Source organism: Melopsittacus undulatus, chromosome 3 (genome assembly GCF_012275295.1).
Source record: "Melopsittacus undulatus isolate bMelUnd1 chromosome 3, bMelUnd1.mat.Z, whole genome shotgun sequence".
NCBI lineage: Eukaryota > Metazoa > Chordata > Aves > Psittaciformes > Psittaculidae > Melopsittacus > Melopsittacus undulatus.
In genome coordinates this window covers 27208344-27352522 of record NC_047529.1, presented here as the reverse complement: position 1 = coordinate 27352522, position 144179 = coordinate 27208344, and positions in this window count along the sequence as shown.

Sequence of the window (144179 nt, the reverse complement as noted above, 5' to 3'; positions counted from 1 at the left end):
GTTGTGATCTTTGCAATGATCTTGATTTAGCGTGAAAATTTTCCATTAAAATTTGTTTTGAATAAGAGCTGAATTTTTGAAACCCCACGACTTTTCTTTTAATCTTTTTGAGGATGTTGGAACTTTTATAGAAAGTGTGAATATCTATCTCTTCACACCATGCCCAGTAAAATCCCTCCAGTGTTTCTCAAACATCCCTATCAACACTGTATTTGGTACATGATTTTTAATGTTCCTCATTCACCTTTCACACTATTGTAACCATGTTGATTTTATGCTCTTCTTTTGACTTACACCTCACAATGACATATGCCCTGCATTCCAAATTTGTCTTTAAGAACATTCCCTCTGGCTTTCACCTTTTACAGATAAGCTTTATTATTGTCACTTTGTTAGTATGCCTTTAGGGTTGAGGAACCCCTTTTTTTTTTCAACCATTTTGCAAATTTACCTTACTACAGGCTGCCTTCCATCAGTATATTAAGATTTTCTGACAGAACTGGATCAAGTTCTGTTTATATGGATTACTTAAACTACTGTAAAATCTCCAGAAATACTTTTACGATACCAATATCCACCCATTGTTTGCCTGAAACTGCAATGGCAACATTGGACCACCATTCAAGACCAAAGTAGTGGCTCTCCACATAATGCTGTAAGGATGAAAAAGCATGTCAAGCCCATGAATGAATATCAGATCCAAAAGTCAACTGTCTTTAAAGTACTCTTTTCCATCTGGCCAGTCTTATACGTTCCTTACTTAAACTACTGGTATCACTTCCAGTGGGGTAAAGTGGGGACCTAGGACCAAAACAACCGAAGCCAGAGTAGAGAACACATGTGGGAACACACTCTAGAGCTGTGCATAATACATGGGAGACTCTGATACACTGGTGTTATCTAACCATTGTTCACTATTGTGGGCAGCATAAGTTCTCTGTGTCTGCTGCAGCTCAAGGGAAAAGCTGTGTAAGTTACCTATAGTACAACCCTGAATGTAACAACGTATCTCAGCAAATAGTTACTCTTCCATTCATAGAGAAGACATTTTCTTCTTCCCTGTATTGCCTCAGCTTGAGGCCAGTACAGGCCAGGAGGTTAAAATACCTGCAAATAATAATTTCCTACTGATAAAATAAAATTTCCACAAAGATTTTTACTAAAGTAAGTTCTAAGCAGCCTTTTTTGTTTCCAGAGTGCCTATTGTTTTAAAACATTCTGGATATATTTAGTCTCCTCTACTGTTAAGACCATCAGTAACACATGCTGGCAGTCCATTGTGGTGGCAGAGGAAGAGGCAACTGAGCAAAATTCTGACTGCTTTCTAGGCAGACTTAATGTACAGTGAAATGTAAATTGTGGATCATAGTATTTTGTACTTAACCCCATGCCAGGACAAAATTCAAGATCTGTCGCTTGAAAGCATGCTTATGTAGACCTACATAACTAACACAGAAGGTGTAATGTAATTTGTTTGGTTGTGGTAATGAGATAGGAGATGCTGAATTTTGAGTTGATGTGTCCTATTTCATGCTTGGCACACTTCAAAACTGGAAAAAAACCCAACCCTAAAACTAAAAAAATCTTCAAGTCGAGAAAAACCAGTGGATTATTATATTTTTTAGTAAAAACAAAACAAAGCAAACAAACAAAAAAAAAAAAAAAAGAAAACCAAACCAAAAACCAGAATAAAAGAAAGAAAGGAGAGAGAGAAAGAAAAACCCCAAACCAGTCATACTTTATTATCCTTCACCCCTCTGAGATACAGCAAAGACAATCAAGGAGACAGAATACCTGATTCAGACAGAAAAGAGTGGGTTCAGGAGATAGAGGTGGTAATTTCTCTTGAATTTATCAAATTTCAGTTTACCCTTTCCAGAATCTTACTTGAAAGCCAAAGATCACATCTGCTTCTCAACTACAGCAGGATTCCAATTGCTTCAGTTACCTTCCGAAACTGAAAGGAAGCTTGTGCTTGAAATATCTCCTGGAAATAAGCAGAAGCTAAGAGTTATGAACAGTTTTTCTAAGGTGTTCTTGCATCTCCGTATTTTTTTTAGATGTCATTAGGAACCCAGTTAGGTGAGAGATATACTATTCCCCTGCAGCATCTTCTATCCACAATAAATTCTCTATGACCAATGTGTCAGTTTCAGCTGTTGTATGTACTGTGGTGTAGCTGCACGGACTCTAGTGAAGCTGTAATAATTTATACCAGCTGAGAATCTGAACAAAACATTCCATGGTATTTTTTTAAACATCTACACTTATCTTGCTTTTGGATGGGTCATTTGCAATAAATTGTACACTGCTGAAAATCCACAAACCTTATTGCCCTTGGTATTTTTGCCTCTGTGGCTCTTTGTTCAATTTTTATTACTACCTAAAAATCATTTTGTGTGTAAAACTTTCATATAAGTATTTATCTAAGTAATGGAGGAAAGTAACCTAAAATCTATATTTACCTATAGTCCTGTCTTCTTGGTGATAAGATAGAACAATACAGATGGAAATCTCAAGAAAAAGAATTTACAAAGGCCAAGAACAATGCTCAAAACTAACTTTTGCCACTTAGTCATAAGCTCTCAATTTTTATTGCTTAGGAAACATATCTCTATTTAAAAACAACTTGGTTGGGCTCTACCATTTTGCAGTTAGAACAGGTTTCTTCTATATTGCATTTTTCTATGTTCTTTCTCCTGGAAGTAATTCAGAATAGCACTGAACAGTTTTCCCTTCAACAGATATGTTAAAACTGAGCTTTCTTTTCTATTTTTCTTTAGAATTCTTTGTAGCTATTGTCTGATTTTAGCTTGTATGCATAACTACTCAGACTACTCAAAGCAAGGCAGTCAATCACATGTATAAATAATACACCTGGTCCTTCCAGAGAAGTACCTGTGACTGCTAAGGCAGCCTTGAGAGTAGTGGCAGTTCCAAAGCTGTTATCACTCTGTGATGAAAGTTACAGTACATACTTGCAACAATTTTCTTGTTCTGGGAAGAGACATTATCAAGGACAGGTACTGAATAATGCCTTAGAGATGGGCTTTGGGAAGCACTTTTGCTAGAACCTTTGCCCTCTGAAATACTAGCCACATAATGATTTTTTCTTTTCACTGTTACATTTTATATCATACTTTCCAAAATAGATGGTATGTGCAGTATTGTGATATAACTCCTTTGCAGCAGAGGCAGTCTTCTCTAGCAATTTCTAGTCTGTATATCCGTAACCTAGTTTAGTCCAGTTCTGTTTAAAGTTCAGTGGCCATGCATTTCTCATGTATCATTCAAGTCTCCCCATCACTGTTGAGTTCATGTTTTCCAGGGAATCTCTCTGCTGAATGACTGCATATAGGTTTTATGATAACTGTATGGCAATATAGATCTAGAATCTTAATTTCTTGAATATCTTCCTCTTCAGGAGAAAATTAATTGACTGATTTTGAAGATTCTGATATACTGAACTATTATTAATATTCTATTAGCAGTTAACATATATGTACCTGATTATATAGTTCATTTCTATTTTCTTGCTATTTTCTGTGACAAGTTATGACTTCAGTATCTCACTCATGACTTAACTCTGCAAGGACCTCATAGCTTTGATCTGAAACAGTGGAAACAGATCTGAAACATCTAAATACCTGTCCAACTTAGGCATGTAGGGAGCTCATTAAAATACATTGGATACTTGCATGTTTAAACTGAAAGGGAAAATCCAGTTCCCCTTTAACCAGCTTGGGACCTCAGCCATCTAAGTCAAAGTTCTGTCATATGTGTGAGAGAGAATCAGCAGGAATGTAGGAAATACGATATCCAAAGAGATGGGGAAACATCTACTCAGAAAATAAAGGTTGTAGGGGAGCCTTTAAAGACATGAGAGTCTGCTACAAAAAATAAGACAATAAACTGTTCTCCTTTTGTACAGGGGATGTCAACAAGGCTTAAAACTGCAGAAATACTTAGGTCAGATATTGGGATATTTTTTGCACAAGAGCTAGTGATGCATGGGAATTGCCATGTCTGCCTGTGAAATTTCAGTTAAAGCAGGTTTTTGAGAAACAGGTTAAAGAACTGTCAGATAAGAATGGCTGATAAGAATGGCTGAAGTACGTGTGATGCTGACCTGGGACAGCAGAGTAGGTTAGGTAATCTCTGAGATCTCTTCAGTATGTATTTTGTCTATTTTTCTCTGTGATAATTTGAGGAAGCAGAGTTAGATGTCTACATTCCTTAATCCATCTGCCTTTGTCCTCCTCTGTAGAGTGAATACAAGCATTTGTCCAATAACTGAGGCATGATGTGAGGGTAAATGCAATAAGGATTGTTAGCCAGTCAGATGCAGTGGTACTGAGTAGGGAGCTGGAAAAGATAGATAGCACAGTCTGAAAAACTTCAGTAGATTTGGCCAGAGTGCTTGGACTGAAAGTCTTATCAGCATCCCTTGGGCTGCCAAGCTTTCAGTGACAGCAGAATTTAAACACTCATTTCATTGACTGCTGACTCAGTTCTATGTGAATTGAATAGGCATTTCCTAGATCAAGAAACAAAATGTAAAAGGTCCAAATTCTGCAATTACTTACACATATAGCTTCGTCCATTTGAGTAGAACTGTTAAGTGTGGCTATTCTGATGCATAATGATAATACCAAGAGATGTAATTGTTTGCAGCACAGAAGCCTCTCTGGGTTGTACCCAAAACATCCTACAATTAGGAGATATTTTTTTTTATCCACAAAAAATAACTTTTTTTTTTTTTTTTTTTTTTTTTTATAGATATTAACCCCCCCCAGCAGAATAGCATATTCTGTGGAGCAGACACATGTGGATAGACTTCTGGTATACATTACAGCACCTTCACAGATCCTGCAACACTGGAAGGCTCAAATAATTGCCACATTCTTATGTGTTTTGATCCTTGGCATGTAAACCTAAAACACTTGTTTCTTCGCTCACAATATGAAGTCATCAAAGCTCAGAGATTTTTCTCTGTTAAAATACTTTCAACTGACAAAATGTGTAGAATTCATGTTGTTTGGTACTGGGTTTATTTGGTCAGCCATTTGAATGCATTTGTTTGCATTACATAGATGAATTGTGGAATTTATCTGTCCTTTGTGAGACATCGGAAAGTTAGACAGCTATGCTTGAATGAGTCACTCACAGGCAAGGAAGAAAAATGAGGGTAGTCAATGGAGTGCTCAGCTCATCCTAAAACAGGTCAGATGAAATCATCTGTCTCATTGAAAAGCTTGTGCGGGATTTTTCAAAGAAGTACAGCCACAGAGCTGTGCATGTGTTTTTCAAATTGCTATCAAAAACCATAAGATCTAAAAATAATATTTCGTATATGGAGTTGTCAGATATTAATTGCTCATTCTTTTAATTTTCTTAATAGATTATGCTGTGAATATATTTATATAGGAGTTTCGACTGTGTTTCCCACTGACTTGGTCTTTCTGCGGTGCCTCAACATACGGGATAATATAGCTACCTCTGCAAATACACATCAAGTATGTAAGTATATGCATCTGGCAGGGTGTATGCAAGTGAGATTAGATTTTTATGTAACAGGCTGTACATTAATGTTTCTGAATTTAAACCTTTAAGGAAAATAAGATTTTACATGCAGATGGCCTGAAATAGCAATTGAAGAGAGGTAGATGTTAATGGGCACATTTAAACACAAGTCAATTTTGGCTACAGCAAGTTTTTGGAGATAGAAGAAGTTGACTTTAATGAAGTCTTGTCTAGAAAACATCAACTACCCTTCTGTGTCCAGGTTCTGAAGGCTTGAAATGTTATCCTTCCTTCAGTTCCGAACATATCACAAGACAGTGCCCATGTGCTGTATTGTTGCAGATACCTATTTCAGGCAGAAATTACAGATTTTGGGAAAGCCGAGGAGAAGAATTTCAGAGTAGAAAGATCTATCACTTTACTGTAGCCTCTATGGCATTTTGATATTTTTTCATATTGATTATTTTTTTCTTATGAAATAAAACAAAATACAGCCATCACATTTATAGAATACAACAACAAAATCCAAGCTGGGTACTTTAAGCAAGTCTGGAGAAATAAGGGTGTAAACTTTAAAATACAGTTTCATGAATTTATAATATAGAGGATATAAAAAATGTTAACCTCTGGGTCTCAATTTTATGCTTTGATTAACATTTACAGTACATTGACTCTTAATCTATAATATAATTTATTATTTTTGTATAATAAAAATCCTTTCCATTTTGCAGGTTGCCTTGATAGATGAAGTGAGAACAAATAGCTGATTTTCAATACTTTTTAAAGATTAGGCCAGTCATTAAATGAATAAATATAATCTGAGTTATATAATCCCATAATAAACCAAATTATTTAAATTATATAATAATCTAAATGTGAGAACCCAGTTTAGAATATCAGAAATTCCACGTATACTGCTTTTGTCTTTTTCAAGATACCTGCATCAGATATAATCTAGATTTCTTCTGTAAGAAACTCAGACCTATACTTAAAACATTTTAATTACGGACTTTTTTATAGACATACATTATTGCTAAGTATATAATTTTAAATTCATTACAGTATATAATTACAGTATAGTTAGTGCATCCAGTGCATCTCAAAATACATGTTCTAGAGGTGAGATTAAGTAATTACATAGGAATTTAATGTACAGTCTATATTAATTAGCAGTATTTACTTTTGTAAAATATTATGTAGTTTCATTAAACTGTAATTTTGGTGCAAAACTATAATTTTTTTGTACCTGAAATAACATTATTATCATTGTTAATAATAAATTGCTTGAAGAGATTCTCCTTAGCCTGGTGATGTTCACTGTGCCATAGGTATAGTGCTTGGCATCTCTATCAGTTTTCTTTCTTTTCTCCAGTGTAATCACTTCAGTGTCTAGTCTCAACCTCTGTTAAGGTCTTGATGATGAAAAATTATTTCATAGACTGTGTGCATAATTCCATTTATAGTTGATGTCTTAGAATTTAACTTCTTTCCTACTATGAAAAATAGTGAAGCTTCTTTTGCTAGCTCCTGAGGAATGAACCTGCAGGCAATGTCTCAACTACCACATTTCTGCTGATAGTGCAAAAAGCACTTGCTGCCAAAGGCATCCTATGCTGGCAATGCCAACATCAAATGCCTCTTGTACTGGGTATAGTCAACATGCAGCTGCTTCTAGTGCTCAAATTCATGATTTTATGGTTGAATGCAAGGTTCAAAATATAAAATGAATGTAACCCACCTCATGACAGCAGCTAACATCCTTTGGCAATCTGAAAAAAGAGTATGGGGGATGAGAATGTGGTTTAATATGATATCAACTGATAAGATCAATGATATCTGGCATGCTAATATGAATAATGGACATTTTTTCTCTTTTTTAAGCAAAATATTAAGGTAATCCTTGATACAGGCAGAAGTAGGTTTTGGCATGGGAGGGGCTGCTGTTTGCTGCAAAGGATTGAAGATGAAAATGTTCAATCTGCCCTTCTTCCTCTCTTTTTCAAACCATGCCTGGTCTTGTGTAACACACAGGGCCTGGTGTAGCAGAAATTGAGTCAATGAAATCATTCCTATAGATTTCAATGGCTGTTTGGACTGATGCCCAAAAAAGAGAGACAGTGCATTTTCTCTAGAAGCAATAGTCTCATCTGCAGTCACAGCACCAACATTTCTAACTACTTCCCCCATTTTTTGGGGAGAATAAAATGAAATCAGACCTACCAAAAATCTTCCTTTCCTTCTTATCAAATTCTCTCAGTGTCTCAGTATGCTTTTTTCTGAAAGTTTCCTGTTTCCTTGGAAATATTTGGTGTAAAAAACAACATGAACAATCAATGATACAGGAATACTGTATCATTGTATATAATCTGTTGACCATCATGCACAAGGCCATGGGAAGGGTATGCTTCCAGCATTTGTGCTGCACCAGTACAAGCTGTGGCATATCTCTTAGAGCTAATGTTTGACAAATGGCATGCAGCTTTGTCCATGTTTACTACCACTTGCAATAAAAATGCAGGTTGGATTGTATATATATTGTACATGGAAAGTGATGCAGCTACTATAGTTTAGCAGCTGGTGTGTGACTTTGCCTCTTTTCTCATAAGAATCATCAGTATTTGCAAGCAGTAAGCAGCACATTGTTTACAGGGATTAAGATTCTCTTTTCCCACCTGAACTGAAATTTACTAGGTAAAGACTTGGGTGACTTCTGTAACTCTACAGTTTCATCTGTATCACTCTTTTCCATCTTTCTTCCTGCTGTCATATAGAAGACTAACTCATAGCAGCTTGTCCCATTTAAAGTCTAAGCCCCATGTACAGTTTTTAATTTTGATAACACTGTGAGATCCTGAGTCTTCCCATCAAATAATGAATACAAAATGCTTTGGGATATTGATAAGCAGGGTCCTATATAGATACAAATAATCTGCTTCATGCAATGTGCCTTTGAAGTCATCTGTTGTTGGCATTCAAGAAATCCTTCCTGGGAGCACATACAAATTAGGATCCAAACTTCAGCCCTTCCTTACTAGGGTCTTTCTCTAAGCATGTAATTAGCTGTAGATGAAACTGCAGCTATTTAAGTGTTTAAGCACCTGATTGCTCCTGGAAACCAGATACCCGCATGTCTAAATTACAGTAATTTTTACCTGCTCTCTGCAGGTTTAGTCTCTGGCCCCAAAGTAATTTGGATCACTCCTGTGTCAAGAAAAGCAGTAAGAGATGCCTATTCACTGCCTTTTCATAAGACAGGGGTGCTACAGCCCTTTTATGTAACATTGTCGGCATCATTCTAAAGGCATAATTTCCTAGTATTTGTATAAATTTTAAAGCCCAGAGGAGATACAGGGTTTCCAAGCATGCAACTGGACTTGCTGTAGCAGCAAGGCATCCAAAATAGGTGGGGGGATCTGTGCTGAGGGTGCAGCTATGGCTTTTCTCAAGAAAAGAGAGAAAAAAATAAAAATCATCCAGATTCTTTCTTTCAAATGACATCAACTGTGCAAAGCAAGTGTCTCCCAGGAGCATTAGGAAGCGTGTGCAGTGAAGAAATAGCAAGGTGGTTACTACAGTTCGGGGATTCTCAGATGTAGAGATCCAGGTGTTATTAAAATAAAATGAACTGTTGGCAGAGCTGCAAACTCACTAGCTAATAAGAATGGATTCAGCATTGCCTGGGGGGGCTGACAGAAGCTCAAAGGAAAGCCTCTCCAACACACTGCATTTATCTTACATAAAGGCTGGATTTTTAATTCTCTGTGGTTGAATTCAGATGCTCTGTTTCCATTATCACCTACCCTGCTAACACAGTCCATTGATTTTACTGCCACCTCTGTTCTCTCCTGTCCTCCTGCATTTATTTTCCAAGAAACCAGTGTTATGGCCATTGATTCTCCAGAGCTGCTGGCCAGCCCCAGCCTCTGCTCCCCTTACACAGCCTCAAACCTGAGCAGCACTTGCCACAGCAGTGTGGTCCTGAGGCTGCTACAGCCAAAACCCTTTTCATCCTGGTAGGACACTACAGTTCTGTGTTGTCCAGCTGCCATTCATCTCTGATCAGTTACTACAGCAGTTATTACTGTAGGCTATACACTGATACCTTGAATATGCATGCTAACCAAAATGTGTTGCAGCCCATCAAAAAGCTAAGTGACAGGTTTTTCTTTCATCTGCTCACTCCCTAATATCAGATTTTCACCTTCTGTAATATATATATTCACATGTATGAATAAGCCAATGGAATTATGCAGTATAAAATATAACTGAATTGATAAAATTTGAGTAGTGAGAATTCACAATACCTCGAACCTGCTAGACAGTAAATACAAAGTTTATTTGTCAAATAGAAAATAGCAACCTGCCTTTAAAATGTGGCTATCCTTGCAGTGCAACCTGCCTGCCCAAGTGAAACCACAAATCCAGGGTTGCTGTCTGCCACCCTCTTTTGTACCACCCTCTTTGAAGGAAGAGAAACATTATATTGCAACAGTAGGCAAAGACTTTGCTGATTTTCAATGTTTCACTGACTAAAGCAAAATGAAGTTCTTTACATTTATATTCCAGCAGAATTACCTGTAAGTATGCACAGAAGAAAGGTCATATTTGAACTTGCAGCCACTGTCCGTAAGTCAGACACCCTACATAAGGAGAGGCTTCCTGCTGAGCATCTTAATTCTTCCCTCCCTGAGCTTCAGGCTTTTCCTGAAAGAACCTGAGGATCTGGTTAACCTCTGACTTTACTGAGAAATCTGGAATCTCTTAAGGTCCTTAAAGATATTGCAGAGAAGTCTCTAGACCAAGAAGTAAATGAGTTTTAAACAACTCAATGGTTTACCAGCCTGTGTTGGCTGGCCTTTATTATTTTTCCCCAGACTCCAAATTATCGCAAGTGGTTTAGTCTGCAGATTGATTAAGCCACAGCTGAAAGCGATGAGGATTTTTCCATTCATTTCAGAGATTGCTGGATCAGACTTTACTCATTTTGTTCCTGAACCAAACCTTAATGATGTCAATAAAGTGCCTTTTATGCAGTTTAATGGGTTTGTAGTCGTTCCAGTAGTTCCCTATTAAAAAAAAAAAAAATAAATTACTTATTTCCTTAGTCTTCTTCCAACCAACGTGGGTTTGGCTTCTTTTTCTTCGTAGCTGCCCCTCCCAGCTAGTTCAAATTAGCTTGCTCATAGAAAATGTCAGCACTGAGACAAAGACTCAAACACAGAGATTCAGCTATGTTCTGGGATTTGGTCCTCTCAGGATACATGAGAGGGAAGATAGCAAAGAAAGCTTGTTCTGTTTCATAGTTACATAAAAGGCATCAGTCCCTAAGGTTATTTCTGCACTCTGTTCAGGCAGCATGATGTAGGCATTCACTTCAGTGCAGCCAGCATGTATCATTATGGGAAGCTGCAGTGCTACTGGCTTCAGTGTAAGCTGAATGAGAAAGCTTGTCTATGCAGACACCATTCATTGCTATAAATACTGAGCTAGCTAAATTGCAGCTAGTCTGATATGCCTCTGTGTGCTGTTGTAACATTCCCATTACAGGCTAGCTGTGGGTTGCAGCTCTAAATTTGTACATTTCAGCCTTTGATTTACAGGGTATTGAAGTCAATTGAGAGATTTCCCATTGCAAGCACCTTCCAGTGCTTAGGTTACAGCTTGTCAGCCTCCTTAACTACTTACCTCCCTTAAACCACCTGAGTGTCATGAGTGAAGTAGAAAGGGATTACTTATGCACTCAGAGATTTGCTTTGGTAAAATAGCCTTAACAATGTCTAAATTTGGACAAAATATTGATCCCTAAAATAAAATTAAGCTGTGGGTGTTGTCTGAGGCAGAGTATTAATACCTGCTCCAAACAAGCATCTGAACACTTGATAGAAGTTTGTGGGTTGTGAGAATATCATTATTGCAGCCACAAACGTGTTGCCTTTTCTATATTAAATAGCCTTTAAAAATGTTGCACAATTAAAGATCTTACAAGCATGACTTAACAAATGATACTGAATACTTTGGGGAAAAGTAATTTTTCTTTCATTTTCTTAAAGCAACAAACTGAATTTTGCTCTCACTTTACAACCAGAGACTGTGTTGCTCTGGTGGTTGGACAGAGAGCCCAGTATCTTCCCTAGAAGCAGCAGCAGTTTGTTCCCTAGATGGTGAATTATGAACCAGAATTGGTGTGCATTATGTCATTAGGATACTTACACAAAAGAACAATTCCTTAGAAATAGGAGGTTTTCTAAAGCTCAACATTCTTTAAATTGTGTCAGGATAAAATCAGAGTTATGAATTCCCTGCTCTGGTTTCTTTGGCTGTTTTGGTTCATTGTTGTCTGTATTTTAAACCAAAGCTTTAATAAATGCGACCATTGCTTTCCTATAGAACAGTTTTTATCCAAAGAGCGTGTTATCAATGTCTATTCTGGTTTGAAGCACTTGCACTCTCCATGGCTCTCTGCAGCTGACTGCACTGACGTCACCTCCAGCACTATCGACACATTCTTTTGTGTGGTGTGAATGAAAAAGTAAATTGATCCCAGTGGGGACTGTGTTCACAGTGAACAGAAAAAAGGCTGCCACTCTGCCAGCTATAGATGGCATCAGACGTCTGTTAGTACAGTCCTTGCTTTGGCACTCTGACTAGACAGGACATCAGTTAGGGAGGTTGTATTTATGCCTGTCAAAAATATGTTACTGGGAGGTTAAGATTTATACATGGAAATTAATAATGATTTAAATGACAAAGGATGTAAACAAAAGAACCTTGTATCCTGGAGGTAATTTTAGAAAGGACAAATATTATTATGCCAACTTTATGGATGAGGGAAGCATTATCTCCTTGGGTTTATGGAACAAAAGAAGGGAATAAAGGGGAAAAGAAAAATGGTCACCAAATCTTTGACTTATGAAAAAAATACCCATTTTGGAGTGTTGAAATAATGTTTTAAATAAATTATACCTGCTAAGCATCTGGCCTTAAATCTCTTGAATTCTAATCCTGAAGTCTATGCATTTATTACAAGAGTATTGTTTCTATTGTCTCTATGCTAAATTCAAAGGCAGAATTTTAAATTTTACACTAATTGAAGTTTTATTTTAACTGTTTTTAATATAAGCATTTGTATCATAGAGAAAGAAAAAGGAGGTATTTTCTAAGTTTTTCCTACATTTTGTAAGTTTATACAGTGTGTATTTGCCTCCCTCTTCACAGCTGTTAGTTACTATATTTATCAAGTCTAACATTTTTATCCTTTTGAAATCTCTGAGAGTTAGGTCAGCACCTTCCTTTATGTAAGAGTGAATGTAAGAGAAGGATTAGAGGAACAAATGGTGGCATGACTTCAGTTCCCTAGAAAACCTGTGGCAAGGCAGAAAAGAAAATAAAAGCTGAAATAGCATCCCAGAAGTGAACTGTTCTCTCTCCCATCACACAATAGTTACCACAGGGTCTGTATCCCCTATCCTTATGCCAAAGTGGACTCCAGTTATGTTGCAGTTTAATACTGTCAATGGTTACACATCATCAAGTGTGTATCTGTTGAGGTTTGGCCACTTGATTTGCAGATCATTTCCAATTTCTCGTCAGTTTTCTTCATTATTATTCAGCTGTGTGTGAATGCTGCGAATGACTTGCCCTGAAAAAACTTGATGCAACTTGTAAGGCATCTTGTAAGGTACAGCTATCAACATCCTATCTTTTCTCTACAGTACTGACAAAATGGAAAAGCTGACCTACATAAGGTTTTTGGAGTACTAACATTGCATATTTAGCCATGGCCTTCACACTCTCATCATAGCAACTGGGGGTTATACCCTGGCATACTCTATTAGAAAGGTGACTTGCTCTGCAGAAAGGTGTCACAAATTTTGCAGTACCATAACCCCCTGTGAAACTGAAAATTATGCTCAAGTCTCACTTTATAGAGAATTTTGCAGAGAAATAAATTTCTATCAATTTTCTAGACTGATTAATCTATACAGAAAGATATGCTTTATCTTTAGTAGATAATATCAACCAAATTCCCATAACCTGGCTCAGTTATGGATGGAACCCATAATTCTCCTTTAGTAAAGGAAGAATAATTAGCTAGGTAACTCAGATATGCTTTGGCTAAGTTAATTTCCTTCAGGAACACATACAGATTTACTGCAGGGCAGAGTTGCCCATGTGATTCCTCTCTGCACTTCTGGTTCCATATGTAATTTCCTTATCCCCAAAAGAGAAAAAATTTTCAATTTCAACATTAGCTGAGAAAAAAAAATGGAGCCTTTTGTCTCAAAATAAAAGGATAACTACTGGGTAGCACCTGTAGGCTGCAAAGTTACTAGTTCAAGATACTGCTGCTCTTTCCTACTATTGAGCTTTACTCAGTGCAGCTTGTTAAACAGTTTGATTTCAGTGTTCATGTGCTTGAGACCACTTCCATATTCTAGATCATAGGCTCTAGAGAAGTAGGAAAGAGTAAATTTTATTACCCTATTTTAGTATTGAAAGGGTAATTTTTAATTTTTATTATCCTATTTTAGTGTTTGAAGTGGTATAATAATATGCTGAGGCTATGGGCAGATTATTGTCATTGCCGTTTTGCTATATTTTTTAAAACTACATATGCATTATAGGCATGGGATATTTCCTACAGATTTTCCATAGAGGTTTTATGACAAAATGAACTAGTCAAAACAGGACCTTCTGAGCACTACCTGTATAAAAATCAGAGATAAATAAAATAATTTTAAAGCTCTACTGAGCTTGACTGGAGTTTGTTTAATTTTTTTTTCTATTACTCTGTTGAGGGTTGTAAATGTCAGTGTAAAAAATAGATTTTTCTTTTTCCTCTGGAATTTCTTCCAAGATGTATTTTTCAGGCTCCACATTAAAAGAAGTACTTTAGTAGTCACAGAAAAACTAATTTTTGACACTCTTGGAAGTTAATGTTTATTCTGCCTATTGCAAAATGCTTTTTGAAAATAAATTTTTTTCCACTAAAATGTTCTTCATATCTAATAAAGCTGAAATCCAACTGAAATGCCATTTTTTTCCAGTCAAAATAATAGAAATTATTTAAATGTCTTTTTTTAATTTTCCATTTTTTCTCCCTGTTGTTTTTGCTTTTGTTCCTTTTGATAGAGAAAAGAAAAAAAAATAGGAAAAATAATTCTGTTTCCCATTAAACAGACAATCTGGTGTCTGCCCTGCTTTACTCCCATGGGAAAAGCATAACAGATGTACAAAAAGGACTAAAGTTATATAACAGATAAGTTTAGTAGATATGAGACTGCCGAATTGTTCAGTAACTACTCTCATCTTACCCATCTCATGTCCGTGCAGCTGAGATACCAACCTGAAGGGTGTGCTATCAGTCTAAGTACCCTTGAGCTGGGGGCTTCACTGTGCAGAAGCAATGACTGGCAGTGATACGTGCTTATCAACAGATTAATACTGGGAAACTGGACAGCATTTGAGCTGTCATGTGCTCATAAAAGTATTATTTTGTGCTGGAAATGAGATATTAGGAATGATTGCCTGGGTGTCCTAGTCAGGGCATTTTATGTCAAAAATACATAAAAAGACTAAGGCAGCACAAACTCAACAGATTTATTTTTTCATAGAAAGAAAATGGTAAATTGTCTGAGTGCAGGGCACTCCAACTGTGTAGCTCATGCATACACATTGTGTTTGGTGAGTAAAGGAAAAAAGAATAAAGACAGATTTAGGCCTGTTTTTTCAACCCCCCATTACTAGAAATTAATTGTTGTCCTGGTGTAGGGTGAGTATAAGATTTGAGAGACAAGGGTTTCAGAAATATGGAAACATTCTTGGCATTTAAGGACCAAAGAGATTTTTCTGTACAAGACCTGCTCCTTTCCTCCACCTTCTTGTGGCTCTGCTGCTTTAATCTGCAGGAGGAATTTGCTTCTATAGCTCTCACAGACTGGATATCCTTCGGCCCTGCTCAGACCAGAGAAGAAATTATTCCTGTGGTCCAGAGAGTTTCATGAGAGCAGAAAAGAGGTCTTCCAGGGTGAGGGGGGATGAAGCTGTTAAATCTACTGTTGATCACAAGTGCATTGTTGGATGACCTGACAAATGTGATTCACCTTTTAACTAGTGAATAGGCACAGCATGAGTATTGTAGTATTCTGTCCTTTGACCTTCACATCAAATTGTGGAAGATTATTTTGTTTCTTCATCTAGTTGAGTTACCTGTCTCCTTGGTGAACTGAGAAGCCTGCCTGTGAGCACCAAGTGTGTTTGTTTTGGGAAGAAGTGACTTAGGAACATTAGTTCAGTGACTAATGTCTAGTACAGTTCACCACTAAGCCACCATTTGATACAAGTCCTGTTTTTTTTTTTTCTCTAGCCTGGTCTAAGGAGTATTCAAAGTAGTGGTTATGATTCTATATAAGGAAGAAATTCTTTACTGTGAGGGTGGTGAGGTACTGGAATGGGTTGCCCAGGGAGGTTGTGAATGCTCCATCCCTGGCAGTGTTCAAGACCAGGTTGGATGAAGCCTTGGGTGATATGGTTTAGTGTGAGGTGTCCCTGCCCATGGCAGGGGGGTTGGAACTAGATGATCTTGAGGTCCTTTCCAACTCTAACTATTCTATGATTCTATGATTCTGTATGATGAAGAAGTTTTTTACCTATTACCAGGGATTTAAGTCATCGTCTTTTGCTGGCTCTGGCTGTAAGGTGCCCCTGGAGGAAGTACAAGCAGTAAAACTCTGTAGCTTCCTCAGGAAGTCCCTCTTTCTTGGAAGCAGATTTTTTCCTTCCTTCCTTGACTTAAAGATGCATAAATCTCTAACCTTGGTTTGGAGGTGAATAGTCTTTTGTAAACAGAAAATACAGTGTTTTCTTATATATTTCTGGTCGCTTAATTACAAAGCTCCTATAGATGAAGTTAGTTTGAATTTGCATGTTTTTTGTAAAGCAAGAGGTCACTACATGAAATCTGTCCTAGAATCATAAAATCATAGAATAGTTAGGGTTGGAAAGGATCTTAAGATCATTTAGTTCCAACCCCCCTGCCATGGGAAGGGACACCTCACACTAAACCATATCACCCAAGGCTTCATCCAACCTGGCCTTGAACACTGCCAGTGGTGGAGCATTTGCCACTTATTTGGGCACCTTGTTCCAGTGCCTCACCATCCTCACAGTAAAGAACTTCTTCATTATATCTAACCTCAACTCCCCCTGTTTGAGTTTAAACCCATTCCACCTTTTCCTATTGCTGCAGTCCCTGTTGAAGCGTCCCTCTCTGGCTTCCTTGAAATGTCATGGAAATTGAAGCTGGGCCAACAAGTAACCTTCACAGTGTTCTCGTCCTGGGAAAGTAAAACATGTCAGCGGAGGAGTTTAACAGATTTGTTGTCATGAATATAATTTTGAAACAGAAGGCAAGCTTGTCTCATGGTGCAATTTAGGAACCCCACAATTAATGCTGCAATTCAGCAAACATGGGTGGTTTGTCCTCACATACCACAACATCGATTGTTGGGCTGACACAGGGGACACTTGGCTAAAAGAACAGCATGCCTGGTCTCGAGCAGGGCTATTTACACAGTGTCTGCAGCTCAGATTATTGACACTGATGTAGCTGTGACCTCTGGAAAAGACCAATACCAAGAAACTCCTCTCTCCAGTTATCACTCTTGCAGCTCCCATCAGCCTTCTCTGCAACATAGTTCATCAGCTTTCACTGTGTCACCTTCTAGAGCAATTTCATGCTACCTTTGCACTGACTAGTATCTCTGTACTCCCAGTGGCCTATGCCACTCTCTTTTTGCTCCTACACAAGGGATGGTTATATGTGGTTTGAGTTTTCAGTAGAAAACATTTACTCTGGTGATGCTGGCTGCTAATTATTTCTTTCTTTTCTTCTTTTTTTTTTTTTCTCAGAATCTCTGTGAGGGGTTTATAAAATTAATAATTACTGATTAGAAGGTAAGCCAAAAGGAAATTCATTGCATAAAGAATTCCTTTTTAATTTGAGTTGGTACATTACATATCTAAGTCATATAATCCCAGTGCCACAGAAAGCACTGATGGATTATATAAAAGTTTTAAGCAGGACATGTGGGAAACTCCCATGGTTAGAAAACACACTTAGAAGCATGGCAGAAATCAGGGAAGACTTTGGTACTCATTCAGAGTAAAGCTGTGAAGGCAAAACCCTGAAAAGTTATTTAAATGATATGACATAGCACCAGAATAAGCAAAATTTACTTATATTAAGACTGGAAATAAAGAAAGAACAGCAAGTGAAAATGTGGAGTGGGAGGGAACGTAAGATAAAGGAACGTTTTATCTTACATTCCCCATACGGTGACATTCCTAATTATGTGCTGAGGTCTGGAAGAGATGCCCAGCTCACTGATTTCCTATCCAGCATGTGACAATTGTATTGTGGAGCTCTCTTCTCATTGGTCTTCTAATATTTTTTCTGTTCTTTAACTCCTCTGGAGCTAATTGCATCACAAGGCAAAATGACAGGTCAGCTCTTGAGGGCTTAATGACACAAATGGTGAAAAGTACAAGCAGGTGTCCTTAATCCTCATGAAATAAGTATTCTTTTCCTCACAGAATCGTTTTCATCATGTTTTCATGTGTTTCCCATTCAATGGTCCAATAATGATACTCATCATCCTCATTATTCTTGCAAAAGACTTTCACTATATAGTAAAAATAATTGCAGTTGTGCCATAAAAAAGGCAGTGAGGAAGGCATATGGAAACAGGCTCAGAGAACTGCAGTTAGCAGCAGAAATATATATGTGAAAAAGTAGCAGAATTTGTTGAAATTTAGGGGAGCTCCTATCCCCATTAAAAAGAGTCAATAAAGCTTAAAGCATTAGCACCCTGTATCTTGGAAGAATGACATTGTTTTTTCATATATGTTGAGACAAAACATTCTTAATGCCTTATTAGAAAATCAGATTCTGAAGTCCTTCACTCAATTTTTATTCACTCCTCACTCAGACAAAACTTTAATCAACTTCAGTCAAGACCTTGTCCCAGCATGCTAGATGGGCTGTGTCATGTTTTACTGCCATAAGATGATAATAAAAAGTTACTGCTATAAAAGATAATAAGGTAAAGGACATTTTATACTGAATGATTTAATAACACTTTCAGTTTATATTGTGCCAGCTGAGCAAGAATCTCAAAGTGTTTTGCAAACACTAGTGAATACATTTTAAGAACAAGGTCTGTGATGAAGTAAATGAAAGTTTATTTTAGGTTTCCTGATAAAAAAAACACTGTCAGGTTAGGTGGATGAAACATGAGTCTCTTAATCCAAGGATCCAAAGCCCAGTATTCCTCTGTGTGCTCTAGCGTGGGCATGTGCTTACAGACTTTGTTCAGATTTCCTGATGCCCTGTGTCCTCCTCCTGTAATTGCGAAGCTATTTTGTCTTAGAACTGCCTCATGAACAGAATTTTCTCTGTCCCTCATGTGACCTCCAAAGGTCACATTTGATTTATCTTGCTTGGTTCATTCATTCATTCGTTCTTAGCACTGATATATAGGAAGTAAACCCCTTTTTCTAGCAATGCAGGCTGACCGATCCACTCAGGTTAGGTAGTATTGGCCTCTTTTTCAGAACTACCAAATTACTCTCTCTGCATTTCAGTAAGTTAATTTCAAGTGAAAATAACTCAGAAGGAAATGTAGCAGAGGTATTGAATTATTTCTACCATGACTTGTTGATTCCTTCCTATTACGTTTTATTGTTCTTTAGGTGGAAGATAAAAATATCTGAGTCAGGAGCCTTCTGCTCACAGTGGAAATGCTCAAAATGTAATCATAAAATTCTATTATGCTGTCATTGCCTTTTCAGACCTTCTAGTCAGAGGAGCTTGCATACTGTCAGAGATCAAAGATCACAGCCTGCTACAAACACAGACTCACAATGAATAAAAGAACACATTAGTATTTATTACAGGCTAAAGCCAAGGCTTTTCCTTATTATATATTACAGCAAGGTGCTTTAGGTGCACAGTTGTAATAGGAGTAAGAAACTATTAGAGATATGATATCAGTTCTGAGTCATAGGTAGATACCAGGCCTTACAAAGTATGCTTGAGATGGAAAAGATCTACTATTTCAAAGAACCTGTATCCATGCTGTGGTGAGATAATACATCTTTCTGCCTAATCTTTTGTGGTATCAACTTTCATTCAGGTGATTGTTAATCTCTTTGACCCCTGCTCAGTAATTTTCATGGTTTCACCTGACCTTCAGTCCCATCCAGCATTGATAGTTTCCTTATGTACTGAAAGCCTTTACTGCCAAAGATCCACATACAATGCTTACCTCTTTTTGATAGTCAAAACATGGCCTAATATATTACATGAAGTTTCACCTGATATAGCCCTCCCATTTGTCTTTTCCATGGCTTCGAAGCATTAGAAAACTGTGACTTCAGTGTGTTGTTTTCCTTTTGGGCCTCTTCTTTTTCTTTTCTCACCTCCAGGTCTTCCAGAGTTAAAATCTCACATCTCCCCTCCTCCCTTTACTGAATTTCTTGCAGCAGTCAGTCTTGTTTACTCCAGGACCTGCCACAGTCAGTACATCTTTTCCTCTATATCTGATCCTGAACATCTCCAGAGAAATTATATTAGTCTGTCTTCCTCCAGTGTCACTGACTCTTGCAAAAACTAATTTAACTTCTTCCTCACTGAATTCCAAGTCTACAGCCTATGGCATCCGCTTATCTCTACATTTTGATTTGATCAGCTATTCTGAAAATCATGTTGATGTGAGAATATATTATGCAAATAACTTTTTGGAAGCCCAAAGGTGTTTGGTTGGGTGTAAAAGACAGTATTTTGTTGAGTAATGAGACATAGATGTAAAGAAATCACAATAGATCTACATCAAATGAAGACTCTTCTGTGAAATGAAAATATCTTTAGAAGCAAAATCTAAGATCACTGACCTAATTTTCTTTCATAGTAGCTAGCATGGACTATGTTTTGGACCCATGCAGAAACAGTGTTGATAATAGAGATGTTTTCCTCATTGCTGAACAGTGCTTATGTGGTGAAACCTTTTCTGCACCTCACACCACCTCACCAGTGAGTGAGCTGGGGGTGCATAATCTGTTGAGAGGTACACAGCTGGGTCAGCTGACCCCAGCTGACCAAAGAGATATTCCATATGCTAGGGATACTCATATATGCTCAACATAAATAGCTGGGGGAAGAAGAAAGGTTGTGAACGTTCAAAATAATGGTGTCTGTCTTCCCAAGTTACTGTTATGTGCAGTGGAGCCCTGCTTTCCTAGAGATGGCTGAAAACATGCATGCTGATAGAAAGTGGTGCATGAATTCCTTGTTTTGATTGTTTGCAAACATGGGTTTTGCTTTATTTAGTAACTGTCTTTATCTCAACTCCACTTTTACCCTCTAATTTTCTTCCTCATTCCACTGAGGGGGAAGTGAGTGAGTAGCTGTGTGATGCTTAGTTGCTGGCTGGGGTGAAACCATGGCAAACAATTTGGTTAAAAATTAATTTGTGTGCACGTGTGAACTTTAATTGTGTTGTAACAATGTAGCATTCATTTAATGTAAAGACGATGTTTGAAATTCCCTTTGATAGTCCAGGGTATTTTACCATCAAGCAGGAACTGAAAAACATTTCTATTCTCTCTGTTTCCTGAAAGGAACCTTCCAGTCCCAGAGTGACCCTTTGGTAGCTATTCTCAGCACTGGTGAGTCATTCATTAGAGCTTTTGAGTCATAGATGGTATCAGTTTCACATAGGCATCACAATCACAACTGTACTTGCTATGTAAGAAATGAAAGTAGCAGTGGGAGATAAACTACCTCAGCAAAACTTATCTATTTTCTTGCTTTTCCAAATCCTAATTCATATCTTCTGGAGCCTGTAGATGTTTATGTGTCACCTGCAAACTTTATTTTGATCAGCTTGATAGCAAAAAGTCAAATTTATTTGTTTTTGTTATGCTGTAGATAGAACAGTTTTCTCCAGGCAAAGGATGTTTTACAATGACATTGAATGAGAATTTATTACTCTGAGAGATTATAATGAATTGGCAAAGGGATAATAAAAGTGCATTTTTTTTTGTAAATCTGATTCTAGGAGAAGTTCTAGCTACCCTAGATAGGGTAAATTAGAGGGTAAGGTAGAACAGTTAGGAAGATCTTAAGCAATGAAAGAATGACATTTCAATTCATTTCAGTTCATTTACTGACTTACTTGGAAGTGGCAGCCCTATTTTTATTTAGCGAAGTGAAAAAATAAAAATCAGTGCGAGAGAAATTAAATGTAAAAATTGTCTTTTGGAGGTAAATTTTGCCATTTTTCTGTGCCACCCTCATTTCATATCTAGTCTCCTAACTTTAATGGTGTCCAGAGGAGGCTGTGGAGATGACCAGAGGGCTGGAGCACCTCTGCTCTGGAGATAGGCTGAGAGAGACGGGGTTGTTCAGTCTGGAGAAGAGAAGGCTCCGGGGACATTTTTAACAGTTTTCCAGTAACTGAATGGGGCCATAAGAAACCTGGAGAGGGACCTTCTGTAGGAGCAAGCAGGGATAGGACAAGGGGTAATCACTTTAAATTTAAAGAGGGTAGATTTAGATTAAAGTAAGAAGTTTCTTACTGTGAGAGTGGTGAGGCGTCAGCACAGGTTGTCCAAAGAAGTCACTGCTGCTCCATCTGTGGGAGTGTTTATGTCCAGGTTGGACAGGGTTTTGGGCAACCTGCTCTAGTGGAAGGTATCCTAGCCCATGGCAGGGGGATTGAAATCAGATGGTCATTAAGGTCCCTTCAAACCCAAACCATTCTGTGACTCTATGTCACAATTTGTTCTTTTAGGATGAAAAACTCTTTCCCCCTTCATTTCTATCCTGTTTTCTCTAATTAACAGATTAATATCTAAGTCAAAGAAGGAATTTCTAACGTTTTCTTAGAGGTTTCAGCTTCAGTCTCCTCAGAGAAGCTGGTTTTAGAAAACATAATTTTCAACTTAAAAGGACAGACTATTTGTGGAGATAAAAAGGATCACATTACATGATTACTGAAGATCTTCAACAGTGGAACATCACAGTTAACGAACAGGTGCTTTCTGGTACTGTGTCATACTTGGCTTATTCTGCTAGGGTTGCAGGTGGTTGTGGTTTTAAAGAAGCTGTAGGAACAAGACTGAGTTAAATTGTTCATCTAGTGGGTGGTGCTTTCTGTAGCCTGCTTGCAGCAAGATGCTTGCCATTACATCCAGATCTTATCTATTCTTAGTGTCTTCCATAGAATTTTTTCTCCCAGAAAATTCAGTTTCTAGAAAATCAAAGTATTCTAGAATTTTTTTTTTTTTTTTTTTGTGTGTTATTTTGCACTGGAAAAAAAATCCATTAATTATTCTGTTACTTTTTTGTTTGTTCAAGGTGAACCAGAATTCTTGGATTGTCCAAATCAGCTCAGTAGAACACTAAGCTAGATGTTCCTGTTGTTACACATTCCTAGCAGAAGTGCTATGATCCACATTTCTGTTATTTAGGACACTTTTTCTTTAATAAAACCAGTAATTACACATGTTAGTGAAGCAGTAAAAATTAGTAAAATGTTTAATATGATGTTCATTTTGATAAAAAAAATTTGGTGACACTGATTTGTGTCATCATTTTGGTTCAATCTTGAAATTATTTACAAGCACAAAGGAAAGTCCATATAATTGAAGAACTTAACCTTATTTTCTCTGAGGATCTCCTTACCTTGCTGAACACCTCTGCAGTAGTTTCTGAAACATGAGGGATTTAAAAAATATTTACAAGTCTATTGCAATGCTTGCAATAATAGTCATACTTTTCAGGGGAAAAACCTTCAGTCCTAGGACTCTGAAGAAAGTACTGAGAAAGACTACCTACTACTGAATATTTATGTCTGCAGTTTCACCTTTATAGTATTGCTTTTAGTTATAGAGAAGCAGTGGCACTTAGAAAATAAAGCACTCGTTCTAAAATATATCCATCCTTAACTTCTACAGTGCTTTAAGGAACATCTGCTTTGTCGTGGTGGGAGTGAAGACAAATCATTATTTAAATATTACATCCTTGGTCTATCAGCTTATCTTTCTTATTATACCCTCAGAATATTTTTTCCCAAGCATAACACTTTGTTTTCAGAAAACATAAGCAGCCTCTTTTAGCAAATTAGATACTCCCTCCTACTTGAAGGGAAAACTCCTTGAGCTACAAAAAAGGAGGCCATGGATTTACATTAATCAGATCTACTGACTCCAGCTTTTATTTTCTTGCACTTAGCCACTTCTATTGAATAAATCCATGCTTGCCTTCTAAGATGCGGACATTCAAGTATAAACTGCTATCATATTTTATAAATAAGCTAAAAGGAAGGTCATGGATTGCCTCAGGAACAGAACCTAGGACCTCATGCAATAAGTTTTAATCTTAACAAATCATCCATGTGGCCTCTCAGATTGAATATGCTTCTCATAGTAAATCTCTAACTACTAACTCACAATTTTATTCTGCAGTAAAGGATAACAACCAAGACTCCTGATCTCTAGCATGTGAGTTACAATTAAGCAGATATGTGGTCCAGTTTGAACATGTATATCAAGATGTCTTCCCACAACTGAATGAAATACACTTAGTTTGTGAATAAAAATGTCATAATTGCATGGATATATGATTTTTCTTGGTTTTAATTTTATTTTATTCTACTTAATTTTATTTGTGGTTGGTCATATCATGAGAAATTATACCAGAATACATAGTTATGACACAAGAATCTTTATTGTACAAAAATTATCAAAGAGCCAATAACAAGGTATTTAACCTCCCTTCTTTGGCTTGGCAATTTACTTGCTGAAGATTAATAAATGCATTTCAAAAAAGAAAAAAAAAGACTAACAAAAATGTTTAGTGACACTAAGGGGCTCACCAGACACATCCTGTAAACTCAGACCCTGAGAAATCAGGCATTGAGAGCGGTTTCCTGAAATCTACACCACTTTTTCATTGTCTAAAATAGTCAGCAGCATTCCCCCAAACCACATGCGCTTTCTACTTTCATCTGCAGCAAACATCTAAAAGAAACATGTATTCCAGTTCACAGACCAGTTTATATAGCTCCTTAGGGTCTTGCTAAGGCATAACGTTTCCCAAGTGCATGGAACAAGTGTGAGTCAGACAGATCTGTCTGTTGATACAAAGAACATGTGAGGTCAGCCCTAAGATTCTGGAGTGTGAGTTTGATGAAGTTCTTGTTTATGCTACTAGAAGGTTTCCAATGAATGATACAAATCCCATATCTAGTTCTTTTGTCAGTACACATTTGCTCCACTGCAATTTTTCTTTTGGAGAAATACCAATTTTTATATAACATAAATGCATTCTTTTTGGTGTTTTTTGGTTTTGTTTTTCTTTTTTCTTTTCTTTTTTTCTTTTCTGGATTCACTAGTTCATTTTCAAATATTAATGGCACAACAGGAAGTGATAAAGGCTGATAAGACAGTGGATATACCTGACAAAACTAGTTGTATTTATAACTTAGGCAGAATAGAGATGTGGAGATGTTATGCTAATAATGAATAGAAGCAGAAACAACTGTTGCTGTTCCCATGTTTATACCTAAAGATATCTGGATGAGTAAATACACCCTCAGAAGGTATTGCAATGACACTAGAATGAGCTAAGCTGTCTCGAGCTTTAAAACTATTAAATTCTCACAATATGCAAGAAACTTTAAAAGAGGGTCATAAGTAAAATCCTCAGTAAAATACAACTGCATCCACATGAGATATGAAGGAACTGCTTTTCTTTTACTACATTTCATACATAGTTACTGAGGATTCAGTCTCAGAGGCAGTGTATGCTTTGGAAGAGGATAGGCATATTTATATGAAGCTTTTGAACTATGCTAATGAAAAATATGACAAAATATGTGAATTTTAGTTAGTTTTGTGGGAAAAGAACAATTTATCAATAATACCATATTGTAGTAGTAATAAATTAGGACTGAAAGGTAATGAGGTTCATAGAGATAGAGATCATTTTCATATGCAGGGAGACTAAACTGAACTTAGCTCTCATCTTGGAAAGGACAACTTAGAGGAATATGACAGTTGCAAAAATTTATGAAAACTGTGGAAGACAGGGCAGACTTACTGGATTTCTTGCAGTACAAGAATGCAGGAGAACATATACACAGAAAAGTTATCAGGTAGTGAGTCTAAAATAAATAGAAGGAAATACTTTTCTGTATTGTTGCATTACTGCACTGTGAGGTCATTTCCACAAGATGCTGTGGATGCCAAAAATATAAATGGATTTAAACAGCATTTAGAGAAATTCATGGGAATACACCCATAAGTAACCCAGATGCAATGTCTGGCTCAGGAAATATTTAAACTGATCACTGCTGGAGGGTAGAACAAGAATCAGACATTTTACATATGTCTTGTTTTTAACTCCTTTCCCTGTATATTCTCTATTGACCAGAGAATCTCAAATTCATCTCAGCATAGAAGGCAGAACAGTTTTGACTAGGAAAAATGTAAGATACAGCCATGTAATAAGGGATATTTTGAGATGGGCTCTGAATGTTTACAGCATCTATAGAAAATACAATATATGCATAGAACAGAACTTTGAATTTAAAAGACATTTTTTTCCTTTATGTCCTCTTCAATAGAAAAACTGAATTTTGTCCAGCTCTGCTCCATTATTTTCCCTTAGCACTGCAGTCTTACTCCCTTCCTTAGTCTGATGGCTGAAGCACTCAGGGTCCCTGAAGGTAGGAACACAGTGAGGCTCCCTGCCCTTCAGTGGTACAGCTCCAAGACAATTCCAGTATCCTATGAAACAAAATGTAAGCAAAGTCCCTTTGAAGAAGAATGTTATTTCATGAAAAGAAGGAAATGGATCAATTACTCCTAATATTAGGCATGGAAAATTATGTGAGTAGTCTAAGCATTCAGGCTGTGTACAGCAAATCATCATTTGGGTTCCTTCTGTAGCTGATAAAAAGAAGTTTTAAGGTTAGACAAAGTGGTTCAATTCTTTTTCTTTCTTCACTGATTATAGAGGGTTCACAAATAGTTTACAAATAATTCACAACTTTTTATACAACTAAAGTTATGGTAAACAACATTCACCCTAACATATAAGGTCCAATTTTCTAAGTTAATTCCTTTTTCAATACAATGAGAATTTTGTAACTGAGTTCTGTGATGAATCCCAGAGCTGAATCTCCCTAAATACTTTATACATTGTTTTGCTTTCTCCTAATCAGGATTTTTTTTTTTCTGATGCAAATTATCCCTCATTCAAAAATAGTGGATTTCCAGATCTAAGAAGATTTTTATATATTCATGAAAGTAAAAAAGAAACAGCAGCAATTTAATTCATATCTGCTTATTACTTTTTCTGGGTCTCTTTGTGTGCATACCATCATCATCGTAATAGCTGCTTGGTCAGTGTGCTGCATCCCTGCATTTGCATGTAAGCTGAGGCTGACAATAAAGTTTTCTAGTTAGTGCCAAGTGAGTTGGTGTTCTTGCAATGTTAAAGATTTCTCCAGTAGTCTGAGACCACGCATCATATTTCATGTGGGACATTCAACAATTAATATCTTTCAGTCACTTAATCACCAGGAGTGAATATGAAGTTACAGCTTAGAGGCTCACCATTAGCAAGTCATGAACCTCTCAGTGCTCCTGCATATGTATTTTTAACATAACTGTATGTAGTTATAACAGAGGATTTTCTGTGAGAAGACACTGTTTAGTGTTCTACAGCATGCCTGAATTACAAATATGATTCTGAGTGGGTATTTCACTCTTTTTTTTCAATATGCATATAACATTAGACAGCACTTAAAATGGGAATTCTAAAGTAATAAATTGGAAAGGCTACTGAAATTTGAAAAGGTTATTAAAATTCTTATTTAATATAAGAACAGATAACAGGTCAGACCTGTTTACACATTATTCAACATATGAATTTATCACATAAATTCATTCACCACAGATAGGATAAGATATTCTTAGTGCCTCCAGTCTTTATCCATACTTTTTCTACATAATGGTGCTAGGATAATGTTAAAAAGCTTTACAGAAATCTGGAGATAGTGTTGCAAAAATCTCAAATAAACATATTGTTATTTTATGAACTCCAGAATATAAACAAAATTATATTTATCTATGGAAAAGCTCACCAGGCTAATATCTATATTTGCCTTTAAAAAATACAATTGCAAGAACCTGCTAGAGTGCAAACCACTGGCATTTTTTATTATTTCTTGATTTGTGTCATGGCAAGAAAGGAAGCAGAAAGGGGAATGCTTATCTGTTGAGCCTATGACCACTTAAATGCTCAAAACCAGCATATCCTGAAAAAAAAACTTTGTTTTCCACTGTTTCTGTATTTAATATCTGATACGCTTAGAGAACGTTATTTATTTGCATATGATATAATTGTTTCAACTTTGTACAATTTTGCCATTAGCTTTTGCAATAATCTAAAATAGAGAAACTGAGGCATTTGTCTCGGCTGTGACTTTTCCAAGGTCCCTCAGTGGTCCTTTGCCTAAAGTAGAGCTGGAAATCCCCCTCAGAAACCCCTCTGTCTTCTCTTGACTCTTCTTTCTTCTTGTCTTCAAGTTATTGTTTCTTATTCTAAGACACATATGTATAGCACGCTTATTTGTTCTATACCTTTGGAATCTTGATTTAGAGTTCTCTGTCTCACAAAGAAGGTGCTGGCAATTTGAAATATGTTAATTCAAAAGCAAAGAAATATTAGACTATTTTCTTCTGTAGCTGGCTGAAGTCTCACCAGCGAACATTCCTTCTTTCATTTTTTGAAGGAAAATTGAAAGAAATTCTTGCCCTGCAGTTATTGGCAGCTGCTGCAGTGGTTAATTAACCATATTTCAGGCTCAGATATACTGCACAGCTTAACCAGCATTTCTCTAGGCTTGTGTAATCTAGGAATGGTTTTATGAAGCACAGCAAAAATATACATGCAGGATCATACAAAACCACTGTGGACGAATACACAATTTTTATGTCATTACCATTATTTTAAAGCCCTGAGGAGAAAGAGAAGTCTCCATCATCCAATGTGGAAAAGAAAAACGTGCTTTCAATCTGACTAGTTTAAATTAGCCTAGAATTGAACTAAGGTGAGTCTGTACTGGCAACTAAGTTGCCCCTCCTGTTTCCTCCTGGGGGGAGGCTTGGACTCCATTGGCATCTTTGCTGGGTTCAATTTGATTCTCTTTGAGGAGTGAACAAAGTATTCTGTGATGAAGCCACATGGTTTCACCAATGATGTGGTCCTGATGCTGTTTTTTATGTGCTGTTCATACCACCTATGCATCAAGTTTGCTCACTCATGTGTTTTAACATCTCCTCCAGCACATCTGTATTCCTTGCAGGACCACAACATACCTGTGGCCACCCTCACAATTTCTCTAGCACCATCCCAAGACATACATGATATTATCACAGTATATAAACCCCACTCTGGTTAATTATGACACAACACTTGCATTAGTCCAGGCATTTAAAAATTAAACATAAGAAAATGAGTTAGTAATTCTGTCTCAGGACTGTAGGTTTACTCTTCTGTTAGTAAACTAAGTAACATAAGGAAGAGTCCAAGTATTGCCCCAGTACTTGATGAGTCTAGGGGATGAGTCCAGATCTTGCACCTTGTTCATCTCAAATATTAGAGTAGCAGAACAGTCAGAGAATCATAGAATGATTCTGGTTGGAAAGGACCTTAAGATCATCTAGCTCCAACTCTCCTGTTATGGACAGGTACACCTCATCCTAGATCATGTCATAGAATCACAGAATAGTTAGGGTTGGAAAGGACCTTAAGACCATCTAGTTCCAACCCCCCTGCCATGGGCAGGGACACCTCACACTAAACCATGCCACCCAAGGCTCTGTCCAACCTGGCCTTGAACACTGCCAGGGATGGAGCATTCACAACTTCCTTGGGCAACCCATTCCAGTGCCTCACCACAGTTATAGTAAATAATTTTTTCCTTATATCAAATCTAAACCTTCCCTGTTTAAGTTTGAACCCATTACTCCTTGTCCTATCACTACAGTCCCTAGTGAAGAGTCCATCCCCAGCATCCCTGTAGGCCCCCCTTCAGATACTGGAAGGCTGCTATGAGGTCTCCATGCAGCCTTCTCTTCTCCAGGCTGAACAGCCCCAACTTTCTCAGCCTATCTTCATACGGGAGTGCTTCAGTCCCCTGATCATCCTCGTGACCCTCCTCTGCACTTATTCTAACAGTTCCATGTCCTTTTTACGTTGAGGACACCAGAACTGCACACAATACTCCAAGTGAGGTCTCAGTGCTCCAAGTGAGGTCTCAAAAGGCTCTTTCAAGTCACCCAAGGCTCTGTCCAGCCTGGCCTTGAACACTGCCAGGGATGAAGCATTTACCACTTTGAGCAACCTGTTCCAGTGCCTCACCACCCTCACAGTACAGAACTTCTTCCTTATATTTAACCTGAACTTCCCCTGTTTACATTTAAGCCCATTACCTCTTGTTAATTTAGGCCACCTAGTGCTATCCTAAACTACCGTTAAGCAAAGTTCAGAAACACATCCAGACTGTTCCCAGTTCATGGTCTGGATGCTGCCACACTTTTATAGTCAAAAAGATTTAGAAATTAAGAATATAGCCAGTTGTCAGGGCCAAAGACTGGGCTTTTGGACAGTTTAGATTACTGGACTGTATCTAGAGGTTCAGTGTGAGATGCATAGTATACCATTGTCAAATGGCTGGTCTGATCAAGAGAAGCAATATGGACACAAACCAGACAGAGCCACCAGGCAATGATGACAATGATTGCAACGTTGCTGTGTGGTGCAAATGGCTTTAGCAGTATAGATATAACCTAAGCTGTCCAGGGTGCCTAGGCATATCGTTGGTATAGTCTGGATGAGATTTTTGAAGGAGAAATCTTGGGCATGTCCTATACATTTATTGTGAATTAGGTGCTTCACATGCTTCTGAGGACTGGTTTGGCAGTTTGTGCAGCCTTTGTTTGTCCTGCCTACACTTCAGAAGATTCAGGCAGGTCCCAGCAGGAGTGGCTGGTGTTGCCTGCAGCAGAGGAAGGTGAGGTCTGCAGGCATCTGGAAAGGAAGACTGCAGTGAGACCTACTGCAGTGGTGAGCTGCATAGTAGTAGCAACAGCTGTGGAATTCATGCAGCCACATGGTTGTGGAGCTCCCTGGGGAGTGTTAATAGCTCTATATCTTCAGACTAAATAGCATGGGTTAGCATCCTGTTAAGATAAGCCCCTCTTTAAACATACCTGACAGATGAAAGACGGCCTTACTTGGATGGGGGCTGCAGTCATGAAGCAGCTTGCTGAACCCACTTTATTTGTGTACGAAAAACATCAGCCCAAAGCTGTGGCAATTGCAATTTGCATGTACATTTTCACCCAGGGAAAGTTAGAAAGCTACAGATCAGGTTCTATAGGTTTTGGTTTAACATCAGAAATTTGACATCATATATATCTGATTTCCCATAACAGCCCTCGAAGTATATAATTACAGAGTTTGGGCATCAGATTTCCTTTTCAAAGTATGTAAAAGTTTTGATTTTTCCCACAGAATAGGAACTCATTTTTGCTAAATCACCTATACAGTTTTCTCTCATTAAATCAAAATGATGATTCATAATTTCAATCATTTTCCTTTTGCCAGATTAAGGTACACTGTGCATTATTTTAATTATAATGCAGCTGACTAATAATTAGCTATGATATGCAATTCACAGTCAAAAAAAAAAACAAACCCAAACAGTAAGTTGAAATGAAATATAAAAAGATTTTAATTCATTTTTTACCAGGAGCTGCATGTTGTTAGTTATTTTTCTGGTTCTGATAAAACTGTAGTTTGATAGTAAATAATTCTTTCAGATACTTGAATTAGTTGGAATATATGGCATAGGAAACATTCAAAGCTTCACAACATTTCAACTGAACTGCTCTTATTTAGATTTGTGGAGAGAAGCAATTTGATCCAGGTTTGCGAATAGTTACCTGGAGGTGAAATGACTTACCATGGGGTAGCATATAATGGCAGGACTGTAAGAAGACAGGAGCGATGACAGGTACTTTCCCTCCTGCTTGTTTAACTCGGGGCTCAACAGCAGGTACAGGATGTTCTGAGGTATCACAAAAACTCATTAGTTCTCTCTAAGGAAAGTTTGCCCTGGAGTTCACAGTTATTATCCTTGCAGCTAATGATGTGAGTTGAAATTCTGTGTGGCTTTGGTGCAGCATGTTTCTGCATTTACTGTGTCACCTCAGCTGAACCCTTTTGGCTCTGAGAGCCTTGCTGCAGCCCATCAGCAAAATTACAGGTTATAGTGAACAAATGTTTCAAGTTCTTGGGTAATTTCTGGATTAATCAATGGAAATTTTTACAGCTCTAGTAGTTTTCTGCTGAAAGGATAATTATTTTTCCTATTTTGCCTTGAAATGAACAAATGGATAACACAGACTCCATGACTAGAGCGTAAACGTACACATTTCTATAGCTTCATGTGCTCACAATTATATTCAGTCACATAAGTGCTGTCCACAGTATTCCCCAATCTCTTACTAAAGCTGCAATTACTATTGGCACTGGACAGCAGGTAGTATGCTCTTTGTCTGCAAGAGCAGTATGCTGAGCAGTATTCATAACATTTTTCCCTGCAAGAATAATTTATTTGGATGGTAGTTCCCCCATTTTGTTCTGCTTATGCTTTTGTGCTAGAAATCAATGAAACCTGGATGCATGTGATTATGGATACAAGAAGCAGATGGACCAGATTTTGAGAGGCTTGTGCTTGGCTGTGAGAGCTAAGTGGCCTCAATCTGATGCTGCTGGCTAGTGATAAACTCCTCATTCACTCTAAAGCACAAAAAGCCCAAGACAGAGACAACTTATACTCACTTCTCCTTTGGCTGCTCTTGAGGGCAGAGCAGCTCACCAAGAAAATGCCCTTCCTGAGTAGCACATGATCTCTTCTTCGTTCCTTGTGGGGTAGCCTGGCTTCACTTTGTCCCATACACAAGTCTGATCCCCGTAGGACCTGCATGGCTCCTATCTAAACAGCCATGTACACTCCTTACAAGGAAACCAGATTAAAAACAGCCAGACACTCCTACATGACAGCCCACTTGTACCATTACAAAATTCAGAGCTAGACTTAGATTTAAAATGTCTTTCTAGGAATGTTACTGTCTAAATGCTTACAATTTCCATGCAGGAGGGAAGAATCTAGACCTGAAATTCAGAGTCAAATGCTTCATCACATGATAAATAAATGTTTTGTATATAAAATAACTCTTCCAACAGTTTGGCATCTTCATATTTAGTTTTCTTGCTAATGTCATGTTACTATATGGATAACTCAAAAAAGTGAAATAGTCAGATGCTATTGTGTCTTACAGGATATATTTGATCAAAATCCAAGACTTCTAAGCTTCATTATAAAGTGAACCAGGGTCAATTGCATGTATATAATCTTCATCCTCCACTTGTAACTTAATTCATAGCCTTAACAGAGTTTACCATTTTTCACTGGAAATTAGGCTAATTATGTTGTTTTGTATGTAATGGTAGAAGCCCAAATGGCTTGAGATAGGAATACAATCCACAGTTTTGTAAGGGTAATATTCTTTCATCTTTGTGTAGCAGGGCATTATCCTGAACTAAGCATTCTCCTTCACTGAGAAGGGGGTTTACTAACAGGAGTATATTAAGACTGCGTCTCAGGAATGTGGGCAGTAAATCAAGAGGCCTGAAAGCACTACCTGTTAAGGAAATTAAGAGGAAGTATCAGAAGCTAATTGAATTTGTTATAGCCATTTTTTGGTGGTCAATACATAAATCTCACAGCAGGTTGCAGTGGCTATAAACTCCGAGGCAGAGAAGGGCACAGTGGGGCAGAATCTGTGTTTTGATCCAATTGCCTCCTACTAAGGAGACAAATCCCAAAGTGAATGACCCTCAGTGAAGACTGAATGCCAGCTAGACCAGATTTTGTCTGAATTATTAAAATGAGCGGTCAGCTGGTAGATGATAGCTGTCACTGTGATATTGCCATGCCACCTAAGGTTTTGAAGTGTAGAAACATTAGCATTTCTTTGCCTTTCCTGGTAAACATAGTTTGTAATTCCAGTGTTTCCACCCTTGTAATCTGCTCCTTCCAAAAGTTTTGTCAAAATTGAACCAGACTGCAGCAGTGGGTATTTGCAAGTACCAATATCTTGGTCAATGACCTTATTTTGATTCTTAAGATTGGATTGCTGCTGAGGACAAGCAAGTATGAAAAATGTGAAAGTTTCAAGTTTCAGGCTTCTTTGCTGTCCATGTTTCATGGCTGCGCAGTAAAACTGTTCTTACAGCGACCTGACACATTCACAGCTTTGTTCAAAGTTTCATGCCATAATGTTGGGAGTGATATTAAAGGACATGAAGCATGATGGAAAAAGCTGCTATTTAAATAATCACATCTGAGCATCCTTCAGCTCTGACTTTGAAACTATCCCTATAAAAGGTAATTTTCCTCCACAAAAGTGAAAACTGGGATTATTGTTGTAATTTAGACTTGGAGGTTGGATAGTTGTGGTGAAGGCCGTAATTTGATCCAGACTTAACAATTTGACAGGTGTATGCTGTTCCACATATAATGACAAGTGCCACTTCAGACTGAGCCAGTGAGGTTGTGTATTCAGAGTATGAAAGCAGAGAGGTGTTGAATTCAACATCTGGACTGGCACCTGCCTTATCCTGTTTATATATCAGTCTGTGACAATAGGAAGCGGTGGTTATTGATGGGCCACAGACCTGATGATCTTCCTAGAAAAGTGGAAAATTGACTCTGCATTTATCATCATCAAGGACAAAGTTTTCTGTTCCATGACAGAGTTCTTTTAGCTTTGCAGCAAAATAAGATGACACGTCAAATTCCTTTCCATAGCACAAAGAAGCCAAAACCTCAGATCCCTGGCTTCTCTAGATAAATGGAGAAAGTCCAGGATGGTGCAAACATAGAATCTAGTCCATACTTTCCATCTTTGATGCCAGTGATGTTGAGATAACCCCTTTTGTAGCTTCTGTTATTGTTACTGCCTCATCAGTCAATGCCTCAGTTACTTATGGTGTTCCAGTAGCCCCTCCAGAACTTTGATTACATTTACGTGACTCGGCAGCATACATCATGTCTATACAAAAACTTTCCAGTTCTCACAGATAAACTGAAACAGGCCAGTACCACAGAAAGTGGCAAGTGCAAGGACCATGTTTTACCAAAGATTTTGCATAGCAAATGAAAAACCAAAGCTGCCTAATTAAATAGTTTATGCTGAAAAGTCATTTAAATGTAATAATAAGGAATCAAATTAATGTTGAATGAATTTGCATGCTTTTCATAGTTTCCATATTCCAGAAATCATGTAGAAGGTATAATGGAAAAGTTATTATTCTCTGTATTTAGTCAAAATTCTGTATAAAGAAGTAAAACAAAAGGAGTTTATGTTTTGTGAAATTTGATAGCAATACTCTTAATAACTTACTAAAACAAGAGCAGCCACACAGTTACAAATTGTAATATGCAACTAATTATGCACAAGTTTTGAAGATCAATAGAAATTTCATGTACACTTGAGTGTACTACCAACATCCAATTTACATGATGGAAGTTTTTCTTGTTTTGAACTACAAAACTCCCTTTTGAGTTGCATGCATGCTCATTTGCGAGTGGAAAGACAGGTGAAAAACATGAGGTAGAAACATACAGAAAAATTGTAATTCTTCATTTTCCTGTATGGACTGAGGATCCTCAGGGCACACCCAAGGAATAAGACAATCCACATGCTGGGGTGGTGGCTTAGGAGGAGTCATAGTGTGATATTTAGCCAATCTCATTCTGACCTGGGTCTCTTAGTGCTGTGAGGTGTTATCTCAGGTTAAACATAGAAGCTAATGGCTAATTTCAAATGTTACAGGACTGTCAGGGCTATAAGGGCAAGTTATTGTTTCCCTCTCAGCTTCATCATGTACTGATCAAACCAAAATATGGTTTGATAAACTATTTCATTAAATAGCATACATCTACATCAGTAATGGGGGAAGGACTGTGGTCCAGCTTCTCAAAGGGGTTACTTTAACTACTGTTATTTAAATTAATTATTATATTTATATTTATAAAATATATTTATTTATTTATAACTACACAGGGTTTATTTTTATAATGAGCACCTTTTTTTCCCCCTTAACTTTTCTTTCCCACTAATCCCAGTATGATCAGGTTCTTGTAAACAGGAGAATGAGGGACAATTTTTTTCAGCTATGGACTTTTCACAGAGAGTTTCAGAAAGAAACAAGAAGCAGTCTCAGTAGTTGCCACATAAGTTCTGAGTGCTTCTAAACCTTTCTATCTGAGATGCTCTGCAGTCTCTGTTTATTTAGAGACATTGTGTTCCAATAGCAAAAAAAAGTTAAAATAAATAAAATAAAATACACAGGTTGTGGATGATCCAGGTCATCAGTTTGGTGCTTAGGCAGTATTATAAGGACAGCACACATGGGACCGGTTCTGGGTGTGATTGAGCTCTTGCTGATTTCTATTCCACCATCCAATTCCTCATCACAAGATGATGCCAGAATATTTCAAGTACCTCTACGGGCATCACAATGGTGCAGAGGAATCTCTGCCTGTGGTCTCTTCTACCTGATCCACTACTGCGGTGAGGACACAGCATTACAAAGGCTTGTATCTGCTGTATGTTTATTCTGTTCTTTTCTTGTTTATTCATGACAGTGACTCAGAAATTGTGCAGTATTCCAATTATCACAATTGTGTCCAAAAGAAGCATTTCTATTACCAGTACCTCAATTTCAGTATTTGGACCACAGGATACCATTTAGTTGCAGCTGTTGAAATTGGCTGAAGCTATAGTATGGTTATGTTAATCCTACCATTTATATTAGCACAAAAGTAATTGAATACTAAAGCTGCTCAATTTGCATTACAAAATCATTTCAGTAAAATAATAGCAAGTATGAATCTTTATTCTTATGGCATCAAATAAAACTGGCCTTTTGTGCATAAGATTTATTTCAAAATAGAATTAACCATGAACAGTTCTACAGGGAATTTCTGCCCTTTTTTCACATGAGTTTTAAGTAGCTTTTTCTAAGGCAGGAATCAACATGGATAACATTACAATTCAGATGGGCAAAATAAACAAGTACAATTTCCTTTAATCACCTATGAATATGCATAAACAAAATATCTTTTCTGTGGTTTAGGTATCAGAGGCTTATTGCTAGTGCAGGAAAGCTTCAAAAAAACCCCTCAACCATATTGAGGGAAAATCAATCAGCTGAGAATAGTCAATCAAAACACACATCCTTCACTCCAAGTAGATTAAGTGGCAAGATGATTTACCTATCATGTAAGTATTCTGTAAAGCCCACAGGATTTGTTGACTTTTTTCAGCTTCAGTTAAGACAGCATCCTGTATAACTGTTACAATAGTGTCAAACAAACCCAGAGAATGGCATGTTTATTTTCAGATATTTATAGAGTCACTTGGATAACTTTGGCAAAGGAAGAACAAATCTATCTTAATGGGTACTAAACAGCAAATAAAACTACACACTTCTTGTTGTAAAAATCTTAAAGAGTAATTATAGGCTGTGCATAACAAGTAAAAGGAAAAGACAGTCAAACACGGTGGGATAAGAAAGGCCAGTGATCATGCTTTCAAGGTCACATAGTAAATGTTAACATCTTCGTGATGCCCTTATACTTACTATTAAGGAGAGTCTGATTCTCCTTTGGACATAGGTTTCCTTACTCTATTAGAGTAGCAAGGGAAGCTTTATTTGAAATAACATTTAATTCCTGAATGGGCTAAGGGCCCATCTGAGGAAATTATTATGTCAAACCTTAGCAGATCACTTGAACTTCAGTATCCACCTACATGCACTTATCATATACAGATCCAGCTTATCTGTGGGCAAATGGGCAGGTTGAAATTGAGCTGTGGTGCTCCCATTTGCTAGGGAAAGTGCACAAATACTGAAGTAGCTGCTCAGAGGTCAGGAGGTAACTTGTAAAGTAAAAATAACAGAGTTCATGTCTGAATCTTAATATTATTTTATAGGGAAGGTACAGCAGCAACATTAACAGTTTGGTGAAAAAGGTTTATGAAGATACTCTGTGTATAGGGAGAAGGTTCCCAGAGCCAAGGAAAGTGGTGTTATTGGTGGAGTAGTGAATGCATGCAGTAAAAGATAAAACGCTTAAGACACCTGGCCATGCTGAATATAATTATGACATCTCAGGACAGGGAAAAGTAATAAAAGAATTCAAAAAGTTTAGTACTGGTTTCTATTGAATTCTTTTGGAATTCTGAAGTTATCAGCAAATCCAATATAAATTACTGTCCAAAGAATCACAGTATTATTTGTCATACTTTTTAACACTAATAATATCAATTACCATCCAAGAATAAAATTATGAGGACCAGGCTTAAGTGTTCATGATATCTTTGAGATCTTCAGATGAAAGGCGCTGCAGAACACATATATTCTGTAGTAAAATAAGGTAAGACTCAAGTCTTTTTCTTCTCTCCAGTTCTGCTACCTGTAAGATAAAACTGGGAACAAACACTAGCTCATCTGTACCCTCTCAGATTTTTTTCAACCCAAACCTGATTTTTTTTTTAATCTGGAATTCACATATGAACTGCAGAATACTAACTTTTTTTTTGGCTTGTGTGATACTGTCCAGCTATTTTTACAAGAATGCTGAGCACAGCTGTATGTTTCAGTCTCATAATGCACTTCTTGGTTGGTTACATGATACAGTTATTTTATACTCAGTGCTGTTAAAAGCAACTAAGGTCACTAGCTTCCCATCTAACATTTCTGACTCATGGAATTTTTCAAATTGACAAATAGGTTCAGTGTGGGTTCAACACAGTTTTTGAACCTTGCTTCTTGCTGATATTTCTTAAAATTCCAGCTCCTTCTCCCCAGGCATTGCATATTAGACTTAAATAGACACCATTCTCATTCATGGCACTTGTGGTTATGATTGCCTTATGACTCCTGAACTGCTGGGAAAGTATGCATTTTCCATAAACTTTTGTCTTCAATATTTACCTGCTTGTCAAATTAACATTTATTCTTCTGATGCCAAGATATATTTTGTATAGTCCTATTTAGATTCTGGTTTGCATTTTTCTTCCAGTAGTTCAGAAAATGCAAGTAAAAGGAAATTGAACAGAAATACTTTTTGTTCCCTTTTTTGGGGAGTTGATATTATTTTTCTGCTTTTCTCCCCAGTAATGATATATGTCACTGTGTAAAACGTTCATCAGGTGCAAGTGGGTGTAATCTTGTTTAGCTGAATAAAAGTTATTAATTTAGAGCAGCTGAGGGCAAGGTCCCAAGGTTAGAATATAATATTGCTTTAACATGTTTTCCTCTAATGTGATTCTGACTGCTTCATTACTGTATCAGTTTCTACTGGGAAGAATAATACATGCCTTTGCTTTACTCTGGGACAAGATGAGTCATACGATTACATACTTATTATCTTAGTCTAGTGTAACACACCTGAGTGGGTAAGGAGCACCCCATGGTAATAACCCCTGGCTTGATGAGCAACAGGTGCACTGTGCAGACAGCTGAAATTCTTCAATCAAAATTAATAATTTAGCAAAATGATTTCCCAAGTGGCAATTGTATTATAATGAAGTTTTGTAAGGAGAAATGTTTTGTACCAATTTCTAGTGGCTAAGAACACCTTTATACCATTCTCCTTTATCCTGCATTCTGTATCTCATGCACTATTTTATTGTAAGAGTAATAGCACACATCACTTTTGCCTGACCATTTTCATGAACAGCATTCATTATTTCAATGTGATGTTCTGCATTCTTTTGAATTTAATCACTTTGGGTTGTGTTTCTGAAGTTATTCTCCCAGAGCTAATGGCAAAGTCAGATCAGTCACACTGTTCTAAGGCTATTTACCTTGTTTATTTTTATGGAGAGGCTGCACATGCCTTGATCTAATCACATCTGAATGGTTCTGCTAAAATCATAGAATCATAGAATAGTTAGGATTGGAAAGGACCTCAAGATCATCTAGTTCCAACCCCCCTGCCATGGGCAGGGACACCTCACACTAAACCATATCACCCAAGGCTTCATCCAACCTGGTCTTGAACACTGCCAGGGATGGAACATTCACTACCTCCCTGGGCAACCCATTCCAGTACCTCACCACCCTAACAGTAAAGAATTTCTTCCTTATATCCAGTCTAAACCTCTGCCGTTTAAGTTTCAACCCGTTACCCCTTGTCCTATCACTACAGTCCCTAATGAATAGTCCTTCCCCAGCATCCCTGTAGGCCCCCTTCAGATACTGGAAGGCTGCTATGAGGTCTCCACGCAGCCTTCTGTTCTCCAGGCTGAACAGCCCCAACTTTCTCAGCCTGTCTTCATATGGGAGGTGCTCCAGTCCCCTGATCATCCTCATGGCCCTCCTCTGCACTTGTTCTAACAGTTCCATGTCCTTTTTATGTTGAGGACACCAGAACTGCACACAATAGTACTCCACAGTACTGCACAGTACTCCAAGTGAGGTCTCACGAGAGCAGAGTAGAGGGGCAGGATCACCTCCTTCGACCTGCTGGTCACTCTCCTTTTGATGCAGCCCAGGATACGGTTGGATTTCTGGGCTGTGAGTGCACACTGCTGGCTCATGTTCATTTTCTCATTGACTAACACCCCCAAGTCCTTCTCCGCAGGACTACCATGAATTTCCTTTTTGCCCAACCTGTAGCTGTGCCTGGGATTGCTCCGACCCAGGTGTAGGACGTTGCACTTGGCATGGTTAAACTTCATGAGGTTGGCATCAGCCCACCTCACAAGTGTGTCAAGGTCCCTCTGAATGGCATTCCTTCCCTCTAGCGTATCAACAGAACCACACAGCTTGGTGTCATCGGCAAACTTGCTGAGGGCACACTCAATTCCACTGTCCATGTCAGCGACAAAAATATTAAACAAGACCGGTCCCAACACCAACCCCTGATGAACTTATCCCACTGAAAAGAGTGCACTGCATTCACATTTGGCTTTGCTATAAGATGTATCAGTACCTATTAATAGTATTGAAAGTCAATATAATCCAAAATATTCCAATATGAAAAGTAATTTTATGATTTTTAAAACTCTGAAAAACACTCATTATGTGGCTGAAATGTTGTATTCAGATTAAGTATTTTTATTATTCCTGCCTAAATCAGCTCCTCTCTGTCTGAAGATACATTGCCTTGCCCATCTAAAGATAACCCTACACCTGCTTATTTGTGAAGCTCTATGACCTTAATGTGTGATTAGACAGGGACTTGGGATCTGTCTGCAGGGAGGAAGGATATGTCCAACCTAATTTCAGAATTTTGCCTTCTGCTGTGACTTGAAAATTGTTTAGATATGACCAACTGGCCAAACTTTTGCCACTCACATGTTTTCAGGAATGAAAGCTTAAAACCTGCTAGTTTATTTCCTTGATACCATTGTCACAGAAGCTGGGCTCAGAAGAAGGACTAGAAAGAATGATTAGGGAAGACAGAGATGTGTGTTAGACAAATGACAGATATGGAGGAAGTGGTATCATCAAGTGCATGAATGAAAAGGAGAGGGAAGCAGAGTGAACAAGTCTGTTGTTGCTGGCATAAATGTCTCCCACAGCCAGGGATGGTACTTCTTTTGTTGTCTAGCAAGTGTCTGTAATACATGCAGAAATGGAGATTTATTTCCTCTGTGGAGACTAGGGCATTGCAAAGAACAGACATCTGGTCATCTTATGTGATCTTTTCCCTCTATAGGGCTTCTGCTCTATTCAATCCATAAGTCAAATCAAGGCACTAACCAGATATCTACTGAAAATTATTTTTCATCCTCATCACTGAGTTCACATGGCTTTCCAGATAAATAACACTAATATTGTTAGGATTCAGAGGAGTGATGATGATTTCTTCTGTTATTACACTGCAGTATCCAAGATGTTTCAATGTTGTGGGAAAAAACCCAACAATGCCATCCATTCCCATCACCTCTTCCCAGTCTGAAGTTTAGACTCCAAAATAGCCCAGAGACTATGATTTATGGCAATCACTCAGAGACACAAAACCAAGATGAACAGGACTTGAGCCACTGTCTTTTATACTATTGCCTGGGCTTCAGAGTGTTGTGAATAAAATTCCTCACTAACTTCGACCAGTACAAGTTTCCCTGAAACTGATATGCTTCTGTGGATGTGTTTCAATGTCACTGTACACAAAAAGCCATTACACTGAGAAACTGTTGCTGAGTTCTGCTTTGGAAAACTAGTGGAGGGAAGCAGAATGTAAGTCACCTTTTACATAATTTGGAAAGTGGTAGGACTTGAAATAGGCAACAAAAATGTGATGCCTCTATCACTTTTCAGAAAGCAGTAAAGGAGAGAATTTCAATTAAAGCTGTTTCTCTTATTATCCTTAACATTCTCTTAATTATTACCTTTTGGGTTTATTTTAGAGATACACAGAAACCTCACTGTGCAAGAGCAGTATAAAAAAATGACCTAAGGAAAAAGCTTTCTAAATACAGACAAGACAGAATTAAGTACAAGTTTTGAAGGGAACAAAGCTAAGTTGTAGGGTAGGGCTATCAAGTCTCATGGGGAAGAAAATGTGGTTGCTCAAGTGAATAATCACTCAATTAGCATCCTTCAAATAAATTAATGACATCAATTTCCTCTACTGGACTTCTGTGCCCAGGCATTGCAGAACTTGCTATATAAAATCCAAATAGGTTCAGTATAAAGAAACAACAAGTGCGTTTCCTCACATACTTATTTCCATCTGCCATATTCACTTTGCAGAGCAGGGAAATGTCTTGTTTTGATTATCTCCATTGATTGGATATTGAAATAATTTATCTCCACTGATTGATATGTGGCGGTTACGAAGCACAGACTTTGACAAGACAAATAATCTGTAATTTTTCTTATGAAAGAGTAAAGCTATGGAGAAATGAGATGAAAAATAGTGTATTCTTTAAAGAAAAAAAAGTGTGGTTTTTTTCCCTGTTAATTTAAAGTAATTAGGGTTGCAGACTTTTTTTGTGACATTTTATTCATTCTTAATTTTGAACTAGATCTCCAGTCACTGTCATGCAAGATAATTGTTATTTAAATGATACAGATTTACATAATCTAGAAGTCTTGTTTATTCATAGCAGCCTTCCAGTATCTGAAGGGGGCCTACAGGCATGCTGGGGAGGGACTATTCATTAGGGACTGTAGTGACAGGACAAGGGGTAACGGGTTGAAACTTAAACGGCAGAGGTTTAGACTGGATATAAGGAAGAAATTCTTTACTGTTAGGGTGGTGAGGTACTGGAATGGGTTGCCCAGGGAGGTAGTGAATGCTCCATCCCTGGCAGTGTTCAAGACCAGGTTGGATGAAGCCTTGGGTGATATGGTTTAGTGTGAGGTGTCCCTGCCCATGGCAGGGGGGTTGGAACTAGATGATCTTGAGGTCCTTTCCAATCCTAACTATTCTATGATTCTATGATTCTATGATTATTAACCAAATGTTTCTTCAAATTCAACCGCAGCAGATTTAGATCTAGGATTCTTAGATCTTCAGTTCATCAAGTTTGATACACTGCTATTGACTTGACATGAATTTGATTTATTTGCTTCATGGAAGCATGATAGAGTAGATTTTACCCCTGTTTATAGCTGTGAAAATGAGGAAGCTAGATTAGAAGGTATTCTACGAGTCTTTCAGATGATTGTGAGCTATAGATGGGTAATGTATTTCCATAATTCACTGGATAAAGAAGAGGATTTTTTTTTTGTTGTTTTCAATATTTTTTTTTGCCATGGAACAAAATAACAAAGCTAAACACCTGATTTCTCTTTTTCTCTTAAAACATATATCCTACAATGTACCATATGCTCTACCTGCCACCAATGCAATTCTAAAATAATGACAGAAGTGTATGTGTTGTAAACCTGGGTTAGAATGAGCAGAATTTACCATTTACATTTCCAAAGAAAAGGTTGGGAGTTATTTTATCCACACAGCATCATTTTCCTGCTCTTTTAGGCTTTCAAGTTACTCTGAGTTATTCATACAGATATGCTTCCCATCTTAAAACACAGTCACATCTACTTTGCAGCAACGAAGAAATCATTAAATACATTTATCTTTCTGAAAAATAGAATTCTTATTAATGCCCCTGAATTTCTGACAGGATAGTGAATAATTTTATCCAAAATCAACAGATGAGCTTCCAAACCAGGCACTTGTTTTACAAATTGTCTTGCAATGATAGTTATCTACAAACAGAAGTTATTTCATATGAAGGTACTGTGTGATCTTAAAAGTGTCATTGCTCACCCTTCTTATGATGAAATACAGATAAAACTAAAAAAGATGATCTTGCCCTATGTAAAAAGTTGTAGAGCTATTAAATAAGAACTGTTAGAGAATAACTATCCTTGCATGACCCTGAGTGTAGGTAAGTTCTTTTCTTGTTATATATTGGCAGATAACACTAAACATCTTAAGAAATGTGCTTCTTTCATACTGCAAATATGAAAAAAAAACCACCCCTCATTGTGTCTCAGATACCACTATTGACTATTTGTCAAGAATTAGCTATTGAAGATAACATCGAAGAGTGATCTCAGAATCATGCTGGTATTGACCTTGGATTTTAATTCTGTTCTACTAATTATTGTAAAATAAAATTGACCAACTAGGAGAGGAGCGCTGCTAGATTTAGTACTCACCAACAAAGAGGGTTTGGTTGAAGTGGTGATGGTCAATGGCAGCCTTGGCTGCAGTGACCATGAGATGGTGGAGTTTAGGATCCTGCGTGGGAGGAATAGAATACCTAGCAAGGCCGCAGTTCTGGATTTCCGAAGGGCCAACTTTGGCCTGTTCAATCAACTGCTAAGGGAAGTCCCATGGGAAAGGGTACTAGGTGGTAAAGGAGCTCATGATAGTTGGTCAGCATTCAAGGACCACTTCTTCCAAGCTCAGGATCAGAGCATCCCAACGAGTAGGAAATCAAGTAAGGGATCTAAGAGACCAGCGTGGTTAAACAAGGAGCTGCTGGGCAAACTCAAGTGGAAAAGGAGAATCTATGGATTATGGAAAGAGGGGCTGGCCACTTGGGAGGAATATAGGACAGTTGTTAGAGGATGTAGGGAGGCAATTACGACAGCTAAGGCCTCCTTGGAAATTAATCTTGCAAGTCGGATTAAGGACAATAGAAAGGGCTTCTTCAAATACATAGCAAATAAAACTAACACAAGAGGCAATACAGGCCCACTGTTGAACGAGGTGGGTGCCCTGGAGACAGAGGATACAAAGAAGGCAGAAGTGCTGAATGTTTTCTTTGCCTCTGTCTTTACTCCTGCAGACTCTCCCCGGGGGCCCCAGATTCCTGTAGCCCCAGAAGGAGTCAGGACAAAGGAGGAGTTTGCTTTGGTAGATGAGGATTGGGTTAGGGATCAGCTATGCAATCTGGACATCTATAAATCAATGGGTCCAGATGGAATGCACCCACGGATGCTGAGGGAACTGGCGGAGGTCATTGCTAGGCCACTCTCCATCATCTTTGGGAAATCGTGGGAAATGGGAGAGGTGCCTGAGGATTGGAAGATGGCAAATGTCACACCAGTCTATAAGAAAGGCAAGAAGGAGGACCCGGGTAATTATAGACCGGTCAGCCTTTTCCTCCGTCCCTGGAAAGGTGATGGAACAACTTATTCTTGACTCCATCTCTAGGCATATTAAGGATGAGGGGGTTATTAAGAACAGCCAACATGGTTTTATGAAGGGGAAGTCATGTTTGACCAACCTTATAGCCTTCTATGAGGAAGTGACTAGGTGGAGGGATGATGGTAGAGTGGTAGATGTTTTTTTTCTTGATTTCAGCAAGGCATTTGATACTGTCTCCCACAGCATCCTCATAGATAAGCTAAGGAAGTGTGGGCTTGACGATCAGGTAGTGAGGTGGATCAAGAACTGGTTGAAACGAAGAAGGCAGAGAGTTGTGGTCAATGGGGCAGAATCTAGCTGGAGGTCTGTGACTAGTGGAGTCCCTCAGGGGTCGGTGCTGGGACCAGTGCTGTTTAATATCTTCATCAACGACCTGGATGAGGGAACTGAGTGTACCCTCAGCAAGTTCGCTGATGACACTAAATTGGGAGGAGTGGCTGACACACCAGAAGGCTGTGTTGCCATTCAGCGAGACCTGGACAGTTCGGCAGGGAGAAACTTGATGAAATTCAACAAGGGCAAGTGTAGAGTCTTGCATCTGGGGAAGAACAACCCCATGTACCAGTACAGGTTGGGGGTTGACCTGCTGGAAAGCAGTGAAGGGGAAAGGGACCTGGGGGTCCTGGTGGATAGGAGGATGACCATGAGCCAGCAATGTGCCCTTGTGGCCAAGAAGGCAAACAGCATCCTAGGGTGCATTAGAAAGGGTGTGGTTAGTAGGGCAAGAGAGGTTCTCCTCCCCCTCTACTCTGCCTTGGTGAGGCTGCATCTGGAATATTGCATCCAGTTCTGAAGGACAGGGAATTGCTTGAAAGAGTCCAGTGCAGAGCCACAAAGATGATGAAGGGAGTGGAACACCTCCCTTATGAGGTGAGGCTGAGGGAGCTGGGTCTCTTTAGCTTGGAGAAGAGGCGACTGAGGGGTGAACTCATCAGTGCTTACAAATATATAAAGGGTGGGTGTCAGGATGACGGAGCTAGGCTTTTTTCAGTGATATCCAGTGATAGGACAAGGGGAATGGGTGTAAACTGGAGCACAGGAGGTTCCACGTTAACATCAGGAAGAACTTCTTTACTGTAAGAGTGACAGAGCACTGGAACAGGTTGCCCAGGGGGGTTGTGGAGTCTCCTACGTTGGAGATATTCAAGGCCCGCCTGGACAAGTTCCTGTGTGATGTACTCTAGGTTACCCTGCTCTTGCAGGGGGGTTGGACTAGATGATCTTTTGAGGTCCCTTCCAACCCTCAGGATTCTGTGATTCTATGATTCTGTGTGACTTTTTTTTTTTAATGCACAATAGACAGCAAGTAAAATGTACATACACTTGTAGATGTTTCTGAGTATTCATTACAAAACCAACTTCCATTTCATAGTTTTCTTTCAGCATGGAAATGTGGCTTCCCTTTGAATCACTAACAGGTTTTCCAACTTGTAACTTGTAGCAGAAAGAAAATAGGAAAATTTTCTGTAACCAGTTTCTAGCTGTGACTTTACACTGCTCAAGACTTAAATTGTTACTTTTGCTTATACAGTAGCAAATATTTTTGTCAGTATTTTATTATATTTCATAGCAAAGGAAAGCAATAGTGCATCAATGCTTTGTGTTTTCTTTAAGGGAAATACTAACCTGTGTCACGGACGGCCAATGGGAATATATACTATAGGCACCATATTTATTCTACTTGCAAATGACAAGTGATTGAACATCTGTGAAGCCATATTTAAAGAAAAACTTTCCCAGATCATTTGATAGCTTTCACATCTGCAGCAATGTACTGTGGGTTATATTAATAACTTTGCCGAGCTTGGACAAAAAATATTTCTGCTAAGATTTATTTGTATGGCTAACCTCTGCAAGAAAACTATTCTGAATTTCCAAAATAATAATTATAATCCCAAGATTAAGATGTCTTTTCTTTTCATGCTTCTAGAAAAGTCCAGATTTATGCACAAAATACTGTTTCAACATATGAGCTGGTTCAGTGGACATTTAAACCCAAAAAACATAACATATTTGTTCAGCTTCATTTTTGTAGGAAAACATATTTATTAATTATTCCATACCTATGCAAGTCTCACAAAAGGCAGTAATGTACTGGATTTTTTTGTAGAAGAATCTTTAGTGCTGCAAGTGTAGGGTAAATCTCAATAAATTCTTATTCCTTTTGAGGGAAACTCCTGAGTTTATTTGGCTATGTTCCACCTTTTACGTACTTCTTGATGCATTTTTTGTGTGCTGTCATTTGAGACAGACTCCAGGGGGAGTTCAGAATGCACTGGGTGCTACTGTAAGACAGAGGAACAATTAGAACACTTTTTGAGTTTCAGGCAGTAATGTTTCCATTGAGGTAATTGCAGAAGTTACTGTTTTAGCTTGAGTAATTAAAATGTTTAGCTTAATGCACATAGTTGTTTTCTGAAATAAAAGAATCTATTTCATTTTCAGTAGGAAGAAGTTCCTACTGTAAACATATTGTAGCAATTGTATTGCTTTTTATCTTACATAGAGACATGATTCTTTCTCATCTCTAATTTTTAAACTAATCAGGCAAAAAAGATGGGAATAAAAATATAAAGGATGGATTCCCTCTGGGTGAATCTGGAAGACATCATTACATCTGCACAGCACTGTCAGCATGAAGGACTACTTGAGTCACACCAGACACTAAGACTGGGTAAAACATGAAAGCTCTTTTGTTTTGTTTTGTTTTTAAACTCTGCTCTGCGCACCTGCTTATCCTTGACAGCCAGGACAGCTTCTGCAGTGGTTGGCCTACTTATTTTACAGGTCATAAAGCTTTTATACAGAGATTTCATCATCAAACTCAATGATCTGTGAAGGAGCTTCAATTTACTGACTCATCCAGACTTGATTTCAGGACTCATGCAACTGCTGCTGCTTTTCTTATCTTTATCCTTAATTTTCTTTCATACTTTTCAATAAAATAATCCTTACTGATAGCTGCAATTTATTTTTAAAAAAATATGCATTACCTTAAGTTAAAGTGGGTCTCTTGACTAAGCGATCTCTGTCAGATTGGCAAAGGTCTTTTTTTGGAAACAGAAGACCAGATGAATATACCAGTGCATTTCTGTCTCAGAGGTCTCTTTCAAATGACTTGGAATCGCTGTGCCTCTTGCCAAAGACAAAATACATTCTCCATTCTCCAAATTCTACCTAGCTCTGCTCCTTAGTCTACCTTGAAGTATAAAATAATAAAATCCAAACATCCTTTTCCTCTAGAAAGTACTTTTTCTGTTAAAGGTGAAATGTGTTTGGGCTAAAATACACATGTTCTTGCTGATTACTTTTATTATTTCTACCTTTTTTTTCTATATATTATTAGACATGAAGTTAACTTTTAAATTGGATTCAATATCCAATATTTCAGTCTAATTCAGTCACTCTTCTCTCCCTTTGCCAGCAACACAGGAATGCACATAACGTAGAGGAGATCCTCAAGGTACACGCCTGTTTACGGTCATAGTCCCTGTGAGTTTTCATCAGCTTGTTTCTACTTTAGCCACTTTAATTAAATGTCTCAGTTCAAGTAGGAAGAGTCTGTGCCATGACAGAAAAATGCCATTACAGATGCTATGCTTTTATTTCATCAGGATAAAAAAGAATTGTGTTGATTGACTTCCTTGAAGATCTACTACTACTTTTTCCATACAGTAGTGCACAAATGCCTTTTTCCCTGAATTATATGAAAGTTGAATTCATGTGCATTATTGTACTGCTTTGATGTAGAAATTGAGAAGAAAGTTAAGGATGGTGTAATTGTGAATTGAAATGACTAATTACAGTAAAGCCCCTTGAAGTTAAAACTATATTTAAATAAAATTAATTTATAATTCAGTTGTTCCAAATGTCTGTTTGAGGTATTAACTTTTCATATATTACCAAAATAGAATGCAAAGATCTAGTTATTCTAAACTAAGCATTAGTCAATTGATATTGTCCAGTAAGCTTAACTATATTCTTGAACACAAAAATATGAAGTTTTTTTTCCTTAGCAAACAATATTAGCAATAGTATTGCTTTTTCTTTCATATATAGTTTTTACTGTGTTAATGATTGATATTTCCTATGATATGATAGATAGTCCTATGTTAGATAAGGCAAAAAAAATACATTTTTGCTATTACCTGAGGATCACACAGAGGTTGTAGTCTGCTGCTTTGGAAATTATGTTTTTTACCTTATGACACAATGAATGTCTGTCAGTATGATGGATGCTGCTATCCTTTAGTTGAATCTACACTTACTTCACTAAGTATTTACCACAAAGTGTTACTTGCCAAAACTGCTCTTAGATCATCCACACATTTCCCATAATTAGAAAACAGCTACCAGTGCAACCTATGTCACCCAGGAGTTTCAGAACCTCCACAAAGTCATTATTGTTAGTTTACTTACTTGTAAGACTATCAGTTACCTCCATGATAGATAGGGTCATTGAGTGCATCTGCCTGGGCCCTAAGTGGTTATTAGTGCCAACAGTCAGCATTGCAGAAAAGAATTGTGCTGCATTCACACCATTTGAATGTGTTTTCATCACGTGACTTTTACAGCTAACCCCACTGGATATAATCTTCCAGACATGTCTGAACAAACAGTGAGATTTATATTCAATATTCATTTATTTATATTTACAGTGAGTCTGTAAATATGAGTAAGACAATTATCACACCATTCCAAGTATAAATACAGATACAACACAATGAACTTTATTGGAAGTAAAATCATGCCTTTCATTTTATCTGAAATCCTGGGCCACCAACTGCTGTGCACTGAAATGATGTCACAGTTCATCAAAATTACAAGAGTTACATTTTTCCCGTAGGCCTTATGCCCAAGAGGTATCTATTGCTGTCCTACTTCATGGCTACAGTAAATTGTGGTGGATTTTGGTCCTCATGATGCATTCCTTTACTTCTTTTACTGCAACTCTATTGTGGTTTAAGCCCAGCTGGCAACCTAGAACCATGCAGCTGCTAACTCACTCCCCACTTTTCTTTCCCCATTCCCAGATGGATGGGGAAGAGAATTGAAAGAATGTAACTCCCACAGGTTGAAATAAGAACAGTCTAGTAACTAAGGTATAACACAAACCACTGCTGCTACCACCAATAATTATAATGATAAGGGAAATAACAAAGGAAGAGAATACAACTGCTCACCACCCACTGACCGATACCCAGCCCAACCTGAGCAGTGATCCAGTCCTTCCGGGTAACTGCCCCCAGTTTATGTACTGGGCATGACGTGCTGTGTTATGGAATACCCCTTTGGTTAGTTTGGGTCAGGTGTCCTGTCTCTGCTTCCTCCTGGCTTCCCCTCCTCCCCGGCAGAGCATGAGACTCACAAAGTCCTTGGTCAGATGAAACATTACTGATCAACAACTAAAAACATCAGTGATATCAGTGCTATTCCCAGGCTGAAAGTCAAAACCACAGCACTGCACCAGCTACTAAGAAGGAGAAAAAGGACTGCTACTGCTGAACCTAGGACAAACTCACAAACTCCAGACATGTTTCTGAGTCAAAGTCATTTTTTCCAAAGAATTTTGTGATGCTTTTAATGGTATCAGTGGACTCAAATATGAAACTGAGACAGACAAGGCCAGCTTTCATGGGATAATCACTGTTCTGACAAGAACCAGAACCAAGAAATCTGGTAAAAAGTTATATGCTTACTGTTTTTCAGATGAGTAACAGGACAGATACGTGGTTTAAAAGCCATAGATGGAGATTTATATCTCTAGATTTCTGTTAAAGCTTTGCTTTAGTTTTTTTTAAAGCGTTGTATCAGCATAGGTCTTAGTGCCCTAAATATTGATTGCTTTTCACCAAAATCAGTAGATCACGTCAGTCTGGCTAGTGCTATCTACAGCTAATTTCCACTTGCTTTTGCAGAGAGCTATTTCCAGTATTATCCCTCTGTATTACTAATGTCAGAATATTATTTGCAACTAATCATTCACTTCAGTTCAGGCTGTCAAATATAGCAAAGTATTGAAAAATGTGATACAAAGGAAATAACTAACAGCATCAATTTATATTAAAGGACTCAAGATTTCCTTCAGAAAATAGAAAATGAGATCCTAGATTTTTGCTTGACTGATACATATTAATGAGATTTATGCATATAGTGAATACTGATAGAAATCCAGTAGGACTGCATGAAGGGATTCTTTTCTGTCTTTGTTTTTTTCTCATTTGGATGTGATGCAGGGTTCTACTTAAACAGCAGCAGATGTTTGAAAATGGGAACCAAATCTGGGTCAAGCTATTTGGAATGCTCCAAATTCTACCTTCTTTTCCTGTGTTAACTCCTTTGCATCCACAGAAGGGTAAAGCGCTTTCCTTTGCTCACTTGATCTCATAGTTTTTAACTTCAGAAGGCACTGGTGCTGAGAAACCAACATTTTAGAAGGGAGACTATGTATGTTGAAAACAGCCATTGTAGACAGAAGGGTAGGAAAGACACTGTCCTGTTTTCATGCTGGTTTGGTATCTCAGAACAGGTTCACAGGTGCTCCACAGACCACACTGCAGGCCAGGCACTGGGGAACTGAAATTATGTTAATGGCTATTTCTCACAGATGACATAAGAAACATCTTGGTTGTGTAGCCTGTGTTAGATTTCATGGAACATAAATTTGGGAGTGGAAAGGTTGAGCAAGGTATCCTTGCGAAGATTTCCTAGATTTTTGTGACTAGAAGGGACAATTCTGAACAGCTTGTCATATTTGAATAACAAAAGATGCTTGTGTTTTCTAAATGATGAAGTAGTATGTTAAGCATGGGACTTCCAACTTGACTGTGAAGAAACACACCACAGAGATAAATGAGGTAGATGATAGATAGAAAATAAATTCCTACATTACAAGAAACTGCCAATATGACAAAGCTGCTAGACAGATTTGTAAAATATGAAAGGATTCCTAAATGAAGGTTGTTTTTTTTTTATGATTGCAAACTATTATATTTGAAATTAAATTCTTTTCATTGCAATAAATTCAAGTACTTAACTGTGTGAATATAATAAGCTTGATAAAGCTGACACGTTTTGCTCTACCTCAGCCTAGAGGGGACTTGAAAGGGTCAGGGTTGACATAAAATATGGACTATACAGAAGAGTCCTACTGTGTGAGAGAGGGGTATCTAAAATTCTTTATCCTTACTATAAAATATTTAATTATTTATGTAGTGGTAAACACTACCATTACCTGCTTACTGACATTTCCAGCAGGGAGTTTTATTCTCATAAAAGAGGAATAGCTCTGCCTTTTATTTTATTTTATTAGTCTAGGAACTTTTCTAAATACTCTTGTCATCCTTAGGCACTAGCGCATACTTCAACTAAATTAGCTAAACTTTCTAACAGCATATGGAGAAAATAAGTTGGTTAAAATTGAATCAGGAGTTCTTCAAAACTGGCTTGTGCTGGGCAGAAATTTGGGATAGGGTAAAAAAAAACATATATGGTCAAGTAAACTTTCTTTTGCCTGACTACTTGCTGAAATATAATTTAATTTCAACACTATCTACACCAGGCTTAGGAGCCCTTTTTAAGTGAAAGATTACTGTTTAATGTAATCACCGAATAGTCCTTTGTAGGTCTGCTATGTTGACATCCTTACTAACATATTTAAACATTTAATATTTCACAGTTTCCAAACAGTACAAACAAGATTCATAATGCAGTTTAAGTACAGAGCCCTCCTGTCCCCTGGAAGCAGAGCGTGTGCCATTTTATTTTATATTTCAGAGATTTTTCATAAAAAAACTTCTAGGATTACACAAAATGATAATGACCAAAGCAGCAACAGCAATACAAAACAGAGAAAAAGAAAAATGTCAAAAGCCTGAAAATGGCACCTTCTATCTCTAAAATGTATTTCCTGTTCTAGATGACCAGAAGCACAGCATGCAATGTGATTGCCATTTTTTAGACCCAGGCTTTATTCTTTTGCCTCTGGAAAACATCAGAATATGCTTTTGTGGGTTTTTTCCTCTTCAATGAATATGACTGCATTACCTAGGGACCTGGAAGCCTTCTTCTGAAACCAGGTGTCTCAAATAACATCACCACTTTGCAAAACTGTAGTGAGATGAGTTTTGATCTAGATGTCTTGAAAAGTGTCCTGCGAAGAGAAGATGAAAAGGGGACACAGAAATGAAAATGGAGATGGAAATTTACTGCTACACAAATAAGGGATAACAGCAACTTGGTCACATCTGAAATTTTATGTTGGTTTTGCTGACTGCTTTCTTTGGAATAATCTTTTTGATTGAGAATAGGCCTGGTGATGTAGTGATATTATACAGGTAAATGCATTTTTAAGTGTGGGTATGTTACAGTCAATGAAATGAAAAGGTTGCAATCCACATGTCAATGAGAAAAAATCATTTAAAACACTGAAGACTGTAAAATACTTTAAAATACAGCAGGTTGCTGACATATTTTTTACCCCCTCAAGATGCTCTGAAAATCACTTAACAACTATAATTTCCATATAACAGAAATATATTAATGTGTTGTGTGTCTTAATTTATACTGCTTTTCAAAAACCCTTTCACATCATTTTTACTTGCAAAAACTATTTATGGCAAATTATTGTCTGATAACATTTAAAGAAAGAATAATATTCAGAAGGAATGAAATCCTTGTTTCAAATATTTTACAGGAAGAGGCTGGCTATGGAAGGATGTTGGTCAAAGAACTTTGAAGATTGGGTCACTTTTGTGCTTGAACTGAAAAATAAATAGAACTAAGAGTGGGAAGTCAAAGAGAAATATTCATACTTCTTTAGTAAGTAAGAAAGTTAATTTCAACTTGAAACAATCTTTTTTGAGATAAATGATAAGTTTTGTTTTACTTTTAAGGCTTAAACTGATTTTAAATTATTACATTTACAAGGACAGGGTTTACCTTATATTGTAAAGTTATGATATTCAGCAAGAGAAATAAAAATCTTGGAGTCCTGTTTATCACCTCTCTAATTCTTTCAGTGGGCTTCAATCTGCATCTCAGGTTTTGGCAGTAAGTTCTTCAATTCACTACCTTAGGTGACTATTAAAAACTCATTCTATTGGTCTTCTATTTGATGCTCTCCATTCAGCGTAAAGTTTTATTTGTAAGCAAGTCTTAGGGTAGTATTTGTATCTCCTTCTCCAGATGATGACAACCACTGAACTGTAAACTCTTTTTCTATTCTTATTAATATTGAATTACTTAAGGGGGGCAGAAGCCCATTCCAATGTATCCTGTAGTATAGAGGTTAGGGCATTCATCTGAAAAGATGGCAACTCTAAATCCATGACCTAAATCAGGAGACAGTTCTGTTCAATGTATAAATTAAATTTTCTTACATCAGTGAGAAACAAAAACTCCCTCAACTTGTTATTTTTGGATTTGAATCTATTTTGGGCAGCCTAGAGAAAAAAAAAAGTGCTTTCAAGAACACTGTAATAAATATTCTGACCTTTCAGATATTTGTGTTGGTTCTGCGCATGTTTGTGAGAGCATGGCCAACACCTTTAATCAAACTAACACTAGTTTTTCCAATATGTTTACCTATTTCAAATTACCTTTTCTTTTTGAAGCAAAAATTTGCACAGCTTTTTTTGGTGGGTCTCAATCATCAGCACTTCCCAAAAGAAGGGTTTAGGGTGTGCTTACACAAAGAATGTTCTATAAAATAATAAGCTGCTAGCATCTACCAGGAGAGCTGGTCTTTTACCTATGTATTAAAAATTATGTATAAATATGTGTCTGGGGCTAAACATTAGGAGATTCCATTCACAGACAACAAAAAAGGGAATTGAAGTACAATCAGACATGTAAGTATAATAAGATCTAAAAAGCATATTAACTATATTAAGCCTGGTTTTGGAAAGTATTCTTCAGTGAAAGTCTGTAATGTTTTCTCTTCTTTAGGGCTTTTTAAAAAGAAATACTCTTCTATTGCCTGTTAACAAAGGCAACAAAGGGTTTTGCCAAAATAACAAGTTTCAATTTTCATATCAATCAATCAAAATAGTAGCATAATAATCCATAGTATAGTACATATAGCACATAATAAAAAAGAACCCATCTATATTTTAGAGTCTTCAATAAGCTCTATTTCAGTTTATTGAAATAAATAGAAAGAGTGCTCATATAACCCATTGTGTGATAAATCAGACCTAAATGACATAAGTGTTCTTCCATGGTAAACTGCTTGCACAATCAGCATTGATGTGAGAGCAGATGTCACTCTCTTTTCCCTCCTGCTTTTAAATCCATGCCATTTTTTGTGACTTTGAACAAATGTAAATTAAAGGACTGCATAGAGGATTTTACTGCTTTATTATTCATATACATCACAGTGCTTTATAATTTCATGCTGACAGCTGTAGCGAAATGTTTGTTGATTAATTTGAATGTCATCATTTCAGGTAGTGGACATACAACCAGCATTTCTGAAGGTAATTAGTGAATCAAATAAAATGCTAATGGAAACAGGTAATTACTTGAGAGCCCATGGGTAATAGTGGGAGGTAATTATTTCAATATCTGTATGTTCTTACTCAAATTTCAGATGCATTGCCAAAGCCTTGCTCTAGGAAAGCCTGCAGTGTCACTGCTTAATTTTTAAAATGATGGGAGAGAATCCCTGCTTAAGCAAGGGTGCATTTTACACCATAAAAGGAAGCACAGTCACATAAACACTTAAATTTGATAAGATAGTCTGTAATTTTGACATCCCAAAGTAGTCCAGGGTAAGGAAAATGTAGCACTTCTTAAAAAGACTTTTACTCTGTACAAAGTTGATTAGAAAAATAAGATTCATTAAAACATGGATGGAAAACATCTGGTTATATGGCAGATGGTAATTCAGCTATCAACACATCCAACTGTTAAATGAATGGACTCTTTTAATACAAAAAGTATGACTTTCCTTCCTCTGTGGCTCATCCATTTGCAGATTGTTGATTTTTTTTTTCATATTAAACTGAGCTCTTTAACAATTCAGAATGATTCAAGTCCTCCTCCCCTTTGTCTCTGGCGTACACCTTCTCTATTCTTTGTTTTAGCATTGCTGCTAAAACAAAGACAAATGATTCATCCTTAATGCAGAAAGTGGAAAATTTGTGTGTCCTTTCCAGGCATTATAACACACTGGGCCAAAATTTTGGCTGCTGTAATATTGATTTCTAGGGAACTGAACTGACTTTATCTGGTTTCTCCTATACAGTGGAGAAGGATGTCCTGATTTACTTCCTGAATTCCTAGACTAATTTCATAATCAGAAGTATTGCAATAAAGATCTCTTTAGATACTTTGTCAGAAACAGTTTCCTAAATTGATTGCAGTGAACCCCACCCTTGAAAGCAGTATAATAAAACAATTACGAGGCTCTTCACACAGTGCCTTTGATGATCTTGAAGGCTAGCAAAAACTGTCATTATACATGGACCGAAAGGCATTTCTTGGCTCTTGACTATTCATTGCAGACTACATTCTGCCTTGCCTTATACTTGTGCAACATCATTGCAGTCAAAAGGGTTACGAAACTGAGACCTGCAGACAGAATTTCAGATGTGTTTATATTGCTTAACTGCTGCACACTGATTTCACTGTTTTGTGCAGTTCCTAAATGCCTGTATGTGCCACAAAGAAGATCCTTAAAATGTTTAGAATTGGACATTAGATTCTTTAATGAGTGTAACAGCTTTGTGTTAGATCCTGAAGTTATTAGAAATAAAACTTCTCGTCTTGGAGTAGCAGGGAGAACCTCAAGGGATACTGACACCATGTGAGTGCAGGACAAATGGTTTGGGCTTGGCCCTAAATCTAAGAAAGTTGAAAAAGATGTTAAGCATAGATTTCTTTAGTAGAGAGAGTGTTTTAGGACTTTAAGAAAGAACTCCTCTGGGACATCTTCTAGATATTAGGTCACACACGTAGATGCATTTAAAATAGAATAGTAACTTCAGCTACTGTTTATTACTATCACTCATATCACTAATATCTAGGAACTGACCCTTGGTCTTCTCTTGAATGCCTGAAGTTTCTACTGAGAGCTTTGAGTAAATACATGATGTCCTCAACTTTACTTTGTGATGGTTTGAAAATGCATGTCAAATTGTGAAGTTCAGATATCCAAATGCATAACTACAATAAAGCAGAGCAGAGAAATGACAGCAACTTTTGTTGAAATTATGTGGCTCATACAGCATGAAAGTCCAGAAACTAATGTATTGTTACTTGGATATGGGCTGTTTATGTTGTGTTCACATAGCAATGACGTACATCTAACAAACAAGTCTTCCAAATTTTAAAAATCTCTCTTCTAGATGTGAGCCCCAAAGAACCTAGCAAAGTCACCTCTAGTAATCTGTTGATCAGATTTCTTCACAAGTCTTTCACTTTATTTTTTTTTTTTTCATCTTTGAAGTCTGCGCCAAACAAGCTCATAAATGAAAAATGCCCCTGTCTCTTTTAGGGGAAAAAAAAAAAGATCTGGCATGCAAGCTATTCTCAAGCTATGTCAGGAATTTGCCGTGTTAAAGGCTCTGGCCGTGTTTCTGGAAGTACTTGTAAGACTCTGTAGAATTCATGTACCTAGAGACATCCAGAGATAGCATTCACTTCTTTTTACAATAGACTGGGTATGAAACTTATGGAACACTGTGTTTCTACTGAGATTCCAGTTCAAGAATGCTCTCCTATTAATGAATGGACTTGAGAATGTTCATTGCTTTTAACACATGCTCCTCTCCATGCAAAAAAGCAAGACATAAATTTGCCAGCAATAATAACACTGGACAGGCTGCCTTAGGTCATCTTCAGAGAAGTTCAGAAACAGTTTTTCAGACCAGGGTTAAGTACATGGAACTTTCAGCAAACTTGCATAGTTGATGTAACTGTGTAAGTCAACGAACCTTTCAGGTAGAAAACTTTCATTCTTCTTTTGAAGTCTGCTCATGTTCAGGGTATGCTTCTTTTGAGCATAGCATTTAAAAATAATTTCTCTTGAAGTGAATAAGTGACTCCTCAAGGCAAATGTTTTGAGCAGGAATTTGTACTTAGTGGCATGTTCAGAGCTGGAATCAATGAGTGGACACAGCTTGAAAGGCCAATCAACCTTTAGGCAGTGAAGAGCCTGAAAGCTGGTGCAGTTGTAGAACAGTAGGTATCTGTTTCTAGTTACAGTAGATCATTGTAAAATCAATAGATTTAGTAATTTTTTTTATATTTTTTAAATGCTTTTATACATTCATACAGAGAATGTTTAATAGTTTTCTGTTACTTTTGAAGATATTCCTTTATTTTAATATTTCATAAATTGTCAATTTGCATGTAAATATTTAAAAAAATAAACTCACATCAGTAAAACAAAATGTATTTTGTTATGTCTTTTCTTCTAATTGTTCTCCAAAGCTTTTCTAAGAATTTGTGTTACTCATGCAGCTAGACTTCAGTAATAATAAAAGGAAACCAAAAAAGGACATTTTGAGGCAAGGGTTAAGTCATAAGTGAAGAATGTAGAATAAAGAGATCTGTAACAAATGCTAAAACTTGAAAGGGCACACTGATATAAAAGGTCCTAATGTTAAATATTGAATTGAGGTAGCGATGAAATGGGAGGGTTCAACTCACTCAACTTCACATGTATACAGTTCAGACATCAGGGCTGGGGATCCAGCTTTCTTCTGCAGACAGTGGACAAAAAGATTTTTCTGGCATGTAGCTGATCTTATCTGTAGTATACATTTACTGTGAAATGATATGAACCCTGCAATTGCCAGTTCACCCCACTGGCCCTGCAGTATATGCACTTAGTTCAGATGTGGATATCTTGACTGCATAATATTGTCAAGTAAAGTATATTACAAAGGTTTGTGGGGTTTTTTTTGTTTGGTTTTTTGTTGTTGTTGGTTTTTTTTTTCCCCAACAGAAATAAATGAAGGTTTATATTGAGGTTAATATTTGATTTTATTTCCACATGTGTGGCTCCACTGTGACTCCAGAAAACTTTGTTGAATAGATCTTGATTTATTATAAGGCAGATAATATTATAGTATAGCTTTAAGCATGGCAAAAATACCATGCTCATTCAAGTCTGGAAGTTCATTATATTTGTTATATATGGACCTACTTGAAATTATTTTATTTTTTTTTACTGATAGTTTAAAATTTTACATAAGTAATTTATTCAATGTGGAGTGAATACCTACATCAGCTATTTTATTTTTCACATCATGGTTTCATTTGAAATACCCCCATTTCATTATTGTTTTGTAATATGCCTTTAAAATCACCCAGATTGAAACCCTTCACCCAGGACCCAATTAATCCCACCTAAATAAATCTGCTTACAACACAAATACTATTGAAATCAGTGGACAAATTCCACTGAGTTGAATGGACACACTTCAAGGGGCACATTAAGTCTTTTTGCAATCAGTGTTACAAATTTTCAAAAGATTATAACATTAAATCAAAACCAATCTTATGTGTTCAGGAAAATTCACATCTCTACACTATTCTGATCAGCTTCACATTTCATGCCCATTCCATTCCATTTGAAAATGATGCCAAAATATGGCTATAACTGAGAAAATTAGGGGGTTTATTTTCTTTTATTCAAACTTTACTATTTTCCCAACCTTTTACAATCATAATTTCCTAGAAATTGGCACAGAGGAAATTAATCCTTTGAGGAGGATTATCCAGAGACATAAGTTAGTTAGAAAAAAGCAGTTTATATGTACTAGTGGTATAAAAATTCAGTTACAGAAACAGACATTAACTGTAAATATTGTATAATATTACAGTGAATGTTCAGTACAGAAAAAATTATGAAATACTGGCAGATCATTGGGCAGATGAAATTAAGCTAACAAACACCCATCCAGACATAGTCAAGATTGTGATTTTCCTCTTTCTGGCATAGTCCACAGCCTCATGGCCTAAAAGTCCATGGCCTAAAAGGCTTGCAGAACAGACAATATGTGGTAGAATAAATGAAGGAAAAAGATAGCAATCCAAACAAAAATTAGCAACAGCAGCTTCTGTCAGGAATATTTTATTGTAGCTGTTACGCCATTTTTCTGGAAAACATAGGTAGAAGGTACTGTAATGGATTTTTTTCAGATTTGTAAAAAAAGTCGTACATCTCAGAATAGGTGTTGTGCCAAATAAACCGACTATGCATGAACTTTCATCATGAACATACATCTCCCATGCTCCAGTTGTGTCTGTAGTCCCACCTCTTGGGAAGAAGCAGGAGGAAAGAGAATGCATTCTATGTTTAGTGTTAGGTTGTGTGACACCTATCTCCACAGCTTATTTCTGTAGACAAAGCTTAGAAGGGTAAGAGCGAAACATAGTAGTGCTTTGTCCTATTGGGAGATTTGTCTCACCAGAGCTGACCTGTGGAAAAAATACATACGGACCAGATTTACAAAAAATAAACAATAGTCTTTAAATGTAAAATTAACCTGACTATATGTTCTTGTCAATGAGCCTTATTTTATAGGACATTTTAAACAATGCAAGAAACAGAATAATTGAATCCTCCAGATTGAAAACAAGCAGCAAGTCTCAAAAACAATAAGCAAGACTGTTCTGATTCTCTTGTCTCATGTACCAAAACTTGGACATCATGGTAACAGCTGGAAGTAAGAGTGACAGCTGGAGGTAAGAGTGGAAGCTGACCTGGAAGGAACCAAACTGAAAGACATGTTGCCCAAGAGAAAGAAAAGGTCACCTGAAGCTGCCTGGGATGGCCCTTGGAACAGGCAGCCCTGGAAACAAAAAAACCCACAGGTTGAAATAGCATAGAAAGTCCTAGAGCAGGCCAAAGTAGAGCAGAATGTCAAAGCAAGAGCTTACATCAGTCTGAGATTGCTGCCTGTGGTGAGAGGGGAAATAGCTGATCCAAGTTGCCCAGGGGTGATGAGGAAGGCATAAACAATGTTTGATTTTGTGAGGAGAATGAAAAAGAGCAGCTAAGTGACAGCACAATGATCGACAGGATGCTTTTTTGGCAAAGTTAAAGTAGTTTATTTGGCTTAAAGACAAAGTAGGAAAATGGGTTGGAAGGTTGTGACCAGGAGCCAGTCAAGCAAGAATCTGTGCTGGGAGTATTAACTGTACAGTTATCTCAAAATTGAAAAGTCATCAACCAGCCACCTATCTCATCCTAGTATTTTCTAGCCTTGCTTTTTTGCCCTTTGCATAGTTGAACACACATTTACAAAATACATTTTCTGTTACTCAGATGATGAATTCAAAAGAAATGGAGAAAAGAATCTAGTAAATGATACATCTGCTTAAATGTAAGATCCTTCATGTGTCACTTTTCCTTTAGTGATGGTCTACTTTACCTGTTTTACTAGACAGGTGCTGTTCAACACCCTCAGAGGGAAACTGTTCATCTGCAGTTCTGCCCCACAGAATTTGTAGGACACATTTTCTGCTGCAGCAACAGTTGCTGTGCTCAGTAAATAACATGTGCAGAGCTATGACTTCTGGTTTGATAGTCACAGAAAAACTAAACCTTGTCAGCCTTGAGATACTGAGCAGGAGCACTGACAGAGAAAACAATTAGGTCTGCTGAGGTTAAAACACACTTGAGTCATATTCTTTCTACTGCTGTAAATGTTATTAGTAGGTATTGATTCATTTCACTAGTAACCAGGCAGCAAATCAAAGGCTTTAAAACCTTCTGCTTGAGTGGGAAGTTTGATATATACTGGTCTGTGCAGTGGCTGCAAATGGGCCTGGTTCATTATATCAGTGTAATTAAGCTAAAATGTCATGAAAATTAAATATTCTGGAAAATCTAGAAATATTTCCATATATAGTGTGAATAGCATACAGAAAACAGATTTCTGTAGAAGATATCATGCATATAAACAAGTACTGAATATTTATTAATATTATTTTTTTTCTTTTTATAACAATCAAAAGCAGGGAAAGATTTTTTAAAATTTAAAGTGTGAGTGCCTCAGAGAAACAGCCCTTTCAAATCTCAGATGGATCTGTTAAAGTGAACAGAAATGTATCAGGAGCAAGGAAGTAGGTGTAACTGAGAGAAACGAGTAAACCAGGGACAGTTTAGGCTTGTTCCCTTTTGTAGTCTTCAGACTTATATTCGTATTTACATTATGCTATATATTCATAACATATAATAATATGTGCATTGCATGAATTTGGCTTATACTGTAGCAGGAACAATGCTATAACCAACGCACAGGGATAAGCCCACAGTGAGGAATGTGGGAATCCCTAGGGTGGCCACAGTGCCCTGGCATGGTACCTGCCTACTGGAGGGATGTGGTTGGTATTCTTCTTCCTAGCTTGCTGGGACAGTCCATCAGGGACTTTTGGCAGCCAAGAGAGTTCAGGAAAGGTATGACACTGTTTATTGCAAGGGTCACTATATTGCAGGCAGCCTAAGCACACTTTCATTTTAGGCCACTTGTAAGGAAAATAAGGATGAAATAGTTTTGCAGATGTACTTAGGTACAAGCATCTTAATCTTAGATCAAGTATCTTAAGAGATGTGGATGTAGCCAGTGAAACCAACACCCAGCTTTGCCAAACTTCAACATGGCTACATCCTTTTCCACATAGAAAGTGGACAAAGGAATTAAAATGTTCTGAAGTTTATATTAAGTTGGAAAGTAGGCTGAAGGAAGCCTAATTCAGCTTTTGTTACTACTTTAGCAAATCCTGCCTGGGGACTACCCTAATTCTGACCAGATCTTGGCAGATAGTAGCTGTTAAATGGAGCGATGAAGTATAATTAATATAGAGGATTTGGCCTATTCTGTTACTGGCAACTCTTGTTCCAGCTTCTCTGAGAAGGCTGCCTACAAGTAGAGGCTTGGGACTAAATGTCATAAAAATTAGGCATGAAAATTAGGAGAGTAATCAATATCTACTGCAAGGCTGTTAAACTACACTGAGTAAGGATGCATTATACTGCCTTGTATTTATGCTGACAATTTAGCAAAAGCCTGTAGTTTAACTCAGTCAAGTTGGGTTACAGACACACATGTAAGCTACCTGATTCAAAAGCTCTCCTATCACTCAATCTAGCTCCAAATATTACAAAGATGTACATTATAAATGCACCACTAGAGACTAATTATTGTGTATTGGGTGTGTGAGTGTTCTGTGTTCCTACTGACAAGCTTGAAATGTACCTTGCCTATACTCTCTATATAAAGACAACTACAAATAAGATATGTTGGATTTTAGCTGTTGGATAGACAGGTCTTGTTATTATTGTGAAGCCAGTGATGTTGGGTTCTTTTGAGATTGCTGGACTGCCTGAATACAGAAATTAATCCAGATTTCAATGGAGTTCATGGTCAGAGATGGCCACGGCTGTTGATGTTTGAAATGGTAGACTGCAGAAGAAAACACAACAGAAAGGTAGTCCTTGTTTATGAATTTCTAGATATTATAGCAAATACAACAGTAAAAGTCTTTCCCCTTTTGATTATACACATAACTGAGTTTATTACCCAGAATCAGAAGTATACAGGTTTAATCAGAAACCTTTTCAAACTGTTTCTTCTTTTGGCATGAATTAGAATGGTTTAGAAGGGCTTTTTTGTGTTTCTGGTTGAAAAGGATCTTAAAAAGGCACCATTTGAAATTATTATATCCTGACAGATTTTTTTCTTGAAAAAAAAAAAAGAGTGAAAACTCTTTTTATCCACCTGTTATTTTCTTCATCATTTATTTTATTTTGACAGTGTCTGCATCTTGCCCTTTCATCTAAATTTCCACTGCTGTGAAGAGTGTTTTGGAAAAAGAGTTGGATTTTCTTTATTTTCTGCCATAAGGACTAGGAAAAAAATTGCCTGATGGAGCTATTACCTTCAAGTACATTGCCAATCTGATGATAATGAAAGTTATTTCCTCCTGTAGTTAAAAATACACTTTTCAGAGTAATCATTTTAGTCCTCCAGCCACTTCTGATGACTCATTATCCCAAGGCAGGGATCCACAGCATTGTTTATGAAGTTCACAACCAAAAGAATATTAAAAATATAAAATCCTGTAAATCAGCGTTTCCCTGAGTGTGAAAAACAATTAAATCCAGATGGAGGTGTAGATCTGAAACTGAAACAAACTACATACTAAGACCGGCATACTAAATAACAGCTTTAACTACTTGACTACTTTAACTGGCAGTGTTCAAGGCCAGGTTGGATGAAGCCTTGGGTGATATGTTTTAGTGTCCCTGCCCATGGCAGGGGGGTTGGAACTAGATGATCTTAAGATCCTTTCCAACCCTAACTATTCCATGATTCTGTGATTCTACGGTTCTATGATTATTGTATTCTGAAGATTTTGGAAACCACCTGACATGACAAATAAAGCAAAATAAGGGCATATCAGCACTTTGAGAAACACACGAATCCATAGTGTAGACTGATAGCAGCTTTACAACCTCAGCCTATTCCAGATCTCTAGGCTCTTATTGCATCATGTAGTTCAGGTGTCAGGATATTTCCAATGTATTTCATGGATTTTAGCTCCTCGTGTAAAGTCTGTACTTTCATTTAATCATCCCAAGTTCTTTTAAAATGTTTAGGGGGTCTCAAAATAGTCATAGTGTAATGAATTAAGACTGTTGACTTGTGAGGACACATGTTCAACAGGATTGCTTGGAAAAACAACTGACCAGTCCATCCCACTATTACAGAAATAAATGTTACACTTTCCCAGGAACAAAGGGCCTTATCATTGAGGCAAAAGCACTCCAGGTTGAGAGACTTCTAGAAAGCTTCCTGCTATACTCACACAGGTGGAAAACTATCGTAAACTGGTCAGATACAGGACATGTGGATGTTTACAAAAATAAATAAATAAAATAATAAAAACTTTCCTGTAGCAGTTGCACCTCTGAGTGCTGTAACTTCTAAAAAAATCACTCAACATATCTTAGGTATTACTTGACTATATAACAATCTTCTGAAGCAGCCTCTCTGGTGGCAACAACATACATTGTGTAGGAGGCGCAACTTCTATTGTGACTGTGGTTTGTTAACCTTCTGCTAAGGAAGTCCCTGAAGAAGTGATGTATTGCAAAGAAGAGAACAAGAACCTTTGCATGAAGCCTCCTCTACTTTCACCAATGAAACAGAGATGCTTTGGTGCATGAGCTCTGCTTGTTGCTGTTCTTTCACACTTCTAATCACTGAAACAGGCTTCTGTGATTGTGGGGGTGGTATGTTGTGTCTGCGAGAAGCAGATCAGCCAGCACATGTGTGGGCAGCTGCCTTATTGTAGTTTAGAGAGGTTTGTCAGTGAAATGGAAGGATGGATAGTTGGAAGAGCAGAAGAATCAGCTTAATGCTATGCAGGAGTAGACCTGGTGGCCTTGTGCATGCTCTCCCTTCAGATGGGAGAAGAGATGCTTCACTGGAAAGGAGCTTAAATTCCAAGAAATTCCAGTAAAACATAAAAACTAAAAATAGCAGGCTGGCTCTTTGTCTGGAGTAAATCAGCAGGGGTGTGTTGAATCCCTGGATTTACCTCAGCTGAGGGTCTCATCCTGTGCACTTCTCTCTCCTACTGCTCTGCCAGCACTTTGGGGGATAATTGGATCATCTTGATTTAATCACGTTCTGGTGGGAGAAGTTAGTGTCATACAAAAGTTTAATATCAAATCTTATGTATTTACTGCTCTTCACATTTATATTTCACTCTGAATGAATTTGCTGCTATAAAATGAAAGTTTAGTGCATGATACAGGTTTTATCTTTTTTTTTAAACTATCAATAGCAGCTCAGTTGAAATCAAGAGAAACACTTTAAGGTAAAACTATCACAGCAAGAAAACGTCTGGTCTCTGAAGCCTGGAGACTGTAAAACAATCAGTGACCTGAATTCGCAAATCTATTTTGTACAACTTATATGTATTTTCAGAAAATATACAAATTGCCATGAAGGAAATTTTTTGTCCTTTCTGCTGAAATTGGTGCTTAACTAAAAGAAAAATTAGCTAAGCATTTTACCTGGAAACACAGCATGTTCCTTGTTTGAAGTTAATTTAAATAAATGAGAGGCCATCCGCTGCAGCAATCAATCAATTGTCAAGGCTTTCTTGTATCAGCTAATTTTTTAAGAAAAGCAAAGAGAAGTGAACCCTGCTTTGGAAACTTTAAAATAAAAACATGTTTCAAGACCTGAAAAAGCTTTTCTGTAATCTAGTCGCACACATTTTATACATAGTTATCTGGAAATAAGTAAGATTTAGTTTGAGCAGTTTCAAGCACCCAGAATCTAATAAGCCCACTCCTACATTTACAGTTTACAAGCAACATGTCAGTCTCTGCAGGATTAGGGCTTCTGTGTGTAGAAAGGACAAAAAATGGGGTTTGTGAGATAGCTCTTTCCAGCCTCCCAGTTGTTCCATGTGAATCTCTTCAGAAACAGAAAATTTCCAAAGATCAGCCCAAATTAATAAGATATAACTATACATAGCAGGGAAGAACAGCTCTCTAAAGTTTTACCATAAAAAAAGCATATTAACCTGGCATTTTTTAATATGAACTTGTTCCAGCTCATCTCCTCTGTTTCTTACTGCCATTCATGTCCTTGTTTAAAATAGCAGAGTCTCCATCAATTTTTATTTCCCTGTCATCAATTATTCCTCTCAGCCTTGAGCCATATTAAACCAAAGCTTTCATACTTTCCATCCATTGTCATCTGTCTCATGCTCAGCTTTTATTTGTGCTTAAAATGCTCTTAGCAAGGAAAATGTCCAAAGACAGTGTGGATAGGACCCTATCCTTTATTCTCTTACTTTAAAACTAAAATATAAGCATTAAAGGTAGACAAATAATTTGTAACAAAAGGTAAATAGAAGAAAATTGTTTGTGACTATTGTGGCATCTGAAAACCTTTGAAATCTATTACATTCAGGACATACCATAAATTTATATAATATGAGCTGTTACAAATTACAGAATGCATGTGTATTAAATAAAGTCAAAATATAATGTGATATCAGGATATTAGATTGTCAATGTACTTTAAACACCTGGGCTGTTTATGTATAGGTAGCAGCATTGAATGATTCACAATTTCAGGAGATTTATAAATAGCTATGTAATGTTCCCTACATGAATAACACATTTTCAGTGTTTCATATTACAGCTTGAAAATCATGTCATAGTCATTACTGTATATTAAACCACAGGACTTTGGCTCTTCTCTGAGTTAATTTGTGAGAAAAAAAATAGTAAAATGCCATAGTACATTAGGGCTGGTAGAATAGAAGAGAAAAGAAGAGGCAAGGAAAGACACAGAAAGAAAACTCATTTTCAGTTATAATTAATGCATGCATTGAGTTTCATATAGTAAGCACACGCACAAACATATTTACACAGATTATACTGTTAACTTGGCTGTGATAAAAAACCTTTTTTTGTAGCCAAATTCTATTTGGAAATAATGCAGCTAAATATGTTAATTTTCCAAACTAATTTTTAGGCAGCGCCTTTTAATTCACTTATAACTTAGAGTACATTCAGATTTCACACAAATTCCTGTCCTGTAGGGAGTATAGTCTCCAGGTCAGTTCAGAAAGGACTAGACTGACTCCAGGTCAGTTCACTTTCTTTTGCCTCCCAAGGGAATATAATTCACCTTTGATTGTGAAAGACCCCTGAATGCCTCACACATGTGCAAGGTTCTGGCATGTCTTTGGATATCATCTTCTGGCCATCTGAACTCACTGAGACAACAAAAGTGGATTTAAAACCTACTATCCTGCTGTATGATAAAGTTGATGAAAATGAGTAGCATGGCGTAAAAGGACTCAGCTCTTCTGGAAAGCCAGAAAAGGTCTCAGGCTGATACACTGTCATTAAAAAAAAAAAAAGAAAAACATCCCCAAGAAGTCTTCAGCTGCAAATATAAGACAGGAGATTACAGGAGCATGGGTGGAGGAAGAGAACAGAGAGAAATGGATCTTTCTTTCTAACAACCTGTAAGACTCTATTAATTTAACTTCCCCTGATTTCTGAATAGTTCAGCATTTTGAGGAGTGAAGTTGCTCTTACAGAAGTAAATGCAAAACAGCTCTGGAATAAATCTCAACTGGTTTACATCTTGGTTTGCTGGAGTTCTGCCTATAGATATCACAGCTCCATGGCATTGCTTGCCGGCTCTGGTTTTGCTTTGAAAATAAAGTACATCTTTTCTGAGAATCCAGTTCTGACTTTCTTCTTGCTTGAGTGGGGAACTGCAATGATCATAATGGGCCAGGCTGCAGTTTTACAAGGGCGTTTTCTCACTGAGGTTGATTTGCTGTAATGGCTATTGATTCAACAAACTGTAGCTTGGAAGAAAGGAGGAGCTGTGAATGGAACTTTGCTGCAGGAATTAAATTACCCTAATGTAACTTCTAATGGACCTACCCAGCAGTGTCCACTCTTTCCAGAAGGCCCTGAAAACAGCTCTGTCCCTAATTTCAGCCATTATCACAGACAGTTGCATTGCTAATGCTGTGTATTGATAAAAGGATAAATGCTATTTTTGCTCTCAGTGTCAGGAGGGCTGGGTATCACATTAAAGGCACAGATCGCTGAAGTTCTGTCCTTGAAATAGTCATGGCTTTCAATTTCTTTCTCAGCATGTGTTTAAATATTCCCAAGAGCCCCAAACTGCCTCCAGTTGCTTCCTGTTTAAATAAAAGATGATTCCTCTTTTTATTCTGTGGAATCCATTCAAACGAAAAGGTCATGCCCAAAGGGAGAAAGCAATTTCCTTATTCTTCATTTCAGAGCCCTAGGGATTTGTAATTTAAGTTTCCCAGAACAGTCTCAATTTTTTTTAATTGATTTTTCTTTTTTTTTTTTTTTATATTTGTGTGGTGGTTTGCTTTGTGGTTTTTTTTTTTTTTTTTTTTTTGAGGAGGTCGTCATGTTTGTCTAGTCCTGAAGCAAAACCTTTACAGCATTTAGAGTTGTTAAACCCCTGGCAGCTCAGAAATTCAGTATTCCTGAGATATCTTCAGGTTAGGCAGAAGGATAATTAAAAGAACTTATTTCTTTTAACTTCTTTTGTTACTAATGCCTGACACTCTTGATTCTAAATGCACCTTTCTTTCCTACTTAATAAGTGGACACCATGAAGTATTCCCTGGGGAAAGGATTAATGTTTAATAATAAGCATTTTCTCTTTGTGACTACAAAGTTTTAATTATTCAGAAGGTTTCTCAACATTTTTATCTGAAAATTGAGGTGACCTGGCTGTTATACTGATGTGAGCAAATTATTCCACGAGTTTCCAATGAAACTTGAAAAGAGGTTTGTTTTCCTGATGATGTAATAGAGCATAATATTTTCAAAATTTGGGTTTGTATTTTTTTATTTATTTTTATTTTATATGTCTTTCACTGATGAAACAAGGTTAATGAATAATAGAAATAGGATAAAATCTTCAAGGGTAAGCCTCTGTGGACATGGTAAACACCATTGTAAATGGATCTAAGTTCAACCTTGGGAATAAAAATATAATATCTCAAAATTGCTAAATTAAATTATTATAATTTTTTTGAAGAATGGATGATAGATCTCTCACACGTTGAAATAGCTGCTAGCATAAATTATCAATAAATATTTACTTTAAATTTTAGTCTAATATTCAGAAGTGTTCAACTTTGATAAAAAATCAGTAAAGAAGACAATACATTTGGCTGAAATTTGAATTCTCTTCATTTACTTTCATTTTCCCTCCTTATTAGTAAAGAGAAGGTACTTCCTAAATTACCCAGTGATGCCAAACCAACACGTATGTAGAATGTTTTTTATACTTATGATTTTAGGCTAGTTTTCTTTACAGCCTCTTTTTCTCATTTGTCCCTTGTTACAGAAACTTTGTTTAGTTAGACCTCTGGAAATACCCTGGTTGGCCAGATGAAGAACATTGTTGGGGCTCCCTTTCGCCTACTTGACTGCCTTTACTTGGCTTTGGGTGCTGCCACCAACCCTCCTCTCACATCTTCCTGACCATCTTCCTTCACCCAAGCATGTTCCAGACTATGCAATCACTTCTCCTGCTGTACCTACCCTTCCCCAAAGCTGCCCCAAGAAGCTCGAGATCAAAGTTCACATTCTGTCCCAGGTACTTGGGCCCTGCTCATCACAATATGCCTTGCAATGGCCTGCAGCACCATTTGCAGCCTGGACACTCTCTAAATGATGAGCACCTGGTGACTGCCCGGCACTGCCAAGGTTTAACTTTGTTCGGCATGGACAATTGCGGAGCACAGCAGCCACTCTCATGTTATGAAAGGAGGGACTGCAATACAAACTGATCAGACTGTTTCAAAACAACAGTCATTAAAAGCTGAGGTTTCAACCTTACGTAAGCAAACAATCTTAATGAATATTTACAGATAAAAATTGGTTTAGAACTGTCTAGATAGGCTCATGTATAATTCAGTAATCAGAGATGAGAATCAAAGACCTGCAATCTATGTTCCTTAATGTAACATTAAGGGTATATATTTTATAAGTAGGCCATCACCTATTCCTATCCCATACAAGTCCAGACTGATTACCTCCTACATATGCATTTATTATTCATAATTATCTACTGAAAACTATGGATTAACCATTTTAAGAGCATAGGTCTTTTGTGAACTTTCTGCCTAGCTTTCCACATTTCTTTTCTGTGATGGATAACACTGTGAGTGGATGACTGAATAATTTTATAAGTAGAGCTAATTATGGAGCATGGGACTATGACATAAACGTTCCTTATAAATAATCATGGAGTTAAAAAAAGTAACCATGAATGCTAAAAGCCCTATAGCTTTTTGGCACGCAGAGTACATTACATACTTGAGAACAGTCTCCTGGGTCAGTGAATAATGTGAATACACAACCATAGCAAACCAAAATGATAGTCTCTGTTTGCAGAGACATTGCGGATTGGGCTTCCTTAACTGCGCGATGCTGACTGAAGCCATGTATGAGAAATTGATCTATTAAGCTGAATGAAAATTCACAGGGATGCCATCATGGCCATATAATAATCTTGCATCAATATGATTATTGCTGCTTGGTTTGAACAGATGAGGTCTGGGGGAGCGTGTGTGTGTAAGATAACAGGAAGGATGACAAGTGACAAAATATGCTACAGCAAAAAAAGGGACTGTTGCTATTCCATCCAAGGTACTGGAAGTGATCTCCCTAGCAAATGCAAGAAGCCAAATGTTCACCTGCTCTTTCTAAATTTTCATTTAATGCATGTACAATTGTGTGCAATTACAAACCCATTTGTACATCTAGAAGAGTATTTAAATGAATATGGAAACAGGGTGCATATGTACATTTAGAGTCTGGTTTACAAACCTGAATAAAATATCCTCATGTGGAAGAACCTCTTTCCAGCACTGACTTAACAAACTTATATCAGTCTGACTCATCAACCTCTGCATACTCAGGTACCACCTAGGAGCAACCTGATAGTAAATTGTCAGCCTGAGGAATACACCAAACCAAATCAGACAGGACTCCTTGAAAACTCTGTCGAGGATGGGCTCCCCTTTCCCTGCTTCTACCTTCTCTAATGAACAAATTGTTCAAACCAATCTGTTTTAAAACTTCAGACTGAAGAATGTGCAGCAGGTGGCAACATATGTGTCCAGTTAGTTCCAGCCAAAACAGTTTAATTTGCAGAAAAGGGCACAGAATTTCACTGTGACTCAACTAAGTGGGTGATCCAAAGAGAAAAGAGGCTCTAGCTCAAGCGCTAGTCCTGATGAAGAGAATATTTTTTAATTTAATAGCATTTCTAGATTATCCTCACCAGTTGGATGCACAATAATTCACTTTAAATCTTGTCTGTTTGGGGCTCAGAATTTTCTTTGGTATTTTGTCTTCTTCTGTTGCTCCATTTCCAGAAACGTTAAATTAAGAATATTTTTATAGGTTAAAGCTTAGGAAAGAAAAAGTGAATTAGACCAAACCCAGCTAATGGAATCTCTGACCTTTCAGCCATTCTAATAAACAAAGTTGAAGACTTCATTATTTTTAATATGTATAGTCTCCCTCTAGTGCTTGAACCAGTCAACACTTTTCTAACTGCAGTGTTATTATGTCTTGTCTGAATTAGTAACTTTGATGACAATATACCAAAAGCAATTGTTCTGACCAGCAATGAGTGGCACTTACATGTTGAATGAAGGAAATAAGAATGAATGAAGCAGCAGACTCATGAAGACAACAGTCAAAATAACAAACAATCTATTAGAATAGCAACTGAAAGCTATTACTACCTGCTGGGTATGTGGCCAGATTTTAGTGGTTTCTCTTGAATTATGTCTGCAGAGTTACAAACACAATCATCATTATGAAAGTAATATTTTTGGTGTACACCAAAACTATCACATTGAAGCCTAATAGTATACTAAAGCTCATGTGGATAGGCCTGATTTCTGAAACCACATAGTTCAAGCTTGTGATGAGGTTTCATTAAGTGGAATATAACCAAATGATAAGCATATACTTAATGTTACATCAGATCATCAACAACTGGTGGAATGAGTCAAGCAATTCTATTTTCTTCTGCTAAAAATGTCCTAGTGAGGGAAGGAAGGATGAAAGACGAGTGGGTAGCTACTGTTTAAAAGAGTTTAAATTTGAGGTTCTCTTTATTTTAGGGAAGAATTATTTTGGGAAATCCTGTTGGAGCATGTAGAACACTGATGGTCAGTTTTCACAGAAAAGAAACCAGAGTGTACCTTCTGTCTGAAACCAAGCCAAGATAAGCCAAGCCACTAGAAAGAAACCCACAAATTAGGGATATTTATTGGGAAGGTATCAATTATCACAAGAACATACATTTCACAAAATTCGCATTTTGACAGACAATTTCCAGTAGGCACGCATATTCAAAGAGCTTTTCATTCTGAGTACTTGACATCGCAGGTACGTTGGCTGGCTGTAGCAACAATGGACAGTTCTTACATAAGCACTTTAATCACAGTCTGTTGAAGAGCTTCATGAAAGTGATCAGAACAATAATTTTTTATTTTTTATCTACAGTGCTAATAAACAGAACAAATTTACTGACAGATTCCCTATCTGATTGGTAATAAAATCCAGAAATTTTAAGGGGCTAAACATTTTCATGATTATTATTATTTTTTTTGGTAGAACCATATTCAAGTAAATGAAACTGATTGATTAACAAAAAAAAAAACAACCAAGCATTTTGAAACCATTTTGATTTGCAAATTCCAAAGTCATATTTAGAATGATTATAAAATATTCTTAGGAGGACTAAGCCATTACTCAAAATTTCAGATAGAAGTAAACTTTGCTTTAGATTTTGTCAAGAAAGCATTGATAACAGAAAATGTATCTTTTAGAAAAATTGAAAACTACTTTCCTTTCTGATTTTGCTGAAATCTGAAAGTCTGCCAGTACACTGGAAGCAGAATTTATTTGTAAAGCTTTATCTGCATGTGAATCCAAATCCTCCGGTAAGGCAGGTAATATTGCAATTGTACTTTATAAAGGAGAAACCAGTGTTTCTACTTCATAAAGTGAGTTTTGTGTGGGCTTTGGGTTTCTTTGGTCATGGGAAAGGAATTTATATTTATTTATGTATTTGTACATTTATTTATTAATTTTTAAAGAAGGTAACCTTTAAAATTCACAGGCTCCATTTTAAACTAATGAAGTCTCCTTTTAGTGTTCTTCTAGAAAGAAGATGAGATTTAATGCAGAGTTTTAAGACATTTCATTTTGCTCCAGTGAACACACATTAGCCTGGTGGATTGTGTTTTTGAGATTTGATATTTAAGCAATTATTAAAAAAAAATAGCAGACAGTCTGATGATTTCTGAAACAGCTCAATAAATTAAACTCAATGTTGAAAAGAAAAAAAAAAAGCAACACTATTAACCGAAATAGTTTGAAACTATTCATTAAGAAAATGAGACAGTCAAGAGCTGCAAAAAGCTTTAAACAGTGCATCCTACTTTTTACTAGCTTTTGTTACCTTCCTGCTTTTTCACACTTAGCCAATCCTTTTTTTCCTTTGAGAGGGTTAAGGTGTTTTCTGAACTCAGTTTTGGAGCCTGGCCTTCATGGTGGCAGCAGTGTACTTATTAGCAATAAAAGGTAAGCAAATAAATACCAGATACTGCACTTCCTGCTATCATTCTGCATATTAGCAAAGTAGCAGCTACTGCACTTTTCGTGACTTCCCAGGAGACAGTTAAACTGGCATAACCATCCTTTTTGTATATTGAAAATAGTATGGACAGTCCAGTATAGACAAACAAATAAGGTATAAGAAGGGACATATAAAATATACCCTTCTTAACCTCCTTTCATCCCATCTTAACTATGTTTTCACTTTCTCTCATTACTTCTTTGTGCTGAACACTCATAAGGGAGAATTCAGCCCAAAGCTAATAGGTCACTTCTAAGATAATGGTTTTCAGTATCAAATGTTTGGCCTTCACTTTGGCATAGCAGACATATTAGATCACTCATTTTGTAGTGCCCTTGTTTATTGGAAAGCAACTTGCCTTTATCTCCTCAGCCACAATCATGTATAATGTTTTGGGTAGCAGAATCTAGTTTTGATTATTAAATTATACATTTAGAGCTTCATTCTTATTGAATTTCCAGGTTAACATTTTTGTTGTGACTGCCTATTTTAGTTATGACTCCAGTAGGCAACTGAATGTCTCTTTCCTGACATAACGTCATGTGTAAATAGGGAAATTAAGAAAAAAAACCTTTTCTTGCCAAAATAGCAATCTTACCCTAGCAGGTTGCATTTTGGAAAAACTATGATTTTAGCAAAGCAGAACCTGAAGCTTAGCAGACAATGCATCATGCATTCTTGCCCAAGACACTCTTCCTGAGAATTTCCTGACATCAGTCTTTACATAATATGATATCAATAATAAAGCAATATATTGAAACCCAATGGTCAATATTTTCAGGCTCTCTGACAAGTTACGTTGTCAGGCATCTGAAAATCTGCACTAGGGGATGCTGAGAAAGCATAAACAGAATGAGGTGAAGTAGTATGGAGACAAAACATTAAGAAACACTTCAGAATAATAGTGTATAAATTCTGTATGACTCAACAGCTGTACAGGTAGAGAAAGCCCAGCATGATACCAGCTGATTTAAGAAAACTTGAAGGTAGAATTAATCATTGATGTGGCTATTTCTGGAAATGAAAGAGATTTTGAAAGGAAGGAAAATGTGAAAACCATACAGATTAAGAGAGTGTACCATAAAATAAGATTTCTCTTGGTAATTTAGCAGTAACAATAAAATATGGCCAGTTCTAGGATCTAACAAGAATGTGTTGGACACAGAAATTGTCTGAATTTACATATGATGCTTGCCAAGTCTACCATTCTTGGAAATCCCTCCTGCATTCCTTTTTCTCTAAAGGGAATCCATGGTTCAGTTGTTTGCTTCCAAAAATGAATATGAACAAAATTTATATCTTTATGGAGGATGCACACTATGCACAAAGTTTTGTATGCTAACAATGCACATAATTTCTGGTACATTTCCTCACAGAGTAGAGACTTTCATCAGCAAACATGGTAGAGAGCATCATCTGTGTTCAAATATTGACAACAGGATCATCAAGATCCCACGTAGTGACTGCAGTGAGACGAAAACTGAAATAAATTAAAAAAGAAAAGACAAATAGTAGACTAAGGAAAAACAATTAATAGAAAAGAAAAAAGAAGAAAGTAATATGGTGGCCATGACAGTTTGCACAGGAGGTTCCCAGGATCACAACATGCAAGGTATAGCAGTGAGGGTAGACTCCCACCAAAAAGAATATTGTATTTTGAAATATGGGACTTAGTCAAATGCAGTATTTTAGCTGAAATATTGGCAAGAAAGAGGCTTGACCATACGTGGAATTATGATTATATGTGAAGCAGACTTGCCAGGGGTGTTAAGAGAAAGAACCTGAACTGAGTTTGCTGGGTCTTTGTTGTAACTATAACACATACCCATTTGAAAACTTCTGAAGTTGCATAAAGCTACCAACTTCTAATAAGTTGCATAGATCCTACAAAAATGCCACCAGTGTCTGATTCCGATTTCAGTCTCCAAATTGTACAACCAGAATTTTTTGCTGCTTTTGCAAATGTTATGGACCTCAGCAAACAAGTTTCTTTTTTTAGCACTGCTTTCTCAAGTTAAGCTGCTAGTCCTGCTTGGTAGTAACACTGGGTATTATGAAAGGCTGCAGGGAAAGCACCATGAAGCATGTGGGGAAGCAGGTTTTAAATTCATTGAAAGCTCAGTGCCTAACCTGCTAGCTTTCTGTTTGTGCTTACAAGTTAAACAGGTTTAACACTGATCAGTGGTATCTAGGTTAATAACTGGCTGCAGTAAAAACTAACCAGAGAAAATAAAACAAGAAAATTCTAAGCCCTCAGACAACCCTCCTCTCTCCCCTGCTACTCAGCTGGTTGTTATGTTTTCCCTGAACTGATGCCCCTGCATATTAGGAACAGGCTGCTGCTGGAGCCATCACCTTTGGAGTGTGAAATTGAGTGGCATTAAGCTCTGGCTGCTGTGACTCATATTTGTTTGTCCTCATACAGCTCAGATTTCCTGCTGGCATCCTAGACTGCAAGAACATACGCATAGCACATACATGGAGCAATGCCTATTTCCTCAGACAAAGAACTGAACATGGTGTGACAGCAAGCCCACCCCTCTGGAGATCAGAGAGTGCAAATCTGTTCTGATGATGAAATCCACGGATGGTTTAATGGGAGAAGACAATGAAAGGAAACATTTCAGCAATCCTGCAGCAGAGTACTGTAGCACTCTTTCTAGAAGAGAGGCTACGAATGAAAAATGAGTATGTATGTGAGCAAATTCTGACACTGTAGAATCTGGGCAGAGCTACAGCTGCTGACCTTTATGTAATGTTTTGCAATAACCATACATTTTGATCTTCAACTTCTTGTTAATGAAAAGTTATGGAAAAATTGCTACATGAGAATCCTTTAAAAATGCTTTTTGAAGACTTCATTTGTGAGAGAAATTTGTCTTGGCCTATTGCTCTGAAGGTGTTGACACTTAAAGTTTGTTTTCTTCATCATATTGTTCTCTCAGTAAAACTATACAACTTCCCACACCACACAGGGCTCTGTGCTTCCTTTTCTGTGCTGCCCACTCATCACCCTGACCCTAGAGAACTGATATCATACAGCACAAACTGCATTATTTTTGGCATGCATTTGAGAAATCTGCTACTTTTACATAATTTATACGCAGGTGAGAAAGAAATCAAATTTGATGAGGTAAAAGCAAGAACTTAATCCAAAAGTTTGTCTTGGTCTCTATCATCTAAACTTGGCTGCCACATTTGCAGGTGTGGATGAAGCAACTAGGCAGACTGCAGAAGTGTGCACCACTGATTAGGGATGTGCAACACCCAGAGTAGGCAAGGGTTTGGCTTTCTGCTGGGTTCAGGATAACAGAAATATTGGTTTCTGTTGGCTCAGAATACTGGAAGCATTTAATAAGGGAGGAGAAATGGAGGAATTAATTCCTTTTATGATACTGAATTTATATAGATCAAGGTATTATTTCCTTGCACAGGAAGCAGGAATCGAATGACAGCATAGCTATTGCCTAAAAAATCAATGATATTGTGTTGTTCAACCTAAAAATGTATTATGATTGTTTTCCACTGTTAAATACTGAACCTGTCAGAGCATTGGGGACTTTTCATTTCTAAAGACTTAAAACATAGGAAAATTTACCAGCACAATTTCCTGACACACTGGCTTGAAATAGACATATAGACAGGGTTGAGTGTTTTTTTTTTTTTTCTGAACAAGTTTAGAACTAAAATTCCCAAATAGCATTTATATTCTGGAAAGCTTTAGGAATTTACTTATTGGAATCTTTCACCATTCCTTCAAAGGTAGTTGAAATTGGCTAGGGGTTTCACAAAATTTTTGGGAAAAAAATGAGGCCTGTGAACAAACAAGAGCTGAATAGGCAGACAGCATAATCACATAAGCACTGTTTTCTTAGGAAACAAAACTCTGTTGGAGCACCAGAAGGCTAGTTGTCTGGGATCTCTCATCTATAACTCTGAATAAAAGTTATGCTGGCTTACTGTTTTTTAAAGGTCTAGTCCTAACAAACCTTTGCTTAACAACCTCCCTCATCACTAATGGAAAACAAATTATTAAATACCTTCCAACACGAACTAGTATGTTCTGAAAACTGCATTTCTGAATTGTTATTAATAACATTACTTGTTCCATTTCACCGGTAGGTCTGTGATACCATCACCAAAATATGCTGGGCTCTTGGCCAATTTTTTTTTTGTTGACTGTGGAGCAATGGCTTTTTGGCTTCTAATAATCTCTTCAAGTTCTCTCACTTTTTGTTTGCATTTCCCTCCTACTCAATATTACTCATACCCTCAGCTTCAAGAAATTAGTTTTTTAGAAGAATCATGTATGCAGCAGATTAGAACTGTCCTCCATTTAGTTACCTATTGTATATAAGCAGACCACGATCACCAGTCTGTGGGAAATCATCCACTTGTAGGTCTAAGAAACAATTAATCTTTTTCCATCTTAACAGAAGATGGAACCAACCATTGTCATCAGACCTTCCATATAGAGAATCATGTTCTATAACTTTTAGAAACTGTGATGCCTGTACCACACAGCCTACACTTCCCAGACAAAGCATATATAGTTTTCTATACATGACAAGAAGGTGTGGTGAACAGCTTTCTGGTGCAGTTCTTTGACCTGCTACAGATGTCCCACGATCATCGTCTCCTGAGCTAAGTTACCCCCATCCCAATGCTCACAAATGTTTCACCACATCTCCATGTTTTCTCCCACTGTCTTTACATCTTGTAGCCAAATATTTTAAAATTCCAATAATTCGAAACCTGCTTACTGTAACCTACTTTGCCAACTACAACAGGCTTCTGCTTTCCAGGAATTTTCTCTTGCTTTTAGCCTAACTAGGTGAACAAAAAAGGAATTTCTTCACCTTCTCTAGGTCTATAAGTTAAAAAAAAAAATTTGCAATATGTTGGTTTTATCATCTCTATGTAAAAAAATTATTGTCATCACTATTAACTAAGTCTTTCAGACTACTTAAATTTGCCATTGATGAGGGAGACTAGTCTGTACTCCTTATTTATGAGCTTCTGTTTTTACGAATTGTTGTAGAAATTTCCCCAAATCCCAAATCTTCCTTTTTGTTTCAATTTATACTCAACAATCCACTGCTCTCTCACTTGCAGAGTGAATGCATCTCCAGGGAAGTCAGCTGTATCCTATTTTATATCCTGGAAACTATAATTTACATGATTCCATGTGGTATCTCTTTATGGAAGAATGTCACAATTGCCGTAGGAACTTCCCAAACTTATTGTTATAGATTTATTTTTGCTCTAGGGAAATGTTGTAGCATGTTACTGTCCACGTGACTTCTGCTGATTTCTGTCCTAAGACTCTGAGGTAATAAGGTTTTCAGCAGTTACCAAGCTATGTTCACTGTTAACACTAAAACTGACAAAACTTTCCCGAAAATAAAAAAGACTGATCTCCTCTCACTACTTATATTGAGAAACTATTCCAGAAAATTATTCCTCAGACAGTTACAGTCTAATTTTCAGCTGTGTTCTTGAGTTTACCGCATTTGTTATTCTCTGCTCTTCCCAGTATGCAGTGATAAAGGACAATGTATCTCTCAAGAGGCTGAAACACCTCTTTTGGAGGTTGCTTGCTTCATCCCATCAGGATTATTATCATATACAGACTTTGTGGCTTTCTTTTCCATCAGGGACTTGTTTGGTACCTGACTCACTGACTAGCTGTTAGTGCTGCTGTACTTAAAGAAAAATTGAAGGATTCCTGATTTTCATTCTCTTTTGGTCACCACAAAACTCATTCAGTTTCTTAGCATATTCCAGTCTGGTGGTTGTTCCACAAGACCTCTGTTTACATGGGTTTGAAATGGCATTACAGAGCTGCTTTTAGCTGATATGTTTTTCCCTCTGATATGTCAATAAGATTACCTTTGATGCACTGAAAAGACTAATACGTGAAATTATGTATCTCTGTACTTTCACAGAAGAAATAAATGCCCTCTCTTGAGCTTGTAAACCCACATATTTGCTGGAGTTTCCCTAGTTATAGACTTGGAAGAATATCAGGTTAAAAATATTTTCTTGACTGTAGTGAAGGAATTGCCACAAAGAATGAAATTTATATTACCTTATTTTAGCCATCTAAATCTTGGACATTGTTTTTCTTGTTAGTTATGTATCTCCCTCATATAAAATGGAAGTGGAAAGAGAATATGTGACCTATCATAAATACTTATTTTAGTATACTTTCTGGAAGTGCTTTTCCCTCAATTTACTACACAAAGAGCTTATAACACCAGCTTTAATTAAATGTCTAAATTTTAGATGTTTCTTTGGTTAATTCTGTCCTTAAAAGACTTTACACATTGCCATAAATTCTGACTTCTTATTTTCCATAGGTGACATTTCAAGCTTGTATTTCCTGGGGATAAAACACCACTCACACAGAAAATGCAGAAGTCCTATGTGGCCTGGGAACTGTTTTAGTTCTAAGGGGTTTTGCAAGGAGGAGGAGCCAGACTGCCAAAATAAAATGAGACAAAAAGCAGAGATCACAAATGAGAGAAGAAAGATTTTTCTTATTAACAGAACCTATTAACTAGTATCTTACCTATGTTTTCTAGACCTGAAATTGATGCTTGTGCTGTCTTAACAGCTACTGCTTGAAATAAAAAGGTATTCTTTAGGGTTACATTTAACATAACAGGCTGATTCTCATTATTTCTCAGGTGCCAGTAATTTCCTTTCCTTCATGAGGCACTGGAATCAGTTGCCTGGGGAAGTTGTGAAAGCTCCATCCCTGGTGGTGTTCAAGGCCAAGTTGGACAGAGTCTTGGGTGACATGGTTTGGTGTGAAGTGTCCCTGCCCATGGCGGGGGTGTTGGAACTAGATGATCTTAAGGTCCTTTCCAACCCTAACTAGTCTATGATTCTATGTACTTGTGTCAGCAGGATAGCAGGCTACTTAGTGTGGATAATGTTCCAGAATTCATTGTGAATCTTCTATGTTCCCTTCATTTGGTGTCACTAATTTTTTCTTAGCAAAAATCTGACAGACGGCAGCCTGGCGATCTGCTTTCCTTCAGCAAAGGGACATACATTGAATAGTTTCTCCAAGTGACTGGCTGAAAAATACAGATTATTCAAAGAAAAGGCATTTTCTTAAACTCACCAAAATGTTGCCAATAGTATTTGTGACCATTTAAAAAACCCTTTCTGTGTATGACCTTAAACAAATCATTGATCTCTCTAATGCTTCACATACTCCATTTATAAAAGGGGTATAATAATATTTCCTTTGAAACATGCTTCAAGCCATACAGGTGAAAAACACTAGATAAGCAGCAGCTATTATCTTAATAATTATTACAACCTTGCTGACAGGACACAGTTAACACTGTCCTTCAAGACCTGAAGATACAGTTTCGTGCTTTTTGCAGACATGACTCTGTACTTGATGTCCTAGCTCACTTAACATAAAAATTAAACAACATAATATAATTGTTCTCTGCTTTACCTGGTGTGAGTTATAACAACAAGATGACTACTAGGAACAACAGCTTGCTATATTATAGAATCATAGAATAGTTAGGGTTGGAAAGGACCTTAAGATCATCTCGTTCCAACCCCCCTTCCATGGGCAGGGACACCTCACACTAAATCAGGTCACCCAAGGCTTCCTAATAAAAGTTTGGAAGAGCTGCAGGTACTCCATTCCAATCTCTCCTCCTTGAACAGTTTATCTCCAAAACCACCTTGGAGCAAACCCCACTTGTTTACTTCAGTGGAAGTTTTTCCACTAGGCAACTTATCTCTCACTGGTGTTTATATATAAAAATACCTAATCCATCTCTGCCAGAAAATTCAAGGAAGAGAATAAGTGTAAGCTACTGAAGGCTAAGCAAACAAAAAAGTCATCAAGGTTTTGGAAAAACATTTTAGCTCATTTTCTTTGGAAGAACAAGGGAGAGCAAGCAAAGTAGTGAGTGAAACCTGACTTCCGAGGTTTGTGTCCCTTGTTCTCCAAGCATACATCTGGCTTCGCCTAAACCTTTCACTGCTGTGATAACTTTTTCTCCTAAATCTCAATGGACAAAAGGCTAACAAAGCTGTGGCTATCCTGGATCTATGGCAAGAAAATATTTGGGCTTCAGGAGTGGTGAACTGATAGCTGAATATTTTTATTTCTGAGAATATTAAGCTAAAACCAGCTACAGATCCTCCTGACTCACACCCAGTACGGCCCTGAAGGCCAAGCTCTTCAAGCATGCAAAGATTTAGGTTCATCATCTAAGTATTCTATTGGAGGACCTATGTTTAATCACCTCTACTCCTTTGAAATCTGCAGCCTAAACACAAACCCCATTCCAGTCTTTGCCACCTAGAGCCTCTGATCCCTGTTGATCACAGTCCTGTTGTAGGTATGTGCAATCTTCAAAGAAAGGATTAAATTGCCTTTTCTCCTCTCTTTCTCTCCTTCCAGACTAAATATTACTAAAGTTTGATCTGTTTACTAATACTGTACTGCTAGTACCTTGCTAGCCGTAAGTCCCATGTATTAATAGTGTAATGGCTAGTAGGATGTTGCTATATGAAAATGATGCCAATACAGAATATTTTTCTGTTCCCACCAAAAATAATAAACTGTATGGATATATTAAAAAAAATAAATCATTATTTAATCATCACTATGTAGGCTGTAAACTTTTAACAGACTTATATAAACTGGTTCAGCTTCTATGCTTAGATGTTAACATGTTAGATTGAAGTGCACCTGCTTTTACAACTAGTCAGGGTGACTGCTGCTTCCCTAAAGGAAGAAAAGTGACATGGGATCCCCAGAGTATCACTGAAATATTAGTTAAAGGCTGACAAGTATCTGAACAACTTGCTGATGCATGTAGAGCTGGCCTCCTCCCAGGGGAGTAGCTGTGACCTCAGCCCTTGCTTTGTATCTGCCTTGGTACAAATCTGACAATATTCAAGAGAATTAAAAGCCTTCAGGCTTCCTGAGTTTAATGAGCAACTAACTTCAGCCCAGTCAAGGAACAGGCCTCAAAAATAATCATCTTATGCCCAGCCTCCTGTGGTAGACACAGTAAATAAGAAATTAGATTGTCGTTACTACTGATCATTGAAACCTGCTGCCAATATCACATCCCCCACAGATTTTAAATGGGACCTTTTAACCATGTTCAGACTTCAGGGTATGGCTGTCACATGCAGTACCCTTAGCTATGACACAGCAATGTTTGCCTCAGGGTTGTGACAAAGATCTGTTTGAAAAAAAATAAACAAACCCAACTGTCCCGACCTTTCTTTCAAGATGTTTCTGGAGTATGGTGATAGGTAATGCACTTTCCAGAGCATTGTTTGCTTATACTAAAAAATAAGTAGTAAAAAACAGTAAGGAAGACCCAGAACTGTCATTCTGATATTGAGTCCTATGATACTCAGTTTTGTTATTGTAATAGCTACAGAGCACAGGCCTGAAGAGATATCATGGGTGATGACACTCAAGACCTGCTATCAAGACTGTGCAATACAGTAAAATTATAAAGGTTGCAGCCTTCAACTTCAGACTAGGAGTTACATAGTATTTCTTCAGGATCTCACTTCTTTGATGGTTAGGAAGTTATTCTAATTTTCTAATGCTTTTGAGGTTCAACAGGAGTATCTTGGATTCAATAGGAAAATTAAGTTGAATGGTTAATAGTATTTCCTTTATCATGTTTTTGTCTTGTAGTGTAGCCTGAAAACCTTCACTAGAAACAGATGCCTAGGAAAGATCTTCTGGTTATATTCTTATTCTTGGAGCTGTCTGCAGGATTTGGTACCACTGACTTCTGGATAGTTGTCTGTGCCAGGACATGCAGTCAGCTCTTCTGCTGTTGTAGGCACCATCTCTTATTATCCTGTGTATTAAAGCCCCAAAATTCATCTAAAAAGCAGCTAAGATTTCTGCCTTTATTTTGATTGGAAGGCTGCTTTAAAATATCATTGTTCTGACTGTTTTAATTTCCAGAGCAATTTATTCATGCACAACTTATACTAGACTTTTGTGATGCCAGCATTGTTCTTAAGCTTCAAATAGCTGTTTTGAAGCCCTTCTTACCCCCATACAACAAACACATCTCTCAACTTTTGTTTTCTTAGTCTAAAGTCCTGCCAGAAGGACCCTCTACTCCTTTATTATCCTGGCAGTCCTTCTCTAACTCTGCTCCAGGCCAAATTCATCTTTCTTGAACACGGATAATCAGAATAATCTCCTCAATCTCTTGCACAATGGCATTAACACTTTATGGTTTCTTTTGATGTTTCATTTCTCAATACATTTAAGAAACAAATTAGTTTTGTGAAGCCACATCACACTGGTTCAAAACCATCCTCTTTCAAAACTCAAGAACACCAAAGCTGTAGAGTTTGGGGATTTTGTTATTGTTATTTTTTGTTTGTTTGGTTGGGTTTTGTTTATTTAATCTTTTAATAGATAAACACTTATCTAGGACAATTCAGAGTCTGGCTGATGTTTTTTTGGATGTTTCTTTCAAATGGCATCATTTGGTATTTGGGAAAGACTATTTAAAATATAAAGGAAGTGTTCCTGAGTATCTAAGTGTCTTACTTTTCTTAATGTCTTTTGCAGCATAATAGTTAGGCATCTAAGCTAACTCTCTAAGCTCTTTTTATCATCAGTGGAGAGAGACAAGCACCTCTAAAGCATGATTTAGCTCATCCTAAAGTAGATACCTAAAACAAGAGGGAGTCATTGATCTTTAGAGATTGCCTGTCTCTTCCTGTCGAAGATAAAGGGAGCCTAGGAAACTGTCTCAGATGGCTTGCTTAACTTGTATATGGCTAAAGTGAGAAGAGATGAATTTTACCCTAAGTAATTCAAGACAGTGAAAAAAATGTGTGAAAATAAATTTTGATTTGTTAGTGTCTATATTGTACAGAAAGGCAATAAAATCTATGATCTAAGCCACTAGGAAACACTGGACATATTTATCTATGAACTATAACAGATTATAGACATACAGGATAATTCTAGTAATTTAAATTAGCCCCTCTTCAAAAAAACACCACCTGAATATGTCAAAAGATTTTATGCTTATTGAATTGCATTGAAAATCCTGGAGATCCATGGATACACCAGACAGCTGTGAATTCTGACCTAGATCCTAAACCTATAAATATGATTATTTATCTGAAAAGGACTGCATCAAAGGTAGCATGAATGCATGCGCTCACAGGATTTGGGTAATAATTCATGGCAATGTTACAAATATATTATGCAGTACTGTAATAATACCTTTCCTATTGAGTGCATGATATGCAGCATTAGACCCAAACATTTTAGCACAGATCTTTCTCTTATTTTCCTTGTATTATTTTCATTTTTGTTTTGTGAATGACACAATGGTATATGCGTACATATTTTCACTTCCAAAAGGAGTGAGATGAATTCAAAGAGCTTACGTGAAACATATTGATGTTTGATACCATTACCTATAGACATTTTTCAGTGAGGGGAGCACTGGCTGTTAAGAAGTTCCCTGTTACATTTATTTTTAGTAGGTAATGAAGAAATGTACTTAACATTTTGTTCCTTGAATGTGAAGAGGCACTTAAAAATGACACCCCCTTTTGTTGTGCCGAGACACACTTTCCATTCACCCAACTGAACACAAAAAGAAAAAAAAGAAGCCAAATGAATAATTCCATAGTTAAACCCGAGATCACCTTTTATCTCTCGCGAAAAGGCACCCCAATCTTTCCACAAATAAGTGTAAAAATAAAACTGAGAGAACTGCTTCCACCTTTCTGTCACAGGAAATCTTGCTGAGACTAATCTGCTTTTTAGAAGGTTTATTTTAAAATAGGATTTCCTTTCACCACATGTACACACACTGAGTCAGGAAGCTCCAGTCTGAGTCAATGCTAAATGCATTTGGTTTTCAACTTGAGTTGGCTTGCAAATGATGGAACCAATGATTCATAATTTCCACCCTGACCTTGTTTGCTTTGTATTCACACTGTGGCAGGTGAACAGTTGTGTTCAAGATCATGAAGTTATTTAAGGGGAAACTGAAGTCATCCATTAACCTGCCTTGTGAAAGACACATTTGCATGTATGAGAACAAGTTATAGGAAGGTGATGTGCCACTAAGAGATTTCAGAGAGTTCATATTTTTTGGTGAGTTTAGCATAATTTACATATTCTATTAATGCTGCATGAGTTAATTATAGGTCAATTTTTTCTCAGTCATTCACTTCTAATATCTAATTAAATAAGCCCATTACTTTTTTCAAGGTAAGTCTGTCTGACAATGAATTCACTATGCAGTATGCTACCACCCGTGATACAGGAAGTCTAGTTTTAAATGTGTTTGTAGAGCTGCGTTGCAATCTGTTTTGCTAGCATATAAAACTTCTGAGTGGCCTCTACATGTCTATTTACCTTGTCCCCAATTTCTACCAGAAAAAACAAAGCAGAATTGAGAAGCATGTGTTGCATTGTGTAATGGACCAAATCCTCTGAAATACTGATTTCCTGACACTATCATCTGTCCCTAAGAACTTATCAGAACAGATTTCTTCATTCATTTTTATTTATAATTCAAATTTTATACATTACAAAGTGGTGTAAGAATACCAGACAAAGATACTTGCAAATCATACTTTTTAAACAGAAAGTACAGATTGAACAGTCTTTATTGCATGTTTAATGTTTTACATATTTTCTTCTTGAAACATAAGACCTATAAGCCAATTTTTTTCCATGTCTCAATGAGTGATTTTGAGTACTTACCAAACCTTAACAAATCAACCAATGTATACTTTTTGTGTCACAACATAGTCTGGATGTAACGACCACCAGTGTGATTCTATTCTACACAAATTGACACATCTATCAATCAACTGCCTAAGCCTAAACCTTGTCTTCCTCTCTGGTCAATGGACAGAAAGAGAGACTTTTGAAGGTCATTTTTCTCCAATAATTTTCAGACACACACTTTCAGATGAATTGCATTACCATCTGGTGTTGCTGATTGTTTCTCAACAGCCAGCTAAAATTTAAATATCTTACAATTAAATATCTTAGGTGGGATGGATCCACTTTAGGTATTTTAGGTCTCACTATGATTAACTTCACTGAGCTTGGGTCAGGCACATTTACACTAGTCAGCATAAGTGACAGCTGGACTACTGGTCACAGTACTTATTTCTGAGAAATGCTAAGAAAGATGTGAAAAGGAAGCCACAATAAGACAAACAGATACATCTTAAAAGAGCCCTGTGCAAGGACATTTATTGGCAACAGTGTGTTTAGAAAGTCTCTAGGCATCTGCTGTGTGGTGAATGGCCCTTCATCCACAATGTGCTTCCCAGAGTCTGTCAATGCTTGACAGTCCCCAGCATGAACACAGCGCTTTAATCAGGAGTATTGTCCCACTCATGTGTGAGAAGAAAATGCGACTCACCAGAGCTCGGTGACATTTAGCAGAGGGTCTTCACTTGTGGCTGTCACACATTGTAGGCAAAATAGAACAAGAAAAACAGAAAAAATCAGTAACCCAGATTTCTAGATAGTGGTTAAGAAACTTCCCTTTAACTTGCCAAGTCCAATGTGACCACCCCAGAGCAGGGCACTGCAGGAAAAACCTGGATTTTGGTCAAGGGAAAGCCAAAGCACATCCTATTACCAGAACCTTATGATTTCAGAAAGATCATATTAGCTCAGGTGCAGAAGAAGGATTACGAATGCAGTGTTGTAAGCTGTAGTGCTAGAAGAAGGACTTGACTGTACATTTCTCAACCCAGAACAGCTCTCAGTTATGCCTCTAAAGAGTGAACCGTATTCTAAAAGAAACACTAAAATCTGTAATGTACACTTTGCACAGCTCTGTTATTACATACAGAAAAGGACAGTGGTCTTTATGCACAGAATTCATTATTATTTTGTTGAGAGAGTAAAGTCTAGTACTGTACTAATACAAATAGCAAGACTGACTATAAAGCTATTAAGGAGGAAAGATGATTCACTTTGGAAAACTAGCATAGGTAAAGGTCCGACCAACAGGCAAGAGGTAATGACAGAAGTTTATTTTGAGGAAGTATGATGCCCTTAAGATCACAAAAAGGAACCCTGTCTCAGAACTCCATCTTTAAGAGTTTTTGTGATTTTCTATAAGCTCCATATATGGAAGTTAATTTTCTGTTTCCAGTTAAGTCCCGTTAAATTATTCACCTATAACACATTATAATTGAAAAGGAAATATCCCAATTACAGCTTCCCATTGTGAGAGTTTTTCTTGGCTTACATCCCTTATCTATAGGATCTTATAAAATTCTTGAGACGTAGCTGGGCGACATTGCACCTGCTTTCACATAAACAACAGCAGGAGGAGTATATCTGCATCTTGAGTTACTGTGTAATCATTTTCTTGCTGAAGGTAGTATAGTACCAGGAATGTATTTATTCAGCTGCTAGAAGTAAACGAGCAGTTGGAAATTAGTTCCCTTGCTGATTGCAATAGAACTACAGGGAAAATGTTTATTTACTACTAAAATATATGTATTTAGAAGGGTATTTGGTCACATTTTGTCAGGAGTGGGTGTCCTAGAGGCAAGGTATCCTGAATATCTAAGGATTCTTCAAGGTACAGTAGACATGTGGATTGATGTCTGAATATTTTCAGATCTTGTACCAATTTTTATCTGAATGATTTAACATAATGTAACCTTCTTTGCAAGAAGTTTTTGCAGCACAACAAATTACCAAAGTCAGATAGCTTGTGAGAAGAATTTTCTTTGATCTGATTTATCTCCAGAGTACTAATATACTTTAAAAATAAACTGAACTCAAGCTTTATATCCAAGTGATGAACCCACACAATTCACAAAGATATGTTAACAATACTAATGAAATAAACTGATATAAATAGTCAATAAAACCTAAAATAACTTGTTACCTTTTTGGTGTAAAATAGACTTTTTACAAACAAAGCCTTCAAATCTTTAGCACTCTGAAAACGGAATTGACCCCATTTTCGATAGCTAAGTAAACACAGGAATACAATTGTTTTATCTGACACCCTAATAAAATTCTAAAAATACTTTGAATTCATGTCATGAACATAGCATGTGTGTGCACCTAATGGTGCAACTGCCTGCTGAGAATCTGAAAGGCTTGCAGTTGCTCTTACTGGCACTGAGGAGCTGGAACAAAGAAGAGAGAAATGTTGTCTTTTCTTTGATTTCATGAGAAATCTGTGGGGGAAACAGCAGTATTTGGGAAGCAGAGAAAGGGACAATAAAAAAGGGAATTATTTTAAATCTCAGAGTAATGGCAAATCCATATAAGAGACTATAGTTTATCAGGAAAGGGATTTTTAAATCTTATTTTTACAAGATTTAAATACAAGCTATTTCTTAAAAAAAAAAAAGGGTTTTTTTTTTTTGTTTTTTTTTTTTTTTTTGAAGCATGGTGAGAAATTGAGTTATTTCCTACCCTAGACTTGTTCAGGTCTGAGAGAAACCATACTGGACACTTAGTGCCACCAGGCTTTTGGTACCCTATCGGCCAGCCACATGGATGAAGAACAGTAAGGAAGGTGAGCTGGCAGGAAATGAGGCAGATTTAGAAACTGCCTGGTTTCTGTTGGCCCTTCATTGATGAACAGAGAAAGATATCCAAGTTCTTTTGGAAAGTGCCTGACCAGCTTTAACTACTGATCTTCCTTCCTCACATCTGCAGAGGTTTCTCCTGCAGTCATGGGAACAACATCAGTGAAGAAATAGATCTCTTTTTCCTCTGTACTAGGAAGGAGAACTGTTATGGTAGCAGCTTTGTGAACCAAGCACCTTCAGAATGTCCTTTGCCCTCTGCAGGGACTGTTAATGTGTAGGGCAAAGAAAGAAAAGAAAAGAGAAGAAATGAAGAGTCAAGACATAGATGATCAAATTCTGAAGGAGATTGCTCAGAGCAAGAGTGATAAAAAGCTGGAAAGGCTAGTGGTAAGCACAAGTAAAGATTTATCACAGAGACACTGCAGGGGAAATATCCCCTCCAGAGAGAAAAGAGTAAATGCTGCTGGCAAGACTGATTTTCTGAGTGAACACGTATGGTTGCCTGAGGGTAGGACACATTTTTTTTTTTTTTTGCTTAAAAATCCATCCGCATGCTATTTTCCAAATACTTTACAACAGACTTTTCCATAACGTGAGAATCAGCCTAAACCCACATCTGGTCTAAAGTCCTCTCCCTCCTTTCTCTCCTGCTTCTTTTTCACCCACCACTTACTACTCTGAAGAAAGGAATATGATCAAAATTCTCCTCTTGCATCCCTGACCAACAGGACAGTAAGTCTTCTCTAAGGACATTGACTGTTAGCTCAGAGGCATAGGAACTTTGACAACATTTGACAAGTCAGAGACAATACAGCTTTTCTAAAGAAACAGACAACTTTGAATATGGATTTTTACTGAGAAGTCTATGAATAGTCATGTTGACATAATAAGTTTCTTATGTGGCAGTATGTGATGCAACAGGTCACTCTACATTCCAGATACATGAAAACTCCAATAACCAGAAGTCCTTGTTTCATTATTGCACACAGGCAGGGAGAAGCTTTCACTTGCACGCTGCCTCTACCACCTGAGAGCAGGGTGTCTTTGACCTCTTTCATAACAGGCTTTGAGAGCTACAGCCATGGTTTGACTGAGACAACACCACCAAGAATGGTCTGTGATTGTGTGTTCCAACCTGAGCCACTTGAAAGGAAACCCATCTTTGAAGAGAGGTAACATCAGTTTTTACAATAAAATGCTCCTAAAATATCTCAGGAATCTCTAAAAATTCTGATTTTGCAGCTTCTCTCAGGCTGAAAGTGGTAGCACTACGGGGAATTAATATATCCCAGAAAACCTTTCAGCTTGAGAAGCCATAGACAACATAACACAGTGATTTTTCAAAGACCATATGATGTCAGTGCTGACTATGTAATAAGGGATGTTTCATCACGGTAATATTTTGCATAACAATGCACCCTGTGAGGTTTGTGCCATGAGGCAGAAAACCTGGAGTTAGACATCACAAAGCAGCATTTTATTTAGCACAGCAATTGTTGTGGTGCTACAGAAGGCCAGAAAACAACTGAGAAGTCACTTTCTTAGGTCACAGAATGACATTTCTGGATTATTTACAGTAGCATTCATTAATATTTTATTCTGTTTGGCACTGTTTATGCATGGAAAGCTTTACAGCTATTAAGGTTGGATTCTACAGCTGACACAGAGAACCTGCTCTGTGTGCCCTTGTTTGCTCTATGGCTTTGGAAGGATGTTAAGAGAAGGTATGAATGGTTTCTACCACACCTACAGACTTTGGAAGAGTTACAAGATTTCACATCCATTCTTTCTTCCATCAGGCCAGCCCAAAACAGCTAAATGCAAGCTGCTCTCCAGTGATCAAACAGGAAAAAGGAGAAGAAAGAAAAAGAAGACACTGATTTAGACTACGTACAATCTGCATGAATGCAGAGATGTGTGACCTTCTATAGGGTTTGGGCATACATTAGCTTCACAAATGGCTGTAGCGTTTTAAGGAAGTTTTCCTACAGACCCCTGACAGTAGGTTGCAATGCCTGAACACACACACACTTAAGCTTCTTCACTGTGAATACCAGTAGCATAAACTAAAAGATTATAGGACCTTAGCTTAAACTAAGTTCTGGGCTTCATACTTAAACAGATGAGAAGGGTTCATACTTCTTTTCTCCTGCCAGAACTGATAAAGTGTTATTGTCTGGTTGATGGAAAGTATCAGAATGCTCCAGCTGCTTATTTCAGTGAGGATGCATCTAAGTCATAATTGAACATGACCTGTAACACCCATATGGGACTGGAAAAATAATTTTGTGGTCAAAAGATGACCTTGTGGTTTATCCAGGAAACCAGGGCAAGATGCTTAGAGCCTACAATGAGAAATTCAACCCTGTGTAGGTCATTTACTACTTGATAGTTAAAATGTTCTTGAAATATCTGTGCATACTGCAAACCAGTTATGAATAATACATGGATAAACTGAACATGTTTGCTTGTAGAGACACAGATAAATTCTCAGCAGTTTGAAACTATTTCAGTCTGAAGACCAAAAAGCTCCCGCTTACTACCTTCACAATGGCTCTTACTCAGAATATGCCCATAACTTCACAGGATGGCATATGTCAAACCTTTGAGGAACTCCTATTTATATCTTAGATCTGAATCAATAACATGTATGTCCCAATAGCATGGCTTCATTGCTTTTGGGATACTGCCCCACTTTGTCATTTCTAAGTAACTTTTCCCACATATTCTGATATTTCTGTTTAAGTGTCAGTATGATCTTTTGCATTAGGCTTCATGGCACAGCATGGTCCCATGGGCACACTACGCACTGTCCTGCAGCATTTTCTATTCCCTTTCTTCCCTAAGCAGATAGAGTATCATAGGCTAAACTGGAAAAATCATTGCTCCAGGACCTGCAAACATCTCCTAGCCCTCTGTTGAGAACATAAGACATTTCAGAGAGTATTTTCAAAATTATTTTTTCTTATGTGGTTCCAGGAGGGGTTGGTTACCTGCATATTCTCATAAATGCAAGTTTTGCTGCAAATCCCTTCTTTGCCCTAAGAATACTATAATTGTTTTGAAAATAAGTCTGTAAACAAGTTAGTAGAGTCCCTAGTCTGATGGTATTATTGATAATGGACGGTTTCTCTTGTTTCAAGTTGCTTAAAGCTTCTTTTAAGAAATAAAGACATGATGAGATTACAATCTAATCACATTTGAAATATATTTAGTATAACTTTGATAAAACATTTATAATTGGAGAATGACTATGAATAAAAAGAAAAACTTTCAATAAATTTTACAGTTGAACCATTTTTTTTTCTCAAATCTGGTATGGTCAAACAAAGGAAGAGAGAGTGAGGAGAGAAGAGGAAATGAAAGGAAGAGAGGGAGAGAAGAAAGAAGCCAGAAAAAAAGTTCAGGGTATTTGTCTAACAGACTGATACCCAATTCTTGATCTGCTGGAAAACTCCTTAACAACAGATCTTACATTTTTTATTAAGCCTTTGGTAGAAAAACATTTCTAGTCCTGAGTCTTCTTTTTTAAGGTAGTTGTGCCTATTATGTCTTAAGACTCAAACTAACTGCAATGGGAATATACACACATATGTAGGGAGGATTTTCTATTTTAATGTAGTTGTCTTGATAGGGCTGACTTTGTAACTTCATTATAAATACTAATATTTGACAGTCTGAAGTTGCAACTTGCTCCATCTCTTTTAAAGTAAAAAAAATTTTTTTTTTTCATCTTTCACAGTAAAAGCCATTGAAATAACACAACACCATGAGATATTTTTCTTCCACATGCTTTAAAGACAGAGTAGAATTTCACTGAATATCTTCCTTTCTTTAGTGGAGTGAGAACAAGCCTCTATTACAAAACCTCTGAAACCCAAGAATTATAAGACCAAGTATATTTCCAAGCAACCAAAATGATTTCTGATTCAAAAGCTTTCGGCAATCACATTTGCACTATAGTGAATGATTTGTAGCATGACTACTACCACAGTCCAATTACCATGATGACGCAGGAGGAAAAGTCTATTCTAAGCTTCAATGGCTATTCATTAGGCCATGTCAAGAGAAGCATAATCACAAGAGCCCACTCATGAGGTTCAAGTGCCTCCACTTTTACTGGGGGACTTGTCCAGTAAAAATGTTTCAGTAGATGGCAAGTTTTCATCAGAGTTCAAAGAAGTTCAAAGCTTAGAAATGACACCTACAGTAAAAGGAGGCAGAGCTATTTATGAAAAGAGCATGGGGAAGAGATGTGCATAGGTAGAAAAACATCTCAAGACCACACTGGCTATTTTGTGTTTTTTCTTTTGCCTTTCCTAATTTCTTTGCCTTTATTCTTCCCAATTAAAAAACAAGTTGTCTGGAAAAGATTCTGAACCAAAAGAACAGAAACATCTAGGTAGCATCAAGGTAAGGAGCTCCTTGTATTCATTCAGTATAAAGTAAAATTGAGTCCTGCTTTGAAATGACTGTAATGTTGGCAATCACAGTAAATTGCACCTGCTGCCAGGAATCTTATCAATAGTTCTGCCATTTTAATACTGCTTTTGCTTATCTTCTAAACCAAAAAATAGCTATTTGTATTTCCTGTAGAAAATCATTGCCACTGTGCATTGCAGAATATTGTAGATGCTAGCCTGTCTATATCGACTTTTTCCTATACTAAACCAATTTAAATAAAGGATTTCTTTTTAGTTGTCTAAGACTTTTGAAGTGTATACTAGGGTGCAAAGTACTTCCCATTGAAAGCAACTAGTCATCTCCACTACATATCAGAGATAAATGAGCAGAGCTATATAAGAGTAATTTATTTGAATGCTCATTACAGTGTTAAGGAAAGGTTATTTAGCTTAGGAAACAGAAAATTTTTCATGTCTCCATTTTGAGAGACAAAGTTATTTTGTAGTAGGACATTCTTAGTAGTGTAATATAGCCATGTGCGCCAGTCATTATTGCCATGATTATATTTAATAATTACATATAATGATGTAACTAGTTTAAAGAATTTTGCAGAAATCAGATCTCTCTCAGCAAAATATCTCAAAACTTCAACTTAATACATTTGTTTTAATAAGCACTGAATTAAAGTTTACCTGAAGGTATTATTAAAATTATTGATGTCAATGACAACAAGTCAATGACGGGAAATGAGTTATATTTAATTTTCAACACAAAATGAAGGCCATATCTAGCACCTAGTCCTGGACTACTCTACTATATTACAGAATTGTTAACTTCTCACTGTGCACATCTAGTACCTGTGATACTAGTCTGGTAAAGTAGTTGAAACTAAGGAAGGATATTTTGTCACCCTATTTCATTCTGTAGTCAGTTGCACAAAAAATGGAATTATGTACACAACTGCTGACTGCCACTGTCTTTATGCCTCCCTAGCTGTGCTTTAGTGGGAGGTTGTATGTAAAATATTGTAAAATATTTAAATGAGATGAAAGGGAAATACTAGAGGTTTGAATATATTTTGTTTCAGACACACTTTACTTTCAAATGTAAATTGGAAATATAGGGCTCAATTTTCAAATGCATTTATATGCCTGGCAATATAATTCATCATACTACTTTCAAGAGTGTCTCAGAAAGTTAGGTGTTAATTCACCTTTAATTAAGTGCCTGAACATTATAATGGGGATCTGACACTATTTGGATGCACTGTAATACCTCTGAAAATCTGGTTGTTGATATTCAGTTGAATATAAATCACCTAAGTCTATACTACAGATAACATATAGGCACCTAAAGCAAAATTTGAAATTTACCTAATGAAGCACAGATTATAGAAAACTATGTATAAACTAACAATCTAAACTCCCTTTATGGTTACTGGGGACAGTTGTCATTTTTAGGATACAAACAATTTAATCCTAAAGTATGCATCTAAAATAAGCCAGATGAATCAAACTAAACTATCCCTGTTTCTGTAATGATTATTTCTCTCCATTTATTATGAACGGGAGTGTGTATTGGAACTTGACCAGAAGGAGTCAGCACATAGAGATAGTTTAGGTTTATAACTCTTACTAATTTATCTCATCTAACTCTTCGCAGAGCTAGCAAATGAAAGTTAGGTCCTGTGATGTTGGTCCATCAGTCTAGATAATGTTAGTCTTTAAAGTAATTCCATGTAAGGTTAATTACCAGAACTTTGTTGAGAACAGCACAAATATGTTAGATTACACAAACTGTTTATGTAAAAAATGTCTCACAAAATAAAGACGAATCCTATTCACAACACCCAAATCTAAATATCCCTGATATTTAATGTCCCTGATAACTCCTGGGGGAGTTCTTATATTGAATCTGAATCTTGAAGTTTGAACACAAAACACTTTACTAATTTTTAATTTCTCTTGAAGAAAAGTATTGATTCTTCTCTCCAATCAGCGAAAATTATAACAGGGTGAAGAGAATCAGGCCACAGAGAAGCCTAAAGTGAAAGACAGAAAGTATAGTGACAGTAAGAAGTCATTAGGATATCTACATCTTTTGAAGACATTACTTACATAGTATTCAAAACACTAGATAACATGTGACATTAAACAAATTGTTATTGTAGGTGACAAAACAAAAATTCTACTGGTAAAGTCAATCTCATCAATTTAAATCTACCCAATTCATATCTAATTAGTACATATCAAAAATAAATCACACATGTGTCTGAGGATCTTTTAAAACTTTATTATTGATAAGCCATTTGTTCTGTTTCCAGTTAAAGGTCAGCTAGTACTTCAGTTAATGCCCTGCTTTCAAGGTTTATATGATGGCTGTAAAAATTAATTTTGAGTGGAGAAACTAGGCATCTGTCTTTCAGGCAAGGAGAAAGGATTCTTTTAAGAAAATCTAGAATAGGTCTAATTTTTAAAATACAGGACAACTTGTAGAATTTTTGTGCTATATCTACTCTACATTAGCATGGGAAAAAGAAGAGAGATCTAGTTAAGGAAGAAGAATTTTATTTTTTTTTTTTTTTTTTATTTGGGAAATTGACAGATTTTTGCGGGGAAAAAAATAAGTGATTCCTACCAAGAAATGTGTGTGTTGCTTTTATATAACAACACTGGAAAGTGGAGAATGGTCTTTGGAAGTATATCCCACTGTCTTTATCTGTCAGAGAAATCAAAAGTTGCTTCAGCAGAAAATGCTTTGTGTATCTAGTAAGGGTATCCTGGGACACGTGTGTACAACTCCTTAGTCCCAGTAAGGGTCTTGAACACACAGCCTTGACATTCACTTGAAATGCAGCTAGAATTTAGTCCAAATTTGACCACTGGCCTACAGACCTTTGACAAATGTACACCTCTGTGCCTCACTCTCCTGTGCAGATGATTTCTTCTGTAGAATATTTTCAGATATATCAAATCAAAGCAGATTTTCAGCAAGTTTGTGGATGCTAGCAAATTGTGTGGAGTGGTTGATGTGGTGTAGGGGTGGGTTGCCATTCAAAAGGACCCTGCTAGTTTGCAGAAATGAGCAGACAGGAACCTGATGAACATCATCATATGCAAACACCAAGCCCTGCACCTGGGAATGAATAACCCCATGCACTAGTACCAGCTGGGGGCAGACTTCCTGCAAATAGTTTCTCAAGAAAAAGTCTGGAGATCCTTGTCGCCTACAAGCTGAACATCAGTGAGCCCTTGTGTCAAAGATGGCTCACCATATACTGTATTAGCAAGAGTATTGTCTGCAGTTTCATGGAAGTGACACTTGCCCTCTATTCAGCATTTGTGGTACCACATCTGGATATTGCGTCCAGTCTGCGGCTCCCTGGTAAAGGTAGATGCTAGTCCAACAAAACCATCATGTTGGCCAGGGGGCTGGAGCACAGGATATGTAAGGAGAGTTTGAGGGAACTGGGTTTGTTTAGTCCTACGAGTTGGTTGATCTTGCTGTTGTCTGCAGCCACCAATCAGGAGAGCATTAAGGAGATGGGGATCCAACGGAGAGATGAAAATAAATGAGAAAGACAGAACATGGGAAATTTTGGCTCCATCCCTGGCAGTGTTCAGGACCAGGTTGGATGAAGCCTTGGGTGATATGGTTTAGTGTGAGGTGTCCCTGCCCATGGCATGGGGGTTGGAACTAGATGATCTTGAGGTCCTTTCCAATCCTAACTATTCTATGATTCTGTGATTTTATGACTCACTATAAGAAGGATATATTTTAGCAGGAAGGTGGGAGTGGTTAAAATCTAGAGCAGCTTGCCTAGAGGGGTTGTGCAAATTCTGTCTTTAGAGATACTCCATACTCTTCTGGGCAACCTGATCCTATTGGATCTGCTCAGAGCAGATGCTGGAGTGGATGCCCTCTGGAAAACCCTTCAAAACCACATGATTCTGTGAGTGCACTCTTTTCACTTGCAAAAATTTACATTTGTATATAATGTATACACCTCCACTAAAATGGCCATTCACTTCCTCACTGGAGGACAAAAACTATTTCAGCAGCTGATGCTAGCGAAAGTTGAGTTTATATCTCCAGTGTAGAAATTATGTAATTTAATCAATATTTTTAAGAGCTTAGGTGTACAGATATTCTGGGAAAACACCTAAGACAAAAGACCTCATGACTGGTAATTGTAGCTGTAGCAGACCTACAAAAGCCAGGAGATGGTGCAGACTCCCTACACAGTGAGACATTACCCTTGCCTCTTAGCAGGCCCTCACAGCACTGTCTTTTTTTGGTCGATTTCTCCAGTTGACTCATATGTGGCCACCCATCTGTTTCAAGACTGGTGAAGTTTCTCTTTCAAAAGGTAAGAATCAAGTGTCTTCTTGACATATTTACAGTGACACAAAGGCTATTACACTTTCACAGGTGTTAAAAAGCTGTAAGATAACAGATTGTAACAGCTGCCTCACACTATAGGTGTAAATGACCATATAAAGTACTTAGCAGTGGAAAATCAAGGATGTGATGAATTTTTCTCAAAAGAATTATTTGCCAATCAATATTGTGCTATTATTGATGATTTCTGAACTATGAAGTGATGCACAAACATTTAAGTTATGTACAAGTATAGTGATGTAGGGTTTTGATATTCTGATTCCTGTAGCAAACTACTGGAATCTTAGAGAAATGATTAAAATATTTAAAAAAAATAAAAATTAGTTGGAAGATAAAACATTTTAACCCTCAAAATTGAAAGTTATAAGAAAGCTATAAGAAAGTTATAAGAAAGAGCATCCTAGTGTTAACATGAAAGACCCAACTTGTAAGAAATAGAGTTTGTTAGCAGTATTTCAGGGGACATATTCCTAATCTGTGCATCTGGTAATTGTAGTCTATTTATAGCACATGAAAACTAAAACATTTTCCCAATTTTATTCAATTATTTCAAGAGGATTAGGAGTGGCTAGGACTATTAAGAGATCCAACTGTTGTGTCATATGAAAATGGGAAAGGTAGCTGCTGAGTTTGATTTACAGATGCCTGCTGAGAGGAAATAAAGAGCACAGCCATTTCTGAATTTATAGCTATCTTCTGCAGGAGGGAGAAGTGTTAGCAATCTAGAGGAGCTTACGGCATGGAGCTCCTCAATGCTCTGCCTCCTAAGACTTCATGTAAAACTGGCAGAGAGAGCATCACTTTTAGGAGGTGCTGTCCACTTCTGGTCCCACTATTTAATGGAATTATTGAAGAAAAATTGATGAATATAAATGCTATGTTTAAAGGTAGACTGAAGGTGATTCACAGAGTGTAAACGTACAGACAATATCTAGGGGCAAGAATTTTCTTCTTGCTGACTGGTTTTCTGAGATACTAACGAAGATGAAATAAACTAAAAAGATATGAATATATCTTGATTTATATTATTATTTTCCCCAGTGGTTTTAGATGTTTCTTATTTAGGATCGAGGTAGTAGTTCAGCTTCAAAACAATAGTATTATAGATTAGAGAAGAATCATTACAGGTAACAAGTCATGGAAACCATCTCAGAAAGTCTTATGTGGTAATCAGAAAATCACAGGGGAAGAGAATGATACAGATATGACACGGCTGGGTCGGAAAAATCAGGGAAGGAAGTAAAGCACTTGTGCTGTACTTCAGAAAATCAATGATACTGATGACAAGTGTTTTCCTTTGTGCTAACATTAGACTGCACACATTTCATCATAAACCTGGCTATGCATCTGCAGTGAGATGCTGCTTTTTGTGTTAGCCATGGCAACCTAAAAAACCAGGACCTGATTCCTGCTTATGCAAAGAAATAAAATTCTCACTAATTTCAGTGAAATGTACTCTTTGTGGAAGACTCATTGGTATCCCTATTACTATTTCCGGTAAACATTGTGGAGTAATATACCCTGAAACATTCTGATTGTAAGCAGTCGCCCATAAATTCATGAAAGCATCTTTAGATATTGCTCTTCCTTCCCATCAACTTTTACTGTGCATTCATCTACCTGTTATAATAAAGACATATAATTGAGACTTTTAATTTAGAGTTCTCATTAGTCATCAGATAATTTTACAGTCAGAGCTTCATCATCATCAGAAATGTTATGTGAACTCTTCATGTTTGCTGTAAAAAAATTTTAATACCCCACAGCTGCATTACTATCAACCCAGTCTAAACTTCACAAATTTACAGTGATATCTGCAGTCTTTAGAGATATATCATTCTGTTAAATACTGCGCTATCTTCTAAAAGTTGGACATCTGGGACCTGGGACAACTTCAGCCTTATATATATGAAGATTCCTCCCAGAATCAGAGCATAAGCTGTGTTCCTGAATGCAGAAGACAGAATTTGAGGGTTTCTGGTTTTGCAGTGTACAAGGCTTGAAGATATCCTGAACTTCTGTTTCACAGCTGGGGGAAAGAAGGATTAATATAGGAGGCTCCTGGGGAAGAACTTTGCAAGCAGCATGTGGGGGTGGAAGCATGTCTAGTAGTATGCTTATTAGCCCAGACTGATACATGAACAGATGCTAAAACTTTATGTTGTTACATTCAAATATAGTGAGTTTACCCATTGTGGGTTTTGTGCTATTGCATCTATGGCAAAATTTTAACTGATTAACAACTACTGAAAGGGACTGGGAACAAATCTAACTCCAAAGGCACAAGAGTGGAACAAGCTTGTATGGTAAAAGTTCAGGAATGACTGATGTACTGGTAAAAATTTTAAGATTTGCATAAAAAATAAATAAGGGTTGAGCCTTCCAAACTTCATAATTAATTTCATGTTCAAGCATGAACACTATCCATCTGCAAAGGAAAAATATCATGTACCAAACACAGCAGAAAAGAGACATTTGAATTGAATAAGCCACATTTTGGACATAATCTTGAATTAGATTAGTTATATTCCACTGTGAGTTTAGGGATTGCAAATAGGGGGAAAAAATGAAGAAAGAATATGGATGTAGAAGGTAGCATAGAGAAAGTGACACCATGAGGAGAATAATGGAGTGAGGGAAGGGTAGGATTTGAATGGAAATCTGGTGAAAAAATTATAAAACATGGGAGATTGTGGAGTGACAGAGGTAAAACAGAATAGATAACAGCAAACAAAAGACTATAAATGAAAATACACTGCATCATAGACAAAAATGAGCATGTTGATTGTCCACTGTAACGAAACTTCATCTAGGGTGTGACACTGGAATTCTAGTTTACTGTTATTTATTCCATTCCCAGTAACTCCAAAGGTTTTCATAGCTTGGGACTCAACTGTGTTTGTCAGCTTAGATACCCCTTGGCTACTGAAGCAGGCTGAGCTGGAGGTAGCACAGGGTTTTTTTCTGCTACACCTTCTCAGTGTGTTGCTCTCCTTCTCCTTGCTCCAGTCCTAGGAAGGTGATTTGGACAATGAATCTTGCTCACATGCAAATTTGCAGTTTTCTCAGGGAAGATGAGGCACTTCTTGTCTGCTTACTATCTTTTTAGAACAGCCTTATATATATAGCATAGCTGAACGGTAGCAAAAATCATCATTGAAATGAAGATGTCTCTCAGCAAATGGGGGGCAGAAACTAAATGTAAATAATAAACAGAAGTTAACAAGTAATTTTTATGTAAGCAGAAAAAAGGTTGTGCTGGCTGGCATTCTACCCAAAGACAAAGCTGACCAAAATTATTAAACAGAAAATCTTATTTTCTTCAAAAACAAACAAAAAAAAACAAACAAAAAGAATCACAAATTCTATTCAACAACTTGATTTGTTTTAAATATGAACATTGTGAGATAATTTTGAAAATTATATTTGTTGTGTAACACAGTCAAAATTTTCAGTCAGATGACTTATCTGGGGAGCCTTCAGATAAATACAAGACTGCATTGATTTCATGTACTTGTTCAATTGTTCCTGAATGCTTGACAGGCCTGACAACTTGATCGATAAGTGATCTCATTCACCAGAGGTGCAGGTGCCTTTTGTGCTCTCCCTGCTGGAAGATGACAATCAGACTCATTAAAGCCAACACAAAGCATTACCAATGACATGTTTCCTGTCAGACAAATACTGCCAATGCCTATTATGATTTTATCTGAGAGAAACTGATTTAATCAGCAGTCTAAGTTTTAACCTATTGTTAATAATGCAATTTAAAGCTTTTCACTCTTGCTTCTGAAGAACTTAACTGGAATTCAAATGGGTAGAAGTGACGTGAACAAGCTCACAAGGATCAGAGTTTATCTTTTCTGTCTGTGCCAGCCTCTTTGATGTTCAATGCATAGGGCTAATCCTCATGATTCCAGAAACCACCCTGCAAACAAGAAACAGTACACCAAAGCTATTATGTCACATATCGCTGTCTTAATTTAAGTTTCAATCTGGAAGATGCGTCAAATTGATGTCAAAAAAGCTGACAGGTTGTATAAAGCTAATGTTACATAGATACACTTTATTAATGATCTATTCATTTGAAACTTGTTATTTATGTTGTCTTTCTTTCTGCTTTCTTTTTTCTGGCATTGTTCAATTCAGTACAAACTACTCTAGCTTGGTATTTATGGGGAAAAAAAGATGTTTTCAGAGTGATTATTTAAAAATTTAATTTACTAAAGATACAAGAGAAAACATACAAAATAAGATTGTGATGATGCCTAAAAAAAGCCACATTGATTTCTTGTAATGGACTTATTCTATTGTTTCACTGCCAGTTTCTAGTACAAACATATTCTTTGTGACAGAATCATCATAAATTCTAGTAATTTAAATGTTGCTATTCTTAAATGTATTAAACTGAGTTTCGAGTATTAAAACTGCTTATATAAGTAGAACATCTTCTTACTCAATGTATCCATTCCCTTCAGTCTCTAACTATACATCCACTTCTTTGGGTCACCCTCTGACTTCCTCATATCCAGAGTATTTGATATATATAAGAAAAAAATAATAGCAGCCCTTATTTTGTTTTTGTGTTAAGAAGTGTGAGTTTGGAGGGAATGTATGGTTGAAGTTTTCCAGAAAGCAAGAGTTGAGAGGGCAGGTTTACAGGTCCATTAGGGAGGATGTGTCATGCTCACAGGTTAACATTGTTAGCCAAACCAAGAAGACATTTGGAAACTTAAATTCACAAATAGGAGGCCCTTAAAAGTTATATGCACAGCTTGAAATTAATTTGTGAAACTGGTGATTGTTGATTCGGAGAAAACTCCAGGAACAAACTTGCCAACAAGTTTCATTGTTTGGTGAAGATGCTAAGAGAACTGAGTGACATTGGAAACTGAGGGAGTACTTGGTGTGCCTTACAGAGAAATGAAGATGAAATGGTTATTCTAGCCATGACTGAAGAAGATAAGAATCTTGGCAATAAACTATTTCTGATTGCTGGACAGAAAAGTATGTATTTACTCCCAAATAGCTGGGGAATTTATTTCATTTTCCTGTTACACCATGTTTTGCTCTGCTACGCTACAGATCCCATGAACTGATAAACCTTTTACATCTTCTACACCTCTACAAAGGAGGAGCAGGTGCATAGTTCAACCCAGGATCCAAAAATATGCAGGGCATCATCTCAGATTCCAATTGCAGGCATTAAGGAGGGCTTTTCAGTCCAAGAGCTGTCACCTGCAGTGTAGAGGGAACTCAATGTGTTTCAAGATATTTTACAATGGGGAAAAAAATTTCATCCTTAGTATCTGAGCTAGGAGTTCAGCTTTGTCTTGCTAAATTTTATGTTACAGCAGACAAGCAGAAGTAATGTCATGATGACAAGTCATGCTACAAGACTGGAAAAGTAGGCTTTTCATTCAGTAGCAGGAAAATGGAAGGTGAAACTTTGTCATAGGTTGATTTTCCCCTAGGGTGGCTGTACTGGGAGTACACTATGAAATAAAGAGAGAATTACATAGACCCCCTAAAGGAGAACTGGAAATAGGGAGAGGAGACAGTAGAGACCTGTAAATGCTACAAGAGAAAATGGCTTTGCAAGTGCATTACCATTAGTGACACTGTCAAAACAAGGCTGAGGTTCTGCAAGACAACTAAATAAAAAGCTTACTGAAAAGGGTAGAATGGCAGTGTGACTGCAGTGGAAGTCAAAATGTGGGAGCTTTAGCAAGGAGTGAGAGAAACTGCTCTAAACCCCTGAATTAATTTAATGGTGAACAGAGACAAGACTATAGTAATGGATCTGGGGAATTACTAGTAAGCTCTGAGGAGTAAAGGGACTCCATGATAGCTGCAATTTAAAGGGAACTGAGACCTTACATATGAAATAATCACAAATATAAGGAAGTTATTTACTGACTTACGTACATGTGTTTTGAACAGTTTATGCTGATGGTAAAGTGAAAAGTAGGTATGGATTTTCGCTGTGCTTTCAGTAATGTTTGGGTACAAATATTTTCATAAAAACGTTTTAATGTCACTGTTTAGTCATGCACAAGTTACTGTTGAGTAGCCAGTCAACATTCATTATTTGAGCTGTGGTAAAAGTCCAGGGTCACTATTAAAACAGCAATTGGAAAGTCATATGTGTTAGTTCAGTACTTCTTTGTCACATGCTGAGTTGATTTGATTTGCCTAGTGTTTGTTATGGACTTGAAGGTTCCTACATGGATAGTTACCTGTTTGGAATGTGTTTAATGGTGTGAGCTTTAAGTATGAAAACATACAAGTAGAATAACTCTTTTAATTCACTGTCTTTTCACACTGCTGATAATATTAGTGGTCAGTTAAATTGTGGTGAAAATGAAGATTTCCTCCCACAGTTACCACTGATTTTAACAAATTCTCCCTATATTATTTGCAAAATAGTGACCCATTTTTTATTGTGTGACTTCTATCCTACATTGAATCTTACAATAGTTTCTGTTTCCTCTCAAAAATTCTGAAAAGCTATTCCCTAATTCTGTTAGAAATCACTAATGATTCATGCATATTAAATTCAAACAAACCACCTGGTTTTGATTGTTTCCTAATCCCTCTTAAAATCAGAGGCCCATTATCAGTGGCCTTTGCAACAGAACTCTGCAATTAGAAATCCACACAAGCTTCCCTCTTTGTCATCAAGCTGTGTGTGTGTCTGCTCAGAGAAAATTGCTACAGCTGTCAGCTTAAGTGCAATGACAAATATGTTTTTCTGCATATTTGGTTTCAACTAGTTTTGCTCAATTCGACTTCACTGGTACAACAAGTTATACAAGTGTTGCCAGAGAGTAAAGAAGACAAGTTGTCATGTATTTACTGTAGATTAATCCTACATGGCATTATGCATCATGCCTGGGTTTATTGCTGTGGACATTAGATAGCAATAGTCTTTCTAATATCATGGCAGGTTGCTACATAGCAATTTTCCCCCTCTACTCTGTTCTTGTAACACCCCACCTGGAGTACTGCCTTCAGTTCTGCTCCCCCAAACAAAAGAGTGAAGTGAACCTGTGGGAGTGAGTCCAGAGGAGGGTCACAAAGATGATCAGAGGGCTGGAACAACTTATGAAGAGAGGCTGAGAGAATTGAGTTGTTCAGTCTGGAGAAGGCTCCAGGGAAACCTTAGAACAACCTTCTTGTGCCTAAAGGGGGCCTACAGGAAATATGGAGACATATAGGGATAGGACAAGAAGTAATGGGTTTAACCTGAAAGAGGGTAGATATAGATTAAGTATTAGGAAGAAGTTCTTTACTGTGAGGATGGTGAGACACTGGAAGAGGTTGCCCAGAGAAGTTGTGGATACTCCAGTCCTGGCAGGGTTCAAGTTGAACAGGGCTTTGAGCAACCTGGGCTACTGGAAAGGGTGTCTGCCTGTGGCAGAGGGGTTGAAAGTAGGTGATTTTTAAGGTCCCTTCCAAACCATTCTATAGTTACAAGATTTTATAGAATTTTACTTAATTATTTCTAATGAATAACCTGGTAATACAATTTAAGGTGATTTGAGATGATGTTGATCTCCCTTTATGTTCATCAGAGCTGAAGAATTTTTCCCAAACCACCTTTGATTTGTAGGGCTCTGTTTACACTCTCATGCTGAAAAGCAGCAGAGTGAGAACTCCCTGAAGCAAATCAGTAACTCCTGAGGAAACAGCTCTGAGAGTGGAGAGGGCCTTATACTCCCAGCTATCACAGCTTCTCTCCCAAGAAATCTTAAGATTGGGCCAACTGTTATTAAACCTGCTGTGAACTGAATAGCTAGTTCAATTTAAAGTCTATGGTGACAAAAATGACAGATTTTGGCATTTTCAGTAATGCTCAGCAAATAATGGGAATATTAAGCTGCCAAGGATATATTAAAAAGGGCTGAAAGAGACTGGATTCTGGTCACCTGAAAGGCAGAGCTTGTTATTAAAACTGATAATTTCACAGTAAGGTTTTCTCTGTGCTCAGAACTGTTACCTATTGCTGACACTGGCAGGTACAATGAAACGTTACTGAATAATACTGCTGCTGCACATCACAACAAACCATGTTGAGAACATTCTGGAAGTCAGTACATCACATATGCTTTAACCAAGAGTCTTGAACTGATCCTGAAAAGGAATGTCTGAGTCTACAGTGCTCATTAAAATTACTTTGATTATTGCTTGAGCAATGAATATGTTGTTTTCATTTTGCAAACAGCAGGGGTACTTGTAACTTAAACAGCTCAAAAGAAAGAACGCTTTTTCAAAGAACCTAATTCTGACATCTCCAATCCATCATATCTGTATTATACTAATCTCTTGTTTTATAATCAGCAATGCTCAGGAGAAGGATGAGGAATCTGTCAATGTATGGATGAATCAGTGTCTGATTAGCTATCTTCATAGAATCTTTTCGGTGTTTATTTAGAGAAAGTGAAATTCAGATTTGAGTGGTAATGATCATTGGTCTTTTCTTCTTTTTCTAAGAAACAGAAACACTGTTTTTAATCTTTTTTTCTCCACAGTCCTATGGTTTGAAGCATTTCAATTAATTCATCAAACACAAAGATACAGATGAACAACACTTTAGGAATCCAGAGACATAAAGTCAGCACACAAGATGCTGCATAGCAGGAAAATAGAAATGTAAGTTGCTTTTGAAAGTGTTATTTATCTGTTGAATGCTCACAAAATAAAGATAAAATAGCCTAAAAACCCCAGTCTTAATGTTTTTCTAAGAAGCTTTTGTTACTGTTGCCCACCTGCTCTTTCTTTTCCCACCTGTCCTAAATCAGTGGGAGCGGTTAAACATTTGCAGACTGCAGCATCTTGTTTATAGCTTATATCCTGGAAGGAAACATTCAACAGCTAAAGGACTGGCTTCTAATGCTTTTGGAGTGAATATCTAGCTGATTTTTTTGTGAGTACCTGCACCTACTTTGCCTTCTTTCATTCATCTTTTGCCAGCTTTGCTGCTTAGACTTCTGCTACTGCCGCCCTCAGTGTCCCCACATCACTTGCAGTGTCCTTCAAGTTCCCCCTCTTGGTGGTGTAACAGAAGCTACCAGCTTGAGCTCTGCAACTCTGATTTTAGGGGTCCTCTGAGAGGGCCATATGTTACCAAGCATGATGTAATCTGAAAAAGGTAATGACTTAGTCTTCCTAATCTGCCCATGGTCTCCTTCAATAGAGAGCTCTGGTGGGTGTCTGCTGGGGTTCGTGTTGCTTCTCTCCCAGGGACTCAATGTATTTCAGGACAAGTACCAGCCAGCTCATTACACCTTGCCATTATTTCTACCCTCAATTTTAAGCAATCAGTTACAGCTTTCTCGTTACCAGCTTGTCTTTGATGTTCCAGAGGCAGGCGAGGATATCTGCCCTTTGTGAACACAAATTAGCTGCAGTTATTAAAAAAAAAAAATGAACAGCTTGTGGAAATACTGGTTTGAACCAATATTCTAAAAGACTTGCAAGTGTTAGGCTCCCACGTTATCACATAGGCCTCTCCTTGGATACAAAATCCCAGGGCATGGAAAGGAACAGTCTGGCAGCCATCTAATATTGTGCATTCCAAAGGAAATCCTGGATATCAGTGTCTTTTATTCACAATGCTACACTAGCATCTGGCTTCTTATAAGACAGGTCTTAATCAGATAGAGCTGAGTAATGGCAAATGTGATCAACTCACTATATTAGGTCTTTGTAACATTCGTATATGTGTATGTACATATTTGAATATATAGATTTATAAAATAATTTCTACCAGTCCACTGTATTTTGCAGTCATCCTCTCAGGTGCTTTTTCCTTCTAATACTGTCACCTCCAACAGGGCCAGCCATTCCTTCCTTTGGTAAGCCTCTCTGAAATAGGTCAGGAAGACAACACAAAGCAGCACACTGTTTCCCTGTGCTCACTTCCTCTTCTACATGAATCTGTGCAGATGTCAAGATGGTGTGTATCTAAAAAGTCAATTCCTCATTTCTCTAGAGGTGCAAGTGAGAGTATGCTTAACCACTGTAAATTCATTTGTCTTACTGATCTCTCCATTTGCATGCTGTTAGCCTTCTCCTGTAAAGCTAACAGAAATAATCCGTATTCTGGGTGTTGACCTTGTCCCACATGATGCTGTGTGAGCATACAAGGACACGGGTGACATTTGCTGTATTGTCACACTGGTCGCTGTGATGTGGAAGGCTGCTGACAGGTGAAGTATTTCACCTAATGAAGAGAAAGCCTTGTTCTAATATACTTGTGATTTTCATTTGGAAAAAGTTATCTCCCTTTCGTAGTACAACAGATAATAATTATACAGCTGCAAAAACAAATACAGATCTAGGCTGAGGAATATATATACACTGAAGGACAGATGTGCTTATGAAAATATCTGCTACTAGTTTAGCAACGCAAACCTTGATTTCTGCAACTCCTAAACTGGCGCAGTCAGACACTTCTTATTTGGCTTTAACTCCACCAAAGGAAAATATTTTAGCAAGATCTTGGTTTAGAAAAACAATTAAAGAGTATAATTTATAATAATGTGATGCAATATTTTCTGTTGCCGTGGTCACAGAACAATGAAGGCATATAGCAGTTTCTGGGGAAACCGTCTAAATTACCGAACGCTTTAATAAACAAACAATTGATGTTTGAGGGCAAGTAGCCTTGAAATGAAAATAATTAAGAATCCACATTCAAATCTCTGCACTAAATTGCAGGTTCAAATGTTTTAGCTTCTAGACCTCTGATTGCTTGTTTTGTTGACTGCCATCAAAATATTAGCATTTGTGCCCGTAATAAATTATGCCTGCAAAACTGCAGTGTTTCTTTCTCTCTCATTTTAAAGCAGGCATTATATGTAATTACACATGCTCTGTTCCAGTATCACAATGGTAAGTAGCAGTTTTTGAGCTGAAGCTATGTGAATATTCTTCACTTAGTCTGTGTACCAAATAACCATCTTATTCAATATTAACTTACAATTTGCTGGTAGTATTTGTTTGTTTGTTTTAGTATGAACAGACATGCATAGGCTGGATTAACTAGAGCCCCTAACCACTAATAGCTGCTCCTACAAGGAGTGGCTAAGTGCTCCGAGTTTGGCTTGTTTGGAGAAAAGAAGGCTGAGGGGCAATCTCACTGCTCTCTACAACTTCCAGAGGAGAGGATCTGGAGAGGGAGGTGCTAATCTTTCCTCACTGTTATCCAGTGACAGGACACATGGGAATGGTTGAAAGCTTCATCAACTGAAGTTCAGACTTGACATTAAGGAGCATTTCTTTACTGAGAGGGTGTTCAAGCACTGGAACAAGCTTCCTCAAGAGGTGGTTGATGCCCCAGTCTTGTCAGTGTTTAAGAGTCATTTGGACAATACTCTTAACAACATGCTTTAATTTTTGGTCAACCCTGAAGTAATCAGGCAGCTGGAGTAGGTGATTGTTGTAGATCCTTTCCAATCCTGTTCTATCTTATCCTATCTTATCCTAATAATTCAGGCAAATAGGATCTGTTGCACTTGCCTTCACCCAGTCTACTTCATTTCTCATCATCTTTAGAAAGAAGCACATGAAAAATAAAGTGGGGTGAAAAGCTTGGAGATGTGCTGATTTCTGAAATTAGTGAGTTACTAGGTCCTGGCTGAGTCTTAAACTCCCAAATGCTGGTGTAAGCTCAGTGACAAGTAATTTCTTTATTGGTTTCTTTGTTATAAAATGGAGATAACAAATGGAGGCACAACCAACACCCTGCTCTGAATGAAATTAAACAACTGCACAGGCTTTAATTTTTTAACTGTTGCTCCCATTTCAGCATTCCAAGTCTTCACTGATCCATCAGCTATGCATGCATTTAGTCATGGTTGCCCCTTTCCTACCAGCATAGGTAGGAATCATTCAACCCACACTGTGTTTGGATTAATTTTGAGATGCACACACAACTGATTTTATAGGTATCATTAAATGTAACCTATTGAAATGATGAACTAATAATTCAGATGCATAAATCTGCAAAGCTCCATCAGTTTATACTGGCTAACAGCAGCTGAAGTCCTAATTTATATTAACTGAAAGGAGAAATAGAGTTACTAAAATCTAAGAAAATATCTAGAATCTCTAATGACATTGGGAAATTGGAATGTTTCTTTTAACACCTTATCTAGTAATAAGAAAATAGTGCACAAGCTAGATAATATTTGCTAAACTGGGAGGATGAAAGAGAATGAAATACTGACTTCATGCATACACCGAATATTACAAAATATGGAAAAATAGAATATAAACAGATAGGAAATAAACTATTGGAACAGGTGAAAAATCTCTATTAGATGGATGCTCACCTCTCTTAAATCAAGAAGTCTGTGTGAGTGCAGAAATAATAGGATGATTTTGAGTTAAAAAAAAAAAAAGAAGAAAAAGATGGAAAAAATGCAAATATTCATTGTTTTTCATTAAAGCCCTGTGCTGGGTTGACCATGGCTGGACACAGGTGCCTACCAAAGCCGCTTTATCAATGTGCCTCCTCAGGGAAAAGAAAATATAATGAAAAGCTCAAAAGCTTGTGGGTTGAGATAAACACAGAGAGATCACTCACAGTTACTGTCATGGGCAAACCAGACTCAATTTGGGAATATAATTTATTACCAATCAAATCATGGCAGGATAATAAAAACCAAAACCTAAATCTTAAAACACCTTCCCTCTACCCTTCCTTCCTCCCAGGCTTAACTTCACTCACAAATTTTCTACGTGGTCCCCCAGTGGCACAGGGGCAAGGGGAAAAGGCGTTGCAGTCAGTTCATCACACACTGTCTCTCCTACTCCTTCCTCCTCAGGCAGGACTCCTCACACTCTTCCCCTGCTCCAGTGTGGGGTATCTCCCACAGGAGACAGTCCTCCATGAACTTCTCCAGTATCAGTCTTTCTGATGGCCTGCAGTTCTTAATTAACTGCTCCAGTGTGAGTCCTTTCCATGGGTGCAGACCTTCAGAAATAGACTGCTCCAGTGTGGTCCCCCATGGTGTTGCAAGTCCTGCAGTAAGCCTGCTGCAGCACGGATTTGCCTCCTTTGGGCATCCCCATGCTCCAATGTGTGTTCCTCCTTTGGCTGCAGGTGGAGATCTGCTCAGCTGCCTCAGCTGTGCTCTGGTGCCTGGAGCACCTTCTCCCCTCCTGCTTCACTGGCCTTGGTGTCTTCAGGGCTGTTGCTCTCACACATTCTCACTCCTTTTTTCCAGCTGCAGTTGCTCCTGCATGGTAACTTTTTCTCCTTAAGTGTATTATCTCAGAGGTGCTAATACTGTTACTGATGGGCTTGGTCTTGGCCAGAAGTAGGTCCATCTTGAAACCCTCTGGCATTGGCTTTGTTGGACATAGGGGAAGCTTCTAGCAGCTTCTCACAGAAGCTACCCCTGTAGACCCCCTGATACCCGAATATTGTCATGCAAACTTAATGAAATTCACTTCATATAAAAAAAATCAGAAATAACTATGTAAACTTAAAAAATCAGTTCTAATTTGTAGTGGCTTTTAACCAATAGATTTTACAAGTCTTGTGGTGTGCAATAAAAAAATGACTTAAAGAAAAAAAGCAAGATATGTAAAAAAGTGTCATAGTATACCATAGACTGTTACTTATTATTAAACATATTCTCTCAAAAATCATTAACCAGTTATTTTTAACTGAAACTAATATTCTTGTATAAGTACATGCTTCCAGAAACTGTGGGTTTTGAAATTAATATCAAAGAATAGTATAAAACCTGTGTGATAAAAATTACAAGAATTATCCATGAATTTTGTCAAAAAGACAGCCACAACAGAAAGGTGGGTAGACCAAGCAGTTCAGCAACAAGGATTCTCAGGTGTTTCATATGAGCACAGATTTTAAAATCAGAGGGGAGATGCATGTTCAAATTTTCCGTCAAAGAACATCATCAGGTAATTAAAAGAGTTGAGACCTTAAACTTTCTGCTGTCACACATTATCAGGCTGTCAAATGGGAGAGAAATTGACACACTGTAGGGTCATTTTTTGCCTGAATTTGTGCTGTAGATAAATGCAGACTACTACTAAATTGACTTCAGTCTCATTTGATGTGCAAGAGCACCACAGGAAATTGTTTCTAGTGATCAGAATAGTGTCACCAACTCTTCTATCTTTCTAAAATGTTCTTATTTGGATTTAGGTGTTTTGCTATGTCTTTTCTTTCTGTTCTCCAGAAGCAAGTTTCTAGCCTTCAGCATAGCAAAAGAAAACATTGATTGTATAGGTAGAACAACTATGAGAAAAAAGGAAGAAAAAATAATCTAATCTTAAAAAAAAATGTCTCATGATCTGATAACTGATGCAAAATTGAGCCAAACCTCATATATTTTTAATACCTTATTCTTTATTTTGACAATACAAGACCAGACCAGTTTTCCAGCGCCATTGTTATCAATATTTTTGTGGCTGGACACCTAGAGAAACTGATGTTATATAAGCCATTCAAAACTCTGTTTCCACTTGCAAGGGAGCTGGATAGGATTCTCTTGCTATCTCCTTAAACTTAGTCAGCAGGCTTGCTGCAGAGACATGTTTGATCTTGTCTGCAAAATTCATAGCACCTATTCTTAAAACTACCCAATGAAGGGTTGTTTTTTCTTTACACCTTAGGATGTTACACATAGTAATTGCCTATCCTAAAAATAAATAAAAATAAATAAATAAATAGAAAACACTGACACTCTCCCTGCCACCTCAGAGCCACTAAATGATTTTTCTTCTTTTCTGTATCCCTCCAAAAATTCTGTCTTAGGGTTCCTTTTTTTTTTTTTTTTTTCCCCACAAAGAAGCTTCTCTGCACTTTTGTGCAATATTAGTTTCAGGAACATCAGACAGTGCACATAATCCAGACTCACTGATGCCTACGGGAACGAGATTCATTCTTAGGCCAAAGCCCTGGAAGACTAAATGCAACTATTTCAATGAATAATTTGTTCTGGCAAAGAGGCCTTCAGATAAGCACAAATACATAATTTGTCTCACAGAATAAAATGCACTCGAAAGAAGGCTCTGTTCTTGAAAAAATCGTGTTCCCTGTTTGGATATTTACTGTTCAGAATTCAGAATCAGTTTCTCATTAATATACTCTGGATTTATATTAAATTCACTGTTTCTGCTACCTTGCTTCCTAGAATATTCCTAGAAAGAGAACAAAAACCATAACAAACACAATGGAATCTTTTCATTTCTCTCCTTTGTAATCCAGCAGAAATTTTATGCAATAGTTTCTCAGTTCAGGAAAATAGCATAGTTTAAATCCTTCTTCTTTAACCTACAATTGCAGAATGTCAATCTAAGAATTTTTTGACGAGTTTAAATGAATGCTATTGAAGTCACTATTCAGTAAATGAAGAATAGACATTTTAATTTCAGTTTTAGTAGGAGTGGAACATAAACAAAGGTTGCTTTCAGTATTTTCCAACAATATTCTTTTAATCTGTATTGCATTAATACAGTGTGAGCTTGTAGTCTAGACTAGGCGGCAGTATATAAAAGAGACTAAATTGTGCTGTGGCTACAATCAAACCTGATTAAGTAATGCTTCTGCATAGCATAATTTCACCACAGTTGGAAAGAACAGCTAAAAATATATGTGTTGAGATAAGCTCTCTATTTTAACTCTTTAGATGATTTGGTATTTAGTAGTGATGGTTCCAGCCTCCAAGGATAACTTCTGTGTCTCATATGAAAGAGTCTCCAGAAGAGCAGTGGTAAAATTGTCCTGTCCTAATGCCCAGAGGGTGCATTGGGACAGAAAAAAGTGTTCAGGTGCCAAGGACTTTGGGATCATCAGACAATATAGTGTTCTTTGGAGACTATTATTCATGGATCCAAATTAAAGCTCGATAGCTCAACCACTTCGGCAATCTGGAGCAAGAACTTTGAATCAGAAACCTGTATGACCACCTCAGCAGCTCGTCTGTAGGCTGCTTCTGGAAAACACTGCACGGAATAACATCTTGCATAGAACAAAACCAGATCAGTTTTGCTCATCTTCATCCCCATGCCTGAACGACAGTAGATATGATCCTATTACTGTCCAAGTGAGGGAGCCTACAGTTTTGAGATCAAGCTATAAGGGCTCAATCTTTTAATTTGGAAGATACTCAGCTCAAACTCATCAACAAAAATCGCACAGCCTTTGAGTAAATCTGGAATAAATGTACATTTCTCATCCACATAATTTACAGTTTATCTGGTATCCTTTGCTGTCTGTATTTTCTTGCCATGCTCCATTAGATCTCTTCCACCACCCACTTTGAAAGTGTCTGACTTCCAGAAATATATAAGAATTTCTATACAAAACCCATAAAGTCTGTATACCCATGATTTTTTTTCAGCTCACTTATAAACAAATAAAATATCAATTATAGAAATGCTTGGAGAGTAAGAATTTTTCCTTGTTTGAGATATATTTATTTAAAAGGAATTGTTCCTGTTGACCTACAGCATATAATCAGCATTTAAACAATTCCACATTCTCACAGAATTGAAAGCATCTTTTACCATTACTTACAGTAACGGTGATTACCTCTGTGCTCCCAGTGTCTGTGGGAATACTCCCAGGTAATTTTACAGGATGTGGAATAGGGGCTCAGATCCACTGTTCAGCAAGATGATCAACTCCAGAGTTGGGAGTAGTCGATTCCAGAAATGTCAGTATGCTCCTGCACCACTGAGATGAAGGTGACTTTCCCACTGCCTATTAAAAAGGAATCATACAACGGTTTTGGTTGGAAGCAATCTTAAAGATCATCTAGTTCCAACCCCCCCCCCCTCCCCCACAGGCAGGAACAACATCTCTGTGCTTCTGTACTTTACAGAACACAAAACCAAATTGAGCGTATGTGACCATTCCTATGCACCAAATGGGGTAACCCTGGCTTTCATGAATGCAGTTTCACACCTGTAACTAACTCAGGGCCAATTTATAGGTTAATAAAGTATCCTTTGAAAACGCATTTTGTAACAATTTTTCAGTCCCCGAGGCCAAGTTTTCATGGTTAGCAGCCATGGAACAGGGAAGACTCTACAATGTAGTATGACTGAAGGTAAACACAGACGTGGCCTTCTGATTTGGACAACAGGAGTAACAGCTGGCTCTATAGTAAAACAGGTGAGCTTGCCCAACAGGTGTATTTATCTCTTTTGGTATTTACCACAATTACTACTATTCATATATAACAGAAGCACGATTTGGTCTTTTGTGGTAACAGCTTTCACAAAAAAATCAACAGGCATTTGATGGAGAATTACAATAGGATATTTATGACAAGTAATTTATTTTCTAGTCTATCATAATGAAAACAGACTGAATTATTTATTGTTATAACTTTGCTTTTCAGGCAAAAGTCACCTTTTTAAAAGTCTAGCTATTAATAATTGTCATATTAAGAAGTTGCTAGAAATAATACATTTATTTCTTATTACAGCTATATGAAATAAAACATTTTTGCTATTTTTCTCTAAGCTTAAAAATCTCAATGGCCAACGAACCCCAAAAGTGACATCTGTATAAGTATATTGAATTGCTCTTCTGAATTTCTTTCTCAAATTCAGTCCACTATAATAATAACCTGAATCTTCTTTCATTCTTATGTATTTCAACCAAAACATTATACAGTGTGCCTTTTGTGAAATCTTAATTCTTTTGTTTGCTACTATCTTTTGAAAGGCATTTAGGACCCTAAATAAACAGGATGATCTCTAGAAGGATTTTTCAAAAACACATTAAAAAAAGTGCAATAAAATATAGGCTTAAAAAGGATGATAGATATTAAAAATTCAGTAGACATCGACCTCTTTGTACTTCGGTTGAGTATTACCTTGTGCTAGATATTGTGAATTTAAGTGGAAATTAAGCTCTCAACAGGAGGCAATAACCTTTACTGCAGGGTATTAATTTTAACACAATAAAGTGATATCTTTTGATAAATATCTAGGTTATACCTAAACCATGACCATTCTATTTCACACTCTTTTACTGTGTAATACAGACTTGCTTCAGTATGAAAACTGCTATCTGCTTCCAAAGAACAGCAGGGAAATCCCATGAAAACTGCAATTATAATAACTATAAAGAATTAAAATAGCTCTTGGGCACTTTTTATTATTGTTGTTTTCAGTTATCAAGGGGAAAAACTGAACAAAGAAAAAGAAAGATATGCTCCCAGCACTAAGGGAAGCATTTAAAAGGAGCTTGTAAACAAGCTGGCAACAATTCATTCAGGGTTATACATTTATCAGAGGAAAAAGAAAAAAGAGAAAAAAAGAAAAGAAAAAGAAAGAAAGTGAAGCAATTCTGTAAGAGGACGCCAGTTGGCAATGTCCTCCGGGGACTGCAAAGTGACATGTAGCAGTAAAGCTGTACTAGGCAGCTGAAAAGACATGTTTAGAGGAGGTAGAAAAGGGGGTACTCTCCTGTTAACAACCCCAATGCCACCTGATAAAAAAGAATATATTCCTCTTGCCATTGAAGGACCCGGAATTGTTGGATTATTTATGTTAAACAAGATGAATGAATTTTCTTTCCACCGACTCTACCAGTTGCTTCGTATTACAGTGAAAATTATGAGAAACAGTGAGACCAACAAAGAGCTGCTGTGACTCCTTTATCTGGGCAGTAATCTCTGTCAAAACCTGAAACATATTAATTCATTTTTACACAAACCACTAACAACTATTTGTCATCACTGTACTGAGCCAGTTTTAGATAGTCTTTAAAGGTTAAAGGTTTCCTATCAGTCCTTTCAGATATGCAGTCACCCCTCTGGACCCATAATGATGAGGTCTGGAGACACAGATGTAACTTTTTAGAGAGTCTGTTTTGGAAAGGCTGATTAGCAAAGAGCTCTTACATTGCATGTGGGACATGCAGATGAGTATTTTGTTGGAGCTATGGCCACTGCACCAAGAAAGAATGAGTTGGTCAGTGCTGCTTTCTCTACATAAGTACCTGCTGCTACTATCACCACTGAATGCTTGATTTGCTTTCATTCTATTGAACACCTGCAATGGGAAGGTCAAAATTTTGAGAACTACTCAGAGAAATTTTCACCATGCAGGATTTTTTCCTTTCCAAGGTGACATCTCTGAAAGTGTGTTTCTAATCTACCAAGTCAAATGAGTTTGCTGGGGAGAGCAGGAAAAGTTCATTTTAAACACAAATGAGAACAAAAGCATGATTCTTTCCCTCAAAATCTTTATCAGATCAGAAACCCTCCCTCAGGATATGTTTGCCTTACCTAGAAAATAATATGCCCTTCTCACCCCTTCACAGGTTATTTCCCTTTCCAGGTCCTCTGGCTGCTGAGGGAGATCCTACCACTATCATCACCTCCCTCCAGTTGAGAATCCTGCTCAGCCTCCAACACTGATTGAGTCCCTCCTGTGACCACTTTCAACAACTTCATCCTCACACTCTTTCGAGTTAATTCTTGCAAAATCTTTTTCTGATCTTGTGCTTTACTTCAGGCTCCTTCAAAACTCTCAGTGTGGCCCCCAAGCAGACTAGACAATTTTTGCTAGATGTTCCATCCTTCCATACTGTGCTCTTCTGGAAGTGACACCACAACATTGAACACAGTTGTATGTAACCCAAATAGATGTGCAGTTTTGAAAGACTCACAGGCTACGTTTATACTGTTGAGATCCACATGAAGATAGGATTTAAATATGCCTCATTCTTCACATCCAGGTTTCTATAAAGAATAGAAAGGGAGGTGTGATGTACTTCAGAAAATCCCTTTTTCAGATGGTGGGAAAATCAGAGCTGTGTACTATTTTGGGGCTGTATGCTTAAGTGCCCAGTGGAAGTTCAAGCACCAATAAACACAACATTTACTATAACTGAAGGAAAAGTTTTCACAATGACAGTGGTTAAACACTGTAACAGGTAGCTCAGAAAGGCTATCAAGTCTCTGTTGGAGAATTTCAAAACTTAATAGACAATGCCCTGAGCATCTTGATCAGCATTGAAGTTAGTTCTGCTCTGAGTAAGGGATTGGCCTATGTGACCTTCAGAGGTCCCTTTTTTCCCAGAGGAAACCTTTTCCCAGAGGTTCCTTTTTCCTGGTCCCTTTTTTTTTTATAGAGTCATTATTTCTATGATTCTTTGATTTTACAGCTAATTCCTACTTTTCCAATGAATCTATGATTCCAGCTGGTGGCTAGAGTTTCCAGAATCACAATTCCTAGTTGATCTGTTCTTTAGCAAGGCAGAATTACTGGGGCTGTTCAGCCTGGAGAAGAGAAAGCTTCATAGAGACCTCAGCCTTCAAGTATCTCAAGGGGGCCTATAAGGATGCTGGGGAGGGACTCTTCATTAAGGACTGTAGTGGTAGGACAAGGGGTAACGAGTTCAAATGTAAACAGGGCAAGTTTAGGTTGGATATCAGGAGAAAGTTCTTTACTGTGAGAGTGGTGAGGCACCGGAATGTGTTGCCCAGGGAAGTTGTGAATGCTCCATTCCTGGCAGTGTCCAGGTTGGACAAAGCCTTGGGTGACATGGTTTAGCGCGAGGTGTCCCTGCCCATGGTAGGGGGTTGGAACTAGATGATCTTAAAGTCCTTTCCAATCCTAACTGTTCTATGATTCTATGACTCTAAAAGGCATGAAAAAACACAAAGAAGAAAGAATGTGCCTTGCTGTTACCACTGGAATCACTGGAAAATGAGGATGTAAAAATAATTCCCTTTGATTTTAGTAACTTTATTACCAACAGCATTTCACAAAAGTCTTAGAATTCCCAAGTAAACAGGAGTGAAAATACTAAAATTCATCATTTCACCCAGTCTGTAGTTGCTGCTATACTTTGTAAAGTTTTGATAGAGGACTGAATGGAAAATGGCTGTACAAAAGGCTTTACTATCATTACACTGTGGCTCTGCTACTTTTGAAATACAGTGAGATGGGAAGCAAAAAAGATGTATTTCTCCTCCTAACTGCCAGCTCTGCAAACTCTCCTTATATCTCAAGTCTTCCCAGTATAATGTTGTAAAAACCTAATGATTCTTGTTGAGGTTTTCAAGGCAGTGTTCTGGTTTTGCTGTTCAAACCCCATGGATTATAGCAGATAACAATGTCCCTAGAAGAGAAATCTGTCTTTGCTTACTTTAACTTATTTAACTATTTATTTCATACTTCACCAGGCAAAATAGACCCACCTACCTAACAGAAGCAATAACTCTGATATATGTGAAGCACAAACCTATTTTGCTGTTAGTAGCTAAATGCCTTACTTTTAATCAGCAGCAACAATGAACCAAACAGTATCTTCCTTTAGCACCTTCTTTCATTTATTGATATCTGATGGCAGTTTGATTTACAAAGACCAAACTGAAAGACATGTTAAGGATTTAACTCACCATATCCAGGAATTTTATAATTAATACATACATACCTATTAAAGAATTTTGACTACCTTACAATCAGAAGTAATTCAATGCCAGTAACAATGGGATTCAGCATAAAGACAAGGAACAAACAAGTTGAGAAATTATAACTTTTTCTATGTAATCTTTGTGATCACTGTATTTAAGCTAACATTGTAATTACTTTCTACAGATATTCCCTTAAATCTTAAGTAATTCAGGGACTCAGTTGGCACAAGAAACCTAGAAACACATGATTAAGTTTGAATGATGACACCTTCTTACATCAACATAGCTCATTATTTAATGCTATCAGAACACCAGACTTACTTAAATCTGAGTAACTAACTATAAATGTCATAATTTTTTTTTCTCTTTCAATTATTTGTGTTAAGGGTCCCCTCTTTTTAAGTATGTACACACATTGGCTGAACATCACAGTTTTTCTGCCCATGCCTATAACCGGATTTAGCTACATTTATGCTTTATATCAACTGGAAAATAAATGAGAGTAAATATAGTTGTGAAATCTTCCATGTGAATATTCGTATTATCAGAATGGTTAGCTAACTTATAACAGCTGACAACTTTTCTTCAACAGGATAGAGGAAATACGAATGCTCCATCCCTGGCAGTATTCAAGGCCAGGCTGGACAGAGCCTTGGGTGACATAGTTTAGCATGAGGTGTCCCTGCCCATAGCATTGGGGTTGGAACTAGGTGATCTTAAGGTCCTTTCCAACCCTAACAGACAAATACAGGCTTGCCAAGGCAAGGGTTTTGCTGCTGTTCATTTGGTGCAATTAACAGTAGAGACTTTGCCTTACACTATAGGATGCAATAATTACACAGTTTCAGTTGGGAGATAGTTTTTCTGTTAGACAACTCATATTCCACTAGAAAACTATAGAGTGTATCTGAGCCACCTTTAATCATTTAAAGCTGTCTGGACCAAGACAGGAATCTTGGCTTTGTCCTCAGCCCAAAGAGGAAAGTAGTATCAGCCACTCCCAGAGGCAAGTCACTATAGTGTGAGTGGCTGAGAGATGCAAAATAACCATGGCAGTGTGGAGAGAAGCTGGAGCAACTCACCTCTTTTTAGCAACTATAGGAGCTAGCTGCAGGACCACATTGGATTAGAACTCTACCTTTTACACCACTCAGAGTGGATTAGATAATCTTGCTCTGAGAACATAGCTTGTGCATGCACAGCTGAGACAAACTTCCTTCAGTGCTTTTCCTCCCCTGCAGTTGAGACCTGGAAAAAGGAAAAGGGAATATATGTTTTTCATACTGTCACTGATAACAACTCAGTTATTTTGGCCTACATATAAAGAATAGCTAGAAGCAAGGGATACCTTCTCACTAACGGATGTTTTCTTGGACCTCATTGAGTTGAAAAGAACCTGCAGAAGGTCTCATTTTTCCTTATTCTACATGAAGACTGAAAGAGGATGAGAATACTCAGTCTCAGTTATGTATCTGCCCTGCCCTTATATCGCTTTTTAGACTCCAGCAGCATTCACAGAGCAGCACAACCTTTTACTACACTGTCCTTTGCTTCATTCCTCAATAGGAGGCTACTTACCACAGATAATATGAAAAACAGGAGAAAGCACTGAGTTTGGTCTTAAGCTGTAAAAGAGTGGTAACAATTTGTGACAGGGGGCAGTGCCATATGAAATTTTCTATAGCCTATATTAAAACCTGTTACTTCACTACTGTTACCTGTGGAGCCTAGAGAACCATGCTAAACTAAATCTCCAATATTTATACCATTAAAGTTAATGGAGACAACTTTCACCCTAGAAACAGACTGACTATTACACTGCCGAATGTTTATATTTTTTTCTGTTTTTTTTGGTACAAACTGTCACTTTCCATACTGAATTCTAACTGAAATATGCAAGCAGCTATCAGATGTCAAAGGACATGTAGATAAAACAGGAGGTGATGATGCTTTTTGAAGAAAAAGGTAAGTCTATGAGAGCATGTTGATGACAGTGTAGCTGACAATGCTGCCTAATTTATCCTCAAACATTTTTGTACAGTGGAATATAAATGAGACCCTGCCAGACAAATATTTGCAAAAAATATTCATATTGCTTCATTGTCAGCCAAAAGAGAGATTACTAAGTTGTTGAAATCAGGCAAAACTCCCACTCATAACTCTTGGCTGGAAAATATGTATAGATTTGCTCCACTGAAAAAGGCTTGCTGTCAAATCAGCAGATGAACACAAGATTTCAGTGAGATATGGTACACACCTTTCTGGAAATTTGTCTACTGATAATATTGACAGTAATATCAATGAGCTTATTGGTGTTTCCTGTCTTGCAATTAATCTCTGAACTTGTTACACTCATGATTAAACTGGTAACTTCTCCTTCAGGAGTTAGGCTCTAGCTCTGGAATCCCACTCCAAAAAGCAGACCACCACAAAAGTAAAACCGACAAACCAGCCCCAGGTAACCCTCAGATTGCAAGACATTAACCTCCAGTGATTTACAGAAAACGTTCTAGCAGACACTGCCAATAACCAAGATGAAGTGAGCAATGACATCTTCAGGTCTAATCTGGGGTTCAGGAAATAATATTGATTTTTAACAAAGCATGCACATGTGTCTCTTGCTTTATCTGAGAAGTCCTCCCTAAACAGCTGCTCTGATTAGTAGACAGTAACAAATGTATGAGTCCTTTACTTCCCTCTCTCTTTTTAACTTTGCTGTCCATTTACACATTGTGCATATCTGTAGCTTGTTCTATTAAAAGTTATCACATAAGAAAGAATGAAGTGCGTCATGTGTTATGTGTTCAGTGTTTCTGAGAAAAAAAAAAGAGCTCTGTTTGCTTTGGCAACTGCAGCTTAAGTAATTTGTCTGAACAAGAGATGGAAAACTAGCAGCATATGGCTGCAGATATAAATACAAATCTAGACTTATAGACAGACACACTATACATTAAAATGAAAAGCATTTCATGGGCAGTTGGTCACAGTGATAATTCCAAAATGCAGGATTTAGTTACCTTTCTCAAGTATTTATCCCTTGCTATACATAGTATCTTGTACTCTCAAACACTTATTGTAATCTAAACTTAGCTAAAAGATGGCAGATGACCAGATTCACCCCAGACCACTCAAAGGCATGCTATTTTCCTCAGATGTATCTTAATGTACCATGTAAAGAGCCAAATGAGACAAAACTATATGGTGTTCTTCAAATATGCTTATGATTTATCTATACCTTTAGATTTACAACAGAGAGAAGAGAAAGTGATGAGTCTCCATTCATTCCTAGAAGAAAATTATGTCTTGAAGAATGCTATCTGAAGTTCTTTATCATTTGAGTACTTGCTTACAATAAAATAGATTCTTTTTTTCTGTACACAGTGTAATAAGCAGGAATGATGGAGATGATTCAGTCTGGGTTTTTTTGGGTCAAACAGGAAGAGGCCTGAGGGTGCTATGTGTATTTTTAATTTAGCTCTTCTAAATTTATATTATTTATATAAAAGTTAATTTTGCCCCACTGTTTTCTGAAAATTTTCCTACTTTCTAATTCATAAGCCTTTGAAATCAATTTGATTTTCTCCCACTTCTTCAAATTTCTTTATTGCTTAACTGTCAGTTTAACTCTGTTTTTAGACTTTATTGCTACATTACCACATGAACATGTGGATCAACCTACACAGTGGAGAATGTGACTTAAAAAACAACAGAACAACTTAAAATGTATGATTCTGTTTTACTGGCAAAAGTAGTATCTGCCTTCCTTAAGTATGTGGATATCAAAGTACGGCCATCATCTTTGCGCATGCTGTTTGGGAGGTGTAAGTAGGAATATTATAAAGTGAAAGCTGGGGAAAAAAAAGACAACCAAACAAGAAATTCAGACATGCTTGGAACAAGTAGCTGGGAAAATAACTGAAAATTAAAAGTGGATTTTCCATTCATGTTCCTTAGATTATTAATAGGGCTGTTACTGGGATCGTTACTGCTGCCTACTTGCTGCTGTGCTGAGGCAGCTTAGCACATGAATACTGTAATGAAGGATGTCCCTACAAGTGTGAAAATGAATTCCTGACTAAACTTACCATTAGGCATAAGTTGAGGTACTACTGAGCTCTACATTATTGCAAGCATACCAATGGGGAGGGACACCATAGCTCTCAGATTTTCGCAGCATGCAATTTAATACTCATATGCCATTTTAAAAAGCTTTTAAGGGTCTTGCTGACTGAATAGCAAAAATATCTACAAAGCCATCAGTAACTGATGCTTTACCAGGTATTGTATAACTGACTAATTTTCATTTTGAACCAAGAACCAACTCTAAATTCAATAGGAATTGTAAGGAGTTAAAAGGGTACAGTAATTCCAGTTATCAAGACCAAAAAGCAAGAAAATAGAAAGGAAATGATATAGCAAGATAAAATCTTTTTCTATTACATGGGCCTTTTGTTAGAACACCTAAACTGATCCTGATACTGAATAGAAGTTTATCATTTGTTGCAGAGGGATTTTTGTATTCTTACGTTATTTTACAGAGAGAGGAAGTTAGTCACTAATGCAATAGAAAGACAGGGTACAAATTAGTTTTCAAACCCATGATGTATGTCAGAGTGTTCTGTCATTATTATTATTTTTTATCAGATGGTTTTAAGAGGGAAAAACAAAACTTGATTTGCAATGCTTGCATTATCATTGCTGAAGCATGAGGTGTTTTTTTATAAACCTAAGTTGCCAATCTGACCCTGAAAACAACTTTATTTATCAACCCTTTATTGACAAAAAACCCCACTGTTTTAGTAGGAAGGCAAGTCTTGACTTCTCTTTGCAAAAAGAAAAGATTAAGCAATACATAATATCATTGTCAGACTGTAAAATGAGTCCAACAGGATACAGTAGAAACACATTGCAAGAAATGTTTTTCAAGCGCAAGTATTAATAGCAAAGGGTTCAAGCTCATTCTGGATGAATTTTCATCACTGTAGTAAATATAATATCTCTCTTCATATAAAGTTAAGACATTGGCATACTGTAAATTCCACATATAGCTTTTCATCGACAGTCATTAAAATCTGAGTATCTATAAATCCAGAAAAACATGGAAGACCTGTGAACAACCCATGGTTAGGTCAAGTTTAGTTTAAAAAAGAAAGTAAGAAAAATTGACAAATGTTTTATATGAAACTACTCTTTTATATAAGGCTACACTGGCATTTCCAGTACACTCTTTACTTTCTATTCTTTCATACAGAGAAGGACAATATCTAAATATTTACGACATCCCTTATTTATGAAAGGAGCGTGTAAGTTTACAAATGTCATAACCTGAGTATCTACTGCTGGTTATCTGCTACATACTATATAGGAATTATTTAGTTTGGTTAGACTGTGACATTCATTACAATTTCCAGGTGCCTTACAGTTGCTCAAAGAAACATTTGTGAACAACTGGTGTAGTTCAAAACAGTTGGCTCAAAGTAGAGTTCATCCCTGGCTATGCCAAATACATCCCTTGAAAATGAACACCCCTGGCCAATACGCATGAATTAAACACAGGCAAAAATGAATGCATAACAAGACAAGAAAAAATTAAAAACTGAAAAAAATATCTTGGATGCTACTATGCTACAGAAGCTAGCAAATTCCAGACCAAAAGTCCTCTCCCAAGAAGAGCACATAAGATTTTCTTGCTGGAGTTCAGCTTTTGGGACCAGCAGTAAAGCTGCAGTAAAAGACAAAACGAGGCAGTGCTGAAGACCACCAGGAACGGAGCCAGCCATGGCTTTTAAATTATAGCAAATAGCTTGATTTTCATCCAACATACACTGGAAGCCAGTACAGAGATGTGTGTTCAAAAGGCTGTGTGTTCATACTAGCCTAGCCCACCTAAACGTCTCTCTCCCTCTGCCAGCATCCCACACTTATCTCCTTTTCTTCTCTGGCTCAACTAAAAAGGACTTTCTTCTTCTTCAGCTACTCAATTGAGAGTTTCTCCTTTTATTTCATAACTTCTAGCTTCTGGTCCTGACCATGTGGGAATTGGAGTCAGGCCATAATCTGGCCTGCTTCTTTTTCAAAGTAGCTTTAACTGTAAAGTTATTTCCAAAGGCAGAATTTAAGTGATTCTGAAGTGTGTCATCTCCTTCTGTAGTTTCCTCCACCCAGCCCAAAATAACTGACCCTTGACAGAACCACACCATCACGATGCTTCTGACATAAGAGCGAACTCAGCTGCAGTTTTTTTGGCATTCACTTATGATTGCTCCCACCTGTCTCTATTACTTATGCAATGCTGTTTTGGAGATCAGGTCAGCATGAGGAAAAGTTTACCAATATAACTCTCCTGGCAAGCCATCCTTGTGTGGGTGCAACTTCCACTGGCCAGAAAGAAAAGAAAGTAATTTTGCTGGTACAGAAAGTGCTGATTCCCAAGTGGAATAAATTACAGTGGCAAAAGCATTTTCCATCTCAGTGTAACTATACCTACACGAAACTCTTGACAATATAAAATATGTTTAAAATAAAAATAACCTTAGTTGATACTGCTGTGCTAGAAAATATGCCTACTGTAGACCTGGTCAGATTTTATGAGAGGAAAGCCAGGTCTATGGATAAGCAAAGTGAATGTGTCTCTTATAGTAAGGAAAGGGTGGGGAGGGAAGAGACAAATGATGAATTTATAAATATGAAATATTCATTATTTGTGACAGAAATTGTTTCCCATGAAAATTTATAAATAGGGTAATTAATCTAATTTTCTTGGCCTTTTATAGTTAAAGCAGCTGAAGAGAGAGTACAGTAAAAAATATTTCAGATTACCACAGGAAACTGGCTGAAAGTGGAACTTTCCAAGGAGAGTCCTTTTATTGTAAAAGTGCATTTGAGTCATCAAAATAAAAAAAAAATAATCATTTTGGATGAGGTAAACTGGAAAGTAAAGGCTTCTCTTCCATCTTTCTGAGGGTTAAAGCGTATCATTGAGAAAGAATAACAAAGAGAAGTTCTGATAGCTGTAGCACTTACAGAGACCTCCACAGTGGAGCCATTTTCATTTTTCTTGCTGACTCAAACAGTTTTGTCACTGCAGAAAATACTTAAGGTTTTCTTAATTGTTACTGCTACACAAAGAAATATCTGTGTTGCTATAACTGCTATAGGTGCTGTTGTGCAATCGATTTTCAAAGGAGGTCTGTCAGGATGAGCACTGTCATTTCTGACTTGCTGCTGCCTAGGGCAGTGGGTGACTGTAACAACATCTTTTATTGCTCCAGCTCCCAAAAGGTAAGACTCATACTTGCAGATTGTGAGAAAAATCTTGTTTTGTCTTTGTTTTGTTGAAGAACTGTCATGATGTTAACGGGAGTTGTTAATCAACAGTATTTCACAGCCCTAATTGCAAAACTACTCTGTTCTTTGCAAGGACAGGACATACATGTGACTGACAGGCACAAAGACCTTCTGAAAACACGAAGACAGTGGCTAAATTGATCTTTTTCCATTATTAGACATAGCCCTGCCTTCAAGAGAAATGGGTTGTACTGAGCATAGGCCACTGAGGGAACCCTCCTGTTAAACTCTAAAGCTTTAGTTGTGAATCTACAGGTGTGAATAGGGTTCTGCTGCAAGAAAGTAAGGAGAGAGGAGGCCATACAGAGAGGTGCTTGCTTTCCTACTGTGCTGAAAACAAATGTCTGGAAGGGAATATTAGACCTGAATTTCAGGCTTGCTTCTGGTATTGTGACAACTAAAGCCATTTCTGAAGCTATCTGTGTAGCAGTATATGTTGGCCATTTGCTAAAAATCAGTGGAGATAATAGTATTAAAGAATATTAAACCTAGACAATTAAATGACAGACTAAAGTTTCTACTTTTCTACCAAAAATCTGACAGAGAAAGACTGACAGTGCAGAGTTTCAATTTATGGGCTTGTGTGCCTTTCTAGTATACATTTTGTATGCTAGTAGTTTGTCATCATGAAATAGTTTCTCTCAGACCTCACAGCTCAACATACATAAACACAAATATATTCCTTACACCAGCATAATTGATTTTAGCAGGTGTCTGCAAAGTCAGGTTCTGGGGTGAGTGTTTTTTGTTGATTTTTTGTTTTTGTAATTGGTAGCAAAGGGAACTACTCAAGAACTGTGTAAAAACACCTAAAGAATTTTCTTTCCAAATGGAAAAAGCTGATTTACTGACTTGAGCTCTATGCCATGTTGTGCCAGTGACTCACTGGGCACATCTCTGTGATTTGTAGCAGCATAGCTAGTGTCTGCACAAGGTCTTCCAGCTTTACAACAGAAAGGGTATACCATCTCACAGGAGTAGTCCCAATCAGGTCAATGAATCTCCTCAGGGGAGCCAAGTTTCATCTGTGTCTGGATGTTTGTAGGAACATGGATTTAGGATACAGGATTTAATGAATTTTTGGTGCAAAGTACTGGCTGAATTGAATGTACTGAACAGAGAAAGAACTTGCCTCCTATAAAACCTTGCTTTGTATTCTCTGTCTTAAAGTTTTATTCTTACATTTTGGGACCAGTTGCTGCTGCATCACTGCTGTTACTTGCACACACTCTTAATTGCACTTGAGTCAGACTTAGATTAATTTTATGCCACAGGATTTTATAACAGTTCATATAAAACTAGCAGGCAGAACACTGCTAATCAATCAAAGACAGAAATTAGACAAGGAAAAAGACCTGTTATTAAGTCATTTACTCCATCCCAGTGCCAAATGATTGTTTTCTATAGTACGCACTTGAGCTCTTTGTCCAGTCACATTTCAAATGGCATCAGACACACAATAATCCACACAACACAGCTGTTTCATATTTTCATGGACCTCACTACTTGGAAAGCTTTTTCTGAAAATCCATGCTCAAATTAATTTGGCTTGTATCAGTCATTCTGATTCTTCTTCACAGATCTAACGAAAGTAATCCCCTTTCTTATCTTTCTGTGTCTCCAGCCTTCGGGCCTCTGAACTGTGAAATGATTACCAGAATTTGCCCATGCTGCTGCAACTTTTCTCTGGTGTAAAAACCAGTATTTATAACCCTGGGAGTAGCAAACACACATGCAGAGAGGTACTTTTTTTCTTTCTTACCAGTACTGGCTATCTGTGACAGGAGGAAGGTAGACATCAAGTTGCGACAGCAAGGAAATGTTCTAGTGTTAATGCTTCAATGTCAAGCACTTGGTCAGTGCCTTTGTGCTTGAATTTTTTGTGTAGTAGTTGCATTAATACAGATTTCTTTTTCTTTGAAAGACTGGACAGGACAATAGTTATTCATAGAAGCTGTCTACAAGTATATATATATATATACACACATACATATAAATTTACACAGATGTATACGAAATAACATCACTGAAGACTAGTGAGTTTAGGTGGTGAAATTTCAGGAGCTAGACCACTGCATAGTGAATAACTGAAATATTCAGTGAAAGATTAATTCATTGCCTCAGAGCTAAAACTTGCTGCTCCAAGACAAAGAGTGGACTGGAGATACCTATCCTTTGCAATATTCTGGTGGGTTTGGTCTTCTTCCTTTTCTCTATGTCTGTCACTAGCAGTTGACAACTTATCTTCCCACTGTGCAGTTTCACACCTGGCAAAGCACTGTCACCTGTCAGTCACTGCTTTCAAAAGGGTAACTTCCTCCAGCAGAAGACTTTCAAACAGCATGTGCAGAGACTTTCATGCATTTAGATGTGTGATGAATTTTTCTGAGTGAAAGAAAAGAAGCAACAAGAGGAAAATGGAAAGTAAGAGAGCAAAGCATATAAAAATGTGGTGATCAAAGAGCAGAGGACTCCTGGAGAATAAAGGGTTAAGTCTTCAACCCATTTTTCTCCTTCTTTTTATATAGGAGCCAAGGCAATGGCTGATATTTTACTGCAACAGCAGCTGATGCTCAAAATAAGTGTTGGGAAGGGCAATCAGACATTCCTCTCTTGAAAAATAGTTTCAGACATCATTAGGCAGACACAGTCATTCCTGGTGTTCACGAGGAAATCAGGGTGGCAGCCAAGGAGTCCCCAGCTCTTCTCTCAAAATATCAAACCTGACGGTTGTCTTCCGTAATTCCCACCATGTCTGCTTTTGAAAATGGTCAAACAGCTATCTCTGAGTTGAACTTTTCCTGTTCACTGACTTGCAACCTTTTTCTTCCCTCACCTCTTCTACACAAAGGCTTGCTGCTCCTGCCAGCAGCAATTCCCATGCCGCCCTCCACAGAGACCAGACTCCTTCCTACTTCTTCCTTAAAATGTTTTTCCCTGCAGTTTTTCTGAGTAATGCCCCAGCCACTGCTCCTATGGGAGGAAAAGTGGTGGGCTGCAAACCCTGTCCAAATCCTGTTGCTGGGTTGTTGTTTTTTGGGAGGGGTGTAACTGAAGGACTTAGCCCCTCATAGACAATTGCTTCTGCTTTGATTATTTATGAGCGAGAGAAAAAAATGATTTTGAGTGGACCTGTTTCAACAAGGAAATTGTGTCTGCTTGGATCACAAATTGTGGGTTTCCTGCCTTCTTAGTGGTGAACTTGCTAAACAATTGCATGATACCAAAGACAGCTTGCAGGAGGATTTCATGGGGTGCACAACAGAGCTGGCACACAGATGGCAGTGAGAAGACATAGCATCCTGCACCACCTCTCTGAAAGAAAGCTGCAATCCAACCCCTGCATCCCACCACACTTGATCTTGGGCTCTGTACCTTGCACAGTGGGTGAATGCCGTAAGGAGGTGATGCTGGCATTCTATCTCCTCTTGATTTTGAGATTGCCAGGAGCTGGGACTCTCACTACCTCCCACAGTGGCAACTTCTCCTGATTTACACTGTGGTTCTGACAGTAACATTTTTCTTTAGTTTAAGAACGCAAATGCAGTCTGGCTAAACACAGCAGAGAAAATGCTGACCTTAGGGTTTAGTGCAAACGCACGTGTTTTGTCCACCAGCTGAATGCATGGAGAATGCATCATTAACTGTGCCATTTTTCACTGTAAAACTCTAAATGTGAAAAAATATACGCAGGATGAAATATCCTGTGAAGGGATTTAAACAGAAATAACTGAATGAGAGATGTGAAAATAGCAACATCAGTCCATTTTATCAAAACAAATATTTTACACTGAAAGGGCAGAAGCTCTCAGACTGTAAAGCAATTTTCAGTAAAGACTGAAACTTGCCTGAGACCTTTGATACAAGACACAGACTTTTTTTCCAGAACACATAAACTGACTAGGAATAGAAATTGGTGCATTTTTCATCTCCACTTTTTGCCCATGATGTAATTTTTTGGCAGTAATAAGACATTCAGGGTTGCACCCCCATCTTTCTTAGCTTGATACAGCTAACAGATCAGGGAATACCCCCAACAATTCAACCCCCAAGCTGTGAGTCACTGTCTCTGATGAAGATGTGTCACTCTATGTTATCTTGGGTACAAGAAACTGCTAGTTTTGTCAAAAACTTTTTCGCTGGGAATTAGGATTTGCTGGTATGTTAATTCAATTTGTATGTATTAAGCACCAAACCAAAGAGCTGTTGATTTCTCTGTTCTCAAGCACTGAACTCTTCAGAGACAGTTTCATGACAGATAAAGGGGAAAACTCTGGATTAATGGAGATAATGACATATCAAAGACAAAACAGTCTCTCTGACTATCTAAATGTCTATATCTATACATTTATTTTCATATAAATATCTATACATTTATTTTAATGTATTTTTTCCTTAGTTTTATTATTTACCATTTTCTTACATGTAACAGAATTATATTCCCTGAATAGTGTAAGAATTTACAAAGTAAATTTCCAGACAGCAGCAAGGCCCAAGGATCAGGTGGACTGTGGGTATCTCTGTAATATTGCTTCTGCTGTCTTCTAGCTAAAAAATGTGTGATGAAGGGTTACTTAATGTAATGTTGATGTGCAACTAAACAGGGTGGAGGGAGAAATTCTCTGCTGCTCTTTCCAAACTGTGTTTATGTTATTTACTAAGAGCTTATATCATGCTGTTTCCAAAATAGGAACCAACAGCTTAAACATACATTCACAAAAGGAACTTAGAAGATGAGAAGGAATGATCTGAAATAATGTTAGAGAAAGTAGATGTTATAAGAACATATTAAAAATAGAAGTAACTCAGCCTGTAGTTACCATGCTGGTTTGGAAACATGAATAACTACCATAAGTAAGTATGCCACGCTGCTGATTTTTTCCAGTCTCCCTCTACTAAAAGACAGGTGGAAAACACTAGTAGCACTGATGCAGTGAAAGGTATGTAACTCTTCTCAAGCTTTATGTTGTCCTGGTTGGAGCTAGAAGCAAACTTCAATACCTGACAAGTACATTTGAATTGCTGAAAAGTGTCCAGGTAGTTCTGAACAGTCTTCACAACGACCACACAGTTATTTTGCTTTTATAACCTATAGTGGGGTCTTCAGGATGCGGAATGATGCATTCACAGCCTTGTTTGATGACTTAATATCAGTTCTGGAGAAGTAGTACAGCTGTTTCCAAGACTTCATCTACAAAAGCAGGAGATACCATCCTCTCAAAAATACCACAATGGGTTCCTTCTGGTCTGTACCCATGCTGCTTAACACTGAGTCCACCTCAGTCCATCATTGTGGTGGTTTCTGTGGTTAGGTGCTATTTTCAATTGGTAGCATGCAAAACCCCATGAGACTATTTTGCAATTGTTCTATGGAGAAAGCATGAGATGAGCTCATTGCCTCTATGTGAGTGGCCCACCTTCTCTGTCTGAATGAAGGGGTACCATAGGCTGCTAAGCTAAATATGTTTGCCTGTTTATTCTAATCCCTCTGAATATGTTGAAAGTGCTGTAAATTGAAGGTTAGTAAGTCTCACAGGCAGGTCACATTCATAACCAAAGGTCTGCTAAGAGAAAAGGGAGTAGTATGAAATTGAGAATGTGTATGTATTCTTCGGTATATATTTATTGCCTCAACATTCTCTATCTATATCAGGTCAAGAGATGCTTCACTGCTGGTCCCTCCATCTTTGTGTTGGAAATATCCATAGACTCACTCATATTTTGTGTATCATCATCTGCTGTTGGAGGTGGGCTGATACTTCTGATCAACATCAACAGCACATTTCCCAGGAGACTGATTTCTCCTAAACGTTTGCATAGTTGTACAGAATAGTTAGCTATTCTTATCAGGTTAGGAGTTAAGAAACTGGGAGTTTACTGCAAGCAAATAGTGAACACCCCAAGGAACACCACAGAAGTTAAGATGATCTGACTGCTGCAAAGTCAGCCCTAGGACTTGTGACTAATATTCTTGATATGTAGTGTTGGAACAGAAGAAGCCCAGATGTTGGATAGATTTATTTGGATGCTACTAGTAGAAAGGTTTCACAATTGAAAATATTGCACCATGTTAGTGAATATGAAGGGGTAAGTCCAGTGGTTTTCCTGTAGGGAAAATTCTCTTGCTGCTAATGAAAGGTCATCCTCAACAGGGTGATGAATATGGTTTTGACTGTTGGAGGTCTTTCTGCATTGCTGGACAGCCTGCAACAACTGACATAATGATGCTGATAGTGCTGCCCCAGACTTTGAATCTATTCTTAAATTTGGAGATGGGAAGGTGCCACATCAAAGCTAAGATGCCATGTTAGCTCTGATGATATGGCTAGAAATGTATGGCTCTTCTCCTGGAAGCAGGCTTATTTGCATGGGGTTAGAGCTCTGGGAAACATTGGCTCCATGTGCAGGTTATTTGATAATATGTAAAGAACTGTGTACAAGAAGTGATAGAGCCACAGGGCCAAAGCATAAGGATATGGTAATCCTGGTCATACTATGTGGTCTTTTGAATAGGCATTGGAAAACACAGGCTTCTTCAATCTGGAGCAATCCTAAATGTTTGGTTAGTCTAACCACAAGTGAAAGTGACCTATAGCATCCTGTAAAGCTAAGATACTGTGAATAGTCATGCTTTCTGAAAACTGCAAAGGCTAGCACGGAGACAGCAGGGCAGAAGTTGCCATGGACTCCAGGAGTCAGGCACAACTTCACTCCCAGTTTCTGGAAAGCAGAAAACCTCCAGGCCCTTAAGGGTTGATGAAAATTCTACATACCTGCACGCACCTCTGGTTCTGGCTATACCTGTGGAACAGGATCCTCACTTTAAGCCACCTGGATGTCTTGAAGAGTGGTGTCTTTGAAATGCCGTGTCTCCAGACACCTCCCAGGTTATATACTCCTAACCTCTTTCCCTTCCCCATGCACATTTCATGTTCCTATGGGCTGTCATCTTCCGAACAGCTATGTTTAGGGATAATATAGCAATAAAGGCAGCAGATGGACTTTTTAAATTAATCAGATTCCTTAGAAACAAGTTTCTGATCTTGCCTTACAACATCAGTTGAAAGGGACTCCAGTGGCATCAGTGAAATTGCCATAAAATCGCAAATAGCACAAAAATAGCAAACAGAAAATGCAGTACCTGTTTTTCACAATACTAAAAGGGGCATCTGGTAAAATGATCAGGCAGTTGGTTGAAAGCAACAGGTTTTTCACTTAAAACATTTTGAAGTTATAACGTTCACTGCACTGGGATGTTATGGAACTCCAAAAACACATAGATTTAAGACAGAATTAGATCATTGAGGAGAGGTCTGTTTGTGCATGTTAAACTTGATCATTGGCTACAGTCTCTGTCTCCACTAAATTAGCGTATAGCATGAAAAATATCACCTTATTTGCCCAGCTGATGTCCTAGGCCTCTGCTTTCATCCACTGCTGTCCAGGACTGAGCTAAAAGAACTTTCATGCTCACACAGAACAGCAGGTTTTGGGTCCTTATTCCAGATTTACAACTCTGTCACTGAGGCTGGAACCTGGCCCATGATGTGTGGTCATTTTTCACTCTGTTCATTTAGCTCTTGTACTACACTTAAGGCTGTGGGGGCAGGAAAAGACAAACGGCACAGTGAACTCTGTCTGCCCGTTTGTCTGTTGAACTCATTTACACTAATTGTTTCAACGTACTGACTGATTTCTTTTTAATTTATTAAATATGCCTGTCCCTGGCTCCCAATGCTTGCACAACAGAAGGCTTGGGGAAAATGAACCTCAGTGAAATTTGTACCATGCTGCGATAGGTACACCATGAAACCTCCACAGAGAAAAGAAACAACTCCACAGAGGCTTTAAAAAAAATACCTTTTCTTTGCAGCATGAAAGAAAATTAAACTAGATTCTGCTAGTGCCAAGGAAAAGGCAAGCTCTAGATTTAAAAGGTTCAAAATTAGGGTGCCTTGCTTCTGAGCTAAAGTATTACAAGTGTATTCTAAAATTACATACATTAATGTGTACATAAATAGACAAAATGAGGAAGCATGAAACAAAGAGGAATTGTTAGGTGGGGCAAACAGCTGGTGAGGGGAATGGCAGTTCTCAGTCACAAATGTAAATTTTGGGAGAGGCAGCTATGGGACAGCTGGGGCTCAGGATATAATCAGAAGGGAGAGGCACAAAACCAAGCCGAACCAAAAGCTGACAGTCTGAGGAGCAAAGATATAATCAGCAAGGCAGATCAAGAGACAGGTGCCATCATAATGTAATGTAATCCCACTGCTCAGAGCAGCAAGACTATCTCTGTGCACATTAGAGATGCTCTGTATCTCTTCTTAACATACAGCCCATTCTGGATTCCTTTTTTGTTATGTCATGTCTTTTGTTGAAGCTTAGAGCTAAAATTTTAAAATATTCCAGAAAATCTACTTTAAAATCTACTCACAGATATTAGTCTTCCACCAGGTCCCTTACTGCTTCTAGCTACTTTCAGTTAATTTCCTAAAGCTTTGTGGAAAAAAAGATATGCTCAGCAGAGAATTCCATTTATGCAAATGACAGAAAGTGCAATATCTGATAAAGGCAAAAAGAAAAGGATTTCTTAAAATTTAATGTAAGGACTGTAATGATAAGACAACGGGTAATGGGTTCAAACTTAAACAGGTGAAGTTGAGGTTAGATATAAGGAAGAAATTCTTTACTGTGAGGGTGGTGAGGCACTAGAATGAATTGCCCAAGGAATTTGTGAATGCTCCATCCCTGGCAGTGTTCAAGGCCAGGTTGGATGGAATCTTGGGTGACATGGTTTAGTGAGAGGTGTCCCTGCCCATGGCAGGGGGGGTGGAACTGAATGATCTTAAGGTCCTTTCCAGCCCTATTTTATGATTCTATGATACTATCCTTCATTTAATAAAGTCCAATGGAAAAAAACACAGAGTGGGAGTGAAGAGACCTAGTTTTATTAGCAGTTCTCTTTGTTCTTTGGCATATAATCCATACAGTCTTAGTTATGAGTCTATAGTTTCCCCAAATGGTGATAATAACATTTGTCATTCTCTGTAAAAACTGTTTCTTAAGTAAAAAAATTCTCTATATAAGCAAATATAAATCAAATTCACTATCTTAACTATTCTATCCATTACTTTGATTCCTAATGCTAACCCTTACTTGAATACAATTTAATGCTCTGTAAGTATTTCTGGTGTTTTTTTCTCTACTTAAATTAACCTTGGATTATCCCAAATACATCAAAATCTTTCAAAGAAACTTTCCAGTCTTTTCCTCTTTCATTCTTCCCCTATAAGCAGTTAAATTCCTATAATAAACAATTTGAAATGTGTACAAGAATACTGAAATCCCTTGTTCGAACAGGTGAATTGCACAAGAGTGGGTGGAATGGAAATTTCACCTCCACTTCTTTCCATGGGAGTTGCCTAGGTGCCTTATCTCAGGCCTCAAAGGCAGTTGGACCAATGAATATTCATTTCTACATTTGCTACATGTCTTTAAAAAGAAAAATCTCTCATACTTATCAGTAACACACTGGTAGATCAACAGTGCTGCCTTTTAAACCCCTTAGGCTGGCATGAGTCATAGTTCATAGAAGTCGGAGTTATGGAAATACAGCAGGTGACATTTTGTATGCAAAGCTTTGCAAACTACCCAGTTGTGCCTGCATACAGCAGGCTGTCCATTTACCACGACAGGCAGAAGCAGACTGAAACTGGCTGTGTAAAAGCAGCTATGCATTTTGCCTTCCACCTCCATGTTTAGAGGTTACTGACAGTATTTTCTTCAAAAAGAGAGAGAACTTGGAAGGCATAGAAAGCAGATCTGGCCCTGCTCTGAATGTGTGGGCTACCAACTGTAAATGCATCTCAGAGATGAGCTTTCACAGTCACGAAGGAAGTAGAAACAGTCTCAGCTCTCTGTACCTTTGCTCTCCATACCACATCCAGTTGAGGTCACTGCTTTGTTAAGATCTGACAGTATGCAGGAGCTAAACAAATGGGGATGTCACACATGGGTAAGTCATTAAGTCACGTAAACAAATTTACAGACAAGCCCCAGATGCCATAATAAGAATGAGCAACTGGAATATAAAGCCATACAGTACAAATTAGCAATAAAGCACACATTTTTAACTGTGAGGGGTAAAAATATTGTTAAAATAAGGTACCAGGGGAAATGATGGAGCCTTCAGTTCAAGATTTTCTCATATGATGACTGAGTTCTCTTTGGTAATACAGTAAGCAACATGCCATGCTCAGCACAGAAGGAATTGGAAACAGTTTGACAGTAGTTTCACACAGGCAGTCTGATGAATTGAACCAGTTCTTAGACTAAAAATTTGAGTTAAAAGAGTTTGAGTCATTCCCAAACAATCTAGAAGGTGAAAACAAATTACCTAGGGGTATTCTTAGCAAATAATTAAGACTATTATGTAGATAAAGCACATAATTAAGACCAGCACGAAAAAGAGCATGTTTTAGTAAATGTGAACAGGCAGAGTATTCCTACAGTATTCTTCAATAGTCTTTCCAATGGAAGAAATTGGAGGATAGATTTCACAAATTTCCATCTCCTTACTTCTTGTTACATGTTTTAAAGCAGTACAAGTGCAACCTGACACCCAATGAGACATTTGTTAGAGGAGCCTAGGATATGTAAAAGTTTGTGCCAGATCATCTTTAGATTATATATGATGACTGTGACTGCAGCTGACTTTCTATCTTTAGCAACAATGCTGCATCAGTAATAAAACTTTTGTAAGGATTAAATATTTGGGCAGCCACCCAAGATTTCACTACTTTAGCTTCTCTACAGATATGATTCTCATTTTTAGGAACTTTAGATCCAAATAAATTTAAGTTCATCCTGTACTGCTGAAAAAAAAGATGGACAAGGGAAACGATATCAAAATAGTCCAAGATGCCATTTCTCAAATATGGGATAACTGTGATAGATCTGATGTTACAAGAATATTGTCACATATATTAATGCAACATTAATAAATGTTAAAGCAGTTGCATTTGTGATTTTCGAGCTTTTCTGTGAACACAGATATTTCAGGCCCACATGAGCTAATGCAATAATGTAATTTTAAAAAGATCAACTAATATGCTTGAAGAATATATAAAATAAGAGCATAATACAGGTAAAGCTGAAGGTTCATTGTGCGATCTTGATATAACAGACCCTTAAACCCTTGAAAATAGCTTAAGTTGTGACCTATACGGAAGCATAGTAATGAACATCATAGTCATGTTTGAAGAGATCTGAGTCATGAAAAACAATCTGAAGATCCCAACAAGGGTCCAGTCTGTCTTTTTCTATTGCTTTAGGATCTTATATTCCTGAAGTGAATCCCTTCTTGGCCTGAAAAATTCATGGGTGTTTAACTGAGTCACCTATACTTGCTCAGAAGTAGGGGGAAGTATGCACTAATCTCATGCAAGAGTGCCACTGCCATCCAGATCAGGCAAGAAGCTAACTCTGTCAGTCCCTAGAAGAGAAGATGTGATGATGATGGAGACTCACTCTGAGAAGATGATCTCAGGAACACTTAGTGGCTTCCTCATTCCCTGCTGGATTGACACTTGACTTCGGTCACCTTGAGAGGTTGCTACAGTTAGTGGAGGGAAGGAGGTACCTACATTATGTATGCCTTTAACAAGCTTACCTCATTCTACTGTTTTTATTGAAAACTTAGGTGTTTGCTTGGGAAAGATTAGTTTATCAGCTACCAAATTTAGGTACTGGATTCCTACGTGCTATTGGTCAAAGAGTCTGTCTGAAAGCTCCTCTCCTTACACCCAGAAATTAACTTTATCATATGTAATTTTTCTCTACCTTCCCTCATGCAAGCATTTCTGTCTGCTCTGAGACTTAGGTTAGCAAAGATGGCTACTTCTCTGACAAAGTCATACATACAAATAAAACCACACACAAACTGAATTCAGCAGAAGCAAATGTACTCCTTTAGTTGCTTGTTTATTCCTTCCTAACCAGCTGTACCATCTCTACATAGGTTATTACTTAAGCTATAAATGTTAGCATTGCATTGTCAGTTACTGCCTAAACTGAGTAATGTGAATTGCAGCTTAGCAGTGGGTGCTACAGGATACACGAGGTCAGATCCACCTACGTGGATAGTTTCTGATCTAGTTATCTGGATTTCTTTAAGAGTCAGTGGAAAACAACAAACACTTCCAGACCTTCATTTCTCTTCCTAAGAGAGATATCTAAAATAAGTCAGATGACTCGCTCTTTAAAAGCATCTATATACCTGTAGTGAGCCTAAAGTCACTAATTCCAGCTTAGACACCTAGGCTGTAGACAGTGAGAGTCAGAGGAGATGGATTGCATGAATTGCGCTCTATTTAGCCACAGGCAGCAGATTTTTAGAGGCATTTGTCTTCCAAAACTGGGCATGAACCTAATTTCAGCAATATTTTCTTCCTACCAAATGCCAAACTGCATCTCTGTGTTCATTCTTTTAAAAAATCTCTCTGAGAACAGAGGAGTGTGAGTCAGGGTGGGTTGGGAAGCCTATGATCAACAGTTACATTTATCCTGGAAGGTGGACATGACCCTGAGTATGAGCTTGAGATGGGAAGTGCCAGGCCTTGCCATTCCTTGCCTTTTGTAGTATTCATGAGACTGGGCAGGAGATATGTATTTGTAAACCTGTGTTTTCCTTCTCAGTAGTGTATTTGCTCCAGGACACACTGAGCTGTAAGGTGTACTCTGTGGCTGACCCAGAAGAGATCATGTGTCCCTTCTGTTCCTACAAAATTAACAAGCAGACAGCTCAGAGTTCTTCCCAACATTCCTTGCTGCCAGAGGATGGGAAATGCCTGAAGTGTGAATAGAAGCTAAGTGCAAGGCAGTTGGAAAGGACAAAGTCAGCAACAATTATGACTTCAGGTACCTCCTCAGACTAGTGAGAACAGTTAAATATAACCATAACTTCTTTCAGTGACAATTCTGGATGTCCAACAACAGAGGAAGACTCAGGTTGTACTATTCATTAAGGGACACACAAACCTTGTGCTAGAGAGTGATGCCTTATTCTTCTGCTCCTGAGTATGTAAACTCCCTAAACATAGTCAACTCAACACCAGCTGTAGTGTGACTACAATTAGATAGCTACAGATGGATCCTGTTCTGATCTATTTTCAATATGGACTATATATTAACCATATGACATCTTCTTCTTGGACTCTGAGACACAGTGTGAAGTTTAAGAGGTGATAATAAGCTTTGTTCTCATGGATTTCTTTGGAAAGAATCGATACTTGGGCAAATCATAAAATGATCCCTTTTAGGTTTCTGTGCCATGTTCATCACACTGGTTTTTATGATGCATTTGAAAAGCATATTTTGTAATTTTATTTTATTTATTTTCCTAATCATTATTGAACAGTACCTGTTTAGTGCTAACGGCAAGGTTGAGAAACATTTTATGCTTGCACATCTACTCTTCTGACAGCTACTTCATAGGATGCAAAAATAGAGTTTCTTGTTCCTGCTTCCAGACCTCCCTAAAGCATCTGCCCAGGTTTAAAAGGAAAGGTTTCAAATACTGCCTTAATATAGAACCATAAAATCAACTAGTTTGGAAAAGACGTTTAAGATCACCAAGTCCAAAAAAGATATAAAACAATGTGACTGTGAAGGTCTATATTAATTCTGTTTGTTGCAAAATATAAGCAAAGTTGTTATTTTTCCTCCTGACTGTTTGGTGTCTTGTTAAATTGTAAAACCTGTAAGGTTGCTAAGCACATACAAGGATAAAGATACATTCTGATTACTCAATACTTGTTTTACAAAGTCTGCTGCTGAAAACAATATTGCGTCACACAGGCTACTTTTGCAATACAGGGTGGATACCTAAAATCCCAAATTAAACAAGTTTCAGTCATAGGTGTGTGTTTTGGAATCTCAGTTTTAAAGAAATGGAAAAATTCCAGAATGTTAAGCATAAGAAAAGGAAGTGTTAATTAAGGCTGTATAAAGGCCAGCAAAATGTTAAATCATTTAAGGAATCAGATAACGACTATTTTAAATGTATTGAGTTTCCTGAAAAGTTTGGGTAAGGTAATGTCTCCCATTTCAGGGCATATCCACACCACTGAAGTCATTAGAGTGATTCAAGAACTTGCATTCAAGTCAAAGGGCATCTTCAAATGTTGCCAATGTATTTTAGAAAACCTGTTGACTGGTATGGCTTGAGCAATACTCGACCACAAGGTTACCAGATATGTAAAGAATACTGCTGGTTATTGTTTGTTTTGTTTTTTTTTTTTTTTCTAGTGTGTATTTTAGGAGTTGCTTCAGCTCATGTGCTCATGTTGTAAATGCAAATGTAGTGTTTTGATTGAAGAAATTACCCTAAGCACCTCACAAGTCTGTGAATATGATGTTTGGGGAAGTGAATATTCAGAACTCAAAAAGGTGATACAGAACCAATAAACAGTTTTAGTTGGATTCATAAAAAAGCAAGACATAAATATGACAAGTCAGGTGTATAAAATATATTAGGAAACCAACTTCTATGCAACTGGCACTTGAATGCCCAAACCTTCATTAATCTTGGCAGTCATCCATGTGGTAGGTTCTGTTTTCACAATGTTCCTCAGAGCAGCAAACTGAATAAACACTTTGAAATGATTTGTGCATATAGGCAGGTAGATAGGCAGGCTCTAAACATTAAATTTTAGATGAAGTGGCATTCTTGTTTCCTGACTAGAAATGCCATGAATTCAGGTGAATGAGAAATAGTCTGTGAATCAAACCTCACATCCGTAAAAATAGGACAGTTATAAATTTTGGGATTATAATTCACAGAACGACTATTACAATCCTGCAAATACAGTCTTGTAACAATGACTATAACTTCAAAAGGAGAGACTAAAAATAGTATTATCTGTGAATCTCAACTAGAAATCTAGTCCTTTTGTCATTGAGAATTAATCTGGAACGGGCAAGTTGAGATTTGGAAACAAAACATTGGACTATAGTGCAGTTACTGATTACTTGTAGTGGATATATGTATTGGGAATAAGGATCCTCCCTCCAAAAAAGTGCAGTGAATATTCTCTGAATTGACTAATTGAGTATGCTGCAGTTGTGCTTGCTTTTGGTACCAATAACTTTTCCTAACAGAATTTTAGTACTATACTCTCTAAAACAACTATAAAATTCACATGATTGAAACTTTTCAGGGAATAGCTATTAAATTACTTTTAGTAGAATCCTGGCTGTAGTGGCTGGGATCATACAGTCATGAAGCAGGAATGCTACTTGACTTTTTTTTTTGTAAGTCTACTTTTCATGCTTTTATTACCTGCAGAGGAGCGAAGGCAAGGTCATTTTTTAAAAATGTTGATACATGCAATAACATTTTTGTGTAAAAGGCTGAAGAAAAGCCATTGAACACACACACACACAAAAATCCCACCATGAACCCAGACTCCAATAAAGCATTGTTAAAATTACTCCCACAACATGAGAGAACAACAGTCTGAATTATTGGTAATGTATCTAGTAAAACATTCCACACAAAGTCTATGAAATTCTTAGAGAACAAAACATGTACCACTGCATAGTGATCAGCCACAATCTGCAAGAAAAAGAACAGAACAGAGCTCCTCATGATTTAACAGATAATTTAGCACTAGGGTAGATTTTAAACCTATCTACTGGAAACGTGTCATGAAGTAGAAAATGTTGGTGCCACCTATTGGTGAGAACTGAGATTTGGAAATTATTCAAGCTAATTTGCATAAGCCTAAAGAAAAAATAAACTGGTCATGTTTTACTTCATGCTTAAGGAGTTTTGAATGCAGTATCTAGACTGAATTCTTTACTTTTGGCTTCCATTCTGCAGAGGCTTACATGCATTTTTAACAATGAATTGCAAGTTATCTGTGCTTGGAGTTAAGAAGAGGATGGAGAGCTTAGGCTAAATTTTGCTTCAGTTTGCTTGCAGTAAAAGCTAATTAAAACCCCCAGCACACAAGGAAATGTTGAACAGGAAGATAGGTTAGTAGACTCAAAATATATGGCTTTGCCAACCAAATTTCATTGGGCAGTCCATTCTCTACAGAAATCCTGGAGGTGGTACATTTGGCATGGTGTGTTAACACTGTTGATATTCAGTGGTCTGAAAAGAGGATTCTGTTTGACACCGCACATTCCATTTACCGTGTATCCTGATGAGATATACTGACTGTTGATTGCAAAAGCAATCCTCCTCACAACATGGAAGTGACCTTTATTGTGCTATGACAATGTACCAAGTTTTGATTTAGTTAACCACAGTTCCTGCCTCAGTCTGTTATTTAATAGCC